Source organism: Pocillopora damicornis, chromosome 2 (genome assembly GCF_964200805.1).
Source record: "Pocillopora damicornis chromosome 2, jaPocDami1.2, whole genome shotgun sequence".
Classification (NCBI taxonomy): Eukaryota; Metazoa; Cnidaria; class Anthozoa; order Scleractinia; family Pocilloporidae; genus Pocillopora; species Pocillopora damicornis.
Genome location: NC_142671.1, coordinates 12753247 through 12856817, shown reverse-complemented (window position 1 = coordinate 12856817; position 103571 = coordinate 12753247). Strand labels below are relative to the sequence as shown.

Sequence of the window (103571 nt, the reverse complement as noted above, 5' to 3'; positions counted from 1 at the left end):
GTCAGAGGGGTTAGAATGCCTCATGTGTACGCCTATTTGACAGGATTTGCAGAGTTCATCGAAAATTTTACAACCAAAAACGATGATGTCTTTATTGTCGGTTTTCCAAGGTCAGGTGAGTTCGATTCCTCGAAAGGAATGATAACGAGGTCTAAAAAGAGAAAAAATAATTTTTCCCAAACTATTTTCTGACTTATTAGAGCGCCTTAGGATTGAGGTTCTTAAAACCAACACCAACGTAATCACAACGGCCCAGTTAGAACAGAGAAAATCAACATGCATTAAATTCACTGAGTGAGGAAATAGGTTTGTTACCCAAGGCACCATTGGTTTAAGTTTTGCGCCTGATTGGTTGAGAAATAGGCGCGTCTTTTGGACCAATCACCAAGTGAAGTGAGGGAAATGCAAACATTATCTACTTTCTTGAGAATTTTTCTCTCACCTTTTCTTCAAAATTGCGTGATTCTTCTCTTAAATCACGGGTCCTCCTCCTTCGATCCACTAGGAACTACTTGGCTTCAAGAGGTCATTTGGCAGATCTTCAATGATGGAGAAATTAGTCGCCATCCTATTGGTCACCGGGTTCAATTCTTTGACGAAGCCAAATTTCCCCACACCACCCAGCCTGACATCACTACTAGAGCCAGTCCACGCCTCATGAAGACTCATCAGCCATTTCATGCAATTCCCAAAGGAACAAGCGAAAACTCAAGATGTAAATATATATACGTTGCAAGGAATCCATTCAATGTCGTGGTGTCTTATTACAACTTCGACCTCAAAATGGCGCCTGTGACGGACTATGATGGGCCATTTGAATATTTTGCTGACATGTTTATCAAGGGGACAAGTAAGGCATAAACGTTGTTTCGACTCGTTGATACGCGACAGGAGCACTTTTTGATCAAACTAAATGCAAAAACAACATTCAGCTGAATGACTGAGCTGGTGACGCATGTTGATGCTAGTTGCCTTAACCAATCACAAATCGTAAGAAATCAAAACTAGCGTGATACAGGAATACTTTCGAAACTCTTGGAAATTGCTCTATTCTCAACAGGATTCTCTTGTCTATGCTGCAATCCTTGATATAACGAATCCGAGTGTCAGAAAGGGACGCGAACGGAGCTAATCTTCATTAATACTGATCTTAATTATTATTCTTGTTTATAGCATATTGGGGGTCTTGGACCGAACATGTTCTGGGATGGTGGAAACACAAAGATGATGACAATGTTCTGTTTCTCAAATACGAAGACATGAAGAAGGTTTGTGGTCTCATCGACAGTTTTTAATTTTGTAAGGCGACTTTCTGGGGACTTTTATTGGCAACCGTCTTCTGGTTAGAGGGAGTAAGTTTCTGTGATGCTCTGTCGGGGGGGGAGGGGTGGGGGCGGTAATATAACAAGATAATTTGGTTTTATCAACTGATTTGATAATGTAAATTAGCCAACGTAAGTAGTTTTAAAGCTGAAGTTTCGAGCGTTAGCCCTTCCCCTGACGAAGGGTTAACACTCGAAATGTCAGCTTTAAAACTCTTTACGGTGGCTAGTTTACATTTTTATCAACTCAATTGATAAAACCAAATTGCCTTTCGGTTACCCTGCGTGCCCGCAAGAGGTTCTGCAAATCCAGATACGAGTACCTCACCTGTACACCTCCCCTTGATTTTTGTCCAGATTTTTCACAGCATTTCCTGGTTTAGGAGGGTTTTAACCACCCTTGAAATTAATCAACCAACGGTTACATCCATAGAATTATTTCAGAGCCACAACATACTATTTATGTAAGGCCTTTTTTTGTTACATTTTTGCTGGCTCTAGCTAGTTCCCAGTTACTGACATTCGTTTAGGGATAGCTGATGTGTGCGTAGTCTAAACTTCTGAACATGAATTAACTTTTATATTTATTAGGACCTACCTTCTCAAATACGCTTAATATGTAAATTTCTGGGCAAAAACATAACAGAGGACATGGTGGACCGCATAGCTCAACAGTGCACCTTTGACGCCATGAAAAATAATTCATCGGCTTACTGGATGATGACTCGTGATGGCGAACTACCCAACTTCCTCAGGAAAGGTCAGATTGGAGGCTGGAAAGATTTCTTCACTCCTGAGTTGATCCAGAGATTTGAAAAAGAAGTGCTCGGCAAACTGGATGGTTCTGGGCTCCAGTTTGATCTTGGTCGATGATTTCGACTGTTGTTGCCACAGAGCATGCGTGGCTCACGCTGGAAAATTAGCAACAATTCTTCTACCATTCTGTGCTTTGCAGCGCATCAATGTGTTTCTCTTTCAATTCGTTCAAAGTACTTTTTTAAGAAATTGATCAAATTATTTAGTGTGAACCATAGGGCCCATATATATATATATATATATTAGGAAAATTGGGTTAACCAAACTCAGCTGCAACTGAAGCTGATTTCCTTCAAGGAGTTATAAAATAATAAGCAAATTTAGAATAATTTTTTCAAGGCATAACATAGAGCTATTATTATCTTAGTTTTATAAATTTGATGAAGGGGGTAACTTTCTATAGAAACTGGTTAGAGCTTTCAATAAAAACCGATTACTGTCGTTCTACCACCGCCTAAAAGGCCCCTCATCATCGTCTGTCTAGCTTGCCAGCAGGCTCTCGTGTTTTGGGTTTCGCCTGACGGCTCCTTTCATTTCCGGGCACAACCGACTATCATACCACTGGCAGCCACTTTTATTGCAACTGTGGTGCTACGTCGATAGAGCTATTAAGATCAATTGGTTCTGTCATTGAGTTGATGATGTAAACTAGCCACCGTGGCCAATTCACATCATCAAGTCAGTTGATGAACTAAATTATCTCAATTTCATACACTCAGGTTAATATCAAACATGATATGATAAAATACTGACTCTCGTCAGTTTTTAGGCTTTTTTAAAGCTTGCTTCAGGTAATTCAGTTGGTTCAGATTGAAGTATTCTTACATCTATTGTTATACAGAAGGGCCTTTCGAGAAGAGACGCTAAAGTAAGGCAACTCCTGTTGTTGACAGAGTGCAATAATAATAATAATAATCACGATAAAATAAAAGGAAAAGAAAATGAATATCGTACTGGGTATATTGGTCTATGTAAGAAAAATTGATGATGTTACAGTCTCAAGTCCAAGAATAGGCGCCAAAGCTCTCTCATTTTAAGATAAGAGTCGCGGTTGGACAAGAGATCCTCTCACTCAAGGCGCTCTCATTCTTTAGACTGAACTCTGAACGGCGTATAAAGCGGACAAATTAAGTTGAGAGGATTTGAGGAAACTGTCATTGCTTAAGAAAGACTAAGTGATAACGCACTGGATCTTTGGCATGTCTTTCTACGAAAGGAAATGAAGATAGACAGTCTACCAAAGAATTGTTTAATGAGGACCCTTACAGAGGATAGTCAGTCTTATGAAATTTAATTCAGATCATAGAACTCTTTTTTCATTGATATTGTTAAAAAAATATTTTGATTCTTCATTGATGTTATAGTTATTTCGTTTCGTTATTTGGCTTTGTCACGTTTTTGTGTAGAAATTAAATGATACTTAACATCTAATTAAAATCCAAGCGTCTATTCTCTCTAGATTTTAATTAAAAATTGTGTTAGAAATTTCCAAAAAAAAAGGAGTATTATAAGTTTTACAAGATGTAAACTCACTGTTCGGGTAACATTTAAAAGCATATTAAGAGACTCAGTATAAAACGGTGCCATACGAAGTAACCCTCCACTTCTTAGTAAACTTGACGAAAATATTCACAACTAATTAACTGTAGTCACGCCGAATTTCGTGATGCCATGCGACCGAGTGAGGAAAGTATAAGGTTCGCAACCGAATTTCTAAGACATCATCCTGCAGAAATGGAATGAAGAATGGAAAATAGCTCCGTAGACTTATATATTGATTTTATCGCGTAAGCAAGGCTTTCTCAGACGAATTGCTTACATAGTTTACGATTACGACTGCGATACAATAATCGTTTCCGGTAGATGTTGTTATTTTTATTTATAATCCTATCCTTATCATCAAAAACCTTCTACTTCTTTTCTTGATCAAACAATAGAGTCACTCAAACTTTTTCACCGATTGGTTCAATTCTTTTTCTTCTTTTGTTTTTCGAATGTTTCTGGCTGAAGAGGGTGTTGAACCGCCGGAAGCTACGCTCAAAAGGTACGACACGTAGAATGTTCTATTGAAACATCCAGAATATGAAATCAATGTACTTGAATATGCGATGAATTTGGCGAGGCGATTATTCAAATGAATCAGTTTCGTGTTGTCTTTGGAGCGATGATTAATTAAGCCAATTTTTTGTTTGCGGAGATATTGTGATTCTGCGATGAAAATTTCGCGGCAAAAGAAACAAACATTGGGGGTTTGAGTACTTTGTCAGGTCACGAATCAATCAACCAATTAGTTTTCGCGGTTTCGGTCACGTGCCATGTAAATGATACGTTGGTTGCGATGAACGCAAAAAATGGCGTCTGAAAAGTGAAGTTATTGTACGTTGGGTAGTGGGGCAAGACACCTGAAAATTCGTCGAGTTTTACACTATATGAGTTTCTTGATTTGGAGAAGAAAAGGTGAGTCAAGTGATTTTGCTAGGAAAATCTGTACTATATGAGACAACTCTGCTCATATTCTGCATTTGCGCGAATTCTGTTGTTGTACCCACTTGAAACTGTCCTGATTCAAACATAATCCAAGTTGAACTAACTAATTTAAAAAAGGGCAGGTATTCATCGCGAATAAATGGCATTTTTGACCGAAGATTACTAAATTATTGGTTGGCGGCTGATGTCTGGTTTGCTGAAAATTATTTTGCCGGGCATCTGTGTTGTTTATGAGCGAATATGTCGTGATTTCCCTCACCACCCGGTAAATAGTGTAGTTTCCGTACCCGAATATCTTACAGTTTATCGCATGGATGTTAAAAACCTTAAACCCTATCAGAATTTTCAGGACGACCACCTGAAGTATGAATTGTTTGTTCTCCTCATTTCAGTTTTCTAGTACTATTGTCTGTGAAATGTTTTAGCTCATATTTCTCCGTTACGATAGCATTCCCATTGCGAAGGTCAGGTTTTATATTTGGCGTTCGTGACTGTTTGAGGTTTCACCATTACGATCGATTAAATTTCTGGTCGCTTAGTTCGAGCTACAGAGGAAAGATATTTGACCAGTTTGTATTCCCAATTTTCTATATTGGATGTTTTGTGAAAAAATGATATTTGTTCATGTAACGAGACAGTTTCTTTGAAAGCGTGAAATTACCTAGTGCTCCCCTTGAAGGAATGTTCTTCACAGGAAACCAGTCGCTGTAAAAGTTCGTCTGTGGGAGATTTAAACGTAAGCTTAAGTGTCGTTGACGTTTTTGTGGTATTTGATTATATTGTAAAAATGTAGTGTTTTCGAAAGCTTGAAATATCGCATAATAATACGGAGATTTTGGTCAAGATTTCTGATCTATTGTCTTTCATAGGCTTATTACGGCAGTTATTTCTGTGATCAATTGTCCATTGTGAGTTTGACTTTAAAGGTTCATTATTTTTCCACCTGAACAGACAGCAAAGTATTCCATCTATGACTGCTAACCATACGCACGCTCATAATTTAAGTAATCTTACACATTATTGAATGATAAGAATTTTGACTTTTGGTCCATCTCCTATGCTTGTAAGAACAGGTTCATGATCATGTGTGCAGCTATTAAACATATTTTTTTTGTGGAAGGGGTTTGAAAATATTACCTAGCAAATAGGTTTCTTTACTTTTTGATTATTCTTTTTTTTGTCAAATCAGAGGATTAAAAGAGAAACTTAGGTCTCACATCTACTTTGATTTATTTGAAAAAAGAATTATTGCCAGAAGAAGGATAAAATGCTCATGAATTTGTTTTTGCACTGTTATCAATAACTTCAGTGCCAGCAAATGTAAGATGAATGCTTCCTGTTCCCTTTATTTGTAGATAAATGATAAAGTGCATGTGCCAAATTGTAGATCCTGTGATCAGTTGATATAAGAGTTTCTTATTAAAAAATTCTTTACAATTTGGGTCTGTTGAACTATATTGCTTGGCAGTATTTTCAGAGATCTCTACTGTAGTAACTCTTTTGAAAAATGCTTCGTGTTTGGTGACCAAAAACGGGTTTCAGTGTATTTTTATTGATAGTAAGACAAGTGTAATTTATGAAAATTTTTTCATGTATTTGTAGTCTTTCCAGCCGCTTAAAGGGCATATCAATTAAAAACAAAATTGTGGACTGACCAACCATATTGTTTTTTGTAGGGAAAATGAATTTGACACACCAAGCTTGTTCAATGGCAATGGATAAAGGTTCATCAACATCAACAAAGGATTTCATTTGAGGTTCAAGATGAAGGATGATGTTAAGGTTGAGAGCAGTGGTGGGACAGAAACAGGTGTCACTATTGAAGTACTAGTTTCTATGCCAGACAAAAAAATCCAGGTCAGCAACCTACTTTGTACTCTTCTATTTAAATAATGGGTTAGATAGGTTTTCAACTCTGGGCCAGCAATCTGATAGCTAGCATATTTGAGCTTTTCATATCTTGCACTACTATTTTCAAGGCTGATTCAATGGTTGTTTAATGCTGACTAGGGTGTTCTCAAACAGTTTTTGTGTGCATTGTACCACATGCACCTACTTCGTAGTTGTAATCTGCTCAATATTTGTATTGTTTGGTTGTGTTTGTTTTTAAAAACATTTTTTGTTCTCTCCTTCCTCTCTCTGCAGCTTTTTTTTTAAAAATTTTTCTGATTATATTGTTTTTTTTTCATGTTTTTTCACTGATGAAATCTAATTTTATCGTGGCAAGTCATGTAATCATACCTGGGCTGAGACTAGGTTTAATGGTGTGCCTGTTTAAGTATTTTGGTGGGTAGGGCAGTCTTAAAGGCTGTTCTAATAATCTTGATTTGGGTTGGTTTTATTAGCCCTAAGGCTCTTGGGCACCAAATCTTTATTTGAGATATAAATATAGGTATTGTAGGCATTGCACTGCCTCAGTGGAAGATTGTATACAATGATCTACCGGTAGCTTAGTTCCCATTTAGAATGAGCATAGAACTTTTCAATTTCTATCATCCAGTTTCTGTGTAATTTGATTTTAACTTTTTGTTGAATAATATACTTGTTCAATATTACAGAAACTTTATCACTTTGATGTTCACGACAAAGTATGGAATGCAAAGTTACATGTGATTAATGATTTAATTAAGGTAAGGATACATGTACAAGAAACTCTAAATTTCCAGCCTTCTTTTAAGAAGCTGAGACGGACGTACATGTACTTTATGTTTCCTCCTATCATCACAATTTGCCATAACAGCAGCATGCTGTGATGTTTTTCAAAAAACACAACTTTGAGGTCAAATTTTATTAAAGAGTTACTGTCAGGAAATAAGAGCTAAAAGAAAAAACTGGTCGGTGTGAGGGGGGGGGGGGGAGGGCCTCCCCCTCCTTACTTAAATTTAATCTGGTGCCTTATAATATGTGACCTTGAAAAAGTTAACATTTTAAAATCTTATCCCTTGATTACATTGTGACCATTTTAGAATGTGAAAGATGCTGCAAACTATGGATTCTATGACCCACCATGCAATGGAAAGTCAGGCAAGTTTCTTGAAGAAGAGAGATTATTCACTGATTATCCATTATCAGGATCACCTCCAGTTCTTGAGGTATGCATTGACTTATGGAGTAATTACGTATTAGTTATTCATACAATTATGACTATGATTACATGTACTTTTTGGACTGTTTATTGTGGTCATCGTCCAGGCTGTCTTGAATCCTTCAGATGAGGTTTTTATGTAGAAGGGAATAAACAAGTAAGGCAGATGCTACCAGAAATTAGAGGGTGCTGGGTATCAAGTTTGTGGTAATCATGATTGCTATTTGCTTAAGTTTGTTACTCTGCCTGGTGTAGCTGTATAGTGTTTAATGTAACTTGATTTTGTTACAGTTCAAAAACAAAAGGAGAATTTACCGTTCCATGGCATATGAACAGAAGACTCTGCAAAAACTGAATGTAAAGGTAAATGAAAATATACATTGTATAATGTAGTCAGTCATTTACATGTTGCTAACTCTGTTTAGTTGTGCCTACTGTAAATAAGAAGTGCCCCATTGAAACCAGCTTGCAGCTGAACTGGACCAGCATATTAAGCATATATTGATTTGCTCGTTTCAGAACATTTTAAAGTGAAGGATGCTGTAAAGTAATTCTTACTTTCAAGATTTCGTTTGCATTTCTGACCTGTCATTCAGCTGAAACAAATTCATGATTTCATGTAATTGGTAAACTTGCTCCTGGTTGTGGACATCCCTGTTAACTTTTGATGCTTAATCTCTCTTTAAGACAAATCAGAAGAAGTTCTTGGAGCTGGTCTCCTCTGGTGCAGTTAGCCAAGTGGGCAAGATGGCTGAGAAGGGAATTGATCCTAATTTTCATGATGATCGCACTGGAGGTAAAAAATTGGATTATACTTGGAAAAGCTTTGTAATAGTTTACATGTATCCGTATCTGTATCTGTATCTGTATCTTTTGTTTGCATCATATATTTACCAGTAGTATAAGATAACTTTATTGAGTAAATGGCTCTTTGTAAAGGGATCAACTTCAAACGCAGTCATTCTGTTAAAAAAGGGAAAGAAGGAAAGAAAACTACAGTACCCCTTAAGTATGCATTAACAAAACAAGGGAATAAAATGCGGCAAAAATTGCATGCAATTGCAAAGAGCAAAAAATTTGGGTGTCAAAAAATCAAGAAGTCAAAAAGTGATAGTAAACAAAACCAGAAAAATTGAGTTTAAACATGTTAGTTCAACTTTTCACCTTGATTTACAGAGACACCTCTAACAGTTGCAGTAACCAAAGACAATGCAAGGGAAATGATAGTCACTTTGGTAAATGGAGGAGCATTGCTGGACTACAGGACGCAAGAGGGACTGACTCCTCTTCACCGAGCAGCAATAGCTGGAAAAGCAATATCTGTCAAGGTAACTTGAATTTTCCTCCTGTTGAATTATTTTGTGGTACTGTTACAACTGTATTTATTGATTGGCATCATTCATCTTTTTTTTTTTTTTTTTTTTTTTCAGACCCTTTTGGATTTTGGAGCATCACCAAATTACAAAGACTTGAAAGTAAGTAAAAGTATGGCTCAGTTTTGAAGTGTCTTACCTGTGACAGGGGTATAAATTTCTAGAAGGCTTTCTTAACTGTGGTTTGGTTTATTTTTCTCAGTTTTTGAGTATGTCTGTGAGGTATGACAGTGGGACTGTTGCAAAAAGAACAAGAGATCCCTGTATTTGGCCAGTGTGCCTTCCTACATTCATAATTAGTTGGTGCATGATCAGAGTATGTACTTTTCAGTGCGGAAAAAACTTTTTCTGAGATGTAAGTTTATTTTTATTATTGATGTTTACTCTCTGCAGGGCCTCACACCATTATTCTACACGGCAATTTATGGTGGTGACCCATACTGCTGTGAAATTCTTCTTAATGATCAAGCTGAGCTGCACATTGCTGACCATCAGGGCAAGCAGGAAATACACTTGGTAAAAATTGCTATTTTGTTCATACATACTGTAGTTGTAGTGAATGTCATTGATTTTTTTTGTATATAATTGCTTGTGTTTATGTCCATGCATTTCACTAAATGCCCAATTCATAAAAGTTTGTCTGTGAGAATGTTCAGCTTTTAACTTTTCTAATTACTCCAGTGCAGCCTTAGTACAGAGTTATTACATGTGTTCCCATTCTAGATGTTGCTGAACCCTATGATCATGGTAAACTTCTGGTCGCAAACATTTCCCAGTTGTCAAGATTGAAGTTCAAATAATACTGAGTTTGCAAGTGAAGGAAATTACTGAACCTTCACCTCTTTTCAGGATTAAAAAAATTGGTCTTGAGAACAGCATCACATTATCAAAATTGTAGAATGGAGGGGCTCAACTGGGACTTTGTCTCATTTTGTCAAAGAGCTGAGGTTGTTGCCATAACCTTGATCGTACTGGCTTCACTGCAGTTCTTTCAGTTAAAGATACATAACATACATATGTACATGTATCTACAAAACTCCATAAGGTGTAATAATGATGACATACACATGTCCTTCATTAACACATCAATAAGGCTTGACCTGAATTGTATGTGTGCATTCATTTCTTTATTTAAATTGCTTTTTGTTATGTGTCACTAGGCTTGTAAAAATGGTCTTGTTCAGCACTTGGAGCACCTGTTATTTTATGGAGCTCAGATTGATGCTCGTACTGCGTCAGGCAACACAGCATTGCATGTGGCTGCTCTTAGTAATCAGGTACTCACGTCCGAAGTAAACTTTATAAACTGACATGAATTTGATCTGGTAACCTCTCAGGATCCACAAGGTTCACAAGTTGCTTAATTGTCAATAACTACCACAAGTAACTTTAAACGCGCAACTTTTCCACCCTTGTGCAATTTATTACCCAGTAAACAGGTGATAACAGTAGACAATAAATTATCTCCTTTAGGCTGCCATCATGATATATCACTAAATTCCCCCAACTGATTACAGTGTGCAGGAGCCTTGGGAGAATCAGCGATCAGATAATGAAAATTACTCTGTAGAGGTTTAAATTTGCATGTATGACCGCAAATAAAAGCGGATCATGGAGCTGTGGCTGGGTAAAATTGAAATTGTTTTTCGTATTCATTGATTTCGATCGACTGTATCCATAGCATGTTGCTATAATTACAAAATATTGTGACTAACACGTGAGTACAGTCAATCTTACTTACATCGGAAATATGTGTACCTGTACATGCAGACGTAAACTTATTTGTCAACATAGGTCAGAACAGAATTAGCGACTTTCCGTTCGTGTTTACATTACTCATAGACAAAAACCAGCGACTATGGCTGCGGGCCCTTTTCTGTAGTTTACTCAACTTTACTTATTTAAATGAAAATGCCGGAATAGGAACTTCAAAACGTCACAGTAGATGCCTCGCATCAAAGTGAAATCAGCCCAAAACAATTACACAATACTCCTCACCGCATAACTCGTTCCTTTTTATAAGGTTGCATGGGAAATCATAGTAAGAACGCAGTTTTCTTTTACATAACAATCGAGTTTCAGCAAGTGAAAGGGACCTCTGCTGATTAAGTTTAATAGGCTTTGCTCTGTACAATGCGCAACCGTCCGTCAGGCTGTGCTTAGATCGCCACTTGAAACCGTTCGTCATGTCTTTTCTTTTCTTTTATGTAAGCACTTAGCAAAGAAAAAAAAAAAGGTGATGCAATGAATTGTGGATGAAAGAGTGATGTTCTATGACCCGAGAAAACTACTGTGTACAATGCTTGTGTTTATTTGAAAAGAGTGAATTTTGTTTAGAGGTACTTACAGCTTGAGACAGTTTTCCCTTCTGAGTAGCATTCATTCATAATTTCTGACATACACTTTAACGAATATGCATGAAAGTGTCGTATTTCAATTAAAACGTTGGAACACCTTTTTCATAACTGTCACCAATCAGTATGGATGTGCTATTTTAGGAGAGTCTCGGTATTGTATATTCATGCATAAGCCACGGACTGCAGCAAATGTATTCTTTAGGAAATGCTTCGGTGGTCACGTCATTTTAACTTCGACCAAAAGAAATATTGAAGGTTTGAACAGGTTATCAAGCCACGTGTGCGATAGGAATTTACCATAGACGTACAATGCTGTTATAGTTATAAACCCCGAGTAGGTGTTAGGTAATGTAAAATCGATAGATACAGCTCAGAATCAGTTTACAAGATTTTTAAGGCTCCACAAAATGGAGCCGCTTGGGCCGTGTCAATCCATTTTATTTTAAGTTTGTTGCGGTATTCCGCTTGCACACGAACTGCAGTTATCACTTATTTGTATAGATGTAGTTTGTTTAGCATTTGAACGCTATGGTTGATGTGGTTTTCTTTTCTTCTTCAGGATGAATGTGCTAGAGTTCTGTTGTTCAGAGGAGCGAAGAGAAATATCTTGAACTACGCGAATCAATCTGCATACGAGGTAAGATAATGATTAAGTTGTTGTGGATGTGAGAATTCGGATTATAAACCCTAAGTTCTTATTTGTATTTATCACATAGAAAATCCAGGCGAGAAGACCCAGGTTGCGTGGGGCTTTGAGCCCAAATAAAGACAATTAACGTTTAATTTGATCATTGTGGTCGAGGAATATTTTTGAATTACTACAGCGGACTTTTAAGGATCTAATCCATTAATATTTCAAATTTAATGCACAGAAAGTGAAAATGTCATATTCTCGGCATTGTATGATGTAATGTGCTATTCCTATCTTTTTGCATTAAAGTTGGGTAAAATTTCGAGGAAAGTATTTATTTTAGTTCGCGTGACATCTGGTTAGCTCATAATCTTTTAGAAATTTGCATATTCAGACGGAGCACTATTTTCCAACTTAATGTGCTGCTATCGTGTTACGCGGCTTTTTTCACGAGTGAGGGCAACGTATGTGGACATTTTATACTCTTTTGATGATTCCAAATTCCATTAGTTAATGGCATAATCTTAGAGAAAACATTCTTACAGGTAGGTTTGTCCGAGTTCCTGTTTCGTGAGACTCGTCAATTTGACATTCTAACTTTCCGTCCGGAGGGTCAAACTTTAGGAAACGGAGTTTTGTTTTTATTTCAAAGATGGAAGTGAGTTGTTTATATTCTCTTGTAATATTGCCAGCTGCTTTTACAACGATCACTTTCCGTTCTTACTTCAAGAAACCGTACTTTTGAATTGACAGTGGATATTTAGAGAGAGAGATAGAGAAACTGTTTTCATTCTGAACCTGGTGAAGTTCAACTTTTTATAATGCGGGCTGGCGAGTTTTTTTTCAAACAAGTTTTATCCCCCCTTGGCAAAGGCATGAATGATTTTTATCTCGGTTTTTGTTAGTTTGTACTCTTTTTTTTCTTTTTTGGATGCGCACTGTGATGTTTTCTCTGCCAGGTGTCACAAGATTATGCATCAGACATTTTTTATATTGTCATTTTCTAAAGCCGGCCCAATATCTTGTGTTCCGCTGAATAAACTTAAATGATGATTCCAGAATACAATTCATGGCATTGTCTGAAACCATCGCGTTTGAGCTTTTTTCAAATCCCGCAAAACGTTTTAGCAGGAGAATGATGAATAGAAAGATTGCATCAGGCAAATGGGTTCGTCTTTAAGTCAGACCGAGTTTTGACTTAGGTTACCTTTAGCTGCAATTTTTCGTTTGTTTGTTTATTCCTTGTTTTTTGTGTTCAGTTCATTCTTAGAATGGGACATAAGCTGTCAAGTCAATGAGCTCGTACAGAACAGATATATACAAGTCAAATATATAGGTTTTAGTAAAATGTAAATAATCGCTCTCAAGTGGGAGTTCTTCCAGATAAAGTTCTGTAACTGTTCTCTTATTTCAGTCTCTTTTCCATATTGCTTCGCCATATACAAAGGTTTAATTACTCTATTTATAGATGTAGTCTGTTAGTAGTGTTTGAAAAGTTAATGCTGCAGCTAAATATAGGGTTTGTATTTGTGACGCGGAACCTTGAATCCGCAATATTGAAAGCAAAAAATGAGTAATTAATTTATTATTTGATTCTTCAAGGTTGCCGCTGTTGGTGGGAATAAAGAGATCGCTGAGTTGATAAAGAATTTCAGTGAGAAGGATATAGGTATGGCTGCGCATATTGTAAATTAGATCAGTAAACAATTGTTATTGGTTTTCACCTCGAATAGGTTTTTCAGTAAACTTGCATCGATGAAATTTATCTTTCTTTTTCCCAGTCAAATTCTCTGGAAAACCGAGCTACAGTACCCGTCGTCGTAAATCTGTTTCCAAGCCGAAGGCATCGTCGTTGTTTCCTCGGACACCTTCGGAAACTCAATTGTCTATCAAGAGCGACTCGTCGCCGCCGTCGCCTGACTCGTCAATACACAGTCTCCCATCCACCACGGCCTCAGAAACAGCATCGGTCGACGAACCTACTGTAACAATGAATGGCGATACTGAAATCCATAATGGATCCCGCAAGAATCTCAACAGAACTTTATCAGCGAGTTCCACGGCGTCTGATTCTTCGTACGGTTCGGAGTCAGACTCTGGCGAAATGTCCCCACGCGACCACGAGAAGCGGAAGAAACGAACATGGCGTCAGTATTCAGAGCCAAACATCTCACAAAAACCAGCTGTACCACCCGTTAAAGCAGTATCTGGTGCAGCAACAATACGAAAGAGACTCTACGCCAGCGTACCTGGTAGACGTTTTGTGGCTATCAAGGATTATAGACCATTAATGGCAGGAGAATTGGCGCTCGAGAAAGGCGACGAAGTGGAAGGTAGGTGGCATAGTGGTGGAGTAGATTATTTGTAGATTAAAGATATTTAGTTACAGTTGTTTTAACGCAATCCACTGGTTTGACTGCACATCATCACCAATGAAATGTCATGTAACGTCGCGGTTTAGAACCGAACTTGAATGTCTGTCGGTTTTGATCAATGATGCTGCCTAAGGTGAGTGTGGGAGGAGAACTAGAGAGCTATCAGTGCTTTTCGTGATTATGAAACTTAAAATGTGTAATTGCCAAAATATGTACCATTATGAGAAATCTCTTGGGCGAGAACTGTTGAATTGTTTATGTAAAGGCTATTGTAATTAATAGCTTGAAGGTCAGACAGACTGAGATCTCGAAAATAACATGTTAGTCACATTGCGTGATACTGGACAGCTTGTGCTGTGTACATAGCCAGGGAGTTGATTACAAAAGAACTCAGACTCGTAATAGTTATTTTTTCATAAAAGGGCTGAAACGACGCCTGTTCTTAATCTTTCATTTTTGACTTGCCTACGTCAATGTGTCAATTGACAAAAAGTATGTTATTTCATGTTGTACAAATGGGTATCATTGGAGATTGTAGTGCCAATCTGATTGATGGGAATTAGGGTGCCATAGCAAAGTGTTTTTTAATTTGAAGTGCTTGTGGCTTTGTATTGTTTCAATATGTGTTGTAATGAATTTGATATGTTTCTAGTTTTGTTCGTTGGCGAGAAAGGCTACTGGGAAGGTCGAGTAGGAAATTCAACTGGCTGGTTTCACCATTCATATGTCGAAGAAAAGAAAGGAAAAGGTACGTGACTCTGACATCAGTGATATCGGTTTATTCCTTTATCGCATGCGGTCCAATCTCAAGATTTACTTCTCGTATTAACATCAATCCCTACGTTATCTGCGTCTAGAAAAAACGAGATAGAGGAAAAAGCTAAACGAAAATCGCACGCGGAGACTTTTGCGGCTAGCTTTATGTGGACTTTGTTTTTAGTTGGGTTTCCTTGTAGGTGGCAGTGTTCTTTAACTCAAAGTTTGAAGATTCGTAAAATGTATCTTATTAATTTAGAGTCAGTTGTTGAGTTTCCGGTGAGTTCTGCTCTATGGCTGTTTTCATGAATTGTCACGCAATGCTCGCCCACAGAGTGTCATGACGGACAAAAAGCGGCTGGTTTGAGGTTCATGTTATAATGTTGTATTGATATGCCTGGTAGTCAAGCTGAGGTTTCTTACCTTGAATGTATAAAAGTTCATACTCTAATCTTGTTATATTTCGTCCATGTAATTTAGGAAAAACCAGACCAAAGACGATGTTTGGTCGGCCACCGTCACAGGCCAAAAGGTCAGTACTTTTAAGTAGTGATTGAAATAACAAGCCTTTTGCCATTGTGCACTGCAGGGTGTTGTAAAAACTCATACGGTGTACAATCTAGACTCTTGGCTTCTTTCGTGACTTCTTGTCACTCGCAGTATCGTCTGTCGTTAGCTTTATTTTAGTCTTCACGAGACTCTTAGGCGACTTTAAAAAACGTTTTATACTTATCAATAAAACCTCAGTTGAAGGGTTACCTATAATAGTTTAACTGTTTGCCCCTTTCTTGTGAGGCCAATGGGAGTGTAGTAAGTAATAATGAAGGGTTGATTTTCTTTCTTTTTTTTTTTTTTTTTTTTTCAATCTTGAACCATTTCATTCTGTTGCTACTGTTTCTTTTTCTCAGCAATTCTCAAGACTTGAACCACGTTGGCTTAAACAACTCTGCCGAAGCTCCTCGGATTGTAACTCTACTCAGGAGCAGTGCTGGTTTTGGCTTTCAGATGAGAGGAGCCAATTGTAAGTTACACTAATAATTGTCACTTACTCCAACTTTTCGTTGGTTAGTAACGCGATCAGCTTCTTAAAGTGTATTGCTACCAGTCAGGGTTGCGTTACCTCCCAAATACGGGCACAGAAGAAGAACCACTATTGAATGTAAATATGATTTATGAAGGAACTAGTAGTCAAAGCCTTCACAGAAGATCTGAACAGTGCAATTCCTATTACTAAGCCAGGAAGAAACAGCTGGGATAAGAAAATTCAACATTACGACGGCTTTAGACTGAAACATCGAGAAAAATAGGACATCAAAAGGAACATGTTTGACGAGCAAAAATGAGTGGGACAAACGGCTTCTTGGTGAAAAATATGAGACAACAAACATGGTATACCGAGCCTTTAATTGAATTTTTTTCAAAACTTTCGATAACGAAATTTCGTGTCATTCTTGCTCTATTGTTTCCGTCGGCAGCACAAGTTCCGCGACTGAATTTTGAGCCTACTGCTGAGTTTCCAGCTCTTCAATACTTTGGGGAACTGGAAACAGGTGGACAGGCAGACTTGAAAGGTATAAAGGCAGGAGACTTTATATTAGAGGTCAGTATACATCCTCGCTACTGCAATTACATGCAAGCTTTTCGCCAAACGTGTGCGAGACGAGGGAGGTCTGGGTTCGAGCCATGGCTACTACTCTCATAGTGCCTTTCATCACCCAAGAGCCTTGAAAACCGCGAGGGACAAAAAAGTCCCTCTGGTAGGAGGAGACGTAGCCCCGAGTTGCGTCAAGCTACAGAAAGCGCTGATGATCTCCAGCAGCTATTGGTCTCTTGGTCTCTAATACTTCACCTTGCCGGGTACAACCCCCTTTCCCCCCTCCCACTGACCTCGGCACCGCACAAACATTTATAAGCACGAATCTTTGCTAGCAAGTGTAGCTGCATTTACTCTGTGCGAGAACATTTTGGAAACTGTTTCTTGTGCTTTCTCTCATCATAAATTCTCATTTTCAGGTTAATGGTGAGGATGTGAGGACAGCGACGCATGGCCACGTGGTGGCGTTGATTCAAAAGAGTGTCAAGTTGGTTAATTTGAAAATAGTCACAGCAAAAAGTCCTGCGGTAAATGGAACTGATCATAAAGATGGTAACGGTACGCCATGTTAACGCTAGCTACCTAGGTTCAATTTAAAAGTTTTGTTTTGCACACTGTCATGTGCCTAATATGATATCATGGCTTGTGATCTTTTAGGTAACAAACTTCCTCCGCCTCCTCCAAACCGCGATCCATCTACTACGCTGACTTTGGGTCGGATGAGCACGCTTTCTTCCAGTCGACCCTCGCTTTTCGGTGAGTTTAAAGCTAACTTTCTTAGTTAACCTGACAACCGAGCAGCCGACCGCCTTGTCTTAAGCACGTCTGTGCACTGGCAGAGCTCGGATGTCTCATGGAGCGACATGTATTTCCTTGCATTTATAAAAGTTTTTGGAACAATGCACCTAAGATTCCTGACACATTAGCCTTCAGGCACCGTTTAATCCTCTTAAAAGCAAGTTGTGAGATGTTTTGTAAGTGCAGTTGCAAATGCTCGAGATTCAATTACATTGGATTTCAGTTTTCGTTTATATCCGTTGACTGCCTTTGGATAGTTTTGAGTGTAAAGGCAAAGGAGAGGCCATCATGCTCTACGTGAAGTATGGGGTGCGAATTCCCCAATGTTGGTCTTTTCTTGTGGCCGTTTGCTCTCCTTCGCTATCAGGTTGTATTTGAATGCTATCATTACGTTTCCTTTAGCTTTTGGTTACTAAAAAGAATATACTATTTTCTGAAGAAAATGATTTCCTTTTCCACAGAGATGAGCATGGGCGAAAGCTTTGAAGAGCCCGCGAGCTACCGCGTGGACAGTGTCATAACTGTTTCAAAGGAAAACCGCTGGCACAGTCTTCAGCGACAAAAGCCTCAGGCTCGTAAACCAGTTGGAGTTCAAATGAAATCACAAACGTTAGTTAAACGCAGATCAAGTGGGGACCTAAAGAGCGGAGGAAAAATTGGTTATCAAAGGGCGCACTCAGTGCACAATATGTTACCTCCCTCGTATGAATCTGTGGTGGGTAAGCGACCTCTCTCAGCTGCAGTACCGGTGGACATGCCTGTTGTGCCGGATGATCCCAGACTGCCGCGGTCAATGTCGGTAGATAATACTGCGTTATCAAAATATCACTTAACAGCCATGTCGACCCCTAATCTTGACAAACCAATTATAGATAATGGCTGGAACAATGGCTATGGCTCTCCTCCGAAGGAAGTAAGACGCGACTCCATGCATGGACCTTATAACTACGGTACTTTGGACAGAAGCAAAACGAGAGCAAAGGGTTCTGCCAACGTGGAGGCTGTTGTTACCTCGGCAGTAAAAGCCACCGTTGTAGCTGTGCAGAGCACAGAGGCCAAGCCCGAGATAACAGTGGTAGCAACTCCAGTAGAAGTAGTCGAGTCGACGCCGACAACCCTTCCGGATACCCATAGGGTGCCTTCCAGTGAAGTCCAGTCAACAGGGAAAAAGGCTGAGAAGCCTGCTCTTCCTCCTAAGCCACGAACGTTAACTGATGCTCTTCAAGAAGCCGTAGCAGCAAGGAATCAACGGATTAGTCGGAAGTCGTCTGCTCCAGAAACCGAGGTCCCGTCATCTATTGCGGTAACGAATGCAAGAGAAAGAAAGGTTAGTACTCCGACAAAATTAAATCCTCGTAAGACGGGGGATGCATCTCAGAAAGTTCGCAGCGACATAATGACGAGGCTTGAAGAAAAATTCACGGAAGACGATTGTAAGGTAGAGGTGGGAGAACGTGAACGATGCCATACGATGCCACGACAGCAGGAGAAGCAATACCGAATTAATAAAGAGAATTCCATCTCTCCCGCTATGGACGAGCAAAGCGATTCAAATAAGAAGGGACTGGTGATGTCTTCTTCGGCTGATATCCTCCGTCGTTACACGTCTCCAACTCGCGACATGAATAGACAGTCATCTTTGGATACCTCGGAGGCTGTCCACAGGAATACCAAGAAAGGGAGTGAGAATTTGCAGAGACAGTTGTCGGAACCAGTCAGCTTCGATCGTCAACCGAGGGCGCAGGCACTTGTTAAACCGCCAGCTGCGCCATCGCAGCAGATACAGCTGGGTGTTCGGGGTAAGCCTGCGGTGCCGCCTCCACCTCCTACCGTGCGAAATAAAGACATTCCCTCGACACCGGTCACAAAGGGGCTGATCACCGCTGATGCATTATCCGCTAAGAAATCAAAACTGAAATCTACAGCTAACGAGAAAGGGATATCTTCAGATGCGTCTTCTCCAGCAAGAGGAGGACTCGCGCCAACGTCCGGTACATCGCCTAATCTTGCCACACAGCATTCAGATTTACTAGCGAAGGCTGTAGCTGCGCGTGCAGCTCGCATTTCTACTCAGTCTCATGCAGACGCTGATTTGAACCCAGTAGGACGAACTGAGAGTTCATCAAAGTATGTTGGACAAACTGCAAGTTCACCCAATTATGTTGCTGTTCAGAGAGGGCCTGACCTCAAAGAACTGAATAATAACAAAATAAAATCTCAAGTGGAAGTGAGAGCAGTTAATTCTCGCGGTAAACCCTCACCTCCTGTCGCTCCCAAGAAGCGATTCAGTTCATTAGATTTAAGACAACGAAAATACGAAGGCGAATTTAGAGAAGGAAGAACGACTTTGAACACTGGTAATCACTCACCAAGAATTGGGGGAGAACGCTCTCTGCCGTTTGAAATACCTGCTCCGGTTTTGTCAGAGGAGGACAAGTCTGTTATGTTTTTGGACGAAGTTATTAGAAAAGAAGCAGAGAGTGAAAATTGGAGTTTAAACTCTTGGAACAGTGGCACAGGCAGCGATTCAAGCAGTGAGGTGTTTGTTCCTCCGCCCGTATGGCCTGCGGAACAAAATAAAGACTCAGAAAATTTGTTAAAGCCGTGGTACGAGAGCAGCTCTCAATCAGAGGAAAGTATACCTGCGAAAACCTCTGAGCCAGAGAAAGTAACCAAGACTATTACAACCAAGAAGGGTTTTCAGATTAAGTTGACTATTGAGTCGAAACGAAGCGACTCATCGAAACCAGTTAGAACTTCTTCTCGTACGGGTTCTAATGATATGGACATTTCCGAACCACTAACACCCAGAGTTATTGAGTCAACTAGAACTGATTCACAGAAGGAAATGCTACCAAACGAAGCAGTCCCTCAGGAATCAGATCTTGACGAGGAGTTGAAAACACCAGTAGTAGAAAAGGAAAGTGGGAAAAGTCGATTTGAATTACCACCACCGCCTGATTTATTTACAGACAAAGACGAACCACATGTGCCGCTAGATTCACCGCCTCTACCTCCCCCTCCTGAATTTTCACCGCGGGAATCCAAAACATTAGTGTTCAATTCAAAAGAAGATACTGGGAACAGAAATTGTGCCTCTCCATCAGCAGAAAGTGATGATAGTAGTAAGGTAGGTGTGGTTCTTTTTCTTGATCTGTGTGGTGCATGATGAAAAGACGAATGTTATGTATCGCATTTTTCCTTAGTTCTCCTTCGCAAGACGCACACACATAAAAGTAACAGACAGATTAAGGTGGCGACACACTTTGCGATTTAATCGCCGATCGCGGTGATTTGATTGCGAGCGAAAAACGCCGATATGTGTTTGACGTGCCGGATTTTGACGACTAGGTAGAACTGGCGAACCAAACTGTTTCATTCTTAATTATCATTCGACTGTTGATGAGGACTACCCGGCCAGATCATTTAAATCGTATATAGCCAAAATTAATTGAATTGTTAAAAAAAAAAATAGAAAATGTTTGAAAGCTAGTCTTCTTTAAACCACAGAGAAGTCCATAGTCCTAACCCTGTTGTTGTCAATTCACAGCTAAAAGTCACTGGTATATACGTAACATTTGTGTATTTTATCTTAATCCAGGATTCGGTAGGCTATACAGATATATCGTCCATATTTGGTGGATACTCTCGGCCAATGTTAGTATGAGTGGTCTGATATATTACTGTTTACACAATAATAACTGAGATGTAACTCTCGCTTTGTTTTGTTAAAAACTTATCTTTTATGGGTGCGGGTCTATAAAACCTCTCACCACCGTCTGTTTAGCTTTCGAGCAGGCTCCCGTGTTTGGGTTTCGCCTTACGGTTATTGAGACCCCCTTTTAAATTACCCTGAAAACCCATGGCTATTTTATAAAAGCTATAGACTGTAGGCACTTCCTATCGGTTTATTTGCGTAATAACCCACTTAGGATGTTGGTTCAACACTCGGAAAGGCTACAATTACTCGCTATCGGCTCGTGATTCAGTTCTCATTTTCTTCTAACATTTCGCGTGGGTTATGACGCTGGTAAACCGATTAAAAGTGCGCTCTTATGCTTAACGCACTGCCGCTGAACAACACTCTAAACTCACTTAGACTAGTTGTAGCCTGCTAGTTTTTCTCTAGGTATCGTGTAAGATCTTTTGCGGGAAAGAGATTGGGGTCACAACCTAGCCCCTTCTTATTTAAAAGCCAATTTAGCGGTTGGTTTCTCTGCGAGCCCGTAGGATCGGACAAGTAGTGTAAACTCGCTTGAACATTTTCTGTTCAATATCAGGTGGGATATGAGCCATTGGAAGTGAAATATGGTTTATTTTTCCTTTCAAGTAGATTTCAGTCTAGCTGACCACTTTCGTCACTCTGTTTTGTATAAATTCTTACTATGAATAATATTGTCTTTTAGGCAACCATTCTTGGAGAAACCAGTGTTAGACTGGGATTGCGACGACGTGTGCGGCTGGTTGGATTCCATAAACATGGCTCAATATAAAGAGACTTTCAGGGACAACGACATCCAGGGAATCCATCTTCCCGAACTAACGAAGGCTGAACTGCGCGAACTGGGAGTTAAGAGCCTGGGACACAGGATGACTCTCGAGACCGCCATAGCGAGGCTGTCGCAGCCATTGGAATCAAACTGTTAACCAATCGTTGGCTTTTCTGATTTCATTCAGAAGGGAAAAAAAAACTGGTCGTAATTATAACTTCTTAGTGTATTTCGTTGGGAGTGGCCTCTATTTACTTAAATTATGGTGACTGGTATTTTTGTCGATGTAAAGGGGTCTTTGCTATTGTACACGATAATCTGTACAATTGTAACTAAAATTGTATGGAATTTTATCGTTGCGTACGGGTGCCCGAACATTATTTAAAGCGCAAATTTTTTCATATAAATATTTCCATCGCTTAAAAAATGGGTAGTCTTTTTTCGTTCACTGTTTTTCCGTTCACGAATTATAAAGAACGAAATATCTTCATTCATCTGTTTGCGTTCATTTTAGCAAAAAAAACATGACCAAGCACTTGGTATCGTTTTTGACACAATTGCTCATTCCGTTAAATGCATGTTTGCGGGAAAATGAAGATACTGCTTCTTCATGTACAGGAATTGATAGATGTATAGGGGTCAATTTTGCATTAAATATTTTGGCCTACATGGGCCTAGCTTTTGAAGTCAGAAGTCGCTTGTGAAGAAAGATCACCATCGTTCTCCATTTTGAACAGTTCGCTGTAGTAATTTATGGTCGAAGAATAGTTATGGAAATGAAGTGTAACATGTTACTGAGGACGTTTTTTCCGCATTCGAACGGCTTCTTATATCCTTATTTGTGATTCTATTTTAGAGCGTTTTTCTGTTAATATAATCGACAATTTAGGCACATGTTTATTATACAGGTTATATTATTTGGTAGGTGACGTATGGGTACCCATTAATGAAAATAAATTCACATTCCACTTGCTTTATTAGTCTGGACATAGGGAGCATCATGGACTATCGATCAAGGGTAGCCTCGTAAAACGTCCAAGTAAATTTAGGGTATTTTCATATTTATCATTTCATTATTTGAAATTGTAGAAAATTATCATGGATCTAAAACCAAATCGTTAATTCAAGTTGTAAGTAGCAGTGAATTGCCATTAAGCATTTTGTAGCCATGAATGAAATCGTCTTAATTACGGATGACCAAGGGTTTCAAGCTGTGTGGGTATTGCTCAAATTTTTCTATTTCTACGCATTTGAAATTTTTGAAGACATTGTACTAAGGCTTGATGTGTTGATTCCTTTAGAGGTTTAGATTCCGTCAGTATAACATTGTAAATGTTCATATTATTCGACTTGCAAACATTTATTTTTTGCATGCAATAAAGATACTTATTTTTAAAGTACAATGTGTCGTTGGTTTGGTAACCCTTCTAGCTTATAAAATTGGACATAACTGTCTAAAATCAGAATCGGACACTGGTGCCTAAAATGGAAAACCGGACACTATTGTATAAAATCGGAAATCGGACACTAGTGTGTAGAATCGGACACTAGTGTGTCTAAAATCGCACACTAGAGTATAAAATCAGACACTAGTATCCAAAATCGGAAATTGGACACAAGAGTTGAAAATTGGAAATCGTACACAGGGGTCCAAAATTGGAAATCGTACACTTGGGTCCAAAATCGGAAATCTTTCACTGTAAGTCTTAGTTGTATTAATCTTGCATGATGCGCCTATCCCTCTCTGTTGGTAGACGGGGGCAGAACATTAATTATGATATTGCTGGCAGCGCCCTTGAGCAATTAAAGTGAACTGTGTTCTAATTGGCCTCCTGAGCGGGCAAGATTGGCCTTGCTCCGGATTTACCACTTTGATCCCGCCCTGAAAAAAATTGAATAAGTACTAAGTTCGTAGTTCTTGAACAATGCCGATGATGGAGACGCAAAAAATGGTTAAAAAAGAAGACAGAGGCGACTCTCGTGAGTCTATTATGCTACAAACACAGTCAACTTTCACTCCCGGATCTCGAAGCAAACAAGTCATTCTTCATTATCAATAGAGCGAAATCTTTTTCCAATATAAAAATCTTTAACTGACCAATCTTATGTTCGGTCAAGATGGCTGGATATTAGCATTGTCCTTTAACATTGGTATTTGTATGGACCTCAACTTCTTCTTGGTCCATAAGAATGCAAAAAAATAACTCGGCAAATATCCAGCTATCTTGACCTCACCCTTGGTCAATAACACATATATATTTCACGGGTAGGAACGCACGAACGCGTTTAAATAGGGTTCATGAAAATCAACTGTACAAATAATTTATACTTGTTCAGGCTTGACCTGTCAACAAATTCTGCTCTGTATTTTTGCAACAGATCGAGATTACAACAAGAAGGGAAATTATCATATGTCATATAAAGAAAGAAATTAAATGCCCCCAGGAAATCAAAAGAAAGTAACTTTTGAGGATTTTAAGACGTTTAGTGATTTCAGCTTACAGGTGACTGCACTGACAATGTGGCTCATTTCCATCCGGGACATTTGAATTGTAGGAGAGTTTCCATGACAGCTTACATCACGTACGTGTAAGCAATCGAGTAACTGCGGGAGTTGCAATTTGTTTTGGTAAAAGTGTAGTGTTTCAACTTGAGATCAGCAATGAAGAATTTCATAGTATTTTCGCTCTCTGTTTTTCTTATATTAAACACTGGACAGTCCTCGTCTGAGTTCTATTTTCCCAAAGAGAGCCTTGGCGACGTGGACTCATGGAACGATGGCGGCGTGGGTAAGAAGTCGGAATCAAGTTCATCCAGTTCGTTTAGCTCGTCAAGCTCATCCAGTTCGTTCACCTCGTCAGGCTCATCGAGTTCGTCGGATTCATTTCATGAGAAAGTTGAAGTGTACGAGAAAAACACTGACGAAAAGGGAACGCATGAAGTAACGAAGATTCGCGAACGAAAGAAGCCAACAGGAGGGAATGAAACCTCCAGTAGTAAAGTTATCGAAGTGTTTCGATATCCTAATGGAACGATTCGTCGAAAGGTGAAAAACAATGGGCCTGCAATGAAGGTAAACCACTGAATGATAAGTTGGTTCATTAGGAAACTTTAACCAAACTCAATATCTGTTTGAAATATTGGATTGCTATATACATATACTTGTAAATATTAGAACAGCTTTTTGTTTCATGGTCTCTCATGAGGGAAGTTCTATATATTCATATTCTTTGTTTGTGTTTTATGTCAAATATGAAAACTTCGTCAAAAAAGCGGAGATAAAAAACGGATTCTGGAGATGTACATGTACCTACCTTTTTCATGAATGTCTCAAAAAGTTAAGAAGGGATTCGACTTATAAATAAGAGGGAATAATTTGAAGTACATGTAAGATCAGATGCCAGCTTATTTTTCTCACAAATGAAGGGTATTTAACTTATCATGGAAATGAAAATTTCAATTTTTCTGGCTATTGTCTTTATGACACGTATGAATGAGATTACTAATGAAGAAATGTTCCACAGAAATTGTATTCTGGACTTTGATTCAAACTCCCTCTTGGTAAACTTCCTGGTTAGTTTTCTTCTTTTATTTACACAATGTACCAATGTGCCTTTAGGCTGAATGTACCAAGAACGATGACTGCAGTGCTGATAAGTTCTGTAGCAAACTCAGTTATCAGTGTCAGCAATGCCTTGATGGGTTTGGTTGTTTTAATGATGACCAGTGCTGTGGCAAAAAAGTTTGCAAATTTGGCCAGTGTGCAGATGAACCAGGTAAGGAAATGCTAAATCAATACAGTACAGCTCATACATGTAGAAAAGGGGACCAAAATATGGATGTTAACCCAGCATAGTGTACATTTAAAACCAGACGTACAGTATTTTTGACAGAGGAGCATATGTCTCTATCTGGTCACCACCTTTGTGTAATTAGTGTGTATGGCTAGCTTGTTGTTTTCTTAAGGGTGGAAAAATAACTTTTCATTCCAATTAGCATTGTATTTGCTGTAAAAACTGGTGGTTAAGCTGCACCCAATGCTTAGAAGTAATTTTGTAGGTCATTTTGAACATTTTCTTATATGAATCAGTTTGAGAGGTTGGGGCAAATATCAAACAGTATAGTGGCTTTATGTTTTTAATTAGTCACTGAATATGCAAATGAAGCTAGGTTTGAATTATAATACCTTGACTTAAACATTTCATCAAAGGTTGTCATATGGGAAGAAACGAGCAAGAAAGTGTTGTTTTAAAATACCTTGTTCACAGGCTATTCCTTTCTTAACTTTGAAGAAAAGAATAACATATGCCAATTAAATCTGCATAAGATCATGCGTGACTTGTTCATTTTGAGAGGATGAATGCATTTATAGCACTCTATACCCATGAGAGTTTTTTTATGTTGTCTTTGTTTCACCTGTCTTCTGCTGCTTTCTGTGACTTCATTGCCCACATTGTCCACAAATTACAAACTTTATAAGTCTGTTCTGTGCACTTTGTTTCTTGTGAGGGCCCATCTTGCCTGCTTGGATAGCCAATCAGAATGCAGGATTTGCTTCTTATTGCCCATGGACAATGTAATAAGATTATTTAATGACCCATTATTATTGAAATCAGACCTTCCTAAAAAATTTTGAAACAAGGAAAAGGGTCAAACTATAACCTACAACAGTAACCCTGTGCCTTTTATATGGTAAATTATAGCATGTAACTCTACTTATTGTACAGCTGTTTATATTTCTTCAATTTTCATTTTTCTGACAACCAGAGCATACAGGGCTGGCCAACTCTCCATGCGATTATGACAGCCAGTGCAAGTCAGGCCTTTTCTGCTCAGTGCGTGTGTTTGAAGGTGGAAAGTGTGAAGATGTTAGAACAGAGGGACAGTCATGCAGCAGAGGGATTTTTTCAAGAAATCCACCCAGATGTGCTGAGGGTTTGGAGTGCAGAAGGACTGGGTAAGTTTGATTCTGACTGTATAGAGTCTTACCTCCTTTAGATACAATGTATATGACAAAGATAAATTTATTTCTAGATTAAGTAACATAAATTAGATGTTATGATTGCCAAACATTATCCTATTCCTAGTCATGTGGCTGACTACTTGCAATCATACTTCAACAAATATATTTTCACTCTTTGGTTGTTTGTGTAAAGGTGCCATGCATGGTTATCAAATGGTTTTTTTCTTAACTGCACTGTGATACAAAGTAGGTGGCACAGTGGCATGCCTCCATGCTGAAAATTGAGCCACAAGCTTTTAGTGTAGTGGGCACTTTTACCAGAACAATATGGGGAAATGTGCTTATTTTCTGCCTCTTTTCAACAACCCTTCATGTGACCCATTATGCTTCAGCTAGAACTGGGAATCATCCAGTGATACACCTCAAGCATTATTCCCCAACTTTAAAATCTGGCATCCAATATGTAAAAGTAGTGTTTTGCAACTACCTCAGAACAGTAGAGGAATTGTTTATTGTTAGAGAAACAAATGCAAATGTTTTCATTCCTAAAGTGGTTTGAGAAAATGCTGAAAATTAACATCCCATCTGACACAGTTAAAGTTTTAAATGTTAAGCTATTTTGAATTTTGTGTCCCTGGCACACACACTTAGAAAGTGACTTCCTTGAGCTTTGCTCTGGGAAAACTGTTTGCCTCAGAACAGACTATGTCTGTGAACAGGTATCTGAACAAATTTGCATGCTAAGTTAAGGTTACTGTTCACCTACATGTATGTTACTTAGAGTTCAGTAGATACATGTATTTTTGTTAATGTTATTTGCACGGATTTTTTTAGCCTAAAAATCATCTTTGTTGACTACCATTTATTCTCCAAATGTTTGTTGGAGAAAATCTTTGTTTTGTTTGAGGACACATTACTCCTCTAGTGAGGATACATTACTCCTCTAGTGATTTCATGAAGATCACAACATTTAGTGTGAAAATTAAACAAGTCATGCATTTGTCTGATACTGATGTGGTATTTTTGAGGAAGTTTAAAGTTGAATGGCTCACTCCAGGCAATTTTGTAGCTTTTGCAAAGAAACATCTGCACCATGTGCAATGTAATTGCTCCATCATACATCCTTGTTGTAAACGTAGAGACACTGGATGTATATATTTTTTTCGATTCTCACTAAAGCGTTGTCGTCGTTTTATCTGCAGTGGCTTCCCCTTTTCCTCCTACAAGTGCCTGAAAGAAGGAAGTGTGGAAGATAAATCAACCAAATCATCTTTTGATTCGTTTCACGACAATGACTTCTTTCCCTTTAAAAAGTAGAGCTGGTCGTGTTCTTTTCCCTCATATTGAAAATTTAACTGAAGACACCAAATAATCCTCAGAAATTGAGAAAAGAGTGAAATCTGAGCCATGGCAATTTGATTTTCTTTGATAAATTATCAGGGCTATACCGTTTTTACTAGAATAGTGTGTAGCTGTAATTTGGTATCCAGAACTAGGGGTTAAACTGTTGTTACGAGCTACGTTACTTATATCTGTAGTACCCCAAGGTGCGGTTACTAAACAGAAATGGCTCTGCATAGATAGGTGGCTTCACATATTTCACAATGTTCGCTTCAGGCTTAGAAATTTTATTTATTGTGGCCTAGTGGAAGTTTATAAACACTATGTCCTCCGAGTAAGATTATTAAAGATGTTTTAAAATGGGAATCAATTTGAAAGAATGGTGTTTAACTCTTTTAAGTATTTTCACTCTGTCAAGTCTGACGCCTCGACCTTACGAAGTGAATATTATTCTGTTTAGTTAATAATTTGACAGAAGCTCTTTTCCTCTAATTTCCATTCAAACCCGAAAGTGGAATGATGCCGTATCCTGACAGAGTAACGCCTTATCGAGGACCTGTTACGTTCACTGGGTAAGACTTGCACGCAATACACAAATTTGTGTGTACAGCGCGCGCAGGACACGCGTGTGTTGTAGCAATTCCTGCGGTCGATATACTCCTCTGAGGTGAAAAAAGTTAATAAAAGTGGACTGTTGCCGTAAACACGGTGGAAAACTTGGTTTCCGGCAACTTTTTCCCGTCACTTTTAAAAATTGTACCGTGGGTACTGAGACAAGAATGGTATCTTCGTTCATAGTGGTCAGAGACTTTTGTTTGTTTAAAACCAAAAAAACGTTTAAGCAAATTAAAAATGGTGAAGGTGATCGAAGAAGTGAACCTTCCATTTCCTCATTTTCTTAATAATTAACAGAAATCGCTGTTAGTAAATTGGCAGTAAATTGGCACTAATTGGGTTGAGTGAATTTTATACTACGGTTTAATAAGTATCTCTCAATGTTCGACGAAGCGTTCATGCAGGTTCATCGCAGGTAGACTTTTAACATTTCCGAAATACTCGTATTGAATTGATTGGAATGTTTGTTTCTGTGGGATTTTGGGTTCCTTTTTGTCTCTTTGTTATACCCTATATGGTAACTTCTTGCGCTAGTCCAGGTTTTGTGGTATTGTAGATTTCTAAATCTAAATTGGGTCAAAACCTGATTCGGTTTCTTTCTTACATTCAGAAGGAAGTCTCACGAAATAATTGCATAGCTTATTTATTTCAAATGTTGCCCAAATTAAATTTTACTAACACAACTAAAAGTGGGACCAACAACTTTCAAAGTGCAACGGCTTTTTTCACTCGGACAAGAAGGCGCTGAAACTGAAGTTGATTAAATATTCCTTAACCTACCACCTTGAAATTAAAGTCTAGCTGTAATGTTTTGATTTACAAGGTGTTGATCACTTTTTTTTGCGCATTTTTTTTTGTTTTCATGTAAGCTGTGGTAGCCAAATTTAATACCTGTACCACAGATTTGAGTTATAATGAGCTAGCTTTCGTGTTGCTGCTATAACTAACCCATCACTTAACTCCCTCGTATCGAACCATTACTGCAATAAACTGAAGATTATTTCATAGAGAAAAAATCCATATACATGACATCCTCCGCAAGGCTGATATTTAATATCTCTACTTCACCTCCATAAGTGGAAGATTACACCCTGTTTAAGATAATTTTTGTGCAATTATCTCAACGAATCAATTATTCAACCTTTGTCGACAAATTGCGTCAAAGCACGTGTTTTAAACTCTATTTAGATCTTTGGATCCTCAAAGGTAAAACAATTATTTGAACTCCAGGTGGTGCAGAATAGGTTGGCCTCGTTAGAACTATAAAATGAACAAGATCGTCAGTTTGATTTTGCTCATATCTTTGACCGCACTTCATACTGATGCTAAGAAGACCAAGAAGGAAGAAGTAGATACACAACAAAAGGCTCTCGAAGAAAGTAATGAAGCCGAAGACCCCGAAGCAGGAGCAGCCGAGTTTCCAGGCTTTGCCCTTCGTATTCCTATTCCTAATTTAGGTGCTTTGGCTCACATACGACAACAATTGGAAAATCTCTTCCCCGGACCGAAACAAGCGGACTATAAACCTGGTAAGACCAAGACAACGACCACCTCGAAGAACTCGACTCATGGTCCGTTCAAGACATACAGTGTTACTGAGGAGACTGTGTCCACAGATAACAAGAGCTCACCTCATGTCTTGTCAAAGGTTTACAAGTCCATCACAACCCTTGATAAGGACAAACTGCCCAAAGGCAAAGATGGAAAAGTGAAGATTCCTTCCGCTATGGAGTTCGATTTCGGACCTTTTGGACCGCAATTTCACGATGAAGGTGGCAAGGTAAGAAGCACCCTCGCATCTCGTTTAGCCATGGAATTCAAAACGTTCGCTTCCTTTAATTTTATTTGCTATTACTGGCATTATTAGAAAATGTAAAAGAATAATTGAATTTCATTCCTTCCCGTGTACTGATACCGAGTCTAGGTTTTGACAAAACTCAAGGTGCTCGCTAAAATTTTCATTTTCCTTCAGTCTCGGTTTCATAACGTGATGCCAGGAGTTAAACTTAACTTTTTTCAGCGAAATTTATCGATTTGATTGAGAATTTCACTATAATATTTCAGTGATTCAAACGAGAATATTTATTTATGAAGTGTGAAAGCACATCCACTTACAGCTTCAGTTACTTTAAGATATTTACCTATAGATTTCAACATGTAAATATGTTTTAAAATGCCAGGCTGCTTCACTTTCCGCCTTTTCAAGTTCTCTTAAAAGAAGGGAAGAGAGAAACTACCAGCCTTAAGAAAGCATTTTTCGACGCGTGAGGATCATAAACTTAAAGAGTAGAATTCGTTTATGATCTCCAGACACTAACAGTGATTTACTGGTACCAGTTGAGGAACCTGTTGCACCACAGATAAAATGTACAGATGTCACTATCTGTTACGGTATTAAAGGAAAATGGCCTCACGGCAGATTGTGGTCGTTTTTTAAAAGGGAAGTAGGTAGTGGGTAGAAAATGGAAATGTAAAACAAAGATGCCTGTTTATATCATGGCCCTGCAAATGATTGCTTGAAAAATAGAAAAGGATCACTTTTCTCCAATTGTGGATGGCAGGCAATCCTGAGGTAAATCAATGGTCGTTGCTAAGGTGACAACCTTGACAATAGAATCGTTCTCGCAAAGTTTAGTAGCTCCATCTAAGCATTTGTATCAAACTTTAAATTCTATTTCAAACTCATTTCACATTTTACATCTCAGAAATGCAGCGCATCATCTGAATGTGGTAATGTGGAATACTGTGACGCGTTTTTCGGTGTATGTAAGAAACGTTTGAGTGATGGAGCAGCTTGCACTCAGAAGGACCAGTGTGAGAACAAGTTTAGATGTACCTGGGGTCGCTGTATAAAGAATTCCGAGGAGGGTAGTTCAGGTGAGTCCTTAGTTAAAATTGACTTATGTTACATGATCACCCTTTTGGCATTTTGATGGGACAGAATCACTAGGGATAGGAGATATAGTGAAAGACATGGTGGCCACGTGATACAAACTTTGGATCGAAAAGTCCTGGTTCGAATTTAAGTCGGGCCATATTGTGTTCGTAGGTATATTTCTTAACTCTCAAAGAGGCCCTCCACATTTAGGAGGAGTATAAATGGCATCAGCGAACTGTCAGCTGACAATAGTATGACAGGGTAATTTAGTATTATCAAAAAAGAGTTTAAAAGCTGATGCGTCGAGCGTTAGCCCTTCGTCAGAGCGATTAGAGGAATTGTGGGTTGTGCGTGGGTTTATATATAGAAAATGAAGCTACGCTATTGGTGGGAATATGGTGACGAGAAAGCAAGAATAAATTAATTGAATAAAAAGCGCTCGTTGATACCATGGGGATTAAGAGTGCCGATAACTTCTAATGGAAAACGATGTCACCCAAGAGGAGAAGCGAAAAGCTTCTCTCCCAGGGGCTTCAAGCGATGGAAAAAAACCTAAGCTTCGAAGTGGATGGGCTCTGGGCATTGGGTGTGCAAGACTGAAAGCCTCTCTGTAATAATTCTCATTAAATTATTGAGTAGTATAACACAACAATGTTCCTGGCTTGGGGTCAAACCAAGAATATTCTAGTCTAAGCTGTTTCTAGTTGATAACGGGTCGCCTACCGAGCCGTGTTAAATTTTAAGAATAGGCAGAGAGAAGAAATGCAAGCTGGTCTCGCTGCTAAGGAGAACGGCCCCGGTGGGCCAGGGCAGATTTTCCCACCCGTTGGCCTCTTTGTCAAATTCCTTACTTTTTATTACTTCTTTTCTTTTGAGTATTTGAGTATCTGTAGGGTTTCCATTTTCCAAGGGAAAAAAGTTAGAAGACCCAAGAACTCATGCTACACCTTTTATAATCGTTTGTAGGCACATTCTGTGACTCGGACAGTGATTGCCATTCTGCGGACGAGGAACTCAGCTGCAGAGAGCAGCCGGATATCAGTCGTTACTTCCGTCTGTGTATGGCCAAGTTAGGAGAAGGAGCTACTTGTGGCCACGCTGGCCTCTTTGATTTGTTCAGACCAGCTGAGGAGGTGTCGAACTACTGCAAGAAGGGACTCGTGTGCAAGACTGTTGGGTAGGTCGAGATCTACTTGCTACTGTAAACTTTATGGCAAACCTTCCCCTTCGTCCTTGGTTTTTAAGAGTTGTCCTAATTTTTTTGAGCAAAGCCTGAGCTCGGCTTAAACTCGCAGTTAGAACTGTGGGTGAGTATCCATCTGTAAGAATGTTATGGATTTGAAAAATATGGACATTCTGTGTTTTTTTTTATTTGAGGAGAGAGTTGATTATGAGTTGATACTTTAATCAAGGGAAGGCGGAGGCCGGAGTAGTCGTACCATTGAATTCTTTTGCGGCGGGCACCTGAAGCAAGAAGGTTTACCCGAGTGGTTAGTTCGCTCCCTCGACCAAGTCCCCTCTCGATAAATGGTCCCCTCCTGTAAATCCATTCCCGTTCGGAATGTTTTTTTTCATCTAACAAATGAAGTAAAAACCATATTAGCTTTAATTAACTACTCAGTTGCTAATTAACGAACTTGTTTTATCAAGGTTTTTTGGCCGTAAGGCTTGCATCCGACCTGAGGAGACAAAGTCCATCGACGATGAAGTTTCCAAAAAGGAAATAAAACCGAGCAAGGCCGGGAAAACAGGCAAGGAAAAGAAAATAAAGTTTTAAACAACAATACTCCAATGGAAGCTACGTTATGTTATTAAGAAACTGGACAAGAAATAATTGATTTGTAAAGATATTAAGTTGGATAAAATAAAGTAAAAAATTGTAAACTAAAACGCTGTATACACTGAGTCTTGAATCAGAGTTGTGTGTCTCTTTACTTCTCTTTCGATTACCTTTTCCGGGACTATACAAACAAAGAAAGCGTACAAACGAACTACTAGAAATAAACTCTACTGTGTGAGGCTTGAATAAAAGACTTAAATTGGCTTATTTGTTTTCAACTTAAAGGGAGATGTGTTGAAGAGTGCTGTGCAAATTTAGCTTTTTCCGTTAATTTTACACTTAAATTACATGCACAGGCATATTTGGGATTCTACATTAAGTCCTAGTTCACTAAAGACCGCAGCATTTTGGTAACCAGGTCTTACTTAACTGATTAATGGACTTTCAGAGGTCTGGATATTGCTGTAGTTAAACAGCAAGGTTGTCATTTCAGGATTGATCAATTTATCGACGGGTAGTTGACTGGAAGTGCCTAGTACAAGTACCTTTCCTGTAATTCCAAGCCCATCCCCTGGAGGAGATTCTTAAATAACTTCCCGTAACGATATGAGCAAACAGGAGATGTGAAAAGGCCTCTATCAATTTTGGGTGTGTTTTTTAATCTCGGGCTCTTCTTAACATAAAACCAAATTTTTCAAAATATTGTATGAGTAATTGTGTAGCAGTGAGAAGGGAGAATTTATTTTGAGATACTGGAAGTTTATCAGTGTTGATTAGTTTATTTACACATTATATAACTCCATTATGAGAGATCCGACAACAATTCAACCGAGTTTCGCCGTCCGTCGTGTGGGCCAAGAGTTTCTTTCACGAGACTAACGTGGCAGTTTATAGGATTAATTGAAAAAAAGATCTGATCTGCGCTATTCCTCCTCCTCTTTGAGGCAAATAAAGTGAAGGCCATTAGTTCTGTGAGAAAAGAAAAATGACACAGTAAGAAGGGAGGTGAAGTTTATTTCCAGCGATTTGGTTTTAACAAGTTATGTTTTAAATGTAATCACCTCTCAAGAAATTTTTTTCTGTATAAGAATAACATGCACAAATAAAAAATTCAACCCCAAACAAAGAAAGTAAGAAACAAATCAGAAAACAAAAGCTTCACACGATTATTTTTCATGCTTAGCGATTTTTATTCCAAATTATTTATATCGAACGGTGCATACGAACGTCTTCTTAAACAAAACTTTATCCTGTTGGTAGTAATGCAATACAAATTGAACTTACCCAACATTCTTACATTGGAGTCCAACTTTACAAGGTCCGCAATCTGGTTCCACCATACCACCTGTGTATACATGATGGAACAAATTGATTGGGCCACACGACTCAAACTCATCTAGCATTGGCTTGCACATGGACGTGTGTGGATTGACGGAAATCTCCCGAATACAGCACGATTCTTTGCCGAGACAATCCGAAGTCCTGTCGCAATACGTACCAGGCTCCCCTTGCTCTACCCCCTTAGTGCATTGGCCATATTGACAAGCGTATCCCTCACAGCAGGTTCCTTAAAGAAAAAAAACGATTTCTTTAGTTGGAAATAGCGTAAAATCATCTTCAACTAGTATTTCCTTACCAATGAAATGACAGGCTGCTCTTTCGTGCAGACATGCCCTGCATGTATGAACGTCACAAAACTTCCCGGCTGGACAATCTTTGTTCACATTGCATTCGTCGGTACCAGCCTCTACCATTGCGCGATAATGCCAAGGTGACGGCATGTGCAATATAAATTGCTAAAAAGGAAATGTAGAGAAATAGTGAGTATTACATGTATGGTACACTGAATAGTAAATAGTACAGCATCACTCAAAGGAGAAATTTTAAGGCGGATGTAGCTCTTCAAGTGCTGTCGAGTCAGCAGTTCATTTGTCTCTGAACAACACGATTCTTCAGATCATTGATAGTTGCGGGAACGATTCAAAAGGATAAGTTACCCTGATATCAACTGGTAAGATTCTGGCCGAATGAGGTGTCGCCTATTACTTTGATTATAGTCATCGGCCAAACAAAATTCGGCAACAACTTACACTAACTGTTGTCCGATATGTTTAGTAGTTATTGTACATTTTGACTGGTCATCAGCTCACGACCACTTGATAAACGACTTATTGAATTGCCTGTTCAGTCGGTACCCGGTTGACAATGGGCTGTTTGCGTCGATCTTTGTGTGAAATAAAACTGAGACCAGAAAGACCGCAAAATATTGTAATACCCAGGCACGGCTAAGCACTAAATATCAACCTAGTTCCCTTCATATGTTGTCGATGACTCACAGAATAACAATTCTTGGTTTTTTACCCGTCTCTCCGATGCATCTGCGCGGCTTTTCCCCTTCGGACTATTTACTTCCTTAATTCTTCCAGAAGCTGCGACTGTGTTGAATAGTTTTAGAGTTAATACAAACAGTCCTAGTTTAGAAAACATTTCATGCCATTTTCGTAACCAAAGCAAGCGTCTCTTGTATTCGAGTCACTGACATAAATTATTCATTGGGTAAAAATTTAGCACTTGAACAAGTTGGTATTTGTGAGGATCAGGTCAAGTCAAGTCCCATTTGAATATTGAATATATACTGACTGGTCTTTTCCATTGAATAAAATTATTCCATCCCTTCGAAGAAAAATGTCAACATGGCTGTTTCGAGAGGATCTCCTCTCGGCTTTCGATGACCTCAAATTGTTTGAATAAATTCTCTTTCTTCGTTTAAAATGACGAGCACTGTAATCTTTGGAGCTCGTGCATTCTGGTCACTGAGAACGATGTACAGTAGGCTATGCCATAATACATAAAGTGAATTTAGGTAAAGCCGCGGCCACAAAGTGAAATAGGTTGGATGCTTTTGAGCAGTGCATCCTCTCGCCTAATTTCTTCTCCAGTTTGCAGCCTCTGTTAATATATTTTAAGCTGGAAAATGATAACGTTGACAAGGTTCGGGTTTTGCTTTTGACGCAAGTCATTTGTCTGTAGGTTAAATTATAATCTTTGGTCGATGTACTCGATCCTCGATAAAATCGGTCCCTCATACATACGATTGATTTTGTTTGTTTTCTTAGTGATAATCGCTTGCTTTCATTGGTTAAAAGTGGTGTTGCCGATGACACTTAGGGTGCGAATAATTGCTACGGAGAGAAAAGGTTAACTTAAAGGCTGCAAGACAAAAATGGTTTTGCAACTGTGAGCAAATTTACCAATAGTTTCTTCGACACAAATCAATCCCTAGTTCCCGAGGCAATTAACTTAGAAGCTATCAGATACTTGTTTTAAATACCCTTAGCTGAGTTGGTTTGAGATATTAAGTTGCTAAGAGACTATTTCCTTAGCTGCTTTGCCACTGAAACTAAGTGTAGAGATATGATAAGATATCTCGCTTTGGTTGGTATTACTACATATCTGTGTGTTTCTTCACAAAAGGCAACAAAGCTTTTTCCATGCCCTCTTTGTTCCTAACTACCGGTACCAGTTTACGGCGAGCACCCAACGAATCGTCTTATTTCTTCAGAAAGGGATAACGACCGAAAATGCATCTCGACGAACACATCAAGCGAAATTTGTTTCGTGAAGATTAGGCATAGCTTAAAAATTGAAGAAAACTATCAACTAACACTTGGATTTATATTGATCCTTTTCACACGGTGGAGTGAATACTGGGCTTTGACGGAAACTATTAATAATAGATGACTGAATGAAATAATTCTGGCCACATAAACGCTCTGTAACTTGGCCCAAAGTCGAAGGCCTAGCGAGAATTAGGACTTCAAAGAGTCCTCTTCGAGACGAAATGAACTTAAAGTCGAAATGGTGGCTTTTAATAGGAACTATACTTAGCCAAATTTGGCTACCTTGGGCAACTGCCAAGAAGAACATCGCCCTAAAGCAATTATTGAAAAAAGAAGAGCAGTTATCCGAAAATACCAGAGTTAAAAAGGTAAGTTTGGGCAACCTAAATTTAGTTAAATATTTCTGTGGTAGAGGTCACAGGTATGTTTATTTGAGAAATAAGGCGATCAAAATCCAGATTGTTTTGATTAGCGAAGACGACCATGTATAGGCTGCCTCGCAACGCCGAAGTTGATCCAAATCAGCGCCCGGGACCAGTAATTACTCGAAAAATCACCGTGAAGGTGTTGCTAAAAGCGCACCCAGATCACGAGTCTTAAAGATAAACAAACTATAACAGAAGGAGAACTTGGTCGTAGTTTAACAATGATGGCGTGACTTGACTATACTTGGACTTTACCACAAGTGCCTCCCATTTTCTTTTTGTTTTGTCGAAGCCGTTTGTAATGTCAGTTCAAAGCCATAACAAACAAATAGTGGTATTTAATTTACATACCTTAGTATTGCTGAAAGACAAGAGCCCCTTGAGGAGAGGCTCTGTATGGTATGCCCTACAGAGCCTACATCTAGAGGAATGATTCCATTTGATTCAGTTCACTCATTAGTGTTTAACAATATGCCCCAAAGCTTACATGGCCGTGACTAACTTAGATTCATAACATCACTAAAAATTCCTCGGCAAGCTGTCTCGTGGATGTATGTTTATTTTGGACGGAGACGTCGATGCAAATTGACCTTCCTATTCACTGTGATGATTAAAATTTAAATCTCTTGACTCAGGACATGATGCAGCCATTTCCCCAGATGGAGTCCGATATGGCCCCACTTGCCAATGCTGGGGTAGAAAAACCGCAGCCACGCATGCTTGCACCAGGATATTACTCTCAAGAATGCAATGCCCACAAGCCTTGTGACCAAGGTTAGTTGAAATGTGAAGACCCTTTTTCCATGAGACAAGAAAAAAATTAACAACGGGATCAAGCAGAGGTTACGATCCCTATAGCGTACCGTGAAGATAAGTAGTTGAACAAGCACTTAATCACAAGGACTGCAGAGAACGCGATGGCCATTGTGTTTGCGCACTGGAGTTTGGATTAAGAGGTCCAGACTCAAGTCATTAGTGTTGTTAATGTGCTCTGTTCTTGTACAAGGCACTTTCCTCTTTAGTACAGGCCCCTCCTCACCTACCAGGATCATCATTTATTGGTAGTAAAAATGAGTGCCGTCGATTTGAAGGGGAAATTTGACGATATGATGGCCAGGGGTAAACTGCTATGTGCTGGCATCACATGCAGGAGGTGTAGTGATATGCCGAATAGTTTTATGATACTTGGCATAGTTTTCAGCTCGGCTTTGGTATAAGCTCTGGCAATAAAATGAACCTAGTTGATGGGATTATTTTAACTGTGATTACTAATCAGAGAACGAAAATTAAGTTTTCGAAAAGGATTTAATGGTTAAATACTGCAAAAAAAAGGTTTAAAAGTACTAAAGTTAGCTCTGAAACGACCGGAGAAAAATAACAGCGAAAATGTGTACTATCCACTGAGGTCAGTTTGGGTTACTACCTTTTAGGCTTTGCTATTACGACCACTGAGTTTGTTGAGATTCCTTGTTTTGTTTCTTTGTGTGATTTTCAGGAAAGTATTGTCACATGTTTCTGTGTGTACACTGCTTAAAGGAAAATGTCGCCTGCACTCAAAATGGTCAGTGTTGTCATGGCCAGTGTACTTATGGCCGATGTAAAAAAGATGCCTCTGGAGGTTCTCCTGGAACATTCTGTGATCGACACGATGATTGTAAAGACCCTCCTGGAACGTGTTGTGTTAGGTTTGTATGTAAACAAAGGAAGGGAACAAGTTAAGGTACTCGATCTCTCGCGTGATTTTCTTTCCAGAGTTAATCCTACTAAATTTATTTTATAGACTAAAGGAATTTGCTCTACCTGGAATAATTTTACGCATTCCTTGCACGTTGTTAAAATGTTTTATGGAGAACAAACAGACATCTCATGAGTTGTTGGCGTTGGCGAAATTTATAATAGTTTATGACTACTTTTTAGATCCTTCTGGGGTACTTGAAACGAGTCATCTAATGATTATTTTGAAAGGATCGCCTTAACGAAAAAGGCCACCTTGAAAGTCCAGTCTCTTAGCTTCATTTTCTCAGTGCAAGGATCCACAGAGTGACGGCAAATTGTAAAAGACGCATACGTGTTGGGAAACTTACAACTAGGCTATAAAATCACGAAATAAGAAAAATGCGAGCACGTAGACAAGCATACAGAGAAGCATGCGTATCCACCCACCTGTACGCTTGCCTACATGGTAATGTTTCGATGAATAGGCGGGCTGATAGACAGGCCATTTGAGAAAGTTCAAAGGCAGATAGACAAACAGAAGGGTAGACTGTAGGTTCATTCGGAGACGTATTTGTTTTTTGTTGTGTTATGTCATTTCAGAGAACCAGCCATCAATCCGCATATCTCCGTTTGCAAGCCACCCTTGGAAGAGAACATGGTTTGTGGTCCCATCAACTTCTTTAAAAATGTTTACATTGGAGCTCAGGTACAAAGAGCTTGCGGCCCATGCAAGGCGGGACTTGTATGTAAGCAAGTTGGGTAAGTCAGAACATTGATAGGAGATGCACTTGGCAAGGCGTAATGATCATACTTAATATATAATTATTTGATTTGATTGAATTTCCTGTTCTGGAGAATTCCATTTTATATTATTTGCAATCGTCGACGAAATTTTCCAACTTTGTGTGTTTTTCTTTCGCAGAATATTTGGAGTGCATGAGATTTGTGTGAAAGAAGATGACAAGTAATGATCTCAATTTTTTGGCTAAAGTAGAGAGCTTTATGAATTGTGTAAGGACTGTATCAAAGTGTTTGTAAACTTGCCCTCAGAAATGGGAAGATCGAAGCAATGGTTTGATAACGCTTGTAGTTGGATCGTAAGTTCGCAAATAACCTGTTTCTTTCAAATCAAGTCTACTTTGCAAGTATCCTACGACGGATACTGGTAAAGGTAATTTGACTATATTCATGTGGCTAATGAGTACCCATAAATCTAACACAGACACAGTTCGAGATTCAGGGGAGCATTTCATTTTAAACCAAAGATTTGCAAACCATTTAATTTGACTTCTGAAAATGCTCTTTGTATGGCACTGATCCTTGGAAATCTGAGCTCAGTGATTAACGGGAGAACTTATAACCTCACTATTTTTATCGTGTAAAAAAGCGCATACAGTTGATCACCAAATCTTTTTTATAAGAGCTAAGATTACAAACATACGTCTCTCATGATACCACTGATACTCTAATTATTTAATTCCCTATTAATATAATTTCTTGCAATTGGTGTTAAAAAAGCAATAAAATGTTTTTTCTTATATTGATGTCAATATATGTTTGTATCGTCAGAAACTTTTTGGACTTTAGTATGAGAACTGGGTCAACTTGAATTTTATTCGTAATAATGTACGCGCTTCTGATTGGCTGAATACGAGTGCATTCTCATGTAATACGAGTGCATTCTCATGTAACACGAGTGCAAAGTAATGTAAGTCAAAACGCACCGCTTTCAAAATTTCGTCTGTCTTGACTTTCTGCGATGTTTTTTCATGTACATTATTAACAAGTAATAAGATGATTTCTCTTGTAATTTGGTGTAATAAGCACTTGTAAATTTTTCAAAGACTACAGATTGCATTTGCTCTACGGGCTCGTACAATTTTGTCTTTGAGAAATTTACTCGAGCTTATTTACATCAAATTGCACTTGAAATCATGTTATTGTCTCTAAAAATAGCGTGGCTTTGTTGGAGAAGGATGGCATTAAACATTGCTTCACAGTAAGTCACCTCTGATGATATTTATAATATTCTCCTTTCGACTTTGAATTTGAGATGTTGTTAGATAAATGGTTTATTTCACGTACTTTCCAAAATATAAAAGTAAATTTTATTTCACACCAGAAGACAGCACAGAAAGAGAATATGCAATTACACGACCGTCTGAAATCCACACATATTGCGAAAGCAGCATGCATGCAGCAATTAGCAATAATGCCACGCAGCGGAAATGGCATTTTCTTAATAGAATGTTCATTTACTATTAACCCATCGGTTACCTTGGTCTCAAGTTTTTTTTTAGATGGAGATTTCATTTGAAAATACTCCAATTTATCTTAAAATGGCATATAAATTATTCCATTTAAGTGACAGGGCACATATAAACGAAAACTGTATGACACACTTACTGATTCCAAAACTTCTTACAGAATGAATGCTTTCCCAGCAAAATGGGAAAAAAAATTCGTTTCACACTACTGAAAAATGTCAATATGATAGATTTAATGATAGTGTTTTATTTATAACTTTTTAGTCGTGGCTCAACATTGTATCCGGGACGCTTCCCACTTGTCAGCGTAGTTCTACTTCTTCCCAGGGGGACTTGCTTCAGGCAGGCAAACTTGATGAACACCGAATATTCTGAAGAAAGGGAAATAATGAGCAATAGATGCAGTGATATGCTAATTAGTCTCAGGAGCCAAGAGGCTCATACCAACAGAGCTTATCCCGGTTTCATAAACAGAAAGCGACACAGAATAATGATGCTCTCCCTGACCTTCCTAGCATTTCATAAGGTTTACAATATCTTCTCCTCTCTACTTTGTGGCCAAAATTTTGTTTTGGTAACTCTAAAATTTTAAATTGCATTGCCATGTGGCAAAATATCATGTATGTATCTCGATACTCTTAAGGTTAGATATAGGGGTTATAAAATTTTTTTTCTACAAAATCATAGTAGCTTATAAACGTATGGCCTCATTCGATACCAAGCCTTTCTCTTTTTGATGTGGTTGTACTTACCCTACTTGTTTGCAAGTCAAGCCCTGTTTACAAGGACCACAGGCCGGTTGCACAGTACCACCAATGTACATTGTCCTGTACTGATTGTACGGTCCACATGTTTGATGTTCATCGAGGGCGGGCTTACAAATTGAGATGGCGGGGTTGATGGCGGGCTCACGGACACAACAGAGGTCCTGGTCCTTACAATCACTTTGTCTATCGCAGAACGATCCTGGAAATAAAGAAAGTAGGGCTTTCGGTCAATATTCCTGTGAATAACAGCTTAGTTTATGAAAGCTTAGTTTAGGACGAGAAGCGATCAGATCCGTATGGAGCTGTAAAAGTTTTCATTGAGAGCCTTTGTTTTAATCATTTTGCAACACTTATTGCTGATGCCAAATCAACAAAAAACTGAGTTCCGAAAATGATTGCAAGCATATCAGTCGCAATTGCCGTCTTCTTGCCTCTACACGCGGATTTCTCGCGAAGAGTTTAGCAATCATCGATGATTTGTCGCTCGATGCTGTCTTTGAGGTTTCTTTTTAGGTAGTTGGAAGCTTTGCAGCTGTTAACAGACAAACATTCAAGCAAGAGGACGCCTGCAAGGCTCCATGGGGAATTCTTAATCATCACTCTTCCTTCTCCAGGCCTGGTGACTTATTGCTTTGAACAACATTTTCGTCACGGGTTTTCGGACACACTTTATTGCAAAAGTGACCTTTGCCTCTACGGTTTGTTACGAAGTGCGCACTTGGCCGCAAAATAAAAATCGATATTTAGACCAAGTTGGACAAACTGCAATACCGAGTCATTTAACTACATATTGAGAAATTTTCTGGTGGGTAAGGGCACACAAGAAGGGGCTGTACATACAGACAGTAAATTATAGAGTTTTTACCTGCGTTTCCTGCAGTAGAACCAGCCTTACACCGACCGTAAATGCACTCCGATGAAGGACAACACTGACCATTTTGTGTACAGGCTACATTTTCTTTCAAACAATCAACGCACAGAAACATGTGACAATACTTGACTGGGTCTTTGCATTGCTTGTGAGCATTACATTCCTGAGAGTAGTAGCCTGGGGATATCATCTGAAACATAATTAAGATCAGAAATTTATCACGACATTGAAGTTCCAGTAACTGCATAGTTGGATATTATTACCTTCAGTGGTCTGGAGAGATAAATTAAGCTTAATAACTTCCTGGTGGGGCGATTACCATAGTAACTGAACATCTGCTTCATTCCGAAAGCACAATGTGAAGAAATTAGTTGAATAAAAGTGATGGATAAATAATTTTAGAGTGTGTTTTCTATGGAGTCAGCATTTCTATTTTCTCTCATAAGAGGAAAATACCGATTGTTTTAAGTCTTAAAAGAAGCTCGAGAAGAGAGTAAAAGATAATCGACGAGGTTTTCAAAAAAGAGGATACCTTTCTAAAGAAACTGCGCTGCTGCGTCAGTGGGACGTTTTACAAGATAATTTGGTTGCATCAACTGAGTCATGATATTGTAAATTGGCCACCATAAAGAGTTTCAAAAATTAACATTTCGAGCGTTAGCCCTTCGTCAATATTTTGTTGAGTATAATAAATTTGTGATACGAAACTCCTATTCTGCTGGATGCACTTAACTATTTCAGAGAAACAATTTGATCAACGATTGGACTGAATCATTACCATATATCTCCTTGCCTTCTGACAACGATATCTTAAGATCTTTAGTCTGATCAAGCTTTAAAATCGGTTCAATCTATCTACTCAAGGAGCTTTGCAACCAAAAGAAAGCGTGGCGAAATCGAACTTGTATTTCGTCGATAAATTTCGTGATATTTGCTTGACCGAAATGTGATCAACAGGTGTTCACACTGAGGTTAAACAGCTTTAAAATCGAGTAAAGCTGATCATACACCTGCAGCTACAGGCTACAAGAGTAATTACGGATCTCACTCTTTTCGATTGTCGAGTAATTTTTGTTGTATATTACTCCGATATAAACAAAATTAAAGATCAAAATAGCGAAACATTAAAAATTCAAAATGGTGGACCTGATTCAATGATTAAGTCTAAAAGTGGGAAGAGCGTAGTTGAGTCATTTGAGATTTGAGAAGTGACAGTGCTTCTTGTGCTCACGATTTTGAGGAAATGAAACAATTCTATTATCGAAGAAATGATTATGATGAAGAACTTTGCCTACCTTTTTAACTCTAACGTCCTTGTCTTCATCTGTCGGCGTCCTCTTATGTATTATACTGGTCATTGCACAAACAAAACAATAACAAAATAGCCACAGAAGAGGATAAAGCCTTGAAAATCGAAAACTGTCTGCCATGATGATGTTTATGACTAAATGATCATGTCTACAGATATTATGTGCTACTTTTTTTCACTTTTCACGCTCTGTAAAGCGCGGTTTTTCGAATGAAGGAATAAACAAGAAACAAAAGCATCAATTCTTAATGACTTCGATTAGATAATACAACTGAAAATGGCACTTTGAGAGATCACTGAACGCGGGTGAATAAAGAATGGAGCACCTGAAAGTTACCCGCTCGCGATTGATTCAAAGTTCTTGCAAGGTCTTCGAAGGAGTAGAACCATTGATGAAACGCCAATAATTCGTTTTTTATAGAAAGCGGACAAAAATAAACTGGAACACAGTGGACCTCATTCGTAAATTGCGGGCTATTATTTTCTGCTCTTTTATATTCTTTTGAAAGAAAATTCAAAACAACCTTGGCTTAGCTTTCTTTTTGCCAAGGGTAAAGTAGATTAGGAAGCATGAAGTATTGTACAAAATACACGGAGAAGATCCAAACGTTCTCAAATATTTCCAAGATTGTTTACCTGAAGTTTGATTTAACAATTTAACAAAAAGGGCGACAACACCTGGCTAGAGTGAGGGCCCTCCAAGGGAACAAAAACGTCGCGCATGCGTGTTAAGGACTTGACTGCGATTTGCAACTGAACGGAAAAAGGAACGAAGCCGGAATTTCAACTCGGGCGTTTCCTTTGGACCTTACCTCTCATTTAATAAAAGTTTCATTAGATTTGATTACGAATTGCATTGAACAAAACATTCTTGTTGCTTAACACAAAGGAAAGACGCTATGTCCGTTTCTGTAAACTTCGCAGTATTTGCACGGGATTTTAACGTCGTAATTTCACTACATCTTGGCTTTCACTTGAAGTAATTTTCACGCGGTTTCATAAACATTGGTGAAAATCACTCGGCAAAAATCGCTCTGGTTTCCCCGTACTTAGACTGCCGGTCTCAGTAAGTACGAAGATTGATCGGATCAATCTTCGTAAATTCAACACGTTTCATTTAATCTAACGGTAAACATTCCATAATTGAGACGATACAGATAAGGTTTTAGTTCCTTTCGCCGTATTTGTCTGCACTTCTAATTTCGCAATATACAACAACAACTTGGCTTTCATTTGATGTAAATTTCTTACGAGAGGTTAAACCTAACGCCTGATTCAAACCCGCGGCTCTTGTAGAAGAAGGTGCGAATTTTTCTCCTCCGAAGGGAAAACAGGTCTCGCAAGAGAGTTGCTTCTCTTTAAAAAAGTTTCATAGTTTTAATCCAAATCCTAATAAACATTTAAAAAAATTAACAAAGTTTTAACCGGAGTGCGAAATTTTAATGTCGAGCAAGATAGGAAAACATTAAGGGGCTTAAGATGGCGGGCCAAAACATCTCACCTCTAACTGATCACGTAAAAGGATTACTATGCATGAACAAAACAAAAATGGTAGTAAGTTACCCAGCTTTCTCCGCACACAAGGAACAAAATTATTATTGCGAAGTATACACGCGCTATGATAGATGGCATTTACCTGAAGCACACTGACTAGAGTTCATTCAGAAGACCCGAAAAAGGTTAAGGCGCCCAAAAAATTATCGAGCAAAACCCTGCTAACTAACATAAGAGTGCGTATGCTGATATGCGTAGAACTTCGATAAGAGTTGGTCTGTTGGAGGGAAAAAAGTCAAAACCGCTTGGACCAACAATAGGGACAAAATAATTGATAATCAAGCAAAGAAATTCCTCGAAATTTAATAATCCAACTGTAAAAAAGATCATCATAAAAAGTTAACAGTAGTTTTAATAAGCAGTTTAAAGATATTTTTAGCCTTGAAAATTACATGTCAGTGCAGCGAACTAAGAAAACCGCGGCCTGAAGAGAATAATTTTCCAGCGTCTCTTTGTTCTGATTATTTCAATAACCGGCGTTGCAAATGATGACGCATAATAGTTTGACGAATAAAGCTTTAATATTTTCTGCTTCTGAGCTCACACTTCAACCGCTTCTAATAAAGAACACATGATTCAAATAAATGCTCGGTACATTTTACTTCTTGCCTTTAGCCATAAAGACAGTCCGATTGTCTAAAGACAAATGACCGGTTTTTGGTGTTACTAGTAATCTAGTGTAAAGTATTAGGCAATTCTGTAGTCGTAGAGGCAGAAACATTTAGTTCACGGCAAACTTCCTCAAAAGTATTTTCACGCACTTCCTAATGTCCTTTTTGTAAAAAGCGTATACGAAGGGGTTGGCGGAGAGGTGGATGATGTAGAAAAGACGAATGATTTTATCCAGGATGTTTGGTATAACGCACGTTTTGGTCACAAAGCAGTAACAGATGACATTTCCTCCGGCATAAGTGATGTTGAAGAGCGTAATGATTAAGATAATCATAATCGAGGTTCTCCTTTCGGGACGCAAAAGTGACTTGCAGCTGGCGAGGTAAGCGGCGTGATTGTAGCGGACTTGAGCTTCTAGCGCGTAGCACTGACGTGTTATCTTCCTGGCTGTAAGGATGAGACGAAGAGTGACAAGGACAAAGAAAATGGACGGAAACACTTGGAAAACGAAGATTCTATTGATCTCTGATACCATTGTGAACACTTCGTTCTCTCTGTACGAAAGGGCAGCGGGGAGCGTGAAGAAAATTAGTGGAAATAGCCACGCTATGAAAATTAGGAATATAGCTTTCTTTCTGTTCATGTATTGGGCGTACTTGAAAGGCTTGCTGACTGCCATGTAGCGGTCCATAGTAAGAACGCACAAGTTAGTTGTTGAGCTGTAGAGGAATGTGAAGCAGATCTTGTACCACAAACCAGCGTGACCTAGATCAATATTGTAGTGGAAGTTTGCAAAATATTTCACTGGTAGAAATGTTAGGGCAGCGATGAAATCCGCTACGGCTAAAGATAAAATAAACCAGTTGGTTATTGTGTGCAGACTGCGTTTGAAAACGATGAGAAAGAACACTGAGCCATTTCCAAGGAGAGCCAAAATGGTGATAAACCATCCCAGAGCCCAATACCATATCATCGTGCTGTGGGCTTAAGTGCCAAAGAAGACCAATAATTTTCAGAGATTAGTAGCGTCCCTTTTTCTTTTGTCAGAGTGAAATGCTGTTGAGCGGTGACCATCGGCTTTATTCAAATTATTTGAGAGACATTTTCCTATTGTTTGGGAAACAAAAAAAAAATGACACAAAAACATTGCACATAGGGGAAGTTTTCATGGGTTGAAGTGACGTGTCTTTACGCCTTCAAAGCTCCCTATTGGATACTGATTTTGGCTCTATATTCTTTTTTAAGACTAAATCATACTCCTACTCAATTCAGTTTGCTATCGTTTCATTGTCTTCAAGTAAACTTCAAGACAATATTCAAGGAAGGTAGTTGAGCCATGACAGCCTAAGCCGCGGGTGACAGCAGCGGGGAACGGTGCCTTCAATCATTTTCTATGCAGCAGTCAAAGCTGTCACGACCTCGACAATCATGATTTTACTGTCTGGATAAAATCCCAAGGGAAGAAATTGCGAGAAAGAGGAATGGCGAACGCGAAAACTTTCAGCGGCAAAGCGCTCGCGGCTTCTCTGCGTCATCTTGTTATATAATGGCCTGTTTTGTTGTGCAGCTTCATACCATGAGCTGAATTTGACTAAGAAAGTATGCTTTTAGATTGTATCTCGGCTTTGTGGCTATGAATTCGACTCAAGTTGTTAAAGGTCGGAGTTTCTTTTTCCAAAAGCGTGCCTGTTATGATTGTCTTTAGAAAACCGTCATTCAGCAAATAGCATTTAAACACAAAGCTCTTTGAAAAAACTCCCTAGAGAACGTAAATTGATATTTTTTTTTATTAATTTTGAAGTGAGGTCGTCCAAACTAAGTAGAAATGCTACCTAATGGTGGCAGTAATTTTTTGGCATCAAATCTATACTTTCATATTGCCTAGATTTTTAGAAAGGAAATTTGCGACATTTTGTGACCTTATAGAGAATGTTCGGCAATAAAACCGGCTCTTTGTGTCTTCTTCAATAGCACGCTGATTAAATTGTCTATCATTGGCAGCTTTCACTTGTCTTTTTTGCAGGTCTCTTGAGGTGTTTTGGTCAAGAAGGAAATTCAAATTAGTTTTGACTCAAATCAGATCGAGTGGTGATGCTTAAGGGTAATATCAAAGGGGCGGTATTTTTGCGGGAGTGGCATTTATTTAAAAATCTTCCTCATATTTTAAAAATTAATTGCAATGGAAATATTTCCAAAGTCCTTTTCCCGTCAGCAGGATCTAAGAAACGTATTCATAATGAGGTACCTAAATAGCATACGTTGGTGGTAATGAATAATCATCCCAAATAATTTTTTTTTTCAAAACGCAACCTTCAATGTGGCTTTCTAATTTAGTAATTCTCCCTAATAAAATAATGATTATAAATAGATGTACGAGTCTAACGGTAGAGCAGTCGATTATTCATTCAACTGCTAATGTCTCGAAATCGTGAGAAAAACTATAAAATGTTCATTTATTGCGTTGTTTTCCCTTAATTAAATAGGAAGCATACGCGAGAAGGGGAATTGACACCGTGGGGGTGGGGTAGGGGGTGATGAAGTCACTTTTAAATGTATGAATTATATTACCGGGTAACTAAGGTAAAGCCACTCTTTTCGAAAAAAAGTTACAGATAAAAAACACATACAGCAAATCTAGTAATTGACTGGTTTTGAAAGTGGTATTTGTTAAGGACACTAGCCAGAAGGCTCGTTTTAATTTAACTGATTATTGATTAGTTTTATAATTTTAGAATGATCGTAAATACGGAAATAGTTACAATGTTTATCTGTTTGTTTATATATTGGTTTTGTAATCGGACCTTTCGGCGTCACCACGCGCATATAGAAGCAAGTTTAGCGTCCCTGTAATCAGTTATTCGTAAGTTTTTCAGTAGTCTCAGTAAGCTTTCGTATTTTCGTTTGTTAAACCTTTGGCACAAGCGGGACCAATATCCAGATCGATTAATTGATTGATTATGAGATTGATCGTGATTTTGATCGTTGATTGTGGTTAGTGGTCGATTACTTGCAAGATTCGTGTAAACGGTCAACTTTGGTCTGTTATTCTCCAATGATCTGTAAAATAGCCCCCAAGCACCTCGTTAACCGCGGCTTGGAGCAACACCCCTTGGAATTTTATGAATTATATTTTTTTGGTCACCACAAGTGCTACAGTATTAATCATTTCATCTAATGACTGACTTGCAATAAAAAGAGCTTATTCAATGGAGGTTCGCACGAACGGTTTTTGTGTGGGATTTCCCACACTTAGTCAACGCCCGCGAAATTTATTTCTTTATTTATTTGTCCACGAGAGAGAAGTGCTTGTCACGTGGTTTCTATTTGCGTTCAGTGAGCCGTGAAGACTGGATTCCAGTCGGCGTTTTTTCATAGTGTATTGTACGGCGGCCATTTCTCTTCTCAGTCGTTGGGTTTTGGAGAACTTATTCGGAATTTCATGTTTGTTTCTTGGGGATTTTTGTTTCCAAGGTAAGGATAAGTCATTTCATATTTTCACGGGTTCTTTGCGTGCTTTATCTTTTCAATTTTGTTGTGGGAGCTTCACGATTAAGCTCTCACGAAAGGCGATTACGTTTGTACACCTGGTTTGTGTTCTTTCTTTCATAATCTGAGGCGTTTGTTTCGTTATTTCTTCAGGTGTCTATAACAAAAGATTTTTTCACGTAAGTCAACACGCTGAAACGCGGCTTGTGTTCAGTGCAGGTTGCACAGGAGCTTTTACGCTTTCACAAGCCAACATTTATCGGCTTGGACCTTCGGTGCGGGTTGTGTCAGATTGAAAGGAGTCATTGTACTCTCGCAAGCCAACATTTGTCGGCTTGAATGTATTTGTGCGGGTTGCGCTTCAAAGAGTCTCAGGGTGTCTCAAAGTGTCTCACTAGTGTCTCAAAATGTCTCACGAGTGTCTCAAAGTGTCACAAACTGAAAGAAACCATTGTTTGCCTTGAACTGTTAAGAGTGTTATCTATTTTAATAAACTGAGTTTCTAGTTAGTTGGATTGTTTTTGTTGCTCGCTCAAGCACACAAGTAAATATGGGGATCTCCGTTGACCGTTCAAGGATTGGATCTCATGAAGATTTACATCCTGATTTTAGTGAAAACTATGACCTCTTTGATGATCTCAACATTTCATCAACATCGCTGAATAATGAACCACTGATATTGAATGAATTACCTGATTTTGATTTTCGTCAAATGGTCCAGACACCCGATAAAGAGCAAAAAGAATTTTTTTTAACACATTTTACATCAGATTAAAACCTCAGAAACCCCTTTCTACTGCTTCCTCAGTGGAGGGGCTGGTGTTGGCAAATTGCATTTAACAAAAGCTTTGTATCAGGCAGTGCTTAAGTATTATAACACTAGAGCTGGTGATGATTTTCATCAGATCATAGTTATACTATTAGCTCCAACTGGTAAAGCTTAAGGGTGACACTCTTCATAGCACTCTGGCCATTCCTGCCAATCAATCACTGAGAAATTACAAACAGCTTGATTCAAGTAGACTAAACACTTTGAGAAGTCAATTGATTTTTGTTGATGAAATCTCAATGGTAGGAAATGGTATGTTTGCAATACAGCTAAACAATAGGCTTAAAGATATAAAAGGCTGTAGAGAGAATTTTGGAGGTGTGAGCATAATTGCTATTGGTGACTTATTCCAATTAGAATCTGTTATGGATGCTTATATTTTCAAAGACCTCAAAAATGTAGATTTATGCTGTTCTTTCTCCCAGTTTATGGCATAAACACTTTAAAATGTTTGAACTTAATGAAATCATGGGTCAAAGAGACAGCAAATTGTTTGTAGAATTAATAGGTTGTGTAAAGGTAGACACACAGTAGCTGACATTGCAAAACTTAAAGAGAGCTATACAAGAAGACATCAACAACCCAATAGATGCAGCTCACCTATTTATACAGAATGCTAAAGTATATGAATTTAAACAAAGGGCCCATAATGCAGCCACAGGAAACAAATTCACAATAAATGCTCAAGATAGTGTTATTGGAGCTATCTCTCCAGAGCTAAGAAACAAAATACTAAGACAAATACCCAATGATCCACGAAAAACAAAACAGTTAGCCTCAACCCTTTGTCTTGCTGAGGGTGAAAGAACACACCTTGTCATGAATGTACGAACCGAAGATGGCATGACGAATGGTGCTGGAAATGCTGTTAAACTAGTTCAGTTACATCAACAAACGAAACCATCTGGTATTGTATGGGTACAATTTGACCACTCAGATGTAGGTCAGAAAACAAGGAATGAAAAAAGACATTTGTATGTACAATGAATTGAACACACATGGACCCCAGTAAACCCTGTGACTACACAGTTTGCGGTAGGTGGAGACAGAACAGCACATGTTGTTAGAAAACAATTTCCACTGCGTCCCGCAGCAGCAAAATCAATTCACAGGTCACAAGGTGATACTGACAGTAGAATTGTTGTGGATTTTAGTGCCAGAAATACTATTCCACACATACATTATATGGGACTCAGTAGAGTGACTGCTATAGAAGGCCAATATATTTCTGATTTGTGTGAAAGCAAGATTGCTGTTAATCCAGATGGAGAGATTAAGAACAACTGCAAAACTTAAGCTTTGCACCTCCCTCTCCATGACATAACATTTTCCCTTCTTAAACTGTGTTATCTTAATGTAAGGTCTCTTCACAAACACATAGAAGATATACGTAAAGACTTAATTTATCTAAGTGCTGATATCAATATTTTCACAGAAACAAGATTTAATTCTCAAGATAATAATGACATGTATGACATTGCTGGTTATGTTCTCTTCCGTAATGATAACCTTAATTCCAGCAATGGATCAAGGTCTTATGGTGGTACAGCTGTGTACAGTAAAATCCCATACTTACCTGGATACCCCTATTGTCACAATATACATGGTGTTGAAATAACAGTAATTAAGTTAGCAAGGTTTGAGGATTGGACAATCATAGGGATATATCACTCCCCAAACGTGCCTGTAAGACAACTTTATGAAGCAATAACTGAGGTATTAAATAACATTTCACCAGACAACAATATCATTACTAGAGACTTTGATATAAATTGGCTTGTTGAAACAGACAGAAGACCTTTGCATAATTTACTAGTGAGGGATAACCACTACAAACAGTTCATATCAACTTATACAACTGACAACAACACAGTAATTGATCATATATATACAAATATATCTAACATTGATATACAAGCAGATGTTTTAGAAACACATTTCACAGATCATAAAGCTGTTTGGGCCTCATTTCACGGTGTCCTATAACAAATTACTTTATCATGATGTACATTGTTTTTAAGTTAAGAGAGCAACAAAAGAAAGCAGTAAATAGTTATGAAAAGAGTTGTTTCTCTTTTTTCAGAGGAATTTGTAATGAGAAACTTGCAAAACTATTAATAGGGAAATGCTGCTTATTCATTTGGTACCAGAACAGGCCTTTTAAAATTAAGTTTGAGGTCATCTTTCTAAGAGTTGCCCAGTTTAACAACCATTTACAAAAGACAAAAATAAACTACATAACACACAGTCCTGAAATTTCAAGGCAGCTCCTTTAGCATCTTGGCTAATTTCTAACTGCAACCTTTATTGACAACCCTGCATTAAACAATTATTCCACAGTTAAGTCTGCAACCCCTCCTGAAATACTCCAGGATACCTAAAAAACAACAACAAGCAAACAAACATATTAGTGAAATGAGCAAACAACCACATGCGTGACTTTCACGTGATATAAAATTCGTGATTGCAGCATTCCCACGTACGTAAAGTGCTTGTAACACACGCATGTTACACCAAAAAAACCCGCGTGTAGTACAAGAGGCCGATTACTCGCAATTTCTCGTAGTTTTGAATTTCCCTTTTGTTTTTCAGAACACCCATATACCTGTACTTTTTTACACCGATGCGATAGAAATTAATTGGAAAAACATTCCTTGAAATAAGAAGTCGTCCTGTATTTTCAGCGAAAAAGATTGTCAAGTGATCAAAACAACACCGGCCAGATTACCGGTATAGTCACGTGCTCGGCAACGACTTGTGGAAAGCGATCATCTTTCATTCTTACCATCAAAACAGTCACGCTTGCATAGTAGAATAACAAAACGAAACGATTACAACGGAAAGACCCAAATTGGCGTAGAAAGAAATAATGCTGCAAATTACCATTTTTTTTTATGTCATGTGTACATGTTTCCGTGGGAATTTCTGTGTCAACAGCTTGCTGTCACTCACAAACTCTTCGTGATTCTCGCTGGTCCTCGTTATGTTCAGCGCATGGACGATTCGAAGACGCTTCAAATTTAGTTTTTAAGTTGATCATAGCACTAATCTGAAACATTTGAAGTCCATTTCAATATAGTAAATGTCGAAACAGGCGTGTAAAGACAATAAATATCGCAACGATCAGTGCAATCATAATAGCGCCACGACTTTGGACTTACTTCTTCGGAAGGATAGATCTCGAGTTCGAAGCCGACTAATTACGACTAATTACGACGAGTCCACGCTAATTTGCATATCGCAGAGCGCCCACAAGAACTCGTTTCTACGCTATCGTGTATCCACGAGTTAAAAAGTAGTAGCAGAAATTTTTTCAATTTTTTTTCAATGACTGTTACGAAAATATTTACTGCTCCAAGTATTTCCAGTATTGCCGTATAAACAAATAAATAGCCTAAGCCACCAAGACGTAATTTATTTGTTGAGGACGATTACCAAACGTTCAAAAACACGCCAAAAAGCTTCCAGGAAGGGAAGGAAAGGCATATTGCTTGATAAAAGGAAAAGTTAATACCCCAGATCCCTCCTGTGAATCTGTATTTGTTCAAATAATTCCCACACAAAAATTACTATTCAGACTGTTGATTCCAGGCCTAATATCACCCCTGTAGTACAGTTGACTCACAGTGAGCGACAGGTTTGCTTCCGCTCAAAAACCCCTTCCAAACACTTTGTCAATAAAATCCCACACAAGTACGCATTGCGGACCTATTTTTTATTCTAGCCCACGTATGGCAGTACCCTCCCCCGTAAGGAGAAACGCCGGGAAGGGGGGAGGGGAGGGTACGGCTACACTTTGACTATTTTTTATTCACGAGTTGCGATGCATCAAAAAAAATTATAATATATATAGTATGATAGATAATATAATGTAATTTACAATAAATAAACAACAAGTAAATAACTCACATTTTTGGAAGTTACCTTGTTTTCCTTTCCTTGCTTGAATTTCTTGATTTAGCGATAACCTCATCCTGACGGTGTCCTGATGAGAGAAAATAGAGAAATTTATGTTGTGAAACGTGCATACTTATTTTACGGTTACTCCTTTTTTATTGGGAATGCCGATGAGGATCAATGTCGGGATCGAAAGACTCAATAAGAGCCACCACATTTTCGATTGTAGGTTTCAATACCCGTTAAACCACATTTAACGTTAAAATTCTGATATAAAATATACTGTGCACAGAATAACAAGCTGTGAAGAATGAAAGATAGATGAGTTATTAAGCGATCAGCACATTTTCAATTGTGTTCGCATCTCTCGCTGCTGCTCTAAAAGTCACGCGGTTTCAGTCAAGAACTGTCATGGCTGCTACTACTAAAAAGTTGTATTATACTGAGCTGTGTTCATGTCTCCCACGCTCTTCTGTATTACTTTTAACTCATAATTAATTTCACTGGAGCAACAACGAGAAACAAGAACACTGCATTTCTATCCAAAATATACATCTACGTAGGATATTTACCTTGAAAAAGGTCGTGACAAAATGACGTCTATCCATCCTTCTTCGTCGTCAAATTCAAACCACTTGCTCTAGCCACCTCGAGGAAACATTCTCTTGACTTCACTAGTGACGGAACGGACGATATCCAAGGTATTTGGGTTTAAATAATGTGTTTCCTGGGCCAAGCGAAGCTGATAAAAAAGTTTACATTTCCCATAGCTTAGGTTTTACGCTTTGAATAGTCAAATGACGAAATTCCCGGAATATAGTAGGTTTGTTGTATAGATAAAAAATAGTCTAGTAAATGTTATTCTACTCTCACAGGCACACATTCTGCAAAACCAATGACAGTAAATATTCCTTGTGGGCGTGGTCACGACGACACAATTTTATGTCAATTAGCAATAGGTCGATGGCTTCTTTTCATTCACATTTTTTTCCTGTTTTATGTTTATTTCAAAGTCGCCTTTAGAGCACAGAGAGAAGCACTCAATCGGTGTATGCAAAAACAGGAGGGGTTACTGGACTCGGAAAGAAGAAAACGGCCATTTCTTTCTCCTCAATGGGTCTTCTCTAACAGATAAGCTTTTACCGTAATTGAGCCTGTCACTTGCCACTTTAACCATTTTCCGATGTGGAAATGTTCAGTTCCTTCACCTATTTCTCTGATGTGAAACAGATATGTTTAGGCGCTGTGAACTGAATTAATATCAAGTTTATAGCAATAGCACCCATTCACGACCCAAAGAATATTTATAGGAACTTGGTTTAACGTCACATCACACTTTTCTTTTTTCCAAGGAGACATAAAAGACAACCTAAAGGAACTAAAGTTGAGTGTTAATAACACCTCTATGGTATGTTAGTTTTTCTATTTTGAGTGTTCGTGGTCACAGAAGAACTAGCTTTTGCTGAAATACATTGAAGACAGTAGCGTACAGAAATCGGTGTGTGAACAAACGGACATATGTCTTATTGAAGAAAGACCGTTGCCACTCCATACAGAACTTATAGTTGTTAAAGTAAGACCAGCTCTACGTAAATAAGTGGAATCTTATTGAAGGATTATGGTTTTGAATTCAGTACCAGTCCAATTACAAATTGGAGCGTGTTTTCAGAAGAAATCTAGTGACACGAAATGCCAATAGTAACGAGAAACAGGTAACGTCAATGAATAAGAAAATGGTCTACAAGCAAATTGTCTACGTTCAAAAATCGTCTGGGTTCGACTAAACATTTCTAAAATTACAAAAATAGTTAGTTGCACCTCCCCATTGAGCTTTACCAAGACTGACCAAATTCAGCCTTCAGCTTGACATCCTTCTAGGTTTTTTGATGTAACGAAAGTAACCCAAGAGCTCAGTGTCGATTATTTTTAACACGCCGTTTAAAGTGGAAAACTCATTTGAATTACAAATAATTTTTGAAATTAGAATTCATATTTGCGCTCAGTCTTGCACGTGGAAGGAGCTTACGAACCGCAAGAAATTTCAGCTTATTTTCCAGCTTTTATGGATTTAAGGAACACGTTATATTGACCTTATTACCTTGGATATCGTCAGTTCTGTCAAGGTTGGTGAGTGTTTCTTATGCCGAATCGCGTGGCTAACATTCGACGTCGAGGATTCATGACTTCAATTTTGTCAAGACTTTTCTTCAGGTAAATAACCTATATACAGATATATTTCGGATGGAATTGTAGTGCTCGTGTTTTTCGTTGTTGCTCGAGTAAAATTAATTTGTAAAGTCGAATATAAGAAGGGAGGGCAAGATCACAAAGCACAGAACGAGCCTCATTGTCAGCCGCCATGACAGTTTCTTGATCGTGTCTTTAATGGGAATGCAGAAAAATTCATTCTTTACTCTTATTGTGCTTATCACTTATTTCCTTATTTTACTTTTCATTTCTGTATTGATTTGTCAAACTATACATATTTTTGTACCTCGAGTGTTTTTAAGTTTGTTTCAACCCCTTAATTCCCGTCAGTGATCAAGACAGAATTTCTCTTTACAATATCAATACAATATCAGGCAGACAAGTGATGAGAACAAAGAAAAATATCAGTTAGGGGATTACTGATTGATCCAATACCAAATTCTCAAAATTCACATTATAAGAATCTATAGCAGACAATAAGAAAAATTAATTTTGAGAGTTAAAGGCTTAAACGCGGTTGTTATTTCCTCTCAATCCCGCCAAAGAAAGTAGGGAGCATTCGTTAAAACATTTTACATGTAATGTAGAATCATGTTTTCTGGATATCAGAGGATTGATTGCCATCTTTCATGCAGAAACTGCAGATGGCTGTACCCTCTGTTATTTGTATTATCAGTGGAACTTGACTAAATACTTCGGGGTAACCTGATATGCATTGGCGCTCCAACAAAGAAGGGTTCTTAGACTCTTACATCTCATCCACACCTGCAGAACATATTCACATACACCGGATTTAACTGAATGAAAATCAGAAACAGACAACTGAAAAATTGAGTTTTCCATACGTTTCAAGTAGTCAGTAGCTTGTATTTTCAATGTCCTAAATATGACGTCGACAAACATCGATTTATACAGCTTCTATAAAGAATAAAATATTTAATCGTGTTGAAGAAAACAGCTTTAAAACATGTCTAGAGCGAAGAAATTGCAAATCGTTGACTGCCACCTTAATCCAAATTACAGATTGTAGATCACCTCTAAGTCACCCATCTCCAACTTTTTTTATTTTTTATTAATTTTTTTTCAGAAAGTAATTGCCAACTGTGGACTTTAGGTTCAAATTTATTTCTGATTGTTTTGCGGTGAAATCCTTTTGTTGGCTGATGCAGGTAAATAAGATCCTAGTATTATACGGTATATAAAGTTTTGCTCAGTTTGTAGTTAATCTTAGATGCATAGTGCATGGGGAGATTAAAAGTTTTTTGTCTCACTCTTATTCTTATGCTTTTACGCATAAAATACTTATTTCAAAACAGTCTTAACCACCCATCCCCTCACCTGCTGAAACAAAATCTCCACGTGAAATACGGGCATATTATAGTTGAACCCAGATGAACTTTACTTTTCAAATGGTTCCAAGGATCTGTGAAAGGTTGTTTAAATGAAACACGCACCTAATTAACCGTGTTATAATAGTGTAACAAGAGCAAACGTAATTTATACTGAAGAACTCTATACTATCTTTTTAAAGAGTCAATTAGGTTTTTTGTTTCCTTTTTCCCACGGCTTTTGGTTCGTAGTGCTGCTGATTTCATGAGGTAAGTATTGACCTATATAGAATAAAATACAAATGTTATTTAGTCCAAGTAAAAAACGTAATAAATATGAAGACCTGGTCCTACATAAAAAACGAAAAAGAAAAAAAAACCTGTTTCGGACACAGGAGTGTGTTTGTACAAGAGATGGGAGACCATGTTAAGGCTGAATCAGTATAGGGCATTGTCACCCAAACAATCTCTTCCTTCGTCTTGATCTGTGATAGAAAGGCTTGGTCCTCAAAAAAGAAGATGAAACAGTTTCGGCCACTGGACTGTCTTGTATGCGCTGATCGGGTGTTTGACTTTGTACAAGAGATGGGAGACTTAAAGCTGACCCTTAAGGGGGTTGGTGTCACCCAAACAATCTCTTCCTTAGTCTTGATCTGTGATGCAAAGACTTGATCCCCAGAAAAGAAGATAAAACAGTTTCGGCCACTGGACTGTCTTGTATGCGCTGATCGGGTATTTGACTTAAAGCTGGCCCTTTAAGAGGTTGGTGTCATCCAAACAATCTCTTCCTTAGTCTTGATCTGTGATACAAAGACTTGGTCCCCAAAAAAGAAGATGAAACAGTTTCGGCCACTGGACTGTCTTGTATGCGCTGATCGGGTGTTTGACTTTGTACAAGAGATGGGGGACTTAAAGCCGGCCCCTAAAGGGGTTGGTGTCACCCAAACAATCTCTTCCTTAGTCTTGATCTGTGATGCAAAGACTTGGTCCCTAAAAAAGAAGATGAAACAGTTTCGGCCACTGGACTGTCTTGTAGGCGCTGATCGGGTGTTTAACTTTGTTCAAGAGATGGTTGATTAAGGGTTGACCCACCTAGGAGTCGGTATCGTTCAAAAAAAATATAGAAAAGATTAAAAGGTAACTCATTTTAGATAATATTTCATACATTAAAACTTAAAATAAATGGAAATAAAAAGGTAAAGTTGATTTTCGTATCTTTTGCTTTGACATAGGATTCAAGGGAAAGTGGGAAATTCGATGTATATTTACGTCTTGGATTTCAGTGGAATATGATCGCCTCCATGAGGTGTCCAAGGCGAGTGGTTTGTTAGCATTGAGAAGCTGCACGTGATCAGTTGAAGCAGTAGCACACAACACAGAAGCATCATTTTAGGTATTTTGGTATTTAATGTCTCAGAGCTGGGCGTGTTACCTGGCAGCCCAGGTTCAGTCAATCAGAGTTTATTTTCTCGCTAGGGTGGAATGTAAGAACAATCGCATTTTCTTTAAGTGCTATCCTAGTGTTACGAGTTCAGTTTACGGCTTACGCGCAGCTCTTCAAGAAAATCTCACGATTGATACGTCAATCCGCGATCAGCGTGTAGCAAAGCAAAACAGCTTACTTACGGCCAACTAATAAAATTAAAAATTTTAGAGCTTTTTTCGGTGTAAGAAGGGGTTGAACAAATTATTTCACTATTATGGAATTAACTTGAGGTCACTTGCTCAGATGTATTTCCCGCGCGCCATAAATCCGAGCAGAAAAAACGAGGCTCCCTAACTTAGAGACGTACCGAGAAAACGCGGTTAGTGAGATATTTAGTACATCTCCTGGTTCAAATAGAGGGGAGATTTCAATTCAGACAAACTGTTAAATTAAGTGGGCCGTACTGCAAACTACGGCCACTAAATTGACCAATCATAGCGTGCGTACTAACCGAGAGATATGATAAGCTTACTTGGCGTACGTTTTATCTCTCGACGATGATTTGATTCAGTTGCAATTCTCTCTCAAAAAATAGTTAGAGAGCAAATGATCACCTAAAAATCCGCCCCAGAAAACTCATAGGAAGCGTAAATTGCAGGTTCTCCCAGAACTTTTGACCTTGTTACTTTTTTCAAGGTTCTCTACACAGCATCGAAATCTCATTTATTTCTTCTAAAACTCAACAATTGATTTTTTAAGCGGTTACGCTTTCATGATCAGATCCTTTTTTTTTAAACCTACAAAGCACTACATTTGACTCACCGCGACTGATCAGGGAAAGTTCGAGGAAAAAAAAATTAGAGTTAGGAAAATGTCAGGGAATTTCGTTTCCGTAAAGGAAGATAGACGTCCAATTACGCCGTTATTTTCTCACAATCGGTGAGAGTTAGGAAATTAAGTTTGTCGTCATTTCTATAGGAATGATAAACCGCCTCATTGTTCTGACTTAAAACTCGATTTCAATCCTCTTAGAAATTACTTCTAAGGACCTCACTTGGAGTCTTCGTTTTTCTTGTGTGTGAAAATCCACACGTAATAGATCTATTCATATTTTCGTCTTTTTGATTATGCGAAAGTTCAAATGATGTTTCATGTTTTCGACAGATTTACTAGTGTACATGTGCAATGCAGGTTAAGCCGTTGGGCACCTCAAAAATTAAAACAAAAACCGAAAAAGAAAACTCAGTATCGTTTAACGACACCGTGCACTTTCTTTTCCTGTTTAAGGTACCGAGGTTACAAAGTTAAAAAGGTCATGAGGGACACGTGTTGAGCTTAATTACAGCTGAATAGAGATTTGTTATTGAGGTGAGTTTATTTCATTGTTTCATTGCGTACATATTCATTGTTTTGTTGTTGTTGTGCTTTGTCCAACGAATGTCCGATTGTACAAAACTTTTTTATGTATACAATTACAACATGTCGTGTATTATACTATTATATTGTGGCTCATACTTATTTCTTTATTTTTCCCTTCATAGAATTCATGAAGAATGACCAAAAAACCAAACAATTGTCAACCTTCCGAGAAGAAACAAGAATTGGGGGTAGATGCGCCTCCGTTCCCAACCATGTTTAATGTGCAAAGGCAGTGTTTCAGTATTTGCAAAAATTGACTACCTTGTGGTAATAGCCTCGTGTAATACGCATGTGTATGAAGACAGACATTTGGCTAAATAAAACGCATGCGTTTGACAGTAGATGTTACTACCACAAGGTGGACAACTTTTAAAAAGAATAAAGAAAATCGTCTGCGAGAGGTTCGCGGGCGGGGGAGGTCGGATGGGGAAAACAACTATATCAAATTTGTAATATTACTGTATTAAAAAATTGTAATAAAGAGTTTGTAATATTACTACTGTACTATATATTAAAAGATTGTATTGTAGTACTGTACAGTAATATACTGTACTGCATCACAAGGTAGATGCATTATCATGAGTTAATAAAAGTGGCGGGTGTGGTGGTAGATGGTGGACAGAAACCGTTTGCGTTTTCCCTTCAAGGTTGATAACCTATAAGTACCTTTTAATAGGGCAGGTGTGATGGGGGATGGTGGACGGATCAAACCCCAATTTTTATTTTATTCTCTGAATTGGGGTCGATCCAATTTTTCTTTCTCTCTAAGATTGTTATTTGTCTCTGGCCTTATGCTTAAGGTGATCGTGTTCCTTGGTATCCAGCCTTGGGTGGTCGAAGAAACCTGCAAAACAAGAAAATGAAGTGAAGACCATAAAAACGTTTACCCCCAACTTTCTGCCTTCCTTTCTATGGTCTTCTTGTATTTAAAATAAATTGAAAACTTAATAACGTCGAGGCTATCAGAATAAACGTTCAAGTTTTCCAATAGAAATAGAATATACTTTTTACAGTCTTTTTTTTTTCCTGGCAATCTGAAGTAAACTGCAGAACAAATACATTTAATCACCTGAGGAACACGAGACGCCAGTCTTCAAAATAGCTTCTCTATCGAGCAAACCATAGTGTAGGACGAGTTTTTCTCGATGTCATTACTGTAGTGGCTTTTCTTCTTCTGACAAACAGCGAATTTCTACTGCCTTTCCTAGGTAATGCTTTCTCAGGTCCAATCTTTATCATTTGCTTCGCTCAGCTATCTGCAGAAAGTTCGAGATTACAAAGGTAAACTGTACTTTTATGTGAACGGACAGAAAATAAACATATAATTTCATACGAAACCAGGTTCGGTGTACTGTTACAGCAATGGAAAGAAAAAAGAGAAGGGCTTAACGAAGAGTTGTTATATCCCTTAGGTAACGTGAATTCTGCTTTAGCCATGAAATTTGCATATTACAACTTACGTTTTGCACGTGGCTCTCTGAAATGGCTCCGCAATGCTAAATCTGTAAAGCAAATTTTCAGTAATTATTGATAGCACGAAAAACAATTTTGGCAAATTTTAGGCCATAGAGAATCACCTGCAGAGTTGTATGACGTGAATTTGATTGATTCAATTTCATTTTAATAATTTTTTTACACTAAAAAATACAGTGGTTGACTTTCTGATTGCTTGAATTACACGTTGAGGAAAGAACAACAATAACAGAAATAAGCTTGTGCTTTATAAATTGGGTTTGACAGAAGCGAAAACCGCAGATACTAAAATTTCAAGAAGCTTACTAATGCCAAACCTTGCAGTTATTTTGGACCTTTACGCAGTTCAATTTTAGTTTGCCCTTAGCGATAGGGTCAGCTTTTCAAACTGTTAAGTTCTAATGTGATTTCTGACCATAAGACTGCTTACCCAAGCAGTTTCAAGAAGTGAGAATGATAAACGATCAAAAGTAATGGAGCAGTATCCCACTGTCAAACTAAACGTCTTAATTGGTTTCTGTAAAATAAAACAATAGACTCAGTAAGATGTAGAACTTTCTAACCTGTAATCAGTATTTCAAGAGATCATCTTGTAACCTTCAATCCCGGTAAACATCATTAATTATTCTTCCATAACTGCAATCTTCAACTAAACCATTGTCTACCTGAAAAAGACAGTTTCAACAAAACATATCTGCCAGTGAAAACGTTTACCAGATTGATATTTTATGTAAATTATTAAATACTATATATCTAAAGCGAAAAAACTTAAAACTAGAAAAAAAAATGCAGAGTCAAAGTAAACTCCATGTCACTACCCTGGTCAATTTTCCCAGCACCACTTCGAAGAGAATAGGATTCGATTCTCACCGGAAAATTCTAGCTGATTATTCTGGTCCAAAAAACGGTCACCGTGATAATATATCACGAACACTACACAATTATTTAGGCATTACCTAACCAAGACAAAAATTTTCAAATAGCCTGGCAAGATGGAAAGCCTTAATTGTTTTTAGGTGCAACACTCTTTACCACACAGCTACAGGTCTTAACGACACGTTCTACTCTAAAGAGCGAACAGGAACACAAACGCTCCTCAACTGTACAATTCGTATGGCCAGAATTCAAGTACACGAAATCTATACGTCAGGTTGGCGTAAGATATTGTCGTTAACACACTTAACTTCTCCGAAAGGCAGCCGACCTGCCTTCTTTCTCAGTACCCCCTAACCCCCACCCCCAGAGTAAACCATCAACAAGTTGGATAGCGGAAGGTATTCGTTGCGTGATGAGTCGTCGAGAACATCAACCGTTTCGTTGTAATTTCATATAAATGAACTCGCTGGTTACGGAAATTTTTGCAATTTAGAATTCCCGTGGTGAAAAAGAGAAGCCTGCTGTTCCAACTAAGTTGCCCATCTTTAAACTTCATATAGGCTATTGAATCAAAACGTCATGTAGAAAAGCGTGAATGAAGACTTAACGATATCGGAGTAAACAATTCTCTTCCCTGTCAAACAGTCTGCCAGTCAGCCTGCAAGCCAGTCAGTACACTAGTGCGGCAGTCAGTCAGTCAGTCAGTCAGTCGGTTAGCCAATCAGTCAGTCCCTCTGTCAGTCAACCACCCACCCAGGTAGCCTGCCAGTCAATCCGTCCGTCAGTCATCATATTGTACTACATGATTAAACTAGACGAATTACATGAGCTCCAAGTAGACAAGCCTTATGCCAATTCACATCTTGACTCAGTTTATCCATGTGCAAGGACAGGCACACGCCAAAAACCACTTCTCAATGTGCACAGCTATTAAAGCCACAAAGCCAAATACAGGTTTGAGTGCCTCATGTAAAAGTCCTATTGGACACGTGTTGTAGAAATTAATATTCAATGAGTGCAAATAAATTATATTATCTGAATCTATGAGACTCTCAATCATTACTCTAATGATACTCTTGAGGGAAGGGAGGAGAGAAATATTTAAGTGATTCATACTCTGGAGACTTTTTCAAATACAATTGTAATGGTACCAAATAACATGAAATGCATTAAATGCAATATGTAAAATCCTACAGCTCAGCAAGATGTATACTGACCCAAAACTGAGCTAAAAACTCTATGGCCCTCAAAATGTAAACCTTAAACAATTTACCCACAAACCAAAAAGGTACAATCTGGAGAGTCTATGACCCAACAAACTTGAGATCCAAAGACCCTATAGACCCTCAGATCTAGATCTGACAAGACTGAAAAAATTTTAGGACCCAAAAATGTTGAGACCAAAGATCCAACAAGTACGACCCAAGAATCCTACCCTTAGTGTCCAAAAATACTATGCTTAGAAGTCTAAGAAGTCTACGACCCAAAAGTCTGAGACCAACGACAACTTGAGATCTGAAAAATGTAAGACCCATGAAAACCAAAAATCCAAATAATCTGAGGCCTCAAATTACCAAAGAGACATTTAACTATGAAAAAGAATAAAAGAAAATCCCAAAAAACCTTGGACTTAAAATAGCAAAACCCTGAATCCTTCCACCTGGGAAAACCATGAGACTTGAGAATAAATTTAAAGGTTTTTAAAGCAAAAAAGTCAACACATTAAATGAGTTTTGCTAAAGCACTTGTTAGAACAATTTAATACAGCCCACTCACTTTAACAAATCTATTATAAAAACAAACAAACAAAAATTAAAACATAAACTCTAGTACATGTAATACCTTCCCAATAAAGAGGGTTGTGGGCCAACAGCTGGGTGAAAAATGCCTGGTAAATTATCTACTAACATCTAGAATAACAACCTAGAGCCAACTGTACCCATATCCATATGTTTGAAATTTGAAAGAATACTATGAAACTAAAAAATAAGTCACCTTTCATTTGCATTGTTGTTGTCAGTCATCACCAGTACTCTCTCTCAATACTTTTCACCATCATTTCTTGGCTCAAGATGTTCAACTGTCATGCTTTTGTGGTGGATCTGAAATAAAGAAACACTATTAAGTTACTTCATGTAACACTCTTTAATCAAAACAAAGTTCATTCTATCAGTATCACAGTGGCTTATTTTTCCTTATTTATTTGCCTCTCTCTCTCTCTCTCTCTCTCTCTCTCTCTCTCTCTCTCTCTCTCTCTCTCTCTCTCTCTCTGTAAGAAGCCCATGGAGTGAAAGCTTATCCAAAAGTTTTACCATAACAGCTCTCTTCAGAGACTAAGAGTGTTACATGACTACTTTTCTAAAATAAGATGTTTGAACACAACACATTTGCCCTAGCTACATGCAGGTCTTGAAGCCATCTTTCCTCATTTAGAGTCCAGTTGGCTGGTCAACTTCTGGTACTGATTGCCCACGATTTCATAATAATTGTATCACACTGGCCCATTTGTTTGAAGGTTGGACAATGCTATCCAGCAGATGAATCACTATCTGGTAGACAGAGATGTTTTTCTCTGAGCCCTAATTTTCTGGGTGATGTTCATCTAGGAAATTGCTCCATCCAACCTTCTAACAGCTCAGATCTGATCTAACACATGGTTTGGGGCTTGGTATCAAAGTACAATGGGAAATACAGGTCTTTAAAGGAAACAGTCTACAATTTCTCATATAACTACTAGCTGTGAGTGATTATTTGAGTAAACATATGTCTCCGCATAACAAGTAGTGTCATTGACTAAAGAGAAAATAAAGGATACAAAGCTCAAACTAATAAACGTCATTTGCTGGTTTTACATGATAAGGGTTTTAGTTTGTGATCAAGCAAAATAATCACTAGCTATCAATGTCCCAAAAATAAAATATAGACAGAAGCTCATTAAATTACTCAATGAGATGGTAGTGTGTTTAATTACTCCCTGAGATAGTGTGTGATCAATCTCAGGTTGAGTAATACATAATTGATTTAGAGATTTTTGACTGTTGATGAGGTTAGAAATATTTTTTCTTAATCTTAATCATGACCTATCACACATTCATATATAATAAATGATCTCAAGTGCAAAACACATAACCCAGCTCATGTCAGCTGGTGATAGATGGCCAAATTTAACTTTGAAATTCAAGCCCTGAAACAGTCTATTTATCAATGACATGCATCAATAAAAAAATCCATGTTCACTAGGTCTCTTTTCAAGACAGCAAAATGTCCTTTTTTAATAGCTCCAAATCAAACTAAGGAAAAGATGGCAAAAAAAGTAGTCTGGTGAGTGCATAATGTTTACAGTCACAATTTTTCAATTCTTTTGAAGACACTTGAAGAATACCATCCAAAAGACCTCATCATCTCTGAGCTGAATGAAACCAAATGTATTGAACACACTCTCAGTACTAACAAGTACCTACCAATCCCGTACAAAAGTTCATCAAGGATTTATCTTTAAGTACTAAGTAATTTTATGTAGGAAAGTGCTTCAGGTAATAATATTTACTGACAATGAGACCTGCAGATGTTCTTTTGCAGTAGTTTTGCAATATTTTGGAGCAACCTGGAAGCTCAAGTCTCATGGATTGGTACAGTCATGCATTTATTGGTTTTTATCCTTATGGTTTCCAGTGTTACTGTTTTTATCCTTTAAAACCTTTTGGCATCATTTGCATGCAGTTTTTCCTGTTGTAAGAAACTATTGCATTGAAGCATAGCTTGATTATTTTGGAAATCAGGCAAAATTGGATTTATTTTTCTTTATGTCAGTACACTAGTGCTCTACATTTCTCTATAATTAGCTCGTCACTTTTCCTAACCTTTGGTGGGGTATATCACATATTTACATCATGCTTTATTAAATTCTCAGCTGCTGATATATATGAAAAAGCATTAAGTATTACAGTTTAACTAAATGAAATCTCACTCTTTAAGGCATGCAGAGTATTGACATGGTCACATAAATGCAAAATTTTTCAGGTGGTTGAGTGTTACAAGCAGTCACAAAATAACTTTATGTGACATGTGCATGTGTGAATTTGTGAAAATTTACATAAATTGAACTATGACTTTGTAATTTGCATGCACTCAAACATTCAATGATTTCAATGTCTCTAAGTGCAAGAGTGTAAGAATTCTAAGTATGTTCTGAGGTGTGTTGAAGTTCTTCTGTCTGTCCCCATTCTGCTTCCTTTTCTTTCTTCTATTTTGTAATTGATAATAACATACATTGTATTCCCTCAAATATGTGCCCAGGCACTTTAAAATTTCAGTTACATTAGGGAGGAGCACTTATTGGAGGGAGGGTGGTTACTTAGGGTGATTCCTCAGTATTGCACTGCGCAAGCTTTACTGCACATAAAAATCAAATAATCAGGCAAATAAGCAAGCACACATTCTGAGAACACCATATTGTTTTCCAATAAATGGACCAGTTAAAGAGGTATGATGGTCTTTAACTTGTGAACATACACGATGACCTATATTTTTATAGTGTAATTTTGGAGTACAAATTATCCCCTTTAAATTGGACAAATTACAAAATTTATCAAAGGAAATAAAAGGTACGGCTTAAAGCAGGCACAAAGCTCGGACTCAATGAACATTCTGAGTTGCAGTCACATAAAGCTGCATGGTTTTTGCACAAATTATAAATCAAATTGTTCCATATCCTTGAGACTTTCAACCTATCAAGTTTTAAAATGTTACTTTAAACACCCTTGCTTCCAGCTACCTCATAATGTACTGTGAACTGATGAAATGACGCACCTGATTAGTGCCAGAACAGTCCAGTACAAATGAAGTTTGGCCTATCATATCTTTTATACATGCACAGTGACCTATCTTTTAAATTGTTGTTTTTGAAACAGACACTGATAGGAAACATAAGAAAGTTTAAAAAATTGTTCAATAACCCCTTTTTTTCTAGGGAATCACCTTCAACAAAGTGGGAGGGCACTTAAAAAAGAAGAGTGCTTGTTTGGCTTTAGGAGTGGAAACTTATCCAAGCTTTTTAATTCATCCTATATTTTGAAATCAATGTTATTTTGAATAAACTAGTAATACTTATATTGAGTCTATGAAAACCATGTGCTGTATGATTCCATGAATATAGCTAATGAAAGATTGTGAGGATTTTTAAACTAAAAAAGAAAAACATCAAAACAACAATGACATCAAAATTTGTAGACATCATCTTTTACGCAATCATAATAAAGAACATGGAAGCTTCAAATACTGCAAATTTTCCCTTTTTTAACATGTGCTGGAGTAAAGCTTGCTACAAAACATTTGAATTTAATTCTGCTTAACCCTTCCACTCTCAAGTGTGACCAATAGAGAATTTCTCCTCACAATATCAATACAATATCAAGCTAATAAGAGACAAGAATTTAGCAAAATATCAATTAGGTGATTGTCAGTTGATCCAAATTCTCTAAATTAACATCATGAGAATTGTAAGGAAGATAGTGGAGAGAATTACTAAGAGATCTTGGAAGTGAAAGGCTACGGTTAAGCTTTAAAACTTATTGAGGCACTGAACGACATTCAAATAAAATCGCGCTGTTCAGTAGAATGAACTAAGAGATGATAAATTACACTTAAATAAAATGTAAAAACAAAGAAGTTCTGAGGTTCACCTTATCTTGAATTAGCTCTTTTACACGTGTTTGTGACAAATTCGAGATGTGAGTCCTCATGAATTTTTTCCAATCCTTGTCTGGCAATCCATTCTCTCCACACAGATATCACCAAAATGATGCAATACGTACGTTTCAACTCATGACACGTTATGGGAAGCTTAAGGACTGTTTTCAGTTTGCTCAGGTTTTGTAAATATTATTTTTCCAAACATGCTGCCATGTTGGATTCCCATCGTTTGTTCCCAGTCTACTATCCTTGTAGACCCCCGCAAGTCGAAAATTGGACCGAACCGTCCCAATACGAAACGTGGGCCCCGTCAGATAACTATCACATCGTGTCTTAAATCGGAAGGAACCGACCGGAAACGGACGTAAGAGTTTTCGAAATTGGATGGAAACGCAGGAAAACAAACGTAAACGTCCAAGGTCGGACTGAACCGTCTGAAAACGAACGTCAGTGGTCGAAATCGAACAAAACCGTGTGATAACGGATGCAAATGTCCGTAGTCGGACGGAACCGTCCGGAAGTGTCCACTGAATTCGTCAAATGTGTCGATACCTTCGTGTGCATCATCGGCTTCTTCGAGAGACATCTTATTCGCTTTTTAAAACAATTTCTGACACCAATATAGAAGATACAGCGCAAAATAAAATTTCGAGAGAAAGCAAAAATACAGTAGAGAAAGATGTGAAACAGCTCAAGGGATACTCTTACTGGAGACCTCAACTTTATCGTTTCCCTCTCACCATTTCCCATTTCTTTTTCTCTTATCACGTTTTCGTTGACCGCCTGTTCCTTTGTTCCCATTCCCGTAGTCCGGTGTGCATCTAATTTTTATTGTAAAGAACATATCTACATTTGAAGACCCAATTATCGTGAGAAGATTTGAATACGCAGTAATAATAATAATGACAATCTTTAAAGAGGAAACTTTTTCACTAAAAAGTGGTTTACAAAACGGACCTCGAAAATTAAAAATTAAAAATTTACAATGAATAAAAATGCTAAAAGATGCTACTAAAAACTAATGTATCTTATGTGTAATACAAAACTTAAATCAATGAATTAAAAATCTGACGCTTCAAAATATTTACATTATCAGAGGCTCGTATAGTTTTGTCCAGCGAGTTAAAATCACTTACAGCATGATAGCCAGTTCTTTGTTTACCCCAGTTTCTTTTAACGGATGGAATTTTGAGGTTTGCTTTATTTCTTGTGTTGTAACTATGCTGTTCTTGCTGAGTGACTACTAGAGAACCATCGTAATTTTTGAAATCGCTGGGCATTTTAAAGAAACATCGAACTTCCTCATTAGTTTTGCATAAGATATTAAATACAAGGAGCTCAGTGTGTGAAAGTAAAAGAAGAAAAGGCTGCATGTTCAATTTGGGACTATGATCATCCGTGAGTCAGGCGTATGCTGCCCTCCCGTGTTTCGATTTCCTTTCTCCTCGCACACGCGTAGAGGGAGACAGAGCGGTCGGGTAAAAAAATCTTGACTCGAGGTGTAATTCATCTCATTCAAAAAGATGCGAATGTACCTTTAAGAACGGAAATCATGATAGACCAAAACTTGCACTTATACTGTAGTCGAATTTGGTTGAAAGACCTGGCCGTTCGGGAACTGGGAATGATGAAGGAAAGAGCAAAGGACCAATTAAGGTGCTTCATCACTCAGTATGATCAACAGTTTTTCAAACTACCCGAATGGCCTCAAGTCCTCTTAAAAGAGTAATTTACAACTGATTTCCTGATCGATTAATAGGCTTTAGCCTGATAAAAACAATTTTGGTCTTAATTCATTTCGGCGTCAACACCTTCGTTTTTGAGTTAATGAGTAACATGTTATTCATTTCACCTTCAGCTTAAAATGCAAAGTTAATGATTTACCTCACCTTTTAACCATTGAGAAACAAAACCTATGTAAAGAAAGGTATTATGTGGATGGAGATGTAATTCCGATTTCTTCATTATCTGGAGAAAAATATTTGATTTTAACTCTTTTAACGTCGCGCAAAACAAATATAATTTGTTGTATGTACGACCCAAAATTACAATAACAAAAGAGAGAACAACGGGCCAATCACTTGGAATAACCTTGAGACCTTTGAGTAAACATTTACTACTGATAACAGGCAGGTCAAAATCGCTGTCCACTGAAAGCTAAACACGTTCTCCAAATACATCTCTGGCTCATCGTCAACTCAAGAAGTAAAGCTAAGAGTCGTGATTCTTCATGCCATCAGAGGATGTAACAAGGTTGATATGAGACTACTCGCCATTTGTGCTTTTTTTATCCAGGCAAGTTCAAGAATAAGACGTTCACTGAAAACTGGAGGACATGAAATTTGCGTTTAACCACTCTACATACTGTTGTCATGTCACGTTAGAGACGCAAAAGCGAGTTATGTTTTGTATTTGTATCTAATTTGATCCGCTTTGTCATTCCTTTTTGTTTTTGACAGTACGTGCATTCGTCTACTGTTGTTGACTACTACGACAAAGGCAAGTATACTCTCCACAAAGATATAGGACCTTTTCGTGTCAGCTTCAATGCTTTTGTTCCAACTGCAGTTCCTCGGTAATTCATTTTTGCTACCTAAGCCAGATTAAGTCACTGTTTATTAAAGCATTGCTGGCGAGGTAAGAGAGGAGTGAAGACAAAGATCTGTATTAAAATTTAACCTCTCAAGACATAATTTCATTAAGCCTTTAATTCACTGTACATGCATGTTTGACGTAAATGCTGTCAGCTGAAAATCAAACAAACCTAACCAAACTTAGATGCAAGAGTAATACTGGCAGCTAGCACGAGTCTAATTATCCGTTCCTTTTGTAGGAACGAAAATATTCATTTCAGTCGGTCATAACAAAACGAAATTCTTCCTGTGCCGTGATTTATCGTGACATAGCAGAAAGTTACGTTACCCAGTCAAACGTGTATCTTTAGTCTATCTGATCCCACAAAGTGTAACGATCTATGATAGCATGTTTTCGCAGGCCAAAAATGTAAAGCATTGCACGAATATGAAAAGAGTCATAGATTATGGCGCATAGTAAGGTATGTGTAGCAATATGGATTTTCGAAGAATATAGGTAACAGAAAGATAGCAGCCAAGCAAAGGATTCAAAAGGGGCGAAATGGGTTGCGAAACAAAATGAGATTTTGGGTCATGAAATAAGATCCTTTCATACGCTTAGGCGCTTTGAAATTGAAGTAACAATCAAACTCCTATTTTGTCGTTTCAGCTTCAAAAGACAATGTTAATGGTTACAAAAAATAATATTTTTTGTTTCGTTTGTTTTCAAGCTTGTTCTCTTCCTGAAGGACATTTACCCGCTCGAAGGAGTGGTAACCTTGAGCTTTTCAATTGCTCATTGGATTTCAAAAATCTTGTCAGATACATACAGCTGCCCATCTTTGTTCACTAATTCATAAATTTGCGGCACTTTTTGCCTCCCCAAATGAACGATAATTTTACCTATTTAATTGTTCCACATGGACACTCAAATTTTAGCCATTCTAAGCTATGCTTTCGGAGCTGAAATGCATGTTGAGAAAAACGAGGGTTTAAACTATAGTTTTGGCAATGCCTTGTTTTGCAATGCAAACTACGCAGTTGATGTTTGCGCAAATGCCTCTGAGAGTAATTACAAATGAGAAAGAAGAGAATATTCAGCTTAAAAAAGAAATTGATCGCAAGGTCCTAAAAGCAAAAAGGAGGTGAAATCTGTTCATTGTGAAGACGTTTTCTGCAGTCTTAGAAAGAAAGTTACAACTAAATCGCTTTTTGCCTTTGCTAAAAGGCAAAGGCGTTAAAGAGGAGAAACAAAATCGTTCTAATGAAATATTCCCTTTCTTGTTTGAACAAAGTTAGGAATTATGAAAAGCTGTTTGGTAAACAGTAATTATGTCGCACACTCAAATGACTATTAATCTGGTAGAACAGTGTAATTTCACTTTTTCGAAGCTATTTTACATCAGTGCAGGCAATATTTTTTACGACTTTCCTGAGTTTCACGAGGGAAGTGATTTCTAACTTATAGCATGGAACAGGCTAAGAAATAACAATCTAATAATGCATCGGTATGGTAAAATATTTTGCTTTGATGAATGTTATGCGGTCCACACTTTTGTTCAGTAATCAAAAGATGCCTCTGATTATGATGAATATTCACTTTTTTTTTTTACTTTCTTTTCTTTTTTGTCTCAATTCGTTTATACCGTTCGGTGAAAATTGAGCTTGAAGTTCCTTTTAGTGGCCCCTTCTCACGCTGGAAAGTTGAATACAAATACATGGATAAATAGAAAATAATAATAAAAAAACACCAAAATCGGAAATATTTTAACGTATGCTTAATTTCAAGTATGTGTGTATGATGGTTTTGGTAAAAATAAATAAATATTCAGCGTTACAAAATCGCCGTCCATTGGAGACAAATTTTCTTTTCTCCATCAGCTATCTTTTTAGCCCGTTTCGCTGTTCTGAACTACACCAGTGTTTGAATTATTATTTCGTATTTCATAGATGGTGTTGGAAATAAACAATATATTTCTATTCTTCCAGATTTTTGTATTGGTAAATCATCTGGTTTGCATGCAGACCCCGAAGACTGCAGGGCTTATTATGACTGTTCCCACGGTAAAACACGACATCGCACAGGGCTCTCCACCGGACTTATGTTCGATCCACAAAACAGGCATTTTGTTCATTCGTGGGAAATGGATTGTCCAGTCAAAAAAGGTATTGCGTTAACAGATATTTAATAATAATAATAAACTTTTTTTATTGCCTTTGGCGATAAGAATTACGGTAATATTACAATAAAAATTCAAAACACTTCATATTATCTATACATATCAAATTAAATTAAGTTTAGCACCTCTAGGAACAAATGAGAACTATGAGGACTTGATCAAGAACACACTCTCTTGCTCGATTGACTAAACAATGATCATTATTACAGGGTATTGCAGTCCTCTAGGCGCCCACTAAGGAAGCGACCTTAAAATAAGGTCAGAGTATCCCTAGCTACCGATTCTTCGCCAATACCCATCACCATTTCCTAAAACCAAAATGCATTAACTCACACTGTATCTTTTGCTCTTGAAGTTTATCGCGAACTCTGGAGAAATGTCCCAGGTTCATCCGTGGCTGATTTAAAAGGAAGCAATTTCTACCCGTGTGCTGCTTCCAAGACAGAATTCATCGACACATTCTGTCTTTACAAATCTTACCAGGATAATAGTTACGGTCAGAGGTTGAGATCTTTCTTCAGAGCCCCAGAGACAGGCCATTTCACCTTTCAAACTTCATGCGATAATTCCTGTCAACTGTGGATGAGCAGCAGTGAATTACCAGCTGGAAAGCGGCTTATCATTGATCAGCGTGTGTCAAGCAAAGCATATAGCTGGGATGGGTACGTATATGTTGTCCAAAATGACTGACTGATCGTGAGTTACCTCAGTATTTTATTAACCGACCGCTGACAGTCAAACAGACCAACTTTTTCCGCATCGACTGTATAGAGTGCGATCTCACAGTGGCCCATTTATGCAATCATTTGCCAATGCATGCCTTGCGCTACTCCCACGACTGATCGTTCGCGTTCAAAAGCGCGTACAAACTTCCTCGTCGGTACGTATTACGAGTAGCTCCAAAAGCATTGTGCCGTGTGATGACTGTGCAGGGTCGGCAAAACAATAATTTAAACGTAGCGGGAAAGTGTCCATTTCTGTCGGGGTGTTAAGGCGTGCTTTCCAAGGAACTTTCTCTACAGTCCTCGAGCTGTGCTGTCATGACTCCTACAAAATTTTCATCTTTGATAATTATGCACTTAGATTAATTCCTGTAGCTTTCTCAATTTTTCCACCTTAGAGTTATGGTTTTCTTGTAGATCTGTTAATCAATTATCAGGAAAGATACACCTTGAGAAAGGCAAGCTGTACTACATGGAAGTACTCCACAAAGAAGATAGATTGGCTGATTTCATTTGCGTCGGGGCCAAATTTCCGACTTTAAAGAAAGAACAGCCTATCTCATCAAGGCACCTTGTCATGAATAGAACAGGTAAGAAGAGAAAATTCATTGAGACGAGCTACCTTTGTACCAAACTGAGCTTTAAATTTGTAATGATGAATGACTTGGAACTTAAACCCGAGGAATACAAATGGTATGTATTTTATTATTTTACATTTCACCTTGATTGCAGAACTGCAGCTTATCGGTTGCAAAGGGAACATACAACAACATAACGTTGAATGTCAAGAGGACACTTCCTGTGAAAGCCCCCATCAACAGGTGCTTATGATGTTTTGTGCTAATTTCTTTTTTTGAAAAAGCAAAGCTAAATTCAATGTAAACGTATCATCCATCCACACTCAAATCAGAAATGATTATTTTAAGAATTTCAGTTAGAAGGTCTGTAGGGTTCTGTTTCGTTGCTGACCCTGATTGTTTTTAAATGCCCTCATCTATAAAAAAGAGTTTGAGAATATGTACATATTGTCCGAGTGTGAATGCCGAACGGGATAATATATGGCTCGAGGACATGACGTACGAAACGCGTGCAGTGAGGTCTGTGTTTCATGACCGAGAGCGAACAAGCTCTTATTTAGGATACTTTTAATTTTCCATATGTGAAGAAATGAATTGAATTTTATTATGAATAACATTCAATGCAGTTCTAGTTGGTCGTTTACATGTTCTAGTTAGTTGGTGGAAGCGATTTCACTGATGCGCCAGGAAGATGTGCCGATTTGTCACATTAGAGCTTCCATAAGTTATTTTTTAATCAACGTTCTTTCAAGCTTAACAAATTCAAGCAATCAATGGATTCGTCGATGCGAAGCTTGAGATCAATATCAGCAGACGGATCACCTTCGTCGCTAAAACAAATCAAACAAGTCACGCAGGTTGGTAGTTATAACTTGTGAATGTATTATGCAAATTATTCGCGTATATCACAGAGGAAAGGGATCGAAATGGACTGATTGCTTAGTATATTAGGAAGTGCAGACGTTCCGAGAGTTTCTTGAGACCCAACAACTCCTCATTCGCCCCTAAAATTTCTAATTCAAAGTCTTGGAAACATCTCTTCTTCAGAAAATGGGAAAAAAACAATACCATCAATTCTTCGCTTTGCTTTCGATTTGACTGATCGGCTCCAACATATATTTTCAACTTCTCACGCTTTGTAACCAGCACAGCATATCAAACCAAAAAATTGCATTAGATATCAAGAGTTTGCAACAAAGAGAGTTAGAAATGATTTTACCTAGCGGGTGACCCAAGGGATAATTCAAGTTTTGATGATTCTTTGCCAATTCGGTAAATGTGCCTGAGCAGAATTTCATTTATTCCCTTTTCTTGGAATGCAGGAAAGCACTGAAATTATAAACAGAATTCTAGAGGACTCAAAGAAAGAGGAATGGCGTGTATCTAACATGACGTCAGCTATGGAAATTGCTGAAATCACAGAAACATTTGGCAAAGAACTGGCTCACAAATGGTCAAACGATACATCTGGTATGGTCTCATTGGATGCTAACATTGGTGAGTGAATTTATCATCTACATGTCCCTTTTGTCCTTTGTCCTATATTTATTTATGACATTGAGCCCTCAGTATGCAGTGAGCTGCTGGGCAACGAGCATTTCTTCAATACCGGTGCTTGCAAGGTAGCACCATAGCAAAGAAAATTTGATAACCCCTTATGGCCAGAAAATTTCGTTACAACGATACGTGATTAAATGATTATTGTCTGCATTAGCTCTCCAGGCATCAGTGTTGCCGTCCAACAGCTACAAATTCTCAGTGGCTGAGTTTGACGTCAACTGGAGAGGGATCAAAGATATCTTGGCTTTAAAAATAACAAGTAAGTTAAATAAGTAAGATCGCACTCCCGCTTATTTCGTGAATTTGGGCCATGAGCATACACGTCGTCTTTATTTTCTTATTTTTGCAGAAGGGAGACCAGACAACAAAACGAAAGTTTTTAGCGTCATTTACAAGAATTTGCATGAGCTCTTGCCATCAAATCCCGAGAAAATTATAGAGTAAGTAAAATAAGCGTTTATCTCTCTTGCTTCGCTTCTTTGTTATCTCTGAACCTTTTCCCTCCATTGTTTTTCTCACTATCATTGGCTGAGAGACCTCTTTACTACTGAGAAACAAATCATGTGAGCATAGTTACTGCACAAGCCTGTCAGAGAACTGACGAAGATACAATTGTTTCTCATAATGATTAATACTTTCAGAAAGCTCTTTTGTTGTTGTTTTTTTCTCCTAACTTGTAGGAAGCAAGCCTTTGAAGAGAAGTATCTTGAACTTAACAGCCGAATAATAAGTAGCCTTATCTACCCGCCAGCTGATAGTCAAACTTTAGAGGTCCGGGTCACTTTTCAACACCTTAAGGTAAGATTGTTGCTGTATAGAGGACTAACACCACGATTTTTAGCGGCCGTTTTTGAGTCAGGCCTATTGTTTTTTATGCCTACTTCTTTTGTGGACCATCACTCAAAATGAAATAAAGATCTTGGATTGATTCATTGACAGGTCCTTCATTTTTTCCTTTTCTTTTTAATGGAAATATATGTGATCTCATCACTGGTTTATTTACTAATTAATGATGACCTGATTTTTATCCTTTTTTTTACAGCACAAATCGAATGCCTCTCTTACGCCAGTTTGTGTGTGGTGGGACTTCGCTGCTGCGTGAGTACCAAGTCAGATTTAGGCTGTAGAGCAAAGATGTTCTGATGTTAACAAGGAAATTGTTTCTGAGCTTAATACCCAATCTGAGAAAGAAGAATCCGCCAAATAGAGTCGGACCTAAATTAGCCATGTTACATAACACTTACATAACAATTTTTCCTTTGATATAGGCATGTATGGAAAGTGTTTCCAACATACAATTTAGAGCTGCCTAACCTTATCTCTTTTAGTATCAGTTCAAAAGGTATCACCATGTCTGTATCCAAGGCGTCGTTCCATTTAAAATGCACTAATGATTTTTCCTATTTAATTAGTTCTTTAAAACCAATCAGGAATAACATATACCCCTTCCAATTAATCTCCTCGGTTAAAATGCTGAAAAAAATAAAAATAAAAACTACTGATAAAGAGAGAGCTAAAAAAGCTCCAAATGAATGAAACAACTTCGACTTTGGTCTTATGGCATTGTTCTCACGATACCTGTAGGGGTGTAAATGGAAGTGGTTTCTGGTCGACTAAAGGATGCCAAGTAGACGAAACTACCTCGAATGAGACTCACTCCACATGCAAATGTAATCATCTCACCAATTTTGCAGTGTTGATGCAGGTTCAGTCGGATTCAGACTTAGAGGTAGTGATGGTGAAGAAGTTATTTTATCTTCGATAGCTTGTTATCTCGAGGCGACGATGTGGATAATCAAGACAGAAACATTAAACACGAACACATCTCAACATTGAGACGCTTCCATTGTAACTATCCATGAACGAAAACTTCTTTCTTGTTCGGTGTTGCGTTCACGTGACCCTTATTTTATGGGTCTACAGGATATTATCCATTTTGCCATGAGAAAGGTGTTCCTCGCGTGATACAGTAGCCCATAATAGCGGGCTGAAACTATGAGAGTTGCTCTTCATTTACTGTTTTATCTAACGCCCCTTCTATCTCTGATACATATTGAGGAACATTCATTCCTTTTCAGGTGGATAAGTCCCATAAAATAGCATTGCAGATCATCACTTACGTGGGCTGTGGACTTTCCCTAATTGGCGTCACTCTCACAGTCTTCATAATCGCTGCTTTTTCGTACGTGCCGTTGTCTTTCTTTTTTCCGTTGGCCCGTGTCTGCTTTGAAATCTGCTTCATTCAAAATATTTCTTCAGTGTTAATAATGAAAGAATTTTGTAAAAGAAAAATCAGATTAAGACATGTGCTTTGAGTGTGAAATATGAAAGGAAGAATCCATCGCTGTTCTCAATTTATGATCCTTCGTCGTCGTCGTCAGTCATCGCCATTGTTATTGGTTGTCTGAACTCTCTCTTACTCCATTCTTGTTGTCGAATTTCAATTTGCGGGCTCCTGTGTGATCCTGTGCCAGAAGATTGTCGTTCGCGTCTAAAGATATTTAGACCTTTCGAAATATATAGTTTCTTCATTTATTTTTCTTCTGTTCTTCTTTTGTCTCGTGATATTTAAACTAAAAAGCAAAAGGCGTGAGGGAACTTTGATTATTTTCATTACCACAGGGGTCTGCGCTCTGAGAGAAACCTTATTCATTTAAACCTGTCTCTGTCTATTGGTACATTTCATATAATTTTCCTGGCAGGAATTGAAGCAACTAGCAACGAGGTGGGTTGAATACTCGCATAAAAATACACAATACTTAATGGAGCTTAAATTAATACTTACGTAAATGCATCTGTGATTTACAATCGGCTTTTTTATTACTCAAAGCTGACCCTAAATATAACCATAATCTTCTCGCTGAGAAATGAAATTGCCTAGACGTTTATATTTCTCTATTTACAAATTCAATGAATATAAATATGAACTGATTGATGTAATTCTGTCGCAGATCGCCTGCACTGTGGTAGCTGTATTACTTCACTATTTCTTGTTGGTGTCATTTTCGTGGATGTTAGTGGAAGGCGTGTACCTTTACTTAATGGTCATAACTGTCTTTGAAAACAACAAAGAACAACTACGCATTTTCGGAGCATGCTCATATGGTAGGTAAGCTCTATATTTATGGCATTCAGCTTCCCATCAGTCAGACATTCACTAGGCAAAAAATTGACTCCTTGCTGTTCACTGATCATTAAATGTTATCAGAAGATCTGACGTTTTTATTTTATCTATTAGGTCTGCCAGGAATAATAGTTCTTATTTCAGCAATTGTGGCGCATGATGGTTACGGCACAGATTTAAGGTAATTTATACGGTTCATTACCTTTTTCTGCTCTCGTTAGAAAATAAATATATGCAATAAAAGAATTGTCGGATACTTTACTTGTGAAGAATGAGTGGTACGGTATGATGCAGCGTTTCGGTCTCGGCCAATAGGTACATTTGAAAGCTTGTCTTATTCTAGTGTAAGTGACCCCGTTGAGCATTGTTTTCAAAGCCTCGTCTACAGTTCAAACGTTAGTAGTAGTGTGTCCTTTTATCGCAAAAATATTACCAAATGAAAAAAAGTGGTTGTCGATACTTGAACATGATGTAAAAAGATGGCAACGAAACAATCTGGATGCTTTGTCCCATCATTTTGTTAAATGATCATATATCCTCAATGTTCTTAGCTGTTGGCTGTCTATGGCGAAAGGCGTTATATACGCCTTTGTGGGACCAGCACTGGCAATAATCTTGGTGAGTAGGATAGCTGAATTATTCCACTTAGAGATGTGTGGTCACTTAGAAAGCTAAAGCTGCTTTGCCTCTTAGTATTTCTCTTCACAAGCTAGGCGTGAGGAACGACAGAAGATTCGCCATGTTGAGTTATCTCAACTCTGTCGAACCAAATTGTTAGCCAGCTACCTTTTTAATTTCCACAGAGAATTCTTTTCGTAAGACGATAAACTATAACATTCCATGGCCATTTCGCTTTCAGGTGAACGCCGTAATCCTTATCATGGTGATAAGAGAGATCATCAAGGTACAAACAAATGGAGTCTCTCACTCGACAAAATTTGATCTTATCAAGTAAGCAACCTAAGTTTTTCACCATCATTCATAATTGATGCCATAGTGAAACGTCTTTTCTTACCCAGACAATTCATTGCCGCAATGATCGATTATTATTAATTAATTCCTTCCATATTGACATCATCAGATCTGGTTTCAAGTCAACGGTCGTTCTTTTTCCTTTACTGGGTGTAACCTGGTTGTTTGGTATTTTGGCGTTGGACAGGAACACGATAGCGTTTCAGTACCTCTTTGCTCTTTGTAATTCACTGCAAGGTTTCTTCATTTTCGTGTTTCACTGTCTACTTAATTCAGAGGTAAGAAAATGCACTACATATCTTTTATCATTTACTCATGGGGCCACTTACAAAAGAAAACATACGACTAAAGCGGATGGTGTCCAGTGAGAAGAATGAAAAGCAGTTTGTTCAGAAAAAAATCCCAAAAAGGCTAGATACACCATTTTGACATACTATGCTTTCCGCTTAAGCGGTGAAGATTTAAGTAGAGCGTTCCACTTTAGTTCAAATAGCGGTGAAATGGACGCATATAATATCCTCTCCATAGAGGATCAGAATAGTTACTTCAATCTATATACATATGCGTACTTAAACTCATACCTGAGGCGTTAAAGATCCCATCTCAGCTCAAAACTCAATCGTTTCTGCTCTTTACCATCCTTTTATCCTTTAGGTTCGCAAGGTTATACAACGGAAGAAAGAAATATGGTCTAGCCGTCGAACAACCCTCTTCTCGCCTTCAACGACCACACCCTCTTCTGCCCTTGCAGCTTCAACATCTCACGGAACTACGCTATCGGTAACTGTTCTTATGAAAATATCACTGAAATCAGGGGTGTAGCTATGTTTTTTTTAAGGGGGTAGGACCAGTCAAGGCTTTGAATTTCTGCGCGCAGTTAAAAGGACCGGTTAGTGGAATATCTAGCATTGGCAACATTTTATCTCAGGTAAAGTCTAAGGATGCGCACGTTTTCTCAAACCTCAATTTTAAGATTTTTTCTATGTCGTACACCAAAGGGCATCCTCAGCATAATTTATCATTACTTACTTAATTTTCCTTGATGTGTATTTTAAAGGATGTGAATATGATGTCTGTTTCTGATGATGCCAGCAACAGGAAGCTCGCAACCGGCAGTGGTAATAGCAAATCTAAACTTCTACCTAAAGAAAACGGCAATGATGCTTCTCAAAACGTGAATGACCGAGTACCTGTTTCAACGGATGGCGCAAACAAAGGCCTTTCGATGGAAAACTCATCGCCCGCTTGGCTTTCCAAGACTGAACACGATCCAGGGCCTAAACGAATAAAACTTCCTCCGGTCACGGTTCCAGAAAATGCCAAACGAAAGCAGAAAAGAATCACAAACAAAAACTTAAAACAGGGGAGCAAAGGAAAGCTTAACACAGCGATCGAACCTCTACAAGAGGAGACTTGAATGAGTTCATTAAACTGTACTCTTACAGTTGTAAAATAATTATCCATAACCAGCTGTGGGGCAGAACCTACCCACGAAGGCAACTTTGGTTCGGGAACTGTGAAAAAACTGCCGTTGGACGCTAAGGCAGAACAGATAGTCCTGAACCACGCACACATTTTTCTTTTTACGATCAAGAAGGCAGGAATGACATTATCACTCATGTATAATTTGAATTTTTTCATTTCTACCAATGATGAAATTGTCTACAAACATACTTGAACTTCATCAGCTGTCTGGTTTAGTGCAAAAAATTGTAACATTCTAATAAACCGCTTCGTTCCATGCATGATGTAAATGGTGCAGTTCAACTCTAAGAGGTATTTATAGCTTGCTGTGAAATAACTCCGCGCCCTTAGCTTTTTCAGGTGGCGTGACTATCAAGGATAAACGCAGCACATTTTCTACAATCAAAAAGCCGGAAAGGCGGGAAAGAGGCCGGTTTTTAACCCAAAGAAGGAAGAGAAATCCGAACCACCTTGGCCAAATGTTGAGTGCAAGGAAGGTTCAGTAGCATTTTATTGAAAAAGGCCTCGCAGTAAGGCTCGCTCCATTAACGTTTTCATGGTCTGCTGGAGGTACCCAGAAGGACCTGATGTAGCCTACAAAGGTTTTCTATCTGACAGGCGGTCAAAAGACTAAGCTCGGATTTCGAAACCCCAATTAATAACATTGTTTGGAAGAGATGGATTTCTAACATAATTTAAAAATTCCACATATCCTTGTCTGGGTGCTTAAAAAATTAAAATTAAATGCACACCAAGGTCAACCAATCGCTCTGCCCGAAACGTCAGCTTTTAAACTCTTCACAGTGGCCAATTTACGTTATCAACTTGGTTGATAATACTAAATTACCAAGTTAATCAAAGTACTGGCAATGCCACTTCGAAATTCATAGTGAAGGACTCGTCGTGAAGGGCCCCGCGTAAAGCTATCTCTGGCAACAGGCACCGCACGTCCAAATGATGCCAAAAACATTTTAGTTCTCACTGAATATATTTTATCTTAAAAGAAATCGGGTTGATATGGATAAAAGGTTTGTCTCTTGTGGGTAACCTTAATAGGAAAAACAATTTTTGACCCAAAGACAGTGACCGATTCTGTTGTGCTTAGTTTGATGGCTTTGTCTGTGTGTTCATGGAATGTCAAGACAAGGATTTGCACCTTAAAACCGGCTATTATTTTTATTAATGTATTTGCTCACTGACTCCAAAGTTACCATTGAAGGATTTAAAAAAGCGCTTTGTTTCCTTTCAACACAATGAACAAAACGACTAATTACCATGGCAAAATTCAATGTGAAGGTGATAACTAGTAGCAAGTCACCCATGGGAGTTTGGTTTTCTGTGGTCTCAAGGCGCTTTTTCTGACTGGTTCCTAATGACTACCTCGATTTGAATCAAATCCAAAACAACCTTTGGAGAGTTTAGAGCAAATGTACGTCCATTTTAGTTTTTGAATCATTCTTTAAGTCAGCGTCATGACTTAAGAGGCATCACAAATGATCAAAAACCTGAACTGCGTTGACCAATCATCACCGCGACATTCAGGTAACTTTGACTTATTCAATTAACATCAAAGTCATGCCTCATGTTCTTTATTCTAGGCTGTTTTCCAAGGCATGCTTTTATAGACACACTGTGACTCGATTGTGAAATTATCCTTTACGTCAGAGACTAACTCCTCTCTCTTTATGGTCATTATGTAGACCTCTTGTCGCTAATTTCTGTTAAAATAGAAGTCTAGCAAACCACACTTATTTCACGATCTCTGTGTAACACTTGTGGTCTTGGCAACTGGTTATGCTATAATGAAAATATGAGATATATGAAGTGTGAAAACTGAATAAAACAATGGGAACGAAACCGAGGATCAAGAAAGAACAAACAAGAACATGTGTCCTTAATTTTGCCGACATTGGGTTTAGCGGATCGGATATTCAACCAATAACAGTTAAGCTCGTAATGACAACTCGAGAAAGCAGCGCGAGAGATTCGAGAGAAACACGTTATGTCTTTGAGCACTTGGATGACGCAGTTTCTTAAGGCCCCACGAATTCAAGTTTGAGTACTTCAGCAAATGGCCACTAAGACAACCCAGAGACAATAGTAACTCGAGGGCTGGTGCTCATGTGGTTGCAACAATGCTACACACGTCATTAAAAATGAGTTTTTATTTGGTAGCTTTCTCTGAATCCTTATCGGCCTCATCAAACGTATGTTTGTTAGTTATCTTTAAATTAAAGGAAGGCTGGTGACAAAGTAGTACAATACGCCGCCACTTGTCAAGGGATTTGTCAATTATCTTCTCATCAAACTTACAATGCAAGGGTCCTTAGTATTCGCTTGAAGAAGATCAGAGCTTTGTTTGAAGGCTTCACCGGTGGTCACAATCCCTTGTCTTCGGCAAGGCGAAAGTCATGCTCTACCAAGTTTAACTCGAACTTAAGAAGTGGCTGCGGATTGATTGAACTTAATGAACCATGGAAACTTTTTCTAATTTTTCTCATTAGAAGTGCGCGTCACCAGCCAAGAAAAGAACACTTATTTCATATTTTAACTTATAAATTTTATTAAGGTATTCTCGCTTTTTTTCGTCATTTTTATTACTTGCTCATTCACTTTTTTTTTTATAAATAATCGAAACTGTCAACTACTTATGTTGGAGAAACGCATTTTATTAACCGTTAAAGTCCGAGCTTTGTCTATCTGAAGATACATGTGGATGAAGATTCTGAAAGGAACAACATTGGCATTATTAACCCTTCCCTTACTCTAAGATAAAGACCCACACACCTTTGTTATGTTAATATAAAACTTCTTAATTCAATTTTTCAGACAAAAACTAAAAAAAAGAAATTGTTGTGACATATTTATGTATTTAAGAGATCTTAAAAGATTAATCTTCATCACTCTATTGATAAACAATGCCCTTCATAAGTTTACTACTGGGCTGCTTTGTAATAAACGTGGTGGGGGCCATTCATTGAATGTTCTCGGATTATTTCCAAGTGATCATGTCTAAAATAGAATCCTAATTTAGGCATTTCCTAAATACCTTTAATGACGGGAAGTTTGAGCTAAAAAATGTGTTTTCCAACGTTTGCGCAAAGAAACCATAACAGCGGCTAGTCAGGTGATGTTTAATTCTTTGATGAGGCTGGCATTTTGACGACAAGGAAAAATCAAATAGATAATATCAGCTGTGATTTGAATGTACTGATTGTATTCTTACATTGATGGTTTGTTTTATGCTTTCTTTAGTGTTCTTTGTGTTTATTTTCTCTCCTGTGCATCAAAAATAGGCCAAAGCAGAATTGCTCGATAAAGATGGCGAGAAGACCTGTTATTCAAGCTCTAGTGCTGTCGTTTTTATTAGGTAAGTTTACTTTAAAGTTCCATATACTGATGTGGTACATTCACACACAACCACACAAAAATTGCGATTGAATTCTGATTTTAAATTCTGCCCTTACATAACCAAATGGAAAGGAAAAGCATTACCCTTGTGAATTTACTGAGCTACTTGTTCGCATAAGTTTAGAATTTACTTCTGGGGGTTATGTTTTACATCTTATCTGTTATTATTACATTTGATTCATTATTTTATGGTCTCCTGCTAACTACTATCATCTTTTCTTGGGAGAGTTATGAGAAAATAAGCATAAAATGGATGAAATTTTGCTATTCCAATCATGACTCAGCGACTACTTGAATTGTTTTCAGTTTTTTTTTTCCTGTTAGGATTATGTCAAAATCTGTTTGATTTACGCACATTGCAAAAAATCTGCTCACAACAAAAGGCAACCCCTGCTGTTTCAGAAGGGGGTTGTTCAAGTAAACTGCAAGACGGACAATAGCGTGATTGTATATTTGTGAACCCTCAGTTAGAGCTCGAGCATCAAGGTTAGCTGACTTTAGGGTTGTCGATGTCAATGTTTTGAAAACTGTGCTCGAAAAATAGATAAATAAATAAATATGAAGGAGTCTCCACTGAATTTTTCTTTCTTTGGATTTTATTGATATCTAACGGATCAATCAATGATCAAAACGCCGTGTTACTTTTTTTCAAATTCTCAATTGCTGAATTACTTAACCAGTTCACGCTCAGTACATTTGTTTGTCATTGGGACTGTTTAGAAATCAGTTGTAATGCACTGTCTAGAGTAAACAGCAATGATGACAAATTAAACACGTATACCGCATATGTCATATTAACGATGGCTTGGATTTTTAAATGACAATGATGTCCAGAAGGTCAAGTTCTCTGTTACACTAGAATGGCCGTGAATAGCCTTATTGAAACCAAAATAGAAATAATTGGTGGAAATTATGAAAAAAAAAAATCGTATCCTACTCTTTGCAGAACATGTCAGCTGCCTGAAGTGCTCATCAAACTACCCTCCATATTTTACCGGTTACTACATGGAAGCCAGGGACTGCCCGGGAGCCACCCTAAGAAATTCAACCCTTAACGATCAGAAGCTGGTTTGCTGTATCTTGGATACTACACTTGTCCCATCGGTCCCACAAAATATCAATGTGTCTTTTGAAGCGTATCTTAACTTGGTTGGAGAGACCACAAGGACAAGAGCATTGTATCCGTTTTACATGGAAGCGTTGAATATTGCTAACATGTCAAGTAAACATAAAGTAGCAGCCTTCACTGCTCAAGTATGTTAAATGGAAACAAACAGAACATTAGAGAATTCTCTTGGATCTTGCGCTTATTTCTTCTGGCTCAAAAAAATTGAATACATGAGTTCCAAAACCCTTCACGCTAACTCCTTGAAGAAATTTATTGTTGTCGATATCTACAGTGTAGGATGTCTCCTGTTTTATGGGTATCGTCGAATGGCATGCCATCAGTACAATGTAGCGAGATAGTTCAATGTAGAGTTTGAATGTGCATCTCTTTATAAATGACGTTTGCGTTGCCCATTTTTTGCCGACGTTGACCTGACGCATTTCTTGTTCTTGATCTTACCTAGATATTGTATCAGACATCAGGAATGCTATATTCAGAGGAAAATTCCGATGGAGAGAAGTATAAAGGAAAAGAAAGCTTGGGAAATACCAGAGCATCTGATGCCCGCAAATACATAAGTAGAGGATTCCTTCCTCTGATAGGAAAACACATGTATCAACTTGTGAAAACTTCACTCGATATAGAAATCACACGTAAGTTCGAAAAAAATGCTGTTGAAGCCAATAAGTTTATTTAGTGATACCAATGAAGTGTACTGCAGTGTATTGTAAGTCTAATTTCAGGTTATAATATTCCCCATATTTCTCTACAGAAAAGCCAGAAATGGTTGCGTTGCCATCTGTTGGATTTAGGGTCGCGGCATGGCTTTGGTTGAATGGTTATAGCTCAGCTGATAACAGCAGCTTGCCCACCGGAGATTTAAGAAAACTCTACAATGGAACTGAATACAGCTTTGCGGAGTTATCCATGAAAATTCAGGAAAGTAACAATGGGATTGAAAGTCTATTTAGATATTGGAGGCATGCGCTCAAGGTAAGATTACGATTAAATGTGTCAACCGCTCATGCTGTTTTAAGTTGTATTTCTGCCACAAAAACCTTTTCTACTGCTCTCCTCCCATTTATAGGTACTTGATATTCCATGTCCACCGGAAGGGAACGGACCAAGATGTACAGTAGACAACAGAAATGGCCGTTGCAAATTAGTTAAAAGCTGTAAGGGTGAATATTCTGCTAGTGGTTGTCTGACACCGTCGCCTATCGCCTGCTGTCTTGGTAATGATGATTTACATAATTTTATAGCCATATTATAGCAATATTGATATCAAGTGATATACCTCTGGCGTATCGAGAATGCGCCACAACGTAATGCCATCTTGCATGTCTTTAGGCCCTCAATACCGCTTTGTTTTTGAAAGAAAATACTAGAACCACACAGTGGAAAAAGGTAATCTTTTCCCTTACGGCACAGAAATTACGTGCACAGCAGTGACCCGGATTCTCCCATCCCCTCAGTAATTTGTTAGTCAAGTTTCATTGAATTCAAGAGACCTTTAAGTAAAAAATCTTCTCTTTGAATCAGGATACAAGCATTTATTTTATGGCCCCGATCCTTAGAGTATAGCTGTACTCGACTGAGTGTGCTTTAAAATATATGTACATGTCAGAAACAGAGAGGAAGGAAGCATAGAATCTAAAAACTCTCCAATTTTGTATAATTTTCTTCTTTTCTCTTAGATTGTCAAAATGCAATCGATTTGGTGTTTGTATTGGATTCTTCTAGTAGCGTCAACCCAACAAATTTTCAAATTGGACTCCAGTTTATCATAAAGGTGTGCCAGTATTTCGACATCTCTTACCCTCTTGGCACTCGAGTGGCTGTTATCACATACACCAACTCTCCAACGATAATATTTCACTTTAACACCTTCATAAGAAAGCAAGACGTCCTTAATGCAATAGCAGCGATACAATATCAAGGTGGTGGCACACGCACTGACTTAGCACTCTCAGAAGCTTACACAAAGCTGTTTGAAAACCCCGACAATGGTGTGAGACCCAAAGAATTAGGTGTGCCAAGAGTGCTTGTTCTTCTCACCGACGGAAGAACTTCCTCAGGAACGGACAGCATCATCCAGCCCTCTAACTTACTCCGAAATGAAGGAGTTAACATCTTTGTGATAGGGATCGGCCTAAGTATAAACAAGGATGAGTTAGACATTATTGCTAGTGATCCTGACTCTGATCATGTGATTCTTCCCAAGTCCTTTGAAGAGATAAACACTTTGGTAGAAAACATTCAAGAAGCCTCATGCTACGGTGATTCATTTTTATTTACGCTATAATAATACATAGCATGTTGTGGAGCATGTTAAGTGCAGTAAACAGCTTTTTCGAAAAAGGAAAAAAAGCGTAAAAGTGAACACGATTATCCCGAAAGTTATTTGGGTAGTTTTCAGGTCACAGTTCCTGGACCTCAGGATTTCAAGGAAATTTGGGAAAATGTTGCTGTAACGACGAGGCATCTTAAGTTTGCTTAATTTATTTATCGATATGTGTTAAAAGTCATCGATTACTGGATAGCCAATTTATCTTTCAAGATTGCCGCTTGCACTTTTGCCCTCATTTCCAACAACCTCTCTCGTGACAGCTGTAAACTGCTCTATCCTGAACTGTGTAATGCTTCATAAATTCCTCGCGTTTCCTGTTCCGTGAGTTGTGCATTGCAAACAGGATATCCCTGAAATATTTACGACGTAATTATATCTCAGTCTCAGGTATTCTTTCATATTAATTCCTTCATTTAGAACTTAGAAGTAACAGCATTGTCAAACACTTCAGATCACTAGCATTTCTCATTTCCAATCATTTTATTTTTTGCTTTTCATGATCAGAGCCCGCATTGCTCGATGAAGGAAAAGAAGTTGGTTCAAGTGTAAACGAAAATGCAGTAAGATATTTTAAATACGACTTATTCAACAAGACGAGAATCAAAACCCTATTTCTAAAGACAACACTTGGTCAAGCCGATATTGCGGTTTCAACAAGCAACAGGAATCCCCGAAACAATCACATTAACCTGGGATCGTGTGAACCGCATGAAGACAATAAACTTTCCGATATAAGTAGACTCTGGAAATTAGAAGAGCTTCAAAAAGACACCTTTTGTAATGCTACCTCTGACGGAGGATGTACCAAGCCTCGTTTTGTTTCAAAGGATGAGTTCATTGAAGAAGGAATGGTCATTTATGTGAAGATGTGCTCCACCAGATGGTTTTATGTTTCGTTAGAAGGAATCAATAAGACTAATACGTTCAATTTAACGCTGTTCAAGGATCTTATTAGGACAAAGGAAAAATTGGTAAATCACTTTTGATTTCCTCTTTCAAATTTCAGCCACCTCTTGCTATCATTTCTTTAAACGCATGAACAGCGAAACCTATGGAGGCCATGTAACCTCTGAGTAATTCAGTTATTGCCATACGTGATCTCACTCTCATCAACTTAAGTATTGCTCATGTGTGTCGAGATTATAAACAGTTGCTAATTTCTTGCATGTGTGCGTTTCTCTGTTTCCTGATTTTTTCTTTTTGTTCATTTGATTTGTCCAATCAGAACATCACAGTAGACACTTCAAGAAATGACACTACTTTCCCCATTCCCAAGGGGGTCTACGCAGGAGCAGCTGCAGCAGCCGTAGGAACAGCAGCGACAGTAGCTGCCGTTGTCACATTGTCGTAAGTACTTAGTGGTTGAGAAAAATTGTTTCTTCCAAGAACTCAAACTAATCATCTGGTCAAAGGTCGAACGCCGTCCTCTAGATTCGAAGGCAAAATAAGCCTCATGAAAGGGTACTCACAATTGAAATGAGGACGATTCTGTATGGCGAGTCATTGTATATTGATTAAGGATACTTCTTATTGCAGATGCGCAAAGGAATTTGAAGTCAAAAGTTCAGCCAAAATCAAAAAGAAAAAAAGGAAAGAATGCGAGACAGCGACAGACAGAAATTGTAATTCAACCGTTAACCAAGGGTTTCAAGAAGATGACGAAATACAGCCAAACACCAAAAATCGGTCCAGTCTTACTCCTTTAATGGAAATTGGTGATCTACAAAGTAATTCATGTAGAGGATCCACAAAGAAAGAAACAGATGCTGAAATAACAAAATCAAATAAATTCAAACGCGGTAATTTTCACAGCACAGGACAAGGAAAAAGCTGCGTTGTCGAAGTGCGAGAAGAACAAATGAAACAACAGAATTCGTCATGCTTAAACGAAGATCCGCGCACGCGTAAAGTCAGTTTGGTTTCTTCCATGATTTATGATTTACAAAGGAAAGACACATTTACAGAGACAACAGAGACATCAACATTTCAGAGAAGAGGCACTTCCCAACAATGGGATAAATCGCGATTGGAAAGACAAGTTACGAGTACGAACGTTTCAGTGTCCGTGTTCCAATCAAAATTTCAAGAGGGAAAGATATCATATGGCCAAGACAAGGTCAGAAAAATGGGTTTAGATACGATGAAACGAAACTGTGACTTATTATTAACAGGTATAGGCGATACAAGAAATGCCAAAGCCAAGCAAACGGATTCTGTCGCACAAAATAAGTTTAAAGACAAAAGTAAATGTTCGAATGATGACCCTAAAATTGATACCAATGGAGTTACCGCTGATGACGGCTCAGTGCAACATTCGAAAAAGTCAAAACTTATCCAAGAAATGGACACAGAGACAGGAACAACCTGTTGTTTTCAGTGGCTACCGTCATTATCACACAACAAAGTAAAGAAGTCCACTGAGGCTGAAGACCTTTCCGAATTGGAAAAAAATGAAAGACGAGAAACGACGAAAGATGAAACTGGAGAGCATATTCGGAACGGCGAGAAAGAAAAAGTCAGTCTCTTGTTCCGGTTAAATTCAAAACTTACTAGGCGTAAAATCTTAGCGGTTATGTGTCCTTGTTTTACTTATCTCATACTAAAAGGTGAAAGTAAGGAAAAAGTAGCAAACGACGAAATGAGGCAGGATGATATGCATCGCCAAGAAATGAGGTAAAGAAAAATATTGTTGAATTTTTAAAAAGGAGGATGATGTGACGTGATTTATTCAATTATCAGTTTTATCCAATCATGTGCTTGGTGCATGTGATCATTCCCAGATCCCACGACAGAGTTTGCACTGTTTACTGTAAAAAAAAAGAAACCTACTGAACTTAAACAGTATTACCCCGCGTATTTTCTCTTCTAGCTTATGATCAATCTCATAGAAAATATTTGGTTTTTCAGCTCTTGGTTTATTATTTTTTGCTATACCTAAGTAATTTGAAAAGGAAGCCAACCCACAACACATTTACTTTACAGTTTGGTACTTTCATGAAATACATTGTATATATTCTCATAACTGAATTTAAAATACAGAGTTCCTTTTTTACCCAAAGGGACAGTCGTTTTGAGCGGGATATGCAGATGAGTCAGACGTTTTGCGTATTATTATCACAACTTTTATTTATACTTGGAGCTGATGCCAGAGACGACAAGGTACGTTTTTGCTTTAGTAAACAACATAGTCTCTTCGCAGTTTTCTACACCTTATTCGATAGTTAAACATATAATAAGGGTGGATATTTTGCGAGCTGAGTTGCGTAGTATTTTTCCGAGCCCCGTGGGGCTGTGGAAAATTGCGAGCAATGAGCCAAATGTGACAGAACATCCTTTTTGGATGGAATAGTGTTTCCAAAGATAATAGAGTTTGGCTCGCCAATTGACAATTAATTTTGATGAGCTTCGGGTTTTTGTCTCCGTCTTAAACAATCATTTATTTTTCTAATGTTTGAGATGGTTGGTCATTAATTTTTCAAATTCAGATATTTTTCAATCACACCAAAAGTGCAACTTTCTAAATGACCCTTGCTGTTTACAGATTACTTGTGCGGTTGTGGCCATCACCATGAACTACCTTTCTCTTGTGACTCTTTGTTGGCTAATTTTTCAAGCTCTCTACCTATTCAACTTTACAAGAGCACGTGAAAGCGAAGAAAAACAGCACATGAAAAAAAAACTCTATTTCGGAGGAGCATGGGGTGAGTGAAAGTAGCAGAAAATAACCCAGTTAGATATGTGCGTGTTAAATAAGATGTGGCAAATCTAACACGATGAACAGCTGCTGGAAGCTACCCAAATTATTTAAGATACATCTTGGAAATCCGTCTTGTCACTTGCCAATATGGTGCCGATTTTGTCTTTAGCTGTAGTTATGGGTTTTGGTGGAGGCGCTGTTAGTCGGTTGGTGATAGTTGTGGTTATAACTGTGGTTGATTAGAAAGGGGGTGGCTGTGGTAAACTCTTGATGTTGGTGCTACTGCAGCAGTAACTCGGTTGATGATTTCAATGGGCCCTATTTCAACCGTTACCGTTTACTGCCGTAGCTGCAGTGCCGTGTCATGGTTGTCATATGTGGTTTTTGTTGATGATAGTTCTCAGATATTTCCCTTGATTTTTATTTTTTTTCTAGATTGTTGTAACACAAATCTACTTCTAAAGGAGTTTCCTCGGAAAACGCCTGCTAACGCTTAAGAACCTTCATTTTTGTTTCAGGTTTGCCACTTTTTGCTGTATTTTTTCTTGCCTCCAAGTACGAGACATACAGCAAGCACCCACAGTGAGTGATCAGTCAGTTAACTCAAGAGCTACTCATCCTGTGACCATAATCTTTGCTTCTCCTATTGCTTTATCCTTTGTTAGAAAGCTAGTAGAAAAATTTGGGAATATCATTAAAATAGCAGTAACATAATATGATTATTATTCAATGGGCCCGCACCATTTTTCATTGCGTTACGTTCCTCTTTCTTTTTCAGTTGTTGGATTTCATTCGCTGATACTGTAAGCTGGTCAGTAGCGACGCCCATAATTACGTTAGGAATGGTGAGTGTAGAACCTCATGAGGAAGCCATTACGGATATCTGACTTAATTTTTTCTTCTTCTTTTACCTTGATTTCCATACAACTTCAAATTGTACCGGTAAAAAATCGACAATCCCATAATATTGTGTTGATAGCAGATATGACTCTGCCTGTGTTTTTTTGGTGGGGGGGGGGGGGGAGGGTTAGAGTCACTATATTGCATACTCTTCTCGTATCGGCGGTCATTATGCAATTTACGTAATGATTCACGCATCTTGGAACAGGCTACTGATGGCGAATACTTATCTCTATGACGTAACTAACAATGCTGAGAATGTATGGTTATTCAAGCAGAGAGTGAGCAGGAAACGTATCGTATAATGAACTTTTGAATTGTCGTGGAATGTCGAATGACCTCAAGATAACCTGCACGGCATATCTTAAGAATTAAATAAGATAGATTCGCAGAAAAAAGTCTTATTTTATACTAAGATCAACCTAAGCAAATAGAACAATATTAAGGAAGAGAACCTTCGATTTATGCAGGCCAAGAGAGGTGGCAAAGATATCCTTTTTCGTGAGAGTTTTGATGTGACATTAGACTTCGAAAATTGGATGATCATTAGAGCAACATCTCTTAGCAAAGGATAATTTGCCCTCTGGTTTGAACCAATATAAACGTCAAACTCTCAAAGATAAAACTCATAGACATGTTATTTCCCTTTTCAGGTACAAGTCATACTAATAATCTTATTGGCTAGAGCTTTAGTCACCTATCGTAAGTCCGATAAAACGGAGGAAAATGAGTACAAGAAAAGCATAATCAAGTGAGGCTTTTCAGAAATATTTCACAAGTATTTGATTACCTTGACAATCCTGTGCTATATATATTTCCTAGTGGAAACCAGTCGTTGATGTTAACTATCATCTGTTAACCTGTTTAGTGTAGAAAGGCATCCAGAAACCAATCAATATGTCCAACTAATATTCTCATTTGTGACAAAACTTGAGCAAATCTTCAAACAGCTTTTACCTTATCGTTACTCATCCATTCCACACTTTTTAAAAGCAATACTGTACATTTGACATCTTCAACAGGTCTGGACTTCAAACTGTGGTTTGCATAACCATCTCAGTTGTTCTAACTTGGCTTCTGGGGTCATTGTCGTTGAACATCGATCGAGATGTCTATCACACCTTATTCTCCATATTCAACGCAATGCAGGTAAGAGATTTGTACACACGAAAAATTAAATACTTGCCAATTTTTGATGAACGTAAGCCGGATATTTCATTCAAACATCCTAAACAAAGTAGTTCACACAGGCTTATTGCGGCCACACGCCGAGTCTCATTACTGATGTAAATTTAGTATCACAAATCGTAAAGGTTATTTTACTGCTGTATTCTTTTGTTATGAAATGGTAAGCAGAACATGACACAATTAGTTGAAAGCTTACTCAAAAGGCGAGCTTCATAATAAGAGGAAAAAAAATGTGACTCAGATGCCAAAATTATTTAAAGGACACTTCCTATCTGTTCTGTCAACAGGGAGTTGCTTTCTTCCTGTTTTACGTTCTCTTAAATGCAGAAGTCCGCCAACTAATACTTTCTGCTTGGGAATGGAAGAACTCTTCTGCAGTAACGCCATTTGATGATCATGAGGCCATTGAAATCGAAGAAGAAAAGGTATGTTGTAAGCATGTGGTGCGACTGAGTAGTTTTCATCGTTGAATTTGAAACCTGGTGGTTCCATGCAGACTGATTCACTCACTCTTCCATGGAACTGTGTCTTTTTTTTTAACACAGGAAAAAGATAAAAAGAAAGGAAAAAACAAACCAGCGGGCAAAGAAAACAGTGCCCAAGACGGAAAACAAAGGAGACTGGAGAACAAACCAAATGAGGCTGCTATGAGTACCATACAGATGGTGACCGAAGCAGCCTCCGAGAGTAAAAGTAAGAACAAAGGAAATTCTTCGGATACCAAGCCAGATGTTCAGGGTAAAACACGAAAATATGAGGGTATGGTTTGTGTAACTGTTGAGAGATCACCCAGAAAGTTGCCCCCTATAGAGCCAAACAAGAAGACCACTACGACGTCAAAAGCGACAGAGCCAAAACGAAAGGTAGCACCCAAAGTAACCCCAAAGGTAAGAAGCGTATCTCCTATTCGTTTTGGCCTATACGTGTTTTAGGGTAACCTACTTTACGGCATAGGAGTCAGTTGTTATTTTCATTTCAGTGATTCACTTATTTTCATCAAAAACAAACTGCTAGAGAAGTCCGGCTTCAAAACGTGTCAGTTACGTTGTTTCCTTTTCCTGCCTCTGTCCACGCGGAGTGTAAATGGATACCGATACACCACTATGAAAACCTGACGCAATTGTTAGGGTGGAGTAGTATTCCATTTCTATAAGTAAACATACTGCCAGTGAATCCATGGTCTGGAAATCGGGGCAGCCTCCTTTGGCTTGGTTTGGGTTGGTCACGCGACTCACCTCCAAAAACTTGATAAGCTTAGTCAACTTTTTATCTTGAATGGGTATCCAAACACTTGATTCTCTTTGTTGTTTCCCCCTCGAAGAAATTCGTTGAAGATCCAGTGCCTAAACAAAAGATGGCAGATGCTCCCACTTCACCGAAAAATAAAAACCCACGTCCATCATCACTGTCTGCTCAGTCATCACGGACACCGGCTGGGAAAAAACGTGGAGTGAAGTTTGAAATGAAAGATGATCTTCCCGTCGCAGGTGAGGTATATCTGGCAAAACAGTAAATATCCTTCCGTCGTTCGCTATTTCTACGAAAAACGAGCATAACTATTATATGCCTACAGACAACGGACATTCAAACCTGCTGATAGGATAGGTGACTGGGATGAATGTTTATTTTTCATGTTTTATGCATTTTGCGAGAAAAATATTTCCGATACTAAGAGCTTAGATCTTTTCGTTGATGCCCTTTTATCTCTTTTTGACCTTCCACCTTCCCGCGTGACTCCGATCCAGTTTGCAGTGTCTCTTTCATCATCACGATACTTTACTCGCGGTAAAGCTACCTTTTTCTAGAAGTAAGAAGAGTGCAAGTGATGACAAAAAAAAATTCAATCACACTTTTTTTCCTGAGTTGTTCACGTTTACATTATAAGGGTGAAATTATTATTTATGTGGTTTATGGTTTTTTTCGTTTTCATTTAAATACTCACCATATAACAGATAGTATGGCTCTAAATCGCATGCAACAGAAATCGTGCACTATGCATACACATCTTTACCCAAGTATTTAGAAACAATCGTTTTAGTCATCAAAGCTATCGCCAACTGAGAAAATACCCTTCGTAGATCTTATTTCTTTCCTTCATTAAATAAAATTTTCCATTTTTAATCTCGTGTTTATTTAGAATATTGGTTTTTCTTTTGTTATAATTTCTCTTTAACCAAATAGCGTCGGAAAGTTGAAAAAGGTTCTTTCCCATGTTTGCAGATCAATAGTGTTTAAAAAAAATTTGGTCAGCAATTTCATTTTTGAACATCTTTAACGAGGACATCTCTCTTTTGCTTCTTGATTGCCTTTCATTTACACTACTATGGCTGTCAGAAATGATCTATGTTTTTAAATTACACTGCTAGAACTCTGAATATATGAATTATTTTACCTAAGAAATGCGATAGTTGAAATAAATGACTATAAAATGCATCTGAACGAAACTGTTGCTATTAGGATATGCTTTTTTGCTGTTGTTTTTTTTCGTTTGTTTGTTTTTTTTTTTGTAGTTGTCCTATGTCGGAAATGAGGACGTAAGTCAGTGGCCATAGTGCTCTGAATGACATAACATCTAATTTTTCCGTAAGCATTTTTTAGCGCTTAATTAAAACTGAGATGGTCCTTTGCAGTAAGTAAAAAAAACACCCCATACTTATACATACAATTGATTACCTGCGCAGAATAGTCAATTATTATCATTCTCTTATTCATTCACTATCGTCCTTCTTTAATAGGATTCATCTCTCCACCATCCAGCTCTAAAACCAGGCCATCGCAACCAGCACACAGCCCCATCACCACTCAGAAAGGCCAAAAGCAAATGGGAAAGAAAAGAACAACAAAAGGGAAAAAATCTGTGTAGCACTTATACTTCATACCTTGTGCTGATAAGCCAGGGGCAAGTACACGGAAGCTGCATGGCCAGTTAGTATGGAAACTGAGAATTCAACCAATGGTGCAGAATAGCACTTAAAAAAAATCAGCATTTGGTTCCAAGAGATGTAAACATCAGTGCAATCCTTGAGAGAAAACAAAGTAAGAATGAAAAAATTTTCAATCTAAAATATGAAAACCTAACGGCTCCAACCGTAGCTGGATAATTGTTAGAATTGATTTCTCTAACACTTGTTTGTGGTTTGGTGGATCCTTCTTTAATTACTTTTCTTCTCAAGTTGTTACAATGGGGACTAGCTTCAATATAACAGGGAAAACTCCGCTTATAAAGGTGTCACCGTCAATCTTCTTGTGTCGTCATCGTACCATCTCAACTAGCAAATCACGCTTGACTTCGTATTATAGTTCCCACATACTGAGTAAGCACCTTAGGGTTGTCTACGCAGTTACAAAATCAATTTCTTCCCTAATTTTCATATCTTCACGGTTGAGATCGGCCAGAACAGAAACGAGATCGACAATGTAAAAATTACAAATAACCTTGGTGTAGAGTGTTATTTATACCTAAAAGTGTATTTTTAAGAGAAAATCACCTTTAAAGATTGTTACATAACAACATCTTGGTCACAAGAGTTAAAGAAGAAAGACGCTCACAAGTACCGCCCCCAAATTGCTTCTTGTTGCGAAAACATGAGGGGCATCACCTATTTACCCTTTAATTACCTCTGGGAACCGAAGGTGTCGAACGCGACCTATTACCAGGGAGATTTACTCTTCCTGGATTAACAAATTAACTTATTTAAGAACACGGCCTATCACGAGTTCCATGTCAACTTCACGATCACTACGAAGAAAACGTGATTAAACTCACTAGATGAACGTGGCTAAACTCACAAGAAGAACGTGATTAAACTCAACCTTTAAGATAAGACCACCAAGAAGGCGTACGAAGTAATCAACCTGCCCTTTTTATAATTTACATTAAATGACTCAGAATAATATAATATTTCCATTCCTTTTCTTTCTAACACCAATACAGAAAACCTTACGATATTGTACTGAGATTAAGTATAATTGTAATTTTATCATTTAACATAATGGATAAACGGCGACTTAGGAGGCTAAAGAAATGTCTGTCCATCTTGGGCGAGTATTGACACTTTCACCGAGCTATTTTTTGGCTAGGCCATGCTGCTTCCTGTAATTAAGCTAGATTATGTGTTTTGCTGTGGACGAAAACAGCAAGGAATCATCCTTGCATCGCATTTTGGAAGAAGAGAACTAAAGATCAAGATTGATTTTTCTGTAATTAACGAAGAGGTTCACAAAGAATGGCAATTCTGCAACACTTTTAGTAAACAGGGCAAGATCCCAAATGCGAGCGAAATAGAATTGTCGATCTTGATGAATAAAGACATGCACTGCTTTTTGTTGGTTCTTCAACATTGAATGAACCTTTAATGGTCTAGGTATTCCAAGAAAATATTGTTATGGGATTTTTGGGCGACATTCAGCACTTTTCATCTATAAAGAATAAGAATAATCTCCTCACCAATAGCGTATGCTCAAACCCCAAACCCTAACCCCAAATTTAATGTGACTTGAGGCTTTCATTGGACGATGAATGTTATCAAGAGTATATAGGCTAAAGATAAATATTTTTGGACTTAAATGCAAAGGAAAAAACCTCATTAAAGAGTAAAGTATAAGTAATAGTGAATAGTAATGTATTCCATAGACTGGACAAAAAAACACAACAAAACAAACAAAAGCAAAGCAAAAGTAACAAACAAAACGGAAAAAAAAAAGAAGAAAAGCTCGGCTTTTGAAACCGTATAGAAAATGAAATTAATTCACGTTATGTGCGACTCGAGTTTGGATTAAGCTTGTCACTCTCTTTCTTTCCGTGATATTTCTCAGGTAGACCTTGTTTTTACTTTCCACACCGGTATGAATCATTTTCGGCATTAACCTCAGCACGAATGTCAACAGCTGCAATTTTTCAGACTTTCGTATACCAATGGAAAGTTGTAATTATAATATCTCTCGAGCTGGATTATCAGCATTGACATATCTCTGAGCTAAACTTGAACAGTTCAAATATCCAAAGTAAAAATTATAAAAAAAACAAAAAACAAAAAAAAAAAAAAACTATTTTTGGCAAGGAAACACCTTCCTTTAAAGCCTGGAATGAAGCACAAAGACCTTAGCCATAAACCATTTATCTCGTAAGATTGCGATCGAACTCTCCTGAAAAGCGGGTTCTTTAACGGGATATAACTTATCAATAATGCAGGTCTTTCAAAGATAATATTTGTATTTCTGGGGAAAATATGACATATAATAACCCATTTTTATCTACAGATATTGAAAGAGAAGGTTGACACCATGACTTAACCCTCGAAATAGATTTACTTTTAAAAATAGAAGTGACCGGTAAACGCGATGTGAAGAAAGTAGACCGAATTTAGCATCTGTCACTTCATTTAAATATCGCAGACGGCGACAAACCTCCCCAATTATTATGCTAGGTGTCAAAATTAAGAAATTGGCGTTTTGTTTTTTGCGGGATGCCAAATTGTATTTTCGCATTAAACTCGTTCGTATAGTGCTTTGAATTTTTATCTCAAACGTTTTAAAGGAGATAGGGACCCTTGCGGTAGTTTTTAGTTTTTTAAATTATCTTTTTTTTTTCAGTCTATTGATAAACAGTGCCCTTCATAAGTTTACTGCTGAGCTGCTTTGTGATAAGCGTGGTGGGGGCCATTCATCGAATGTTCTCGAATTATTTCCAAGTGATCGTGTCTAAAATAGAATCCTAATTTACGCATATCCTAAATACCTTTAATGAAAGTTTGAGCTAAAAAATATGTTGTCCAACGTTTGCGCAAAATCAAAATAAGAAATGAAGAGTACCCCACCAATGATCAAGTTTATCCACCATCAGGGATGTAATGGTAAAATGGCTAACTGTTTAGTTATTGTTTTGAGATAAATGTATACCATGTCGAAGTGTGAAAACTGAATAAAACAATGGGAACGAAAACGAGGATCAAAAGAGAACAAACAAGAACATGTGTCCTTAATTTTGCCGAACGGGTCAGATATTCAACCAATAACAGTTAAGCTCGCGATGGCAAGTCGAGAAAGCAGCGCAAGAGATTCAAGAGAAACACATTACGTCTTTGAGCACTTGGATGACGCAGTTTCTTAAGGTCCTACGAATTCAAGTTTGAGTATTTTAGCAAATGGCCAATGAGACAAACCAGAGACAATAGTAACGCGAGGACCGGTGCTCGTGTGGTTGCAACAATGCTGCACACGTCACTAAAAATGAGTTTTTATTTGGTAGCTTTCTCTGAACCCTTATCTTCCTTATCAAACGTCTGTTTGTTAGTTATCTATAAATTACAGCAAGGCTGATGACAAAGTAATACAATACGCCACCACTTGTCCAGGGATTTGTCAATTATCTTCACATTAAACTTACAATGCAGATCAGAACCTTGTTTGAAGGCTTCACCGGTGGTCACAATCCCCTGTCTTCGGCAAGGCGAAAGTCATGCTCTACCAAGTTTAACTCGAACTTAAGAAGTGGCTGCTGAACGCAAAATTTTACTTACCAAGCACTGAACTACTGTTGATTTGGATAAAAACATTTATCGAATTGATTGAACTTAATGAACCATCGAAACTTTTTCTACTTCTTCTCATTAGAAGTGCGCGTCACCAGCCAAAAATAGAACACTTATTTCATATTTTAACTTATAAATTTTATTTAGGTATTCTCGCTTTTCTCATCATTTTTATTACTTGCTCATTCACTTTTTTTAAATAATCGAAACTGTCAACTACTTATATTGGAGAAACACATTTCATTAACCGTTAAAGTCCGAGCTTTGTCTGTCTGAAGATGCATGTGGATGAAGATTCTGAAAGGAACATTATTGGCATTTTTAACCCTTCGCTTACTCCAAGATAAAGACCCACACACCTTTGTTATGTTAATATAAAACTTCTTAATTCAGTTTTTCAGACAAAAACTAAAAAAAAAAAAAAGAAATTGTTATGACATATTTATGTATTTGAAAATCTCAAAAGATTAATTTTCATAAGTCTATTGATAAACACTGCCCTTCATAAGTTTACTGCTGAGCTGCTTTGCTTTACCGCCCAATATCGGTGATTCCAATAGTGGCGAAGGCGTTTGAAAGGATAGTTTATGAACAGTTATATGCCTATTTGAAAGAGCACGATATTCTATGTCAAAATCAGTCAGGTTTTCGTGCTAATCATTCGACTGTAACAACTTTATTGGAAGCGACAGATTCTTAGGCATATGATATTGATAACGGGAAAATCAATGGAGTCATTTTTCTTGATTTAAAGAAAGCTTTTGACACTGTTGATCATCAGATTCTTCTATCGAAACTAAACTATTATGGTATACATGGCAAATCTTTCAAATGGTTTCAGTCATATCTAGAAAACCGCACACAAAAATGCTCTGTGAACGGGTCGCTTTCCAATAGCTACTCACTGACATGCGGCGTCCCTCAAGGGACCATCCTCGGTCCATTGTTGTTCTTATTAGATATTAACGATCTTCCAAATTGCTTATCAAATTGTAAACCAAGAATGTACGCTGACGACACGCACCGGGCAGTAATCTTGAGAATGTTCAGTTTTGTCTAAATGAAGACCTAGCAAACGTTTTCAACTGGCTACAAGCAAACAAACTTACATTGAACATGACCAAAACCGAATTCATGCTAATAGGGTCGAGGCAGAGACTGAATACTCTCACAGCTTCACCAACAATTACAATGAACAATACTCAAGTGAGCCAGGTTACAGCTACGAAATCGCTTGGTGTAATAATAGACGATAAACTCTATTGGCATAGTCACATAGGCACCTGATCCCAGCATCAACCTTACATCTCGTTTACCAAGCCTTAGTAAAACCTCAGTTTGATAACTGTGACATTGTTTGGGGTAACTGTGGGAAAACGCTACGAGACAAACTGCAGAAATTGCAGAATAGAACAGCCCGTGTGTTGCCATTCTCTAACTATGATGCTGATGCAACTGAGCTACTCGAGTTTTTAAGGTGGAAAAATCTTGCACGCCAGCAGGAAATTCACAAAGCCACGATGATGTTTAGATGTCTGCACGGGCTAGCTCCAGAGTATCTGTGTTCAAAGTTTACGTGGCGTGACTCTGCTTATGACCTCAGGGACTCTGAAAATAAGCTCAATGTTCCATTACCGCTCACTAACTATTACCGAAAAAGCTTAAGCTACAATGGCGCCACATTATGGAACAGTCTACCATGCGATATAAGGAACACAGAGTCTCTGGGGGTATTTAAACGTAAGATCAATGACATTCTTTAAGTCTGACGCACGGCAC

The 103571-nt window shown here is 38.0% G+C and overlaps 9 protein-coding genes and 4 long non-coding RNA genes across 21 annotated transcripts in view; 9 read left to right on the top strand and 4 right to left on the bottom strand.

Moving 5' to 3' along the window:
• Window positions 1–3084, top strand: part of LOC113664898 (sulfotransferase 1C2) — a 6917-nt gene extending 3833 nt beyond the window's left edge. For both annotated transcript variants that reach the window (XM_089197584.1, XM_089197585.1), the window contains exons 2-5: window positions 1–115; window positions 506–850; window positions 1174–1268; window positions 1914–3084. The exon at window positions 1–115 is cut by the window's left edge. In XM_089197584.1, coding sequence (XP_089053710.1) covers window positions 1–115; window positions 506–850; window positions 1174–1268; window positions 1914–2195 — 837 coding nt within the window. In that variant the 3' untranslated portion in view covers window positions 2196–3084. The remainder of the gene's footprint in view (window positions 116–505; window positions 851–1173; window positions 1269–1913) is intronic.
• A 1212-nt stretch (window positions 3085–4296) lies between these two features.
• Window positions 4297–23484, top strand: LOC113664885 (uncharacterized). 2 transcript variants are annotated; one of them, XM_027180503.2, is made up of 22 exons: window positions 4297–4595; window positions 6302–6482; window positions 7184–7255; window positions 7592–7717; window positions 8002–8073; window positions 8398–8506; window positions 8887–9038; window positions 9141–9185; window positions 9477–9599; window positions 10244–10360; window positions 12000–12077; window positions 13674–13740; window positions 13853–14404; window positions 15099–15194; window positions 15683–15734; window positions 16111–16223; window positions 16678–16802; window positions 17216–17354; window positions 17454–17552; window positions 18056–20724; window positions 21196–21251; window positions 22001–23484. In XM_027180503.2, exons 2-22 carry the CDS (start codon window positions 6390–6392, stop codon window positions 22239–22241), a joined length of 5196 nt encoding a protein of 1731 aa, XP_027036304.2. In that variant the 5' UTR covers window positions 4297–4595; window positions 6302–6389; the 3' UTR covers window positions 22242–23484. The 2 variants fall into 2 exon arrangements, with proteins under 2 accessions (XP_027036304.2, XP_027036305.2); XM_027180504.2 differs by having other exon boundaries at window positions 4483–5361.
• A 1187-nt stretch (window positions 23485–24671) lies between these two features.
• On the top strand, window positions 24672–28754 carry LOC113664894 (uncharacterized). The gene is made up of 4 exons (XM_027180513.2): window positions 24672–25157; window positions 25704–25860; window positions 26852–27041; window positions 28250–28754. The coding sequence occupies exons 1-4, from the start codon at window positions 24747–24749 to the stop codon at window positions 28362–28364; spliced, it is 873 nt and encodes a 290-aa protein (XP_027036314.2). The 5' UTR covers window positions 24672–24746; the 3' UTR covers window positions 28365–28754.
• A 1271-nt stretch (window positions 28755–30025) lies between these two features.
• Window positions 30026–33771, top strand: LOC113664887 (uncharacterized). The gene is made up of 4 exons (XM_027180505.2): window positions 30026–30783; window positions 31709–31880; window positions 32848–33058; window positions 33532–33771. The coding sequence occupies exons 1-4, from the start codon at window positions 30271–30273 to the stop codon at window positions 33656–33658; spliced, it is 1023 nt and encodes a 340-aa protein (XP_027036306.2). The 5' UTR covers window positions 30026–30270; the 3' UTR covers window positions 33659–33771.
• A 649-nt stretch (window positions 33772–34420) lies between these two features.
• On the bottom strand, window positions 34421–36243 carry LOC113664888 (dickkopf-related protein 3). The gene is made up of 4 exons (XM_027180506.2): window positions 36023–36243; window positions 35298–35457; window positions 34946–35228; window positions 34421–34630 (listed from the first exon to the last, which is right to left on the bottom strand). The coding sequence occupies exons 1-4, from the start codon at window positions 36146–36148 to the stop codon at window positions 34585–34587; spliced, it is 615 nt and encodes a 204-aa protein (XP_027036307.2). The 5' UTR covers window positions 36149–36243; the 3' UTR covers window positions 34421–34584.
• A 925-nt stretch (window positions 36244–37168) lies between these two features.
• On the top strand, window positions 37169–40962 carry LOC113664900 (uncharacterized). The gene is made up of 5 exons (XM_027180519.2): window positions 37169–37649; window positions 38342–38480; window positions 39202–39391; window positions 40023–40181; window positions 40345–40962. Exons 1-5 carry the CDS (start codon window positions 37503–37505, stop codon window positions 40388–40390), a joined length of 681 nt encoding a protein of 226 aa, XP_027036320.1. The 5' UTR covers window positions 37169–37502; the 3' UTR covers window positions 40391–40962.
• Window positions 40963–41507: 545 nt separating this feature from the next.
• On the bottom strand, window positions 41508–44883 carry LOC113664873 (dickkopf-related protein 3). Its single transcript, XM_027180494.2, has 4 exons — window positions 44623–44883; window positions 43322–43517; window positions 42442–42655; window positions 41508–42060 (listed from the first exon to the last, which is right to left on the bottom strand). Exons 1-4 carry the CDS (start codon window positions 44755–44757, stop codon window positions 42003–42005), a joined length of 603 nt encoding a protein of 200 aa, XP_027036295.2. The 5' UTR covers window positions 44758–44883; the 3' UTR covers window positions 41508–42002.
• Window positions 44884–50135: 5252 nt separating this feature from the next.
• Window positions 50136–50797, top strand: LOC149049951 (uncharacterized). The gene is made up of 2 exons (XR_016183674.1): window positions 50136–50273; window positions 50442–50797. It is a non-coding gene; the product is annotated as an uncharacterized LOC149049951 (long non-coding RNA).
• Window positions 50798–57006: 6209 nt separating this feature from the next.
• LOC113664875 (uncharacterized) lies at window positions 57007–61658 on the top strand. 4 transcript variants are annotated; one of them, XR_016184011.1, is made up of 6 exons: window positions 57007–57225; window positions 58310–58820; window positions 59619–59687; window positions 59783–59943; window positions 61264–61344; window positions 61518–61656. It is a non-coding gene; the product is annotated as an uncharacterized LOC113664875 (long non-coding RNA). The 4 variants fall into 4 exon arrangements; XR_016184009.1 differs by having other exon boundaries at window positions 58310–59687; window positions 61518–61658; XR_016184010.1 differs by having other exon boundaries at window positions 59619–59943; window positions 61518–61657.
• LOC113664874 (uncharacterized) lies at window positions 61336–69677 on the bottom strand. Its single transcript, XR_003445666.2, has 5 exons — window positions 69426–69677; window positions 65740–65846; window positions 63432–63533; window positions 62465–62651; window positions 61336–62239 (listed from the first exon to the last, which is right to left on the bottom strand). It is a non-coding gene; the product is annotated as an uncharacterized LOC113664874 (long non-coding RNA).
• A 1860-nt stretch (window positions 69678–71537) lies between these two features.
• LOC113664893 (adhesion G protein-coupled receptor L4) lies at window positions 71538–82915 on the top strand. 2 transcript variants are annotated; one of them, XM_027180512.2, is made up of 22 exons: window positions 71538–71730; window positions 71895–71934; window positions 73998–74174; window positions 74544–74850; window positions 75328–75500; window positions 75643–75731; window positions 76241–76345; window positions 76811–76985; window positions 77203–77307; window positions 77398–77488; window positions 77729–77846; window positions 78091–78146; window positions 78633–78777; window positions 79127–79230; window positions 79671–79773; window positions 80000–80153; window positions 80287–80353; window positions 80724–80790; window positions 81032–81123; window positions 81254–81422; window positions 81799–81924; window positions 82202–82915. In XM_027180512.2, exons 1-22 carry the CDS (start codon window positions 71695–71697, stop codon window positions 82559–82561), a joined length of 2859 nt encoding a protein of 952 aa, XP_027036313.2. In that variant the 5' UTR covers window positions 71538–71694; the 3' UTR covers window positions 82562–82915. The 2 variants fall into 2 exon arrangements, with proteins under 2 accessions (XP_027036313.2, XP_089053705.1); XM_089197579.1 differs by lacking the exons at window positions 71538–71730; window positions 71895–71934 and adding an exon at window positions 72468–72490.
• Window positions 82916–84011: 1096 nt separating this feature from the next.
• Window positions 84012–98773, top strand: LOC113677696 (uncharacterized). 3 transcript variants are annotated; one of them, XM_089197573.1, is made up of 20 exons: window positions 84012–84150; window positions 85905–85978; window positions 86966–87273; window positions 87591–87780; window positions 87900–88120; window positions 88215–88362; window positions 88825–89406; window positions 89982–90448; window positions 90703–90824; window positions 91014–92150; window positions 92537–92636; window positions 93019–93178; window positions 93693–93756; window positions 93953–94019; window positions 94728–94825; window positions 95097–95223; window positions 95550–95687; window positions 95808–96149; window positions 96584–96749; window positions 97998–98773. In XM_089197573.1, exons 2-20 carry the CDS (start codon window positions 85930–85932, stop codon window positions 98123–98125), a joined length of 4614 nt encoding a protein of 1537 aa, XP_089053699.1. In that variant the 5' UTR covers window positions 84012–84150; window positions 85905–85929; the 3' UTR covers window positions 98126–98773. The 3 variants fall into 3 exon arrangements, with proteins under 3 accessions (XP_089053699.1, XP_089053698.1, XP_089053700.1); XM_089197572.1 differs by lacking the exon at window positions 84012–84150 and adding an exon at window positions 85568–85735; XM_089197574.1 differs by lacking the exons at window positions 84012–84150; window positions 95808–96149; window positions 96584–96749; window positions 97998–98773 and adding an exon at window positions 85568–85735 and having other exon boundaries at window positions 95590–95687.
• On the bottom strand, window positions 93715–95166 carry LOC149049950 (uncharacterized). The gene is made up of 3 exons (XR_016184007.1): window positions 95032–95166; window positions 94865–94934; window positions 93715–93843 (listed from the first exon to the last, which is right to left on the bottom strand). It is a non-coding gene; the product is annotated as an uncharacterized LOC149049950 (long non-coding RNA).
• Window positions 98774–103571: the final 4798 nt, after the last annotated feature.

Excerpts from the sequence above, each read along its gene's own strand:
- LOC113664885 (XM_027180503.2), top strand. The coding sequence starts at position 6,390 with ATGAAGGATGATGTTAAGGTTGAGAGCAGTGGTGGGACAGAAACAGGT. Across the intron at positions 7,718-8,001 it reads GATCACCTCCAGTTCTTGAG|TTCAAAAACAAAAGGAGAAT; the intron begins GTATGCATTGAC and ends ATTTTGTTACAG. Across the intron at positions 8,074-8,397 it reads TGCAAAAACTGAATGTAAAG|ACAAATCAGAAGAAGTTCTT; the intron begins GTAAATGAAAAT and ends TCTCTCTTTAAG.
- LOC113664894 (XM_027180513.2), top strand. The coding sequence starts at position 24,747 with ATGAAGAATTTCATAGTATTTTCGCTCTCTGTTTTTCTTATATTAAAC. Across the intron at positions 25,158-25,703 it reads ACAATGGGCCTGCAATGAAG|GCTGAATGTACCAAGAACGA; the intron begins GTAAACCACTGA and ends ATGTGCCTTTAG. Across the intron at positions 25,861-26,851 it reads CCAGTGTGCAGATGAACCAG|AGCATACAGGGCTGGCCAAC; the intron begins GTAAGGAAATGC and ends TCTGACAACCAG.
- LOC113664887 (XM_027180505.2), top strand. The coding sequence starts at position 30,271 with ATGAACAAGATCGTCAGTTTGATTTTGCTCATATCTTTGACCGCACTT. Across the intron at positions 30,784-31,708 it reads TTCACGATGAAGGTGGCAAG|AAATGCAGCGCATCATCTGA; the intron begins GTAAGAAGCACC and ends TTTACATCTCAG. Across the intron at positions 31,881-32,847 it reads TTCCGAGGAGGGTAGTTCAG|GCACATTCTGTGACTCGGAC; the intron begins GTGAGTCCTTAG and ends AATCGTTTGTAG.
- LOC113664888 (XM_027180506.2), bottom strand. The coding sequence starts at position 36,148 with ATGTTTTCTAAACTAGGACTGTTTGTATTAACTCTAAAACTATTCAAC. Across the intron at positions 35,458-36,022 it reads CAGATGCATCGGAGAGACGG|CAATTTATATTGCACATGCC; the intron begins GTAAAAAACCAA and ends TTTCCTTTTTAG. Across the intron at positions 34,631-34,945 it reads CTCCAATGTAAGAATGTTGG|AACTAATGGCCTTCACTTTA; the intron begins GTAAGTTCAATT and ends CTTTTCTCACAG.
- LOC113664900 (XM_027180519.2), top strand. The coding sequence starts at position 37,503 with ATGAACTTAAAGTCGAAATGGTGGCTTTTAATAGGAACTATACTTAGC. Across the intron at positions 37,650-38,341 it reads AAAATACCAGAGTTAAAAAG|GACATGATGCAGCCATTTCC; the intron begins GTAAGTTTGGGC and ends CTCTTGACTCAG. Across the intron at positions 38,481-39,201 it reads CCACAAGCCTTGTGACCAAG|GAAAGTATTGTCACATGTTT; the intron begins GTTAGTTGAAAT and ends TGTGATTTTCAG.
- LOC113664873 (XM_027180494.2), bottom strand. The coding sequence starts at position 44,757 with ATGGCAGACAGTTTTCGATTTTCAAGGCTTTATCCTCTTCTGTGGCTA. Across the intron at positions 42,656-43,321 it reads TTCTACTGCAGGAAACGCAG|GATCGTTCTGCGATAGACAA; the intron begins GTAAAAACTCTA and ends CTTTATTTCCAG. Across the intron at positions 42,061-42,441 it reads TTGACTTGCAAACAAGTAGG|AATATTCGGTGTTCATCAAG; the intron begins GTAAGTACAACC and ends CCCTTTCTTCAG.
- LOC113664893 (XM_027180512.2), top strand. The coding sequence starts at position 71,695 with ATGAGACTACTCGCCATTTGTGCTTTTTTTATCCAG. Across the intron at positions 75,501-75,642 it reads CCTTGTCATGAATAGAACAG|AACTGCAGCTTATCGGTTGC; the intron begins GTAAGAAGAGAA and ends CCTTGATTGCAG. Across the intron at positions 77,847-78,090 it reads TCACTTTTCAACACCTTAAG|CACAAATCGAATGCCTCTCT; the intron begins GTAAGATTGTTG and ends TTTTTTTTACAG.
- LOC113677696 (XM_089197573.1), top strand. The coding sequence starts at position 85,930 with ATGGCGAGAAGACCTGTTATTCAAGCTCTAGTGCTGTCGTTTTTATTA. Across the intron at positions 85,979-86,965 it reads AGTGCTGTCGTTTTTATTAG|AACATGTCAGCTGCCTGAAG; the intron begins GTAAGTTTACTT and ends TACTCTTTGCAG. Across the intron at positions 95,688-95,807 it reads TTGAAATCGAAGAAGAAAAG|GAAAAAGATAAAAAGAAAGG; the intron begins GTATGTTGTAAG and ends TTTTTAACACAG.